The following is a 138,798-nucleotide window of genomic DNA, read 5'->3' on the forward strand; positions in this document are numbered from 1 at the left end:
CACAAAAGAAACACAGAGGATCACAGGCAGCAGGTACAGTGACCTCCTTGGCCTGGGCCTGCTATCCTAGCACTGGAGAGATGGAGGCCAAGATTCAAGGTCACCATCCACTACACAGAAAGTTCCAGGCCAGCCTGCACTACATGAGACCCTCTCTAAAATAGTAAAAAGAAAGCTTGGGGCAGCAAGAAGGCTCAACAGGTGAAGCTTCGGAGCTTGGCATGCTGAGCTCAACTTCTATTGCCAACTCGCTAGAGGGAGAAAAGACAGAAGACAGACAGATAAATGTAACAAATGTCAAGAGTTATTTTTAAAACAAGAAAAAGATAAAAGGTCAGGGGGTGGAGAGACGCCTGGTAGTTAAAGCACATCCTGCTTCTTGCAAAGGACCAGAGATCAGTTCCAAGGCCCATGCTGTGTAGTTCACAACTGCCTATAACTCCAGTTCTAGGGAATCCTATACCCCATTCTGGCCTCCACAGGCATTTGCATGCATGTGCACATGCATACTGTCTTAGGGTTCCATTGCTGTGAAGAGACACTGTGAACAAGGTAACTCTTATAAAAGAAAACATTTAATTGATGCTGACTTACAGTTTCAGAGGTTTAATCCATCACCATCATCCATCATCATCAATCATCATAGCAGGAATCGAGGCAGTGTGTAGGCAGACACGGTGCTGGAGGAACCTAGAGATGTACATCTTGATCTGCAGGCAGCCAGGAGGAGACACTGGGCAGAACTTGAGCATAGGAGACCTCAAAGCCCCGCTTCCACAGTGACACACTTCCTCCAACAAAGCTACACTCACTCCTACAAAGTCACACACCCTAACAGTGCCACTCTACTTGAGCCAAGCATTCAAACACATGAGTCTATGGGGGCCATACCTATTCAAACCACCACACATACATACACGTATGCAAAAATAAAAATCTCTTCAAAAGATCACTGACCGCAGGAGTGGGTGCATGCTGCTGTAAAGGCAGCCCTGGTGGACTTGCTCGACACAGAGTTGTTCCATGCCTTAGATTTGTAAAGAAAAATAGCAACATCTGTGCCACACAATAAAGCAAGATCTGCCTGGGCTTGGCATCCCAGCATGGTGGGGTGCCCTGTGTTCCTGTGGACTTGGAGGGTGCAGGCAGAAAGATTAGGAGTTCAAGGCCATCACTGGCTACTCAGTGAGTTGTGGCCCAACTGGGTTATCTGAGGCTGTGTCTCAAACCTCCTACCCTGGGCAGTGGGGCAAGATCTATATGTCAATAGTAAAATATTTGCTTTCCTGGGCCCGGCCATGAGCCCAAAAGGTTGCCAAAGGGCATGCAATTATCTCTAGTTTTTTTTCTTGGTACTTTCCATGAACAACAGTTCCAGGAGCAGGCAGGAATGATAGCCAGTAACTCAAGACTGAAGGGAAATGTAGGCATGGTAGTACCCATCAGGGACTGGAGCACCCGAGAGGCTGAAGCAGGAAGATTTTAATTTCAGAGCCAGTCTGGACTACATAATGAGACTTTGAAAATTTAAAAATTTAAAAGTACAAAACATACCAGATGTGGTAGTAGGTGTTTTGAAAAGTGGAAGTAAAAGGATCAGGTGTTCAAGGTCAACCTTGGCTGCATAGTCTCAGGCCAGCCTGAGCTAAATTAGAGTCTCAAATAAAAAGTAATAATAATCACAAATAGAAAATAATAATCACAAACGAGCTGGGCATAGTTGAGCATGCCTTTAATCCCAGTACTTGGAAGTCAAAGGTAGATAGATCTCTGTAAGTTTGAAGCCAGGTTGGTCTATATAATGAATTCTGGGACAACCAGAGCTACAGATTGAATCACTGTCTTAATTAATTAATTAATTAATTAAACCATTTAAGAGGAGAGGAGTATCACTCCTACTGTAAAACACCTTCTCCTCAGGAGTTTGGGGTTTTGCCAGGACTGGGCTATGAGTGTAGAATGCATGCTGTCCTCAGAGCTTGTCACTAGAAGGGGAGACTTCCTGGAATTCAGGGTGCTACTCTTCTCTCCTCTCAGTGTTTGAAGAGTCTGGTATTTATTTCACTGGGAGTGTGGCTCTGTTATCACAAAAGTGTAATGAGTTAAGGTTATCTGGAATGATAAAATAAGTGTGAGTGAGACTGAACCAGTCCCATGGGAGTAGGAACTAATGCTTTGCACCCGGAGAGCACATGAGTATCAGCATCCAGGCCTCAGCTTCTGCAAGCAAGGCCTCTGACTGAAAAGGCTATCTGTGGTTTGAGATTCTGGCCTGTAACAGTAAGATAGGGCTTTGTGACCTAACAGGAAATATCGATAGGCCTCCCAGAGGTTATGAGAGCTGTAGTCCCCTTGCGCAAAATTCACATGCACAGTGGATTCCACAAGCAGGCTCAGAGAGCCATCACAACCCCACAGAGTAAACAGGTGCTGGGTTGCAAAGAAACCTCTGGCAAAAGAAACACAAGAGTTTTGTTTTTAAACACAAGGTCTATGTAGCCCTGGCTGGTCTGGAACTCTCTATCAGGCAGTCCTTGGACTGATAGAGATTCCCTTGCCTCTGCCTCCTGAGTGCTGGGACTAACGGCATGTACCACTCTTCGGAGGGGAAATTTTTAACTCTTAAGCCTTACAACTTGGAGACCCCAAGATGGCCATTAGCTGGCCCCTGACTAAGGTTTGCATGGAAGATGAAGCACCACAGGAGCAGATAAAGGAAGTGAGCTGTTAGAAACAGCGACAGAACATGCAGCCTCAGAGGCCACCATGGAACCAACTGGTCCTTCCAGCAGCAGCAGCAGCTTGGATTCAGTTCCTTGCTGCCATGTGCTTCTCTAAAAAAAAAAACTGGAACCTGATACTGGAACCAGGATATTTGGAGTATGGAAGATGAGACACAGTGAGGGGTCATGATCCCTAAGACTTTCAAAATTATTTCCTTTGCATTTTTCTACTGGCAAATATGTCATTGGTTTGGAGCCGGACTATGTTTGAGTCACAAGAATGATGTCCCATTTGGACTGAATCTGGATCTAACCAAGGCTACTCAAACTAAAATGAACAGATAGTGGAAATGGTTGACTATTGTGAGCCTGTGAGTGCAGTGCTAGGGAATGGGACCACGTGAAGATGGCAGTGGAGAACAGCAGGAACCAGTGGATAGACAATGTCAGGGACAGGAGATCAGGCTGCTGAGTAAAAAGAGCCAGATTCAGAAGGACAAATGTCAAATGGTTTCTCTCAAACGTTACCACTAGGTTTCACACACACACACACACACACACACACACACACACACACACACGTGGGGGGGAGAAAGAGAGAAATAGAGAGAGAAGAGAAGAGAAGAGAAGAGAGAGAGAGAGAGAGAGAGAGAGAGAGAGAGAGAGAGAGAGAGAGAAGGGCATTTGGGAGACGAAGGGGAATTTGGGAGAAGGGGAAACAAAGAGGAGGAGACAGAAGTGGGTATCACAGAATACACAGTACATGAGATCTTGAACGACAGGTCATTATTAAATCATTACTTTATACAAGGAATATAAAGTAATAAAACATGTCTCACAGTCTTCGGAGTGCCGACATTATGAACCCAGCCTTGTCTGCCACCATGTCTGACTAGCTATGAGGGACTGTGTACCTCTGAACTGTGAGCCAAAATAAATGCCTTGCTCCTTGAGTTGTTTTTTGCCAAATATTTGATCAAAGCTAAGACAAACTAACTCACCAATGGTGGTAATTCAAGTGTAAACCAGACACCCAGTTCTCTGGTTGAAATTTTTTATATATTCTGTTTAGCTGGGCCTGATGTAAGGCCCAAAGGAACTCAGGAGGAAGAGGCAGGGGAATCTCAGTCCAAGGGACAGTCAGTCCAAGGACAACCTGATCTACATAGAGAGTTTCCTAGATCAGCCAGTGTTTAAAAACAAACAAAACAAAACAAAAGAACTCAGGGTGTGTGTGTGTGTGTGTGTGTACTGCAGTAATGCAGTGTGAGTTCAAGGCCATCCTCTGTAACTTAGCAAGAGCCTATCTCAAAATAAATGTTTTTAAAGTTCTAGGGGAGAGAGAGCAGGGAGATCATTCAGTGGGCAAAGGGTCTGCTGCAAAACCTGACAACTCAAGACTCAGGACCAATCTCCAGTACTCACGTGGTGGAAAGTGTGCTCACACTTACCTGCACACATAGCGTACATACACAAAGATGACAACGACTTTTTAAATTAGATACGAGCTAAGGCATGGTGGCACGTGGCTGTAATCCCAGCACTCAGGAAACTGAAGCAAGAGGATCCTGAGCTGAAGTGGGCAACACGGTAAGACACTTTCTCAAAAACAAAAAAAGAGCTAACCAGTGAACATACAAACCTAAAGGCAACACTGGGTTTATACATCACATGAATGAATCAAACTAGCAAGTCACTCTCTGAGAGTGACAATATTTAGTGTTGGTAATTTTTATGGTGTGCCTGACTCAAACCTACACAACAGCCCCATAAACCAGTGCCTGGTCCCATGGCATAAATGCCAATCCATTTGGAGGTATCTCCGCTGGTGATTTCTCTAGCCAGTGGATCTGAGGGTCTTGGGAACTAACCAGCTCTGGATGCATCAGCTCCTCCCACCTTCCCAGCATCCTCCTGTACCCAGAGTGCCTCCCCCCCCCACCAACAACCTTGCCAGCTGTCCCATCTCCCAAGCACCATGCTCCCTCAGAGCTGAGAGTACAGTTCTGCATTCCATTCACACCCCATTCCCTTCTCTCCACTGACTTAACCACTTCTCACCTTCAGACCTTGTGACAGAGCTGCCCCCTTCCCCCCAAGAGCCTGTGTGTTGCAAACACATCTGGTGTATTATCTCCTTCCTAGGGTGAAGTGACTTAAGAGCAGGCTCAGATCTGTGGACCTTCTTCCTCTTGAGATGGATATGTGTGTGCTGTGGGTACGGAGAATGAAACAGAAAGGGGGACCGTGGAATGGAGAACTTGGTGGTGTGGGGGAGGGCAGTAAATTACGTGTGATGTGAACACGGAAAGGCACAGAAAGGGAAGAGGGGAGGGGGAAGAATCAGCCAATTGTGTTTGAAAACACAACAATGGAATGGGATGATTGCAGGGAGGTGGTGGAACTCCCCTTACTCTGGAGGCAGAGGCAGGTGGATTTCTTTGAGTTCACAGCCAGCCTGGTCTACAGAGTGAGTTACAGGACAGCCAGGGCAACACAGAGAAACCTTGTCTCAAAGAAAAAAGAAAAAGAAAAACAGGAAGTGAATAGCGTGTGCTAAATACAAATAATTTTTAAATGATATGGGTATTGGGATGGCTCGGCAGGTAAAAGCACTTACCGCCCAAACTGACCTGTTTAATCTCCAGTCTACAGTAGAAGGGAAGACTGCCTCCCTCCCAAAAGTTATCCTCTGACCACAAATGCATGTGCCTGAACACTCTCTCCTCTTTCACAAACATACACAGTAAATAAATGTAAAAGAAATTAACAGAAACTTTCACAAAACAGTCTCGCAACTTTTTATTTTAAAAAACTTCTAAAGCAAGACAGAAATAGTTGGCACATCACTTCATCTGTCATTAATGCTGAGGCCCACCACAGCCTCACCACGTCAACATGGCTGAAATGCTAGGCTCACCCAGCATCGAAATGAGGATCTCGCACCCTGTCTTTATCCTCTCCCGGGATGTGGCTGTTTCTAGATCATTCCTTATTATTCATGGCCTTGGCAACCTTGAAGAGCTGTTTGGGACTATCTGACCATGGTTATATTGAGATAATATACTAAGAGCATCTCAGAGAAATGACATATGTTCTTCAATAATTGCTCATTTTATACAGTGTTTATATTTTATACTCATTTTATACAGTTTTATGGCCCAGGCTAACTTTGAACTTAAAATCCTCCTCATAAGGGCTGGGATTGCAGGTGTGAGCCACCACACCCTGCTAGGTAAGACTTTTAAACCCTGCAGATAATTGGGTTTTGTGCTATTTTATGCCTGGCTTAACATCCACATGAGATTCTTGTCAGTGGGTGACATGTACTTCTGAGGTTGCTGACCTTTTTCTATATCTGTTTTTCCTTGGGATTCTACTGTGCACAGGACTCTATCCTGGGTTCTTACTTAAAAGACTCAAATGCATTGTCATCTTTTCTGTTATTCAAACCAACCAAGGAAGGATCAGTCATCAGATACACCTTCAGGTTGATTCCAACACTCAGGAGCCAGAGGCAGGTGGATTGCTGAGTTCAAGGCCATCTTGGTCTACACAGTGAGTTAAAGGACACACACACACACACACATATACATATATATGTCAGACATGGTAGCACACACAAATAAACAACAAAACAAACTAAGCATAAAAAAAAAAAAAAAAAAAAACACCTTCCAGACTGGGCATGGTGACACATACCCTTATTCAGGAGGGTACATGGGAAAGCAGAGCAGTACAGCAGGATGATGTACACAGCATTGGGAAACAGGTTTCCATGGTAGGATAATGTACACTGGGTACCAGGAGGGATGATATATACTGGGTTGGGAAGCAGGGTGTCATGGTGGAATGTATGTAGGCATGTTCACCTCATTGTGGGCAGTAAACAGGAAAAAGGGAATGGCATGCCAATACCTTCTTCAAGTGCTCGATCGCAAAGACCTCATTTCTTTCTTTCTAAGCCTCAAAACACAACACTTCTCTTTGTTTGGTGACCTGAGACGTCACCCTCAAATCTTACCCACAACCCACAAGAGACATTAAGGCGCATTTTAACAAGTATGACATATATAAAAAGATTTCCTGAGCTAGTAAGGTGCTGTTTTGATTGTGAACTTGGGGTGCAGATTTGGCGGCACACGAATACAATTCCAGCAAGTAGGAGGCTGGAGTGGAAGCGCTAAGTTCCAGACTAGCCTATACCACCTCGCAAAAACAAACAAACAACAAAGGCAGAGTGCAAACTACAAATCAAGAGAACTGGGCATGGTGGTGCAGGCCTATAATCCTGAAGGCATAAGGATAGTCACATTTGTTTGAGTGTCAGGAATTTGAGGCCAGTCTAGGCTAGGGTGAGACCCTGTCTTCACACTAAAGGAGAGGCATTCCATCCGTAGAGTACTTGTCTTACAAGTTTGAGGACCAGAGTGTTCAGATCCCTAGAATCATGAACACATTTGTAATCCCAGTAATAGTGGGATGTGAGGTGGGGGGCAGGTGGATACCTAGGACTCTCTGGCCAGAGAGCCTGGTTTGCATAGCAGTTCCAGGTTAATGAGCCGCTGACTTACACAAAAAAGTGGAACGGACCTGAGGAATGATACCCAAGGCGCTCTCTCTCTCTCTCTCTCTCTCTCTCTCTCTCTCTCTCTCTCTCTCTCTCTCCAAAAGGAAAAAAAATATGTAGAGCCAAGCTTTAAGATCAAATGACAGGAAGCCAGGCTAAGGCTAAGTAAAAGTAACCCTTGGTGCTCAGGCTCAAACAAAGCAAGGCAGAAGCCCCAGCTGCTGCTGAGTTAAACATAGCATCCATATCTAGAGATGCCTGGACTCCCCTGTGCTGCCCACTGAGCCCTTCCACAACAACAGCCCACCACAGACTTCCAAACATGCAGCCATGCTCCATGAAGCACACAGCCAAGAAAAGGAACCCATACAGCAAGTTAAAAAGATTTATTGCCAGACTAGTCTTCCAGTCCAGAACCTGGGCTGTCCGAGGAGGCTCAAGCACTTGTCATGGTGCACCCTGATGTGGGATCCACTCCCTTCATGGGACCCCTGTTCCATGTGGTGGCTGCTGGGGATTGAGGGGATCCACTCCAGTGTGAACCCCTCTCCCCTGATGGTGATGGGGCTCCAAGGCTGGCACAGTGCCCAGCTCTCAGAGGCCACGTAGACCTGCTCTGGTGTAGGCTGAGCCCTCTTTGAGGTCAGGCACCAAGGACTTGACCTTGAAGGGGAAAGAGATGAAGCCAAATCACCTGAGACTGAGAAGATGAACAGGTGTGAGAAAAAGCTGCCACCTGTGAGCCAGAGATGTCCCCAGACGAGTCCATGTGGCCCCTGTGGCCTGCATAGTATACAAAAACCAATTTGTTTCCAATAGTTAAAAATTCTAAGATTTCATATAAAAGTCTGGGTTTGGGGCCTAAGGAAGAAAAATGTTGTAAATATCTGGCACCATTCCTTACATGGCACTTACAGGTCACATTGGACTGCACCTCTCCAGGACTAGATATGCCACTCCAGACCTTGGCCACCTGGCACCTGAACATAATGTGCTATTGGGGTTTTGGTTTTGTTTCTTGTCAGGTATAAGGAATGCCATCCCATTCTTGAATGTGTCATGTCAAAAAAGGACAAAAAGTGGACATGGCTCCTGGAAGCAATTGCTGTGGCTCCCTCCGTCTTCCATTTGGCCCTACAGGTACCTGTGCTTTACTGAGGTTAACAGAGCATGCCCAACAATAACTCTCACAGGTTTCTGTCACGTGCCACCCCGCCTCTTCGGGATCTGTCAGCCCCAGTGTCAGCTAGGCAAGTTGCAAAGAGAATGCAGTTAATCGCGGAAGTTAATAGGGGGACAGACCTAAGACGGACTACCTAGACCTCTTTGCTGGAGGAGAGGTTCAGGGTGGAATGAAAGATTAATACTGTTATCCTGGTTTTAAGTTGGTGACTAACACGAAGAGGTGGGGTGAGCATAACTTCAGGAGGCCCAGGTTGGGCCAGTGTGAACTTAAGATTACCAAACACGTTGGTTCCCATTCCTCGACTGTTTTGGACATGAAAGAAACTCTGAGAAGGTTGGTAGGGGTGCAGAGGAACATGGCTTACAGCCCAGCAGATGTTGAGACCCGCCTGGTCCATCCTCCCTCAGGTCAGGTTGCAGTGATTTGCAGAGAGGGTAAAGAACTGTAGGAGAATGGAGTTAGAAGCAGGCAGGACTGGGCCCCAGAACACAGAAGAAGAGGCATGCCTTCCTGGTGCCCCTTCATTCTGTGGTGGCTGCTGCCAGGTTATTTGCCCTTGAGAGAGACGGCAATCTTGATGCAGCCCAGGCGCTTCCCACCACTGCTCAAGATACTCTGGATGCGGTAGTTGCCTGTGCTCAACCAGCTCGGCAGCTCCAGGTCAGGTACTGTGAAGTTGCTCGTGGGCAGTGAGTAGGTGCCCTGAAGGGAAGAAGTGAACCGGGGTCAGGCTGGCCTACTGCTCACAGCCTACAGCTGTGATCTCCCCCCACCCCCTTTTCCCATCCTGCTAAGATCCAAGAGTGGTACTGTAGCCCTTTTCCAGGCTGAGTATGAAGGGTACCAGTGGTCACATCTAAGCATAAAACTGCTCCATTCCACACCAAGGCTCCCAGCTCCCAAGATAGTGGTTTTCATATACCCAAGGAAGCAATATGCAGACCGAAAAGGCCACACCCACTCTCCCTCTACCATAGAGGAGTAACACTAGTGCCTTGACACCCCAAGTACTCACTTCCTTGAAGGGACAATGGCAGGGAAGCCCCAAGGTGTGCAGGGGCTCTGGGCAGGGTTCTCCAGGAGGGATGCATTCGTCTATCATGTTACAGACATTCTCGTAGCTGCAGCTGCCTAGCTGTTCTACGCATGGGATCTTGACCCAGAAGCCAGCTACTTCCTTCTCCACGGTGAGCTCCACCTGTCACAGGATTAATCAAGATGACAGTGTGAGCTCCAGGGCACACATTCCTGCTCCTGCCTCTTGAAGTTTCATCTCATAACCAGCTGCAATAAGGCTTGTAGATGAATCTCAAAGTAATCCCCCACCCCATATGTTTCCACTGGTTTGATTCTTTGAGACAGGGTCTACATATGTAGATCAGGCTGATCTTGCAGCCATCTCCTCTGTCCCTTGTTCCAGGATACTATTAGGAGAACAGAAGGTTTAGCTGGGGGGATGTTCTGGCTGAGTCCCAGTATTCAACCTTTCCTGAGCATGTGGTGGGCACTGATCACCAAATGTGAATGTCCCTTCTCTCTGACCTACATACCATCTTCCAGTTGTCACTATCCAATGACAGGAACCAACACAATGGCATCACGCTAGCTGGATGACTGTGGCACATGTCCTAGGCAGGCTTCTAAGCCCAGTCTTAGCTATAGAATCTTTCTGTTGGTTGTTCCTGATGCATATTTTCTGTTGTGCCACAGATGATACAGTTATAAATGGAAATGTAGCTAGGTACAGAAATGAACATCTGAAATCATGGTAGCCTGGAGAAAAGGCAGGGAACTGAAAGTTCAAGGCCAGCCTGGTCTACATATCTAGACTCTGCAACAAACAAACAAACCAATGGAAATGGATAGGGAGATTCCTCTGAAACTGGTCTATGGTCCTTATTGCAGCTGGTCACAAAAGCTGAATGACCTCTCCAGATAGACCCAGCTGGATGAGAACTCTAGAAAGTACTTCCCACTGCCAAGCTACCCTGATCCCACTCCTGTTCTAATGACTGCCTACCTGACCAAGGAGAAGCAGCCAGGACTCCCAAGCAAAAAGCACGGTTGCAGTTGGCACGTGCAGAAAACTAACTATACTAGTTGCCATGCATGCCAGTTGTCTCTCAGAGCCATGTCTGTGTCCCACCAAAACCAGGAAGGGAAAAATGCAGAGTGGTCAGTGGGAAGTTGGCACTCCACACGTGATTCCTATGGATGTTACAGGAAGGAGTGTGTGTGTGTGTGTGTGTGTGTGTGTGTGTGTGTGTGTGGCCATTATACCTGGCTTTTTACATAGGTTCTGGGGGTTGAATATAGGGCCCCATGCTTGCACAGGAAACATGTTATCAACTGAGCCATCTCTCCAGCCTGGAAGCCACAGCTCTCGGATCCCTTTCAGCTCAGATATGCTAGCGACCCCTGAGTCTTAGCCATACTAGGTCTGGGGGTTTCACCTTTGTGTTGTTTGTTTGGATCTTTGTGTGTCTCAGACAGACTTTTATGTGGCCCAGGCTGGTCTTACACTTGCTGTGCAGCAGAGAGTGGCCATGACCTCCTAATCCTGCCTCCACCTCCCAGATGCTGAGATTAACTACAGATGTGGGCCATCACCCAGGCTGGAGGAATAAGTACCATCCCAAGATTTATCTCTCTGCTTCTGAGAGATAAATCTTGGGATGGTACTTATTCCTCCAGACTCCTCTAGACCCAGACTGCTGCCTGAATCTTCAAATGCCCTAGAACAAGAAGTATAGGCTGTCTTCTTCAGGGCCGAGAAATGGTGGAGGCAGCAGCCTGAATCCTGTGCGGAGCTGAAGCTGTTTGCCTCCATGGCCTGCTCTGCTAACGGGAATCCATCCTGATTGCACAGTGACCTTTCCTCTGGCCTGCCTCCTCTGTTGGGAAAGTCTATTCCTCCTCAGATCAGGAACAGCCAGAGGGCTAGTTCTGCCCCTGAGGGAGTCAACTGCCTTCAGTCTCTTACTTCCTCAGCCAAGAGTGGGATGGTTTATACAGTACTTTCTTGTCTTTTGTGAGGTCCCACCGAGGAAGAGTGTACCTGGCCAGCATGTAAGAGCCTCAGGATACAAAACCTGCCAGCTGCTTCACATTCCTCTTCTCTCACTTAGCCAAGGTCCCCAAGAGGAACCTGAACCAGTCACCATCTAAACAGGAGTAACTGACTGACAGTATGAATTTCTATGGGGTTTCCCCATGACTGCTCTTCCCCAGCCCAGGACCTGCATAGCATTGGAAGCCCAGGGCAAAAGTCACTGATGTCAAAGGCTAGTTAGTCCCTAGGCAGCAGCCACAACCTGTCATTAGGGGATTACAGACAATGTCTCCCAGCCATCTCAAACCAAGGCCAGCAGGGCTCAGAAATATGTCACCATGTATCCTCTGCCACAGCGTTTGTCCACCTGGCACAACTAAACCAACTCCTAAAGTCCACAGGCGTGCCCTGCAATACTCTAGGCCTGCACGCTATTTTCTGACACCAAGCAGCTGTAGGCCTGTTCTGCAGGCCCCCTTCATAGAGTGTATCCTGCACGGATGTCTTCTCCTTCCTTTTTCATTTCTGTTTGTTTGTTTTGTTTGAGACATGGTCTCACTCTGTAGCTCTGGCTGTCCTGGAACTCACTACATAGACCAGGTTAGCCTCAAACTCACAGTGACCCACCTGTCTCTGCCTCCCAAGGGCTGGGATTAAAAGTATGCCCCATCATTCCCAGCTCTAAACCAGAGAAACGGGGCACTACCAGCAGGACCCGAACCCCTGCCTTAGGTTGACAGGCACTTGCTAAGGCCCTTGGCAACTCCTTCCTAACATGGGCCACTGCTCCTCCACATGGATTGAGCTGTGTCTAGATCACACGAAGATATCCACTAGTGTCAAACACCTAAAACTCAGCTGGGCAGCAGTGGCACACACATTTAAACTCAGTTCTTGCTCAAGTGATGCCTAAGACGCAGGAACTGTAATTAAGCCCAACAGTACAGGGTGGTCTCCTACTGGCCGTGAGACTGAGCATGCCTTGAACTCCTGAATTTCCTGTGCTATAATTTACAAGCATGCACCACCAGGCTTGGCTCCCAAATTCTTTTAAATGATCTAAACTTGTTCTAGAATAAGTCTGGACCAGAAAGAGACTGCAGGGCATATAAGAGCATCTTAGAAAGGAGGGGATTCTACAATGAACCACAAGAAATCTTTACCATAAAATAAGAAAATATACAAAAACAAACACAAAACTGGGCAATGGGTGGGAATAAGCTAGCATTCCCAAATAGATAAAGAGCAAGTGAACCGTGAAAGAATCACTCGCACTCATGAGGGATGATATTAAAGACTGGCCTACATTCAGACTCTTAGTGTCAAAAATTATGTGGGAAAGAAAACACAGCTATTAGTGTAGGTGCAAACCTGGTTGACTGGAGACATTTGGGCATTGTCTATCAAAAGAGCTTTTAAAGCATGCATCTGAGCCAGCAGGCTGCCTCGGCGGGTCAAGGTGCTTGCCATGTAAGCCTGGCAATCTGAATTCCTGCTCCAGAACCCAACAAAAAGGTGGGAGGAGAGAACCAACTTTACAACTTTGTCCTGTGATCTGTACATGTTCCCTGTGTCCTGTGGGTCTCACCCCACATATCATATGCAGACACAAGAATAAAAGAAAATATTTAATGTGAAGGTACATAATCAGGAGAGTATAAATAAATCATTATTATAAGGACAAATTCTAGCCAGCATGGTGTCTCCCAAACTAATCACATTGTCTCATTAGAACAACAAGTGAAGATTCTGGGAGGATCTGTAACAGCCAACAATGACCAGCTCCTGAGGAGTTAGACTAGGAGAAGACATCTAATAGAAGCCAAGCATGGTGGCACATGCCTGCAATCCCAGTCCTCAGGAGGTGATGGCAGAAGGATCAGAAGTTCAAAGTTATCCTTAGGTACTTATATTAAGTTGTAGAGCAGCCTAAACTACATAAGGCCCTGACTCATAAAAAACAGAAAAAAAGGTTGGGGACATGGCTTTGGCAGAGTCCTCACTTAATATGTGTGAGAGGCCCTGGGGTCCATTCCAGGTATGGTAGGACACCTGTGATCTGAGCACTGCAAGGGTGGAGGCAAGAGAGCCAGGAGCTCACAGCAAGTTCAAGGCCAGCTAAGGCTACATAAAGCCCTTGTCAAAACACACATACAAAGCACTGCTTATTTTCATATGTATTTTTTAAAAATAAATACATGCAGTATGGGTAAAGGAAATAGCATTAGTCATTCAGCTGTGAGAGTCTATGTTGTGGTGGCTCATGCCCATAATCAAACTGAGGCAGGCAGGCCTGCCATGAGTTCAAGGCTAGCCTGGGCTACAGAGTGAGACCCTGTTTCAAAACAAAAGAAAATAGCCTTATGACCCTGGCTAATGGCTATGCAACAAAACAGCACAGAGGAATCCATGGCGAACAGTAGGCCATCATATCTAGAGCAAGTATGAGTGAATCCCAGCTGACACCTGGGTTCCCCTTCCATCCCATTACACTGAGACTCTATGATCCCGCCAGGTAAGTCTGTGAAGTCCGAAGTCCTTCACAACCCATGAGTATGCTTCTCCTACAGTGCCTGCTGCCTGCCCACTCCCAGTTCATCTTCCTCCTAGCCTGGGGCTCACCTTCTGAGGAGAAGTGAGGGGAACGCTGGTCTTGCCCTCAGCGCTGACGATCACATCTCCAGGAACAACAATGGGGTCAGGTTGGAGCGTGAGGCTTTTGATCACTGCAGGGTCCTTTCCTTCATCACAGTTATCCCAGGAGAAGCCACCAAGTCGGGAAGGCTAGGGACAACCAGACAGCCAAGGAGAGAAGTGGAGGAAAAGAAATGTTTCAGCATACAAGAGTTGGAGTCCCACTCATTCCCCTCTGAGCACCACGGTAACACTTGCACTTGTCTGACCCAGTCTTCAGGCAAGACGCCAAAGTGTGAGGCCAAGGTCCGTTATATCAGACCATCAACTTCAAATAAGGGAGTTGGGATACAGCTCAGTTAGTAGAATGTCTACCTGGCATATCGAAAAGCTTAGGCTCTATCCTTGACTTGGCACAAACCCAGCATTGTGCATTGGCAACGCTTGGGAGGTGGGGTCAGGGACATCATTTATGGCCATCTTCAACTACATAGCCCATGTCAGACCAGTCTGGATACACAAGATCCTCTTCTGGGGCAGGGGAAGAGAGACTTGGCCGGCTGTGGGAGTGTAAACCTATCATAATGTAAACACTCAGGTTAAGGCAAGATGATTCTAGATCATTCTGGTCATTCTAGATCAGCCTAGACTACAAGGAAAGGGAGGAAGGAAAGAAAGAAAAGGGAGGGGAGAAGAGAGGGAGTGAGGACTCACCCCTAGCTAAGGAAGTATTGGCGGCTGCAGAGAGGAGTCATTATTCCTTGAGGGGGTTGTGATACTCAGAGATAGCCCATGCCCGAAACCATGCACCTATGAGCAACACTGATTGGACTCAATGGGTTATTAAAAGAAGAGAAGATAACAATGGCAGGCAGGTGTGCTGGATTGAAGGGGAATGTGGAACTGGATACAGTATAGATACATTGTATACAAGTCAATAAATTAAAAAAAAACTTTTTAATAATGGCATTAACCTCACTTAGCTTTGAGAGTACCTATCTGAGCTCTGACCCCACCACCTATGTCTCTCCAGCCAGCTTTGGGAGGCCACCACAGGACAAGCTCCTGAAAGAGTCACCTTTGTAGTCCATGCGCATGAACCTGATCATGCCCCACCTCATGTCCAGTCCTAGGTCAGTAACAATGGGGAACAAGGAGAAACAACAGTAACCCAAGTCTTACTGTCCAGGAACAGGACCCACAGGACAAGATCTACAGGAGGTCCCTCAGTGATGAGCAATGACTTTCTCATCTTACAAGCACATTCTTACTCCTCTGTCGCAAACCACACCATATGCGCAGCGTGAGTCACCCACCACTCCTCTACAGAGGAACTTCTCAAATCTTCCTCCACGTGACCTAGATCCAACTCATGTGACCACCAACCCCCAGAACCTTAGGATTTGGAATTTATTCTACACCTGTCTCTGTCTGTCTGTCTGTCTGTCTGTCTGTCTCTCTCTCTCTCTCTCTTTCCTTCTCTCTCTCAAAATCTCTCTCCCTCTCAAAACACACTCACATGCCCCCAAAGACCCCTTGCAAGGGTCCTCAGCATTGCCATTATCTACACACAGCTTTAGAAAATCTGCCAACCCTGTACCCCCAGCCTGACCTCCATCTTAACCCATCCTTAGCCATCCGGACCCAGAGAGAACACTTGATCCATTGCTAGACCCCAGCTTCTCTCTGCCAAGCTTTGGAATTATGACACAAGAAGATGTGTGACCCTATTATTACCGGAGGCATTGTACATGACCCTTATGACACAAGGCTTGGCACTGTCTTGGGTCAAACATTTTAAGGTGGGTTCCAAGCATGTACACTTGTGACTCAGCTCCAAGTCCAAGTTCAAGAAGGGACAAGGCTAAGAGTTCTTCTGTCCTATGGAAAAGGGACACAGAGTCAGTTCAATCACCCATATGATCTACTACAACACTAAAGGAGACAGGCATGGTGACATATACCAGTAATCCCAGCACTAGAGAGGCTGAGGCAGGAGGATCTCAAGCTTGAAGCTTGAAGATCTGGGCTACATAGTGAGACCCTGACTTCAAAAAAGAACAAAAAGCAATCTAAGACCAGTAAGACCAGCACGGGGCACATGCCTGTAATCCCAGCACTTGTGAGACGGAGACAGGAGATGGCTCTGAAGGTCACAAAGTCATCCTCAAATACACAGTGAGCTCATAACCAACCTGGGATGGGGGAAAAAAAAGCATCACAGGAACCTGGGACAGGTATGGCTTTGGAGTGCCAGTAAGGAAACCTAGGCTCCAGCCAAACAGACCCGTGTTGAAATCACAGCCTGGCACACACACTGGAGTCCTGATTTCTGTTTTCCATATCTTTTAAGTAGAGGCATTTTTATCTTCCTCCCAGAACTGTTGCAAGGTGAAAAAACATACATAACAGCTTATGACATTGTGTCAGACACCAAGCATGAGCTGGCTCACTAAAACACAGCTATGTGCCTCCCTGGCCTCTGTTTCCTGCCACCAACTCCATGAGATCCCTGTAAGCCTGTTAAACTCCATGTTCAAGCTTCTTGGCATGGACCTCTGATTCCTGGGATGAAAGGCCACACTGTGACTAAGAAAGGCAGGGCCAGGGTAGGTATCAGCAGGTATTTTGCTCAAACTTCATTCCATAAGTATTTGTGGAGCAACTATTTCAGGCCCTGGACTGAGGGCTATGTAAACAATAGGAAGCAGTCCTGCCCAGCCTTGTGGAGCTTACAGTCTAATGTAAATAAGTGTTACCCAGGCTGGCAGTGTAACTCAGTAGTAGCGAGCTCGCCTAACATGCCTAAGGCCCTGGGTTCAAACCCAAGTACTAGGGGGTAGAAAAATGGAAAGAAAGAAAAGAGAGAGAGGGAGAGAGGGAGGGAGGGAGGAAAGGAAGATCAACCACTGTGATATGAGTGCCGGAAGGTGATGTAGAGTTAACTTAGGTCCTACTCAGGGTGGTTGAAAGGTGACACTTAAAACATTCTTCCAGGAAACAAACAAACAAACAACAACAACAAAAAACATTCTTTCAGGATCAAAAGTCAGCCATCGATATACACTGAGCACAAGCAAAGGCCCTGAGGTAGCAGCTCAGCTGGCTCCAGTACTACAGAAAGGCCAACAGGTTAGACACGTTGGATGAAGGACCTTGCTGAAGCTGGAAAGATAGCAGTCTCATTTATCGATCATAAGCCCTCATAGGTCAAAGAGAGCAAAGTGGCGGTGGTGCAATCGAACATCTTAGAAAGAAAATAGCCGTGCTTGGAGAAGAATGAACTGGGGAGGAGGAGAGGATGGTCAGAAGCTGAGTGAAGGAATGGCTAAAGTAGTAACCTGGGCTGCCAGGATAGGAGGCTGCTTTTCCCAACTCAGCAGCCTGATTCACAGTGAGGATTACTTTGGGCTCAGGGAAGTTGCTGGGGTGCCCATTTTAGAATCTTCCACCCTCTCCCATCACCCCTTCCCCCAGCCCTAGGGGACTTCCCATAAGGTGGGAGCACGAGCAGGGCCTGGGCAGTTACAGCTGTGAGGCATTCCAGCAGTTGAGTCCAGGCTCATGGGAAAAGGGAGGACAGAGGTCAGCAGTGTGTATCTGGAACCTGGAAGATGCCATCCCCAGACTAGACTATAGGGACAGGTCACAGGCATGAGTTAAAATCACCCACCCACCACTACTGCTCTCACTAACAGATGCTAGTTAACCCCTGGTCTCACTAGCAGCTGCCTCCAGCATGTTAACCCCTGGAGGTTCAACTTCCTCATTTATTAAGTGGGCTTAATTATACCTTCTGTCAGGGCGATGGCAGAGGTAAGAAGTCTGTACACAAAAAGCAACAGGACTCAACTCCTGAAGGCAGCCAAGCTCATTTAAATTTTCTGCCCCCCCCCCCCCCCCCGATTGAGAGGAATGAGAAGATGTGACAGGGATGGCAATAGGGAACCCCAGAGCAGGTGCTGAAACAGAGAGAGGACATTCATGGGAAACCGATGGGACCCAAATAAAGCCTAATTTATTAAATTAAATTAAATTTATTAAAGCCTAACAGTAACGGATCTACACTGGCTTCTTGGTTTTAACAAGCACACTGATAATATGGGATGCTAACAAAAGCAATTAGGTAGATACACAGAACTGTTATACTATCCTTATAAAATATTCCAAAATTAGACGATAGAGGCAACAGCATCAGTAGTTCAAGGTAGTTATTAGCTACTTACAAGAGTCTTAGGCTAGCCGGGACTACTGAGACCCTGTCTCAAAAAAAAAAAAAAATTTTTTTTTTCTTAAGAAGAAAAGTACAAAGCTCAATCTACAGCACACAGTGATAATAAATGACACCCACTATGCAACATAGAGGCTAGTAAGTGCCCAGCACAAAGCCAGCCATATCTGAGTCACCACAACCCAGGGTCACAAGACCAGTCAATGATACAAGAAGACCACAGGGTTCCAAAGACTCAGTCACTCACTGGCCACTGCAGACTCAAGTTCTGCACCCATAAGCCTCTAGAGAACATGGAGATGACAGCCAGTAAGGTTCAAAAGTGTCACTGATTAATCTTGAGGAAAGTCACTAATGGCCAAAAAGGGGTTAGTGCCTACAATGCCTAAGTCCCTCCAAACTGCCTATCTGAGCTCCTAAAGTTTGGAATGGCCACAGGTAAAGCATACAGGAGAAATAGGAATATCTGCAGGCCTACTGCCTCTAACTGGGCTCCACCTCACAAGGCCGGCTGTGGAGCCAAGACTATCATCCCCACACTAGGAGACATCAAGAGACAAGTTGACTGGCCTCTGGGACAGTGAGGTCAAAAGGTTCTTTCTCCTGCATGTAACATCTTCCTGCGTCTGACCAAACAAGGCCAAGGCCATACTGGCCCCAACTTTACTCTTCTTTGGGATTCTGCAAACATCTGGTTCATGAAGCCCTCACCCTATGCTGACATCACACACATTTTATACACCAAGGCTAAGATGGTCCACAACACCTTCCCCCTTTATCCAGACAGTGCTGACAGGAGGATTCTGAAGGATCTGCACTTTTAGACCACAACTAAAGGCAACAACGGGACTGGGCTTTTCCCTCAGAATGACCGAACTTCCCTTTCCCAGGGGTCTGTGTAGCACGGGAAATGAGAGACGGGGAAGTGAAAGACTGGCAGGAGATGGAGGGTCTTAGTGGCTCACAACCAGGTGCTTTGGAATCAGGTGCTGGCCCTCAGTCACTTGGTAGCCAAGTTTAACCCCCCTGGCCTGATTCAACCCTCCTACCAGCAGGAAGACCTCAGAGCCAAGCAGAAAACAGAGAAAGGAGAGCGGGGTATGCAACGAGTCATAGGCTGAGAATCAGGGTCTGGGGCAAGAACGTTCGCATCGCTGCTCTGCACCCGGAAAGGACAGGACTATTCGGAGGAGAGGAGCCCCTCCAGGACAATCTGGACCCATCAGTCCCGTGATGTCGCTGAAGGCCTGCTCCAGGATCGGGGGCACTCACGCGCTTTGGGCCGAGGCGCGCAGGGGCGACGGGGCCTGCGATCAGCAAGCCCAGCAGGAGCAGCAGCGGTACAAGATGCATGGCGACGGTCCTCGAGGTGGGTCGAGGTACTGCGACTCACGGGTGCCTTTATAGCCAGCAGGCTGCTATTGCAAAGCCTGGCTGCGCTCAGCGCTCCGCCCCGCGGGGCTGAGATTGCAGGCCCTAGGCGGGACTTCTCCGGCCACGCCCCAAGTACCGCCTGCTTCAGCCACACCCTCAACGGCCTACTGCAGGGGCAGAGCCAGCGGAGGAAGGGGCGGAGCTGAGTGCTGAGTACAAAGGAGGCTCGGCGAAGAGGCGGGGCCTATTGAAGGCGGGGCTGAGGGAAGGGGCGAGACTAAGAGAGCGGAGAAGGGCTGAGCGCGAGGGGCGGGACTGCGTAAGGGGCGGGGCTAAGAGGCGGGTGCTAGGGCGGAGCCGAATGCAGAAGCAGGGCTCAAGGCGCGGTTGGGTGAGGGAGCTTGGGGGACGTGGGCGGGGCGGGGCGGGGCGGGGAGGGCGGGGCAGGGCGAAGCTCTGGAGTGTGTTTATCGAGGTTCAGTTTTTTTTCTCCCAGGTTCTTCTCTACAGAGGGGCAAAGCTCTCTGACAGTTTCCTGCTTCTATGCGCCCTTATTGTAACTCCTGGCGTCTGGTTGTTGGCATTTAACAGTATCTAAAGCGCTGCCAGGACCTGAGAAGCGATTGCGCCTGAGGATGAGATTAGGGGATGGGGCGCTTAACGCCATCTGCAGTCTTTCCATTAGACACCAAAGTTTACTTTCCAAAGTACAAACAAAATACCAGAAATGTCGACAGAAAGAGCACACACTGTCACCGTGGTCAGGCCGACGAGTTCGAGACCTCCACTAAGGCCAAACTGGGCTTCGTTGCTGAAAAGAATTTTCGGACTAGCAGTATGGTGAATCAGAGTTAGCGATTTTATTAAAAAATATAGGTTTAAGCATGAGGTTTAAGAGACAAAAGAGCGCCGGGTGGTGGTAGCGCACGTCTTTAATCCCAGCACTTGGGAGGCAGAGGCAGGTGGATTTCTGAGTTCGAGGTCAGCCAGGGCTATACAGAGAAATCGTGTTTCGGGGGAAAAAAAAAACTAAAAGAGACAAAATAACGTTCAGAACAAAGTTAAGACACACTTAAAGTAGAAAAGGTTAGAAAGCAGATTTGTGGTCTTCTCAAAGACTCAAGTTCCTAGAGTCCCCATTCTAACTATGTACAAGATTTTGGAAGCCCATTGTTCTGGGAATCCCATCCCTGTTTTTTTATTCCATAACTAAGGTTATGGATTGGCTCTAAAAGTGCCTTGGGCAGGGTTCCAAGCTGGTTAGCTGAAACCAGAAGCCACTGAACTTGCACAGGGAGCTGAGCACATATGCTTCTTGGTAAATGGAATTTGTAGTAAGATTGCTAGAAAACTGTATGTGGGAGCCTTAAGCAATACTTAATTGTGCTGGGATTCTTGCTTTTCTGCTCCAGCCAGATTCCAGATGAAGGGGCTCCTTTTTCCTTCTTTTTGCCCGCCCCCCCCCCCCCCCCGATTTTTTTCCCTATCTTCCTTCTGTAAGAAATAAGTCACGGGGCTGGAGAGATTGCTCAGTGGTTAGGAGCACTGACTGTTCTTCCAGAGGTCCTGAATTCAATTCCCAGCAACCACATGGTGGCTCACAACCATCTGTCACGGGATCCGATATCCTCTTCTGATAACCACGGGATCTGATATCCTGTTCTGAAGATAGCAACAGTGTAGTCACATACATAAAATAAATAAATAAATCTTTAAAAAAAAAAATGAAACAAATCACTGGGTCTGCCCTGAGCCTGAGCTACACTTAGAATCTCTCAGAGTTACAGATTGAGCAGGGGGTTCAAGGCACCTCTCTCCCCTTAGCAGGTGGCTGTTACCTGTTGAAAACTGAACCTTGGAGAGCTGTAGGCAGTCCTCTGAGTTCATCTTTAGTAAAGGGAGCACTCTCAAGCCCCAAGCCTCAAGATGGTCATTAGATCAGACTGTCCTAAACCGACAGGATGAACAACTTGGGGAGGTGCTATGTTAAAAGAATGCAATGATTGTACCTGAGTCCCGAATTACAGGGAGAAAGAGGAGGAACTTCTCTGTACTGGGACTTTAAAAACCACTGTTTTTCACCAGTTCAACAACCCAGCTATTTTTGCTTTTTCTCTATGTCCCTTTCTATAGAATGACTTTTTTAAAAACTGATTTGTCTTCATGACTCTCTTGAATTTGTTATAGAATAAGGCTCTTGTTTCTCCTGTCTCTTGCCTCAAAAAATATTCCTCAAATTACCAGAAGATGTGGGACTATAACTTTTAGTTACTAATGAATAGCCAGCATCCGACAAAACTGTCCATTTTTAATGTGTCTCTTAAGCTACATTTTGTTTTATTCATTTTGTGTGCTTGTGTAGTTTCCCCTTTGTTCAAATCGAAATGCATTTCATATAATTAAGAACACAACATTGATTTGTCTGTATTAACTAGGCTGCATATTTTACCCAATGGTTCCATCACACTAAACTCCCCGCTTCTTAACACACAAATGCAAGTCGAGGACCAGAAGGGAAAAGCTCTTTCCCAGTATCATATAGCAAAGAGAAAAGAGAGGTCATTCATACTCTGGCTGATCCCACAGGTTGAAGGGGTTGCCCGTAGAGCCTTACTCTTAGATAGGCAGGACTACAGTACTAGCTGTAGACTGTTGCAGGATATTTGAGCACACCGTGACCCCTGAGATTGTGTTATTTACTGGAAACACCTGCTTTGGGTTGTGGTGCAGCTCAGCCTTAGCATACACCTTTAATCCAAGAGCCTTTCACTTGACTATCCTAAACAAGAGTAAATAAAATCAACTACAGGCCAACAGGCTGAGTAAGCAACCAATTCATGAAGAGGGAACCTGGGATTAAGAAGAAAACAGAGAGTAAGAGAGAGTCAGGAGGACAGATAGAGAGGGGTACAGGAGGTAGAAGGGAGGAACGTTCAGTTCAAAGGAGGTTTTTTTGAGACAGCATGGGGGGGGTGCTTCTGGGACATCAACAGGAGGAGGGTCAGCTGGGTGCTTTCTCTGCCTCTCTGAGTGGGCAGGCTTTCACCCCAGCATCTGGCTCTGGCTTCGTTGGTAAAAATTGAACAATTGAGATTTTGTTAAAACAAAACAAAAAAACCAGTGGACCTACTGGAGTATTATTCATCCATTTACACAGTGGCCAAGGTCCCACACCCCTATCACCCACTTCCTCCTGACCCCTAATCCTCCATCTTCTCTGCCTGACAAGCCTCCAGCATCTCCCAGGTAGGTGAAGGGACAGATTCCCTCAGGTTTGTATTCTTGCATGAATGGCTTTGAAGGGAACTCTAGAGTCCTGCAGACAGAGTCACCGGAAAGCAAACCATAACCACAATGGAAAGAGAGGTGGGACAGGCTTGTTCAGCAGGCTTGTACTTTGGCCCTGCCACCTACTGCTATAGAAGAGTGGTCGGGGTCTCAACTCTCTGACTTCAATTTTCTATTTGCAAAATGAGGGTTTTAAAAGCATAACGATAGAGGTGAAGGTATAGCTCACTTGGTAGAGTGTCTGCACAGTATGCACGAGGCCCGGTGTTCCATCCTAGCACCACATAAACTGGGCGTAGTGATGCCTGCTTGTGATTCCAGCACTTGTAAAGGAGAAGCAGGAGGATCAGAAGTTCAAGGTCAACCTCAGCTCCCTGTGGAGTTCTAGATCTGCTTGGAGTACATGAGACCTTGATACAGCTAAATATACCAGCAAGGAAATATATCATAAGGGAGATGATTCAGTCATAAGCCTGAATCTGTCAGTCTCTGTTCACCGACAGATTTGACAACTGGACAAAATAAAGGCCTTGTCCACACTCCCCCCACCTCAAGGCACATCCCATCCTCATCAAGTCTGGAGTCTTAGTAATGAGCAGTAGCTACCAAAGAAATCAACAGATGGTGCCAAGCAAGAGTCCCCAAAGACAAACCCGTTAAAGCAATACAAAGTGGGGGTGCTTGCCTTCCTAAGCCAGAGGGGAAGGACCTCAGGAGGTTGACTTAGCCTTTTCTTGGTTAAAGTAAAAATCATTGAAAAAATAGCCGACCTGAAAGCCAGTGTGTCCTGACAGTCAGGCCATGGCTTACAGTCAGGGCTATACAGTGACACTCTGGGAAGCTGTTCTCAGAGCGCCGCTGCAGGCCCACTCCAGGCATCTCATCTCCAGAGCTGAGACTTCCTCATTAACACATGGGAGAACTGGGAGGACGTAGCTCAATGGCAGAGCAGCTAATACCTAGCATGCCTGAGAACCCAGGCCTGATCCTGAGCACCACGAAACAAACACACATTAAAAACTGGGGATGGGATATAGGTAAGTGGCTATACACTTGCTGGAAGCCCTAGGTTCAATCTACAGCCCCACAAAAAAGAAATGCACAAATGTATATGCAGGGTGTGGTGGTACATGTCTATAACAACCCCCCCCATCCCACCCCCTGTGAGCCTCCTGACTCCATATTCCCACATATTTACTTGGTCTCAGGTTTTTTGTTTTGGTCTGGTTTTTGGTCTTCTGAAACAGGGTCTCGCTAGTTGGCCTGGAACTTGCTGTGTAGAGCAGGCAACTTCCAAAAATCCACCTGCCTCTGTCTCCCAAGTTCCAGGATCAAAGGCGTGCACCACCACGCCTTTTCACTCAATATTTTTACTTTAACATTTGAGATGAGATAACAGCTCTTAATCCCCAAGTCACGTGTTGGTGTACTTTTATAATCCCAGCACTCCAGGGGTGGAGGCAGATTGCCGGGAATTTGAAGCCAACCTGGGCTATGTAGTGATTTCCAGGCCTTAGACAATGGTTACTTCACTAAATCAGAGTTGTTCTCTCCATAATGATGGTGTCTCCGACATTTCTGACTTTAAGCAAGGTCCAGGAAATACAGTATTACTGCTGTCTGCTTTCTTTTCTATTTTATGGGTATGAGTGTTTTGCCTGTGTGTCTGTACGTGTACCAGGTGCAGGTTCAGAAGAGTTGAAGACTCCTGGGAGCCACCATCTAGGTGCTTCTCTGCAAGAGCTGCTGGTTCCCCTAACCACTGAGCCATCCTTCCAGCCCATGTTCTGTTTATTGTTGTTGTTTTAGGATTTTATCTTCTTGGGGGGGGGGGCAATGTTGATTATAATTATCTTCTTACAATTGTGACAATCCAAAGGATGTTTCCTCACCTCTCTTTTATTTATCAGCTTGTGTGTGTCACAGCACACGTGTAAGTCTGAGAACTACTTGTGAGAGTTAATTCTCTCCACCAGGTGGGTCTTGGGAGCCAAACTCATGGTGTCAGGCTTGACAGCAAGCACTTCTAACCACTGGACCATCTTGCTGCTCCAACCCTGCTTTTATGTTGTTGTTGTTTGTGGTGGTGGTGTGTGTTGGTATTTTCAAGACTGGTCTCACTATGTAACTCTGGTTGTCCTGAAACTCACTAATGTAGATCAGGCTGGCCTGGCCTCGAACTCACCCACCCATATCTGCCTACCTCTGCCTCCAAAGTGCTGGGATTAAAGTCCTGTGCTACCACCCAGCTGCACTCCTGCTTTTAACACAGGGTCTCACTACATACTTCTAGCTAGCCTAGAAGTCAGTGCATAGTCCAAGCTGTAACATGAAGCAATCCTCCTGTCTCAACCTCCCAAGCACTGGATTATAGGAGTTACCACACTCAGCCACCTAATCACTTTTGGTTATTTTGTTTCCAGAGTTCTTTCTGTTACATTCATTCATGCATGGGTGTGTGGGTGGGTGCCTGTGTGCATGAGTGCCTGTTGCATGAGTGCCTGTGTGTGTGTGTGTGTGTGTGTGTGTGTGTGTGTGTGTGTACATGTTTATAACACTAGAAGGAAGTTGGAGTGTAGCTCGGTGGTAGAGCGTCTGCATGGCATGAGCCGGTCTTGGTTTGTGGTGGGGAGGCCTACTAGGATTTATTTTAATGGGCTATCTTGTAACTATCCAGTTCTAGAGAAAATGAAGCAGAGGGTCAAAAACGGAGATAGGTTTGCCCAGGGTCACTCAGCAGCAGGGTCTCCCCACCTCAGCCACATCTGGGGAGTCACCACAAAGCAGATAGGAGTACAAACCCCTCATCATCTCAAAAAATAGCCTGAACCGTGAGAGCAACTGGAGGCCTGACAGTGCCACTGGGAGCAGGGTTAGGACTGGTTGAGGAGGCTGGACAGGGAGGAGAAGGAGCCCTGGGAGTAGTGCCCCTTGGTCTCAGCAGCCATGGTGGGAGGTGCCTGTGCCACAGAACACTGCTTTGATTCACAAAGATTCCCGTCTTGTTAGGGTTTTCCTTGACACCATCATACTTCAGGCTATACTGTCATCAGCTAGGGAGCCCCAGACAATTCCTTTGCCCAAGCTGTACCCTGGGGTGGAAATGATAGATTGGCACCTTGTCTAATCAATCCCCTTGGAAGATTCCAATAGCTTTCTAACCTGAAGACCTACTGTCTCCAGAACTAAAGTGTACATAGCATCCATGATCTCATTAAAAATGAAGAGAATCATCAAGGAATCTGAATGGAGCCCAATCATTTGCATAAAAAAAAAAAAAAAAAAAAAAAAAACCTTCCCTAGGCCCAGCCCCGTGGGCGTGGGTCATACCTGTAATCCCTGTATTCCCAACACGCATGTGGGGGAAGCTTCAAGATAGCAGGATCCCAAATTGAGGACATCCTTGACTACATTTTGAGATTAAGGCCAACCTAGACTATGTGAGACCTCATCTCAAAAAGCTAACAAATAGCATATAAATAGCCCTCCGCCCCATGAGCAGTGCTGCTAGCCGATACTAAACACCACAGTTTCAATAGTGTTGGGACTCAGGAAATAATACCCCAAGGTATGGCACTTGGAGCTGAAGGCCGCTGGAAGAACTTCGGATCTGCCTTGATGTTCTCCTGCCTTTCTTCCGCTCAGCATCTTGTCCAAAGCCAAGCTATGGAGCCGAAGAATAACCTCTTACCCCAGGCAATCCCTAGAACCAGAACCCACCTCCCCCAACGCTAGCCATAAAACCTAGAAATGCAACTGTCCTTTTCTCCTGCCTTCCTGGGGAGCAGCTTGGAGAACACACACTTCTACTATCTACCTTATTTGAGGATCATTAAGATCCTCATTCCAAAATGGGTCTTGCCCCATACTTGGGAGGACAGAAAGATGCACACAGACAGAGGGAGGGAATATCTGAGCAGGTCTTGCAGTTTGTCCAATCTCTGTCTAATTACTGATAAGTAACTACATAGACGGGTCAGGCTTGAAGGTCATGAGGATGGACCCATCTCCTCATAAGTAGCTGCTTGTAAAGCCAGGAGCCAACCTGCAGGACTTTGACTGCTGGCCAAAATAATGGGATTTAGGTCCTATCTCTGGCTCTGGGTGGAGGCATGACTTTCTAAACTGCCTACAATGATTACTATCTAACCAAGCATCTCTGGACATACCATTGGCCCCTCCCTTGAGAGTTTTTCTAAATGGGCCTATAAATCACCCAAACATAAAAACACCCCCCAGAGTACCTCTTCCAAAGATTTCAGTAATAATCGTCTCTGGGGTTTTTTTTCTCTCTCTATTTGCTCACATTCTACTCTCAGCTCTTGAGGGTCCCTTGCTTTGGTGTAATACTACGTGTCTTCTACACTGCTTTGTGCCATGGCTTTCATCTGAATTCTTTCTATAGACCAAGGAGCCAAAGAAATGCCAGGGCAAGGTCCTGCTGACATTCCAGTTAGACAGATGGTTCCATTTTTGTTCTGTCACATCTCTATATGGCTACGTGGCTCTCCAATCCATACCCCAGTCAAAGGAAAGAAAAAAGGTTCCCTGGACCTTTTAATAGAGGATGAGAGGTTTGGGTACCAGAGACTGAGCTCAGGCCTCACAAGCTAGATCAGTACCTCACCACCAAGCTGTGTCCCACACTCAGCTTTTTTCTATGATTTTTTAGATTAAGAAGGGTTTTGTTTTTAAGATTTATTTTTAATGGATGCTGAGAATTTAACTCTGGTCCTCCAGAAAAACAAGTGATCTCAATCACTGAGCCATCACTCCAGCCCTGAGACAGGGTCTTGGTGCAGGTGTTTTTAGGGGAAAACCCTAACTCTAGCAGCCCCAGCTGCTAGGTTCTGTCACCTGCCTCACCAATTAAGAAAAAAAGCAATTAGGCTGGAGAGATGGCTCAGTGGTTAAGAGCATTGTCTTCTCTTCCAGAGGTCCTGAGTTCAATTCCCAGCAACCACATGGTGGCTCACAACCATCTTTATTGAGATCTGATGCCCTCTTCTGGTGCGTTTGAAGACAGCGACAGTGTACTCACATACATAAAATAAATACATCTTTTTAAAAAAGAAAAAAGTAACATGCAGGGCAGTGGTGGCACATGTCTTAAATCCCAGCACTTAGGATGCAGAAGCAGGCAGGATCTCTGAGTAGGAGGTAGGAGGCATAGGCAGGCAAGATCTCTGGGTTTGAGGCCAACCTGGTCTATTTTAGGGCTGGTTAAATGAACTTTAGGTATAAGTAGAGGAAGAGCTGGGTTGGGTGACATCCTGGGCAAGGTGGTGTCATGTTCTCAGCTCTTGTTCCTCAAGGTGGCCCAAAATTCTCACCCTTGAGGCAGTGGTCTGGCTTCTACAAGCTGACTATCTTTTCCAGGTATGGCCTTGCCTTCGTGGATAGTTGCCCTCATCCAGGGATCCAAGGTGACTTTGAAGGAAGATTAGAACAATGATGTCGTTCTGGGCCTTTACCCACAGTAAAGGAAACAGACAGGTAGGAAAAAGAAGAGATGTCCGGCTGGCTGGTTACTGTGGCCCTGTGAGAAGGCACTGCTTCTGAGAGGAACAGATGGTAAACACCTGTGTGCCCACTGAGCTACACTCCCAGCCTATGATTTTCTCTTGTTAACACGACTTTCAATGAGGGATCTCAGCTCTTCTTTTGTTATGTTGAGATACAGTCTAATATAGCCCAGGTGGCATTAGGGTGGTCTGAGATAGCCCCCTTTTGCCCCAGTTTTCAACTCTGTAGTGGCTGGGAGGTGACAGACCTATGTACTCTCTGCATGCCACTTAAAGCAAGGCTTGGGATCAAGCCCAGACCCTCAGGTATGTCACACTGGCCCTCTACCAACTGAGTCACCTGTGTGCCATCATCTTTAACATGGGAGTGTAGGTTATGACTTTTATGGTGGGCTAGACCAGCATTCCGGCCAGACAGTAGCAGGTGTCCAGGTTCAATTAACTTTGCTATTCTTGGGTAAAGTCACTATTTCTTCCTAAGGAAGCCACTAGGCAACTGTCCCCTCCCCCCTCTGCTTACTACAACAGACAGGAAGGATTCTGCCTCAGTCCTTCCTAGGTCTCTGCTCAGTGAGGGGAATGGATTCCTCCAGGCCTCAGAAGGGGTCTAGGTCAGTATTGTTAAGTCAGATCAAGAATCTAGCTCTGGCCGGGCAGTGGTGGCACACGCCTTTAATCCCAGCACTTGGGAGGCAGAGGCAGGCGGATTTCTGAGTTCGAGGCCAGCCTGGTCTACAGAGTGAGTTCCAGGACAGCCAGGACTACACTGAAAAACCCTGTCTTGAAAAAACAAAAAAAAAAAAACAAAAAACAAACAAACAAACAAACAAAAAAGAATCTAGCTCTGACAAGTTGCCCAAAAGGAGAGGTGGGTGCCCAAACATCTTTCCTTCCTTTCTTCCACTCTGCCTTCCTACTGGGTTCTAACAGAGTCAAGGTCTCCTCTCCCCCCCCCACCCCCGTGTGTGTGTGTGTGTGTGTGTGTGTGTGTGCATGTGTGTGCATCTGTGTGCACGCGCATTCGCATACGTACACAAGCATGAGCATGAATGTGTCTACATGTTTAGGGGTGCATGCGCCCCTGGGCAGTGGCTACCATCTTCTCCATTTTTAACTCTCATCTCCCCAGACCCCAGACCCAGCTGCTTTCACAAAGCTGGATTGAGCGTTAAGAAGTCCCTTCTTAAACCTTGAGCGCTAGATTCCAAGACGAACCGTATCAATTTACACACCAATAGTAATAAACCCTTTTCGAATCCTCTGCAGTTTCCAGAGCACTGTACAGCTCGTCTCGGTCATTCATTCATTCCTCACGCATTTGCCAGGCTGGGTGACACCAGGGCATCCGGCTCTGAGATTGCACAACAGACAGTGCCTCAGCAACTTTACCTGGGGTTGACCTCAGGGCTGCAAGGATTCAGGCCTGCTCACAGCCACCGTCAGTGCACGTCATTTTCCAGCAGGGAGCGCCCAAGGCCAAACTCTTGCCTTACTGGCTGAAGAACACTATGACCTAACCGGGTTTTCCAAGACTAAGAAAGAAATCTGGATTTTTACCTAAAATCTCCAAACTTAAGAGTAAGCAGCTAATTGCAATCGTTATGAAAGACTTCATAAACTAAAACAGATCTGTAGGACAGATGAACCCTAAAAATCACAGTGAAGGAAAGAGATGCTCATTCTGTCAGGTTTGAGGAGAACCTCAACTCCTGACTTTGATCCTGGTCCTCTGGTCCTTTTGCCTATGTGGTCCCCAAGGAGACCTGCCTCTACAGCTCCAGCAAGTATGGGCTTCAGAGAGCCAGTCCTACTGTGAAACCAGAACAGGAGGCACATTGTTAAGAATATCTTATTGCTAAGTCACATCTCCTACAAGAATAGGTTTCTGGGCTGGAGAGATAGCTCTTTGGTTGCTTATCCAGAGGACCTGGGTTCAATTCCCAGCACCTACATGGCACTTCACAATCACATGTAACTCTGATTCCAGGGGATCCAATGTCCTCTTTGGACCTTCTCAGGCTCCTGAAGATGTGTGTGTGTGTGTGTGTGTGTGTGTGTGTGTGTGTGTGTGTGTGTGTGTGTGTGTGTACACGCCCGCGCACTTGCATAGACACATAAAAATAAATCAATAAGTAATTCTTTTAATATTCTATTTCTAGTTAAGAAGTTTCTGTTTCTGAAACCTGATATACCCTGCAAAACCTGTTTTTAAACCAGACAGTTATAGTGTATGCCTTTAATCCCAGCACTTGAGAGTCAGAGGCAAGAGGATCTCTGTATGTTGGTGACCATTCTGGTCTACAGAGGAAGTTACAGACCATCGAGAATTACATAGTGAAACCCCTTTCCTCCAACAAAACAAAACAACAAACAAACAAACCATGGTTTTTGTAGCTCTGACTGTCCTGGAAGTTGCTCTGTAGACCAGGCTGACCTTAAACTCACAGAGATCCACCTGCCTCAGCCTCCTGAGGGCTGGGTTTAAAAGTGTGTGCCACCACCACCCAGCTATTTTTGCTTTTATTCTTGCTTTTTTTAAATTGTCTTTCTCTCTAACAGTCAATTATCTCACCCCTGTAAAAACACTTACACTTTTTTTCTTTTAACTTTATTGCTCTTCCCCATAAAAGGGACCTCAAAACTCGAACCCAAAGCTGCTCTCTTGAATCTTGACTTAGGTTGCATCTCTAAAATAAAGCTTGCTTTAATTGGTTAGCTATGGAATTGGTCTTTCTCCTTGAATATTTGGGATTAACACTACCACCAGGAGCCCTGTGGGCTGGGGAGGTCGCCAGGCGGGAGGGGGAGCAGAGAGTTTATTTTTAGCCGCCTACACTGAGCCTCAACCTTATTTAGACATCAGGCAACAGGGTGAGCTGGAGGCTGCGGGCTGGAGGGGTCTCCAGCTCCTCTTACCATCACTCTGCCCTGTCCACCCCTGCTTACCATCCTCTCTGAGAGGCTGGAAATAGCAGCCCTTGCTGGCTGTCCTTAGTGCCATGATGTTATGCAGCCTGGCTTGCTTTTCCACTGACACTTGGCTATCCTCTTTCCCTCAGGATCCCACAAAGAAACTTTCAGAGGACCACAGGGTGCTGTTCCTTCTTGTTCTAGTGGTTTAGAATGCTAACTACTACAGATCTGGGTTCAAGTCTCCTGGATGACTGTTAGTGACCTACCCTTTTGAAATCCAAATACAAGTTGGCCCCACCCTCTCTTTTTTTCTTTCTCTTCTTCCTCTTCCTCCTCTTCCTCCTCCTCCTAATTATTAGACAGAGACTGCTGGGGGTCACATGGAGTAGAGCCTCACACATGCTAGGCAAGCCCTCTGCCAGCTGAGTTATAGCCCCAGGGCCTCCAAAGACGTGTGTCTTCACACAGCAATGTGCTGGAAAGGGGAATTGGGGGCAGTGATTGGAACATGAGGCTCTGAGCTCATCAGTGATAAGATTCACTGATAGGGTCTTATTCTGCCTATGGGCAGGCAATGGGCATGGAAAGTGAGACCTAACTGAGAGCCAGTCCTTACAGGCTGCTATGATTTGAATATGAAATGTCCCCACTGGATCAAATGCTTGAACCCTTGTTCCCCAGCTGGTGGTCTTGTTTTGGGATGTTGTAGATCATTCAGGATGTGTGGTCTAGAGGAATTGGCTAGCCTGGTGACAGCCTTGAGGCTCCACTTGCTGGAGGAGCTTTCAGTGTTTCCAAGTCAGTCCCCGTGTGAGGATCATAGCCACCATGTAATCCACTGTGCCTTGCTTGCCATGATGAATTCCATCCCCATCACTGTCTAACATGAAGATATGAGGGCTGGAGAGGTGACTCTATGGTTAGTAGCACTGGCTGCTCTTCCAGAGGTCCGAGAGTTTGATTCCCAGCACTCACGTGGTGTCTCACAATGCCTCTGACTCCTTCTTCTGGCCTCCAAGGGCACCAGGCTTGCACACGGTGCACAGACATGCATGTAGGCAAAATACCCATATACATAAAATAGTTAAATAAACCTTAAAATTAAAAACAAAATGAGATTAAAAACTCTTTTTTCAAGACAGGATTTCTCTGTGTATCCCTGGCTGTCCTGGAGCTTGCTCTCTAGCTGAAAACTCACAGAGCTCCGCCTGCCTCTGCCTCCCAAGCACTAGGATTAAAGGCGTACGCCATCAGCAGAAAAACAGTTTTATGGAGGCATAAGTGGTACACTAAAAGCTGCATACAGCTAACATATGCATATAAGCCCACACTTAAATCACCACATCAAGGTAACAGTCAATGCCACGACCTCCAGGGGCTTTTTGTCCATTCCTTTGGTTTTCTCTGCTTAGTTTTGGAGGGCTTGGTTTGGTTTTACAGGAAGGACATTCATGATCATATCAATTTAGCGTACAATAAAGTGCTATTAACTCGTCTCTGCTTTACAGCAGATTTCTAGTACGTGTGTGTGTCTGTGTGTGTGTGTGCGTATGCAATCACAAGTTTGTGCATGTATAGTGTGGATGCATGTTCTCCCACGTGTGCATGTCAGTGCATATGCATGTAGAGGTCAAAGGTACACATCAGGCATCTTCCTTGATCACTCTCCACCTTACATACTGAAGCAGGGTTTGTCACTTGAACCCAGAGCAAACCGATTCAGCTAGTCTGGCTAGCCAGCTTACTCTGAGGATTCCTTGTCTCCACCCTCTAAACACTGAAATTTCAGTCAGCTGCAGTGCTCATCGGGCTTTGACATGTGTGCTGGTTCGTTTTTGTCAAATTAACAGAAATTAAAGTCCTCTGGGAAAGGGGAACCTCAATGGAAAACCGCCTCCATCAGATCGGCTAGTAGGCAAGTTGGTGGGGACATATTTTTGGTTACTGACTGATGTGGGAAGGCACAGCCTGATGCAGGTAGACCCGGGTTGTATAATAAAGCAAACTAACAAGCCATGTGAGCAGTTTCCTCCATGACCTGTTTCAGTTCCTGCCCCTAGGCTCCTGACCTGACTTCCCTTTATGATTGTTACCTGGAAATGTAAGCCAAACAAACCCTTTCCTCCCCAGGATGCTTTTGGTCATGGTTTTTCTTACAGCAATAAAGAGCAAACTAGAACAGCATGAGTGTTGGGGAGTCTAAACTCTGGTTCTCATGCATGCGTGGCAAGAGCTTTCTCCACTGAGCGTCTCCGTAGCCCTAAGAATGCAGTTCTCTGGAAGCCCAGTGCTGTTACTGGAATTCCAACCCCAATAAGCCTGTATAAACAACACACAATCCAGTTATTATAAGCTCCATCATGGCTCCCTCCTCCTCTTCTTCTGTCTTCTCTCCTCCCTTCTTGCCCTCCTCTTCCCTCTACCTGCTCTCACTCTCAAAGACCTCCCATCCCACCTTTCCCCTCCACTGCCCAATCACGGGCTTTTATTGACCAGTTAAAATGGGGAGAAGATTCACCTGAGATCACTGGATTGACTGCTCATCTCCTTGTGGAGAGGAAACCCCTCTTGAGGAAGCGGAATTAACATCAGAATACAAATAGCATCAGGACAACCCACAACACTTTGCTGATTCATTTAAGGAAGAATATCTACCCCTGAAAAGAACCAAACAAAAAGCCTTGTTCAATCTCAATTAGATGGCTCTGATTATCCATTCTCTGGGGAGCCCTCCCCAGGCAGCCCCTTGCATGGTTTTAGAAACAAAGCTGTCCTGTGTTACCTTTGCTTACACATCTCAGTGGGTAGGGGAGCTGGGAAAGGGACATATTCCGGTTCCTACTACCCTCTGCTCCTAGATCTTCCAGACAGCTTGGAAGATGCTTCATTGTCATCAAATGTCCCTCAGAGAAAGCCTGGTCCAATGTAGTATCTGCCTGCAGGCTGCCATGCTTCTTGTCATGATGATTGACTGAACCTCTGAAACTGTAAGCCGGTGCCGATTAAATGTTCATCTTTATAAAAGGTGCCTTGGTCATGGTTTCTCTTCACAGCAATAAAACCCATACGAAGACAGGTGGGTTATAATATAATCCTAGTACTGAGGGGGTGGAGATGGGTGGATCTTAGCTGGCCCAGCCTCCTTGGCCAGTTCTAGACCAGTAAGAGACCCTGTCTCATTAAGCAAGATGGAAAATACTTGAAGAACAGCCAAGGTCTGCCATGGAAACATATCGGCACACATGTGAACAGACACACACACTAAGTGCCTTCAAAAAGCAGGATTGGGCTTCCTCTTCTTGCAACCCTGCCCAGCTTTCAACTCATACCTGAACTTGGGAGTCCCCCAGCTACCCAAGATGCCAAGGCTCCCTACCTGTAAAATTACTTCATTAAGAATCACACCCCTTAGGGTTGGTCCCTGCTACTGTCCTTGGATCCTGTCAAGGGCCCTGATTTAAGAGACATTGCGATGGTTTTTTAAACTAAACGTGTTGTAACCATTGGCCCCGGTAACCACAACATCCTGCCTGGCCGCGTCTCACAGGCCAGAGAGCTGAGAGAAGTGCCCTGGCGCCGTGCTCTGGAAATGCAGCAGCCAGAACAGGGTCTGAGTGAACCTGGGGGAAGCAGTCCTTCTGTGCCCTCACCAACTCTCTGTAGATCCACTCACAGCTAGCACCTTCTGTCCCCTCCTCCCCAGTGACCTTGCAGAATACCCCTCTGTCCTGTCTTACGCTTGCTTACAAGATAAAGTCAAACAGCTTGCTTAGATCACCAAGGCCACTGGGAAGTCTGCTTGAGTGCCTCACGTACCTCCTCCACCCAGCTACTCTGGCCACACCGAGCTACAGAGACCCCTAAAATTGCCTCACAGCAACTGACTGATAAATGCTCTTTTCCATACAGATGAGAAAAAAAACAATACTCAGTCTGCAGAAGCCAGTGCAGCCATTACATGCTGGGACAGCTGGCCAACCTTCATGCTCCCAGATGGACTTAGTCATGCCCTCTGCTTCTGCAGTGTTTCTCCGGGCCTGGATCCATCACCTGGCACCTGAACCAGATGCCGTGACACTGCCTCCAAGTCTTTTGTTCAGCTTGAATGGTGGGGATAGAGGTAGAGAAGGAGGTGTGTATGTGAAAGACAGACAGACAGACACCATTGATTTACACTATACATGGAAAACTCCCAGCTTCTTTTGAAAACTAGAAGACTTGGAAGTCTAATGTAATGATGTGCTCCCATCAGTCATCCCAGCACTCAAGAGGTAGAGGCAGAAGGAGAAGAAGAAGTTCAAGGTCCTTTTGGGCTACATAGCAATTTTGAGGCCAGCCTGGAACACATGTCTCAAAAACAAAACAAAACAAAACAAAACTGGGCCAGTGAGATGGCTCTCTGGGTAATGGAGCTTGCCACCAAGCCTGATGATCTGAGTTCAATCTCCAAAACCCATATGACAGAGGAAAGAATTGACTTGCTCCCTTAAGTTGAACCATGACCTACACACACACACACACACACACACACACACACACACACACACACACTAATAACTATCATTATATTTATTAAAAGTGTTGCATTTGAGCCGGGTGGTGGTGCCGCACGCCTTTAATCCCAGCACTTGGAAGGCAGAGGCAGGTGGATTTCCGAGTTCGAGGCCAGCCTGGTCTACAGAGTGAGTTCCAGGACAGCCAGGACTACACAGAGAAACCCTGTCTCGAAAAACAAAACAAACTAAAAAAAGTGTTACATTTGTCAATATAATAACTATTACAATAATGTGTATTATGATGATAACTGTAATGCTTTTCTAATAGAAAGAAAGGAAGATGCTTGAGAGGTGGCTCAGGAACTAAGAGCACTTGCTCTTGCAGAGGACCTGGGTTCAGTTCTCAGCATCCATATGCAGCTCACAATCGTTCTTGTCTCCAGTTCCAGGGGGTCTGATGTCTTCTTCTGACCTTCCAAGGTACCAGGCATGCAAGCAGTGCACCATATACACATATGCAGGTAAAGCACTCATACACATAAAACAAGCATCTAAAAAATGTTTTTAAATAAATAGAAAACCAAAAAAGCATGGTGAAGTAGGTCGGTCCCTATAATGTTCTGTCCCATGGCATATATGTGTGGGTCAGAGGACAACTTACGGGGGAGGTCACTTCTCCCCTTTCATCATGTGGGTCCTGGGGACTGAATTGAGTTGTGAACCCCTTTAATCCACTGAGCCTTCTCACCTGCCCCTACACTTTGGCTGCCCTACTAAGCATTTCTGTGGTGGTTTGAATGAGAATGACCCCAAAAGCTCACAGGTTAGAGTGTTTGGTTTCAATTGGTAGAACTGTTTGGGAAGGATTAGGAGGTGTGGCCTTGTTGGAGGAGGTGTGTCACTAGGGGTGTGTTTTGAGAAACCAAAAGCCTCTCCCCCCCCAACCCCCACCCTCCCACCCCCGTGCAGATCAGGATGTAGCGCTCTCAGCTACTGCTCCAGTGCCTTTGCCTGCTCCCTGCCATGATGATAATAGACTAGGCTCCTGAAACTGTAAGAAGCCCCCCCCCCCCCCAGTTAAATGCTTTCTTTTTTTAAGAGTTGCCTTACTCATAGTGTTTCTTCATAGCAATAAAGCAGTGACTAAGACATGGGTTTCATTATGTAGTCCAGGCTTGCCTGGAGCTCACAGTGAATCCCCTGCTTCATTTCCTTGCTGTTTGGACTACAAATGCCCAGTTCAATATTGTTTTATGCTCTTCTGAGGTCTGTTGCCTTGAGAGGTCTTGTGTTATTCATTGTACTGGGTCTCTTTCATCAGTACAGCTTTCAAAGAGTCTGTGGCCCTGACACTGATTTTTTAACCAGTGCTGTCCAGTACTCTGGAGTGTTGACTTTCAGCGCTGTTATCGTCTTCCCACGTGTAGCTCCCAGTGAGAGCTCAGAGAAGACAGAAAGGAGTTTCTTGTCCTAGATTCTGACCCTATTGTCCCTATTCCTGCTGCATCTGGCAAGCTTACTGTGTCTGTCCCGAGGAGAAAAGACTATGTCACAGATCTTGTGAGCTGGGGAAAGCTATTGGCCCAGCCTTGTGGAAGCCTTACAATGAAAGTGGGTGTCATTTATTTGCAGAGGTGTTACAAAAGCCAGGTTTGGGGGAGCGTTAGACCTTGTCTCTGGGCCTTGCTCCCAGCATTGTCCCTCTTTGAAGTATACTTTTGTTCCATTTACTTATTTGTTTATTGAGAGAGAGAGAGAGAGAGAGAGAGAGAGAGAGAGAGAGAGAGAGAGAGAAACATGTGCACACGCGGCCTACATATGGAGATCAGAGGACAAATTTCAGGAGTTGGTTCTCTTCCTGGGAACTGAACTTAGGTCATCAGCTTAGTAGCAAGCACCTTTACTGTTGAGCCAATTAATTTTAATTAATTTTCTTTTGAGACAAGGTATTACTTTGTAGCCTAGACTGACCTCCAACTTGTGGCTGTCTTTTTGCCTCAGCCTCCCAAGTCCTGGAACTACAAATTGACTGACTTTTTCAGCTTAAAAAAATTTTAGATTTATGTATGTATGGGGAATGCAGTGTGTGTACCGTGGCATGCATGTTCATTTACTCTTTCCCCTGAGTGGATCCTGGGGATGGAGCTCAGGTCAGATTCAGAGGCGACTGCCTTTCCTACTGAGCCTTTCGATGGCTTGGTTGGTTAGTTGGTTGGCTGGCTGGCTGGTTGGTTGGTTGGTTGGTTGGTTTTGTTTTTGAGATAAGGTTTTTGTAGCCTAGACCTGAAACTCATAGTAATGCTCCAGTCTCAGCCTCCTGAGTGCTGGGGTTACAGACACTCACTCTCAGTGCCTTCAGAGGTTAAAAGAAGGGTGCTCTGAAGCTGGGGTTACAAGCATCTGTGAGTCACCTGATGTGGGTGTCTGGAGTTGAACCATCGGTTCCTGGAAGAGCAGAAAAACACCCTTAACCACTAACATCTTTCTCCAACCCGTTCGCTTTGTGTGACAGGTTATTATGTAGCCCACCCGGCCTGGCCTCAAACCCCCTATATGCCTTACACTGTTCTCAAACTTGTGATCCTCCTGCCTCAATCTCCCCAGAACTGGCATTACAGACATGTGCCACAACGCCTGGTTTAATTGTTTGCGTTCTTTTTTTCCCCGTCAGCCCTTTCTCATCAGAGGATCCTGAGAACTATCTGTGGTTCCTCGGGCTCTCTCCTGCCCGGACCTCAGGTACTTCTGGTGAGGAGCGCCGCTGGCACCTGCCCTGGCCCGGCCCCGGCTCGGCCCCGGGCCCCGCGCAGGCCCTGCTCTTCCGGCATTTAAGGCGCGCAGCCTGCGCGGCTGCAGCTCCGGGCGGTTGAGAGTCACAGCTGGCGGGACGCACGAAGCAGGATGGGCTGCAGGCACAGCCGGCAAAGCCGCACCAAGCGCGCGGAGAAGGTACCGGGAGCCGGCACACGGAGGTCTGCTTTGGGGGGCATCCAGAGGGACGGGCCTGAGGACGCCAGATGGACAACAGTCGAAGGGGGGGGAGCTGGCACGGAGACCGGGGTGCGGGGGTTGGGGGGTGCTCTGTGCCCGCCCGTGTTGAGCTGACCCAGCAGCCAGCGAGTTAACACACTCAGTCCCAGACAAACTGCAGCTGACCCTGCTGTCCCCGCGGGGAGGTGACTGGTGTGTTTGTGGCAGGTGGCCTTCAGTGTGCGGCTGTCACTGGGTAGTGAAGGACGGAACTCTTAACCTCTCTGAGCCTTGAGCTAAGGTCTAAGGCCGGTAATCTCTGATAGGTCCACAGCCGGACAGCGCCAGCATCACCTGAGACCTGTTGGAAACCTCAACTCCCTGGTCTGCCCAAGGGCTGCTAGACACAGCCGGTCTCTTAACGAGTTTCGCCTGGGATCACTACACCCTTTAGAGCCTAGGAAGCGGGTTAAGGCTTCCTGCGGGCTCAGAGCTGTGCGTGGGCTGCCTTTAGGGTAGCTGGGAGGGGCTGAAGAGGGAGTCGATTTATAGTCTCCTGCAGCTCTCTCCTCCCTTCCTGTCTCTCCCTCTAGAGCCCTGAAGCTGGGTTAGTGCCCAAGAAACTGACTCAGGTTTCTGCTCCCTGAGGTCTGAGAACCGTCAGGAGGTCAGAGCTTGGATCCAGGGCCAGGGCCGAGTCCATTGAGGACAACAGGAGGCCCAGAGAAGGGAGCAGGGACCCTAGAGTCCTAGTTGTTTTTCCTGTCTGCCAGTCTCTCCACCCCTGGTGGTGATGGACAGCCCGTGAATTTGATCAGTCCCCACTGTGAAATGATTAATTTTGCAATGAACTTCAGCTCCACAGCCTTCCTGTTAGCTGTTTATCTGCCCCTGACTTTGTCAGTGTGTGAGTGTATCTTCTCTCTGAACCCTCCCCCTGCACTTGCAATAATTTTTCATTGTTTTATTTTCCTCCCCCACTTTTTGAGACAGAGTCTTGTGTAGCCCAGGCTGTCTTCAAACTTTATGTGTAGCCAAAACTGGCCTTGCACTACTAATCCACCTGCCTCTCAACAGTGCTGGGGTTACTAGCATGCCCCATCACAGCAGGCTGGATGTTTTCGTTTGCCTAGGTTGGCCCCAAACTTTCAATCTTAATTACCCCCCCACCACCAATGTTGAAATTATAGGCATGGGCTACCATACCTGGCTTCTAGGGGCTTCTTGATAGCTGCAAAGCCTTTCACCTTTGCTGCCTCAAACAGCCTGGTATGTCTGCCTTGGACCTGTGTGGCTTTGTTGGGTTCTTACCCTCATGGTGCCTGTTAGGAGGGCAGTGGGCTGCTTTTTGGCTAAGTTTCCACCTGTTCCTAACCCTCCTGTTGGTGCTTTTTACTTAATTTCCAATGCAGTTGTCAAATCGTGAGCACCCAATATATCTACACAGTCTGCCAATACCCCTGGGAGATGGGACTCTAAAATAGAGGTTCAGGGGTTACAAGAGTCAGACCACAATAATGACACTCCCTAAGTATTTTCACTTCCCGTTCTGTATCAGGAAGGCCCTGAGAACCATATTGAGCTGTTTCTACATTACAGAGAGGATCAATGAGAGCTGGATGATAGGATAACTACTCAGAGAAGGCTGGGGGCCTGGAGACATGGCTTAGTGGTTGAGAGTGTTGGCATTTCTCCCTGAGGACCCAGGTTCAAGTCCCAATACCACATGACAGCTCAAAACCATCTGAAATTTCAGTTCCATGAGATCCAACACCTGGCCTCTGTGCAACCAGCATGCATGTGGCACACACACACACACATGTAAGCAAAACACCTATACATATAAAAATGTTTAATGCTTTTCTTAATTAAAAAAGTATAGAAGACTTGCTGGATATGGTAGCACACAACTTTAATCCCAGAACTCAGAAGGCCAAGGTAGGTGGGTCTTTGTGAGTTTGAGAACAGCCTGGTCTACATATCAAATACCAGGACAGCCAGTACTATATATGTGTGTGTGTGTATTATTTTTTATATATGTGTGTATATATGTATATATACATATATATATATGGGTGTATACACATACATATATACATATATATACGTATATATACATATATACACACATATATATGTATGTATATACACCCACACATATGAATGACTGGTTTTCTTCCTTCCATTAACATCTAGTCTTCCACTTCCCACCCTGACCCCCTGTTGCCTTGTGCAGAGCATGGAGCAGGTGCCTAGGAATGCAATGAGGGCCAACTGGGAGCCAGGCCAAGGTTTAGCCTCGCATGCAGCAGGAGAGCCTCTCTGGACTGACAGGAAGGCTTCTTGGGTGGGGAAGTTTGGCAGGAGTTCTCCACAATAAAAGCCAAGGGCTTAAAGGCTACAGAAAGGCCAGGATGTGAGGCTTGTGCAGAGTGGGGTGACCAGCAGCAGTGAAGACAGCTGAGCCTTCATAAGAACTCCTCAGGCTTGGGACAGTATCTCAATGTCGACGATCCCCCTAGTGTCTCCATTGCACAGGTCTAAGGATCTGATGACCTCTGTGCTTTGTGCCTTGGGTAACCAGGCACTCTAGACCTTACCAAAAGGCCTAGCCTGGGGCTAAGTCACTGCTATCTCAGGACAGAACATACTGATATCCTGGGAATAGGGGCTGGGAATGTAGCTCAGTAGAGAGAGACCTGGCTTCAATCCCCAGCACCACATAAACTGGACATGCCTCTAATTCCAGAGTTTAGAAGGGGTGGGGGAGAGGGGTCAGAAGTTCAGGGTCATTGCTACAGTGAGTTTAAGGCCAGCTTGGTCTACATAGAAAGTTTCAGGCTAGCCAGGGCTACACAGTGAGACTGTCTCAAAAAACAAACAACAGCAATAACAAAAAAACTTCACCCACCCTCCCCCTCCCCCAATATTGGCTACTTTATTTCATGGCTTATGTACGTACATTTTTTTTTTATGTATTTTGTGTATCTATCTGTCTGTCTATGTGTCTGTGTGTGTACACATGTGCTCTTCATGTGTGAAGACCAGGAACCAACTTTCAGGAATTGGCTCTCTCCTTCCTCGAGATCAAACTCAGGTGGTCAGTCTTGTCAAAAGGTACCTTTACCCACTGAGCCATCTCAAATACACATAATAAAAATGTTTTAAGTAATAAATGCATAAAATGCAATTTTAAAGAACTTGGAAAACGCGTGTTCCCACCCCAGTGGGTTCAGAGTTTCTATAGTCTTTTTTTTAAGCTCACAGAGTTCCTGAGTGACCTGGCCAGAGACTTAGCTTCCCTGGCTCAGAGTCAGACAGGCACAGTACTGGCTGCTGTGTTGTCTAGGTTCATCCTACAAAGTTGATGAAAGACTAAGTCTACTACAGACCTGACTGGCAGGTGATGTGCACTTGAATGAGACAGATTTTAAAAAACAAACAAACAAACAAACGATAACAACAACAAAAACAATGTTTCTTTGTATAGCCCTGGTTATCCTGGAACTTACTCCATAGACCAGGCTGGCCTCAAATTCAGAGATCCACCTGCGTGCACCACCATTGCCTAGCAAGACATAGAACTAAAGTTGCGATTTAAGGGTCTCACTGCCTATGGTTCCCCAAAAGAAGCAAAGGAGTTTGTGAGGACAACCAAGATGAATGCTCCCTTAGGTGGGCGGGTGCAGAGATAGACAGCACAGATCTGGCCTTGGAACCTGATATCAAAGAGTTAAAATCTGTTCTCTGTTGAGCTAGGATGTAGGATCTTGATCTTGGTCACTGGGAGAAGCTAACAGGGAGCTAGATTTCTTTGTCTTGTGTGGAAGTAGTTGAAAAATATACAAATAAAGGAGGGTAGTGAGTTCCTCACTACTAGAGGGGTTCAAGCAGAGGCCAGATGCCATCTGAGTAAGACTACTAGAAGTGCTACAGGCCCCAGATGTACAAGTCCGATTTGGAAATCTGATCATTGCACTTTTATGCCAACTTTAAAAATTTAGAAAGGTAGGAAGAAACTTGGAAATCGCTTCTAAGCTCACCGGTAAGAAATAGCCTCTGCAACATACAGTGGGTGAAATTCTCAAAGGATTAATAAGATAGTTTTGTTTTGTCTTTAAAACACACTTAAGCTGGGCGGTGACGGCACATGCCTTTAATCCTGGCTCTCTGCACACATGTCTATCAGGTCTCCAGGAGCTGCAGTTACAGAAGATTGTGAGCTGTCCAACATGAATACTGGGACCTGAACTCCAGTTCTCTAGAAAGCCAGGGAGTGCTCTCAACCACTTAGCTATCTCTGCGGCCCTAAATCCGAGACTGTATTGTGTATGGCTATCTTCGGGTGCTCTACCAGGGGCATTTTCCCACGTGAAACAGTCTGTGGAAACTTTTTTTTTTTTTTTTTTTAATGGCTGTCTAAGGTCCTGGCCATTGTTTTTCTTGTTTAGCCAGTTCGCCCTGTGCACATTGGTTCTTTGTAGCCCTCCACCTTTGCTAGTTATGAACTTCTGTGTTTTCCTCCTAACCTGGGGCACAGTGACTTTGTCCCTAGATCAGAAAGAGCCGAGTAAACAGTGATCTCTTGGCTGGGACTTGAAGGTGGGTAGGGATTGTGACATGCAGGGTGGGTGTTCTCGACACATTTGACCTTTTTCCCTGGGGTTGCCAAAGCCATGCTAGTCAGGGAGCGTGAGAAGAGCTGCCTGCCGGTTCGTGCAGCAGCTGTCACTGCACCTTCTGCCCCAGCCAGCATGGACACATCACACCAGCATGCACATGGCCTCTGTTCCAGCCACCACAGTAGCACTGGCCCTCCCATGACCTCTGAGCTAATGTTTTTCATTAGTTTCAGAAAAGAGTGCTTCATAAATCATTCTGGATGGATCCATGCAAGCTTCCACATACAGAGTAATCCCAAAGACAGACTCGTGAGGTTCAGCCACATTGCTGTGTTGTACAGTTAAACTTTTCCACCTAGAATGCACTAGAAAACTTGTGGGAATTAGGACCTGGGGCTGCAACTCATCTGAGAGAGTGCTTACTTAGAGCCCACAGGTCCCTGGGTTCCATCCCCAGGACTGCATAGAAATGAATGTGGTGACACATGGGGGCAGAGGCAGGTAAATCTCTGAGTTCGAGACCAGCCTCGACTACCAGAATGAGTTCTAGAACCTCCAGGGCTACACAGAGAAACCCTATCTTGAAAAAAATAAACAAACATACAAAAACAGTTCAAAGTTATCTTCAGCTATATAGTGATTTTGAGGGCAGTCTGGGCTATACTGTATAACAGCCTGACTCTGGAAAAAAAAAAAAAAATCCCTAAGAACCATTTGCCTTTGAGACACAACCTTTGGCCTCATACCTTCTGAGTTCATGCATGTTCTTAATTTAGCTTCTTAAATTTGTGGTTGAACTTACAGGAAGCTAGAATCTTTCCCTAAGAGACTAACACGCCCCAGCCTCATGTAAATGCACCCACATTTGCCTCTGTCAGTGGGTGTTACTCTTGAGCCTATGCTTCCTGTCGCTCGGAGATTCTGTCACTACAGCCTAAAATGCCGAACGTTCAAGTTAACTCACAGGGGAGCTGTCGGAGCCCAGCTTGTGCACCGTTGGGTGGTAGAGACTACACCTGACATGTGTGTTCACAGATCATATGATGAAAAGAAATCTGCAATCTGACTGGAAAGAAGCTGTTGGGGGAGTCTCAAAATTATAATTGCTGAATTGAATTGTGTACCAAGCGTGGTAGCATATGGCAATGGTCATAGCACTGGGGAATTGGAGGGGACAAGAAGATCAAGAATTCAATGTCATCCTTACTATATAGCAAGTTGGTGGCTAGCCTGGTTTACACAAGACACTGTCTAAAAAAAAAAAAAAAAAAAACAAAGAAAGAACAAAAATAGAAAAAAAAAGAAAAGAAAAAAAAAAACCTAAGCAAATCTTGCCTTAGAAGTGTAGGATCACATGCTGTACAGCTGAGTGACCACTGTTCAGACTGATACCTCACAAGGATTTAGCTTTCCATCCTCAAGATCCCATCCTCAGCACTGTGAGCTATCTTCATGGATGCATGGAGCACCTCTTAGGACCTGGGATGTGGCCAACTCCTCAACTCTTCCCTGGGTCCTTGGGCTCCTCCACTGTGCAGTGAGTGCCTTGACCACTGTTACATTCTACGAGAGTTTGGCACAGAGTCTCACTATGGAGTCCAGGTTGGTCTAGAACATGCGGTCCTCCTGCCTTGGATGACACCCCCAGCTCTACTTCTTTTAGATGTGTGACATCAGCCCCATTCAAGTACCATACCTGTCCTTTATGCTGGCTTCTACATTTTCCAGTTGTAAATGTCCTGCCCTGGGCATCCTATAATCTTCTCCTTGTTCTTAATAAAAGGACTTCTCCAATCATGCAGAGACCAGGGAGCACTCTGATAAGAGGTGGCAGTCATGCTTGCATTTTTTTCCTCCTTAGGGTAGAGGTTCTCAACCTGTGGGTCTCAACCCCTCTGGATGTTGGAAACAATGATTTTACAGGAGTCGCCTAAGACTGTCAAAAAACACAGATATTTACATTACAATTCCTAACAGTAGCAAAATTACAGTTATAAAGTAGCAACAAAAACAATTTTATGGTTTGGGGAGGTTGCTCTGTTATGAACTGTAGGGAAGAGTTACAGCATTAGGAAGGTTGAGAACCACTGCCCTAGCCATTTTACTGTATTTTGTTCTGACCTGGGCTGCTGGGAGGCAGGATGATGTGAAGGATTCCAGATAAGCAAGTACCCCACACACACACACACACACACTCCAGAGATGCCTCTTCCGTGATGCTTGAGCATCCAAGTATGTCAAACCTCCAGCCCCCTCCCTGCTCGAAGCAAACACAGGACAAGACTGATGGTGATGGTGGATGAGATGACCTCACTTTATCCCCACCTACAGCAAATCAAACCCAGAAGCTCTTGGGTTTCCTGTGGTCCAATGTCTACTTCCTAACTTCAGAAGCAATGGAAGCATTTACCCCAGGCTCCTGCCAGGATACCTTCCTTGCCCAAACGGGCTGTGGCTCTGGAACTCTCTCGTCCCTACATTATGTTGCTTCTTGTCATGTTATTTGAGTTACAACAACAAGAAAAGTCACTTAAGAAATGGTTGAACCTGGAACCGTGTACAATCTCTGCCATTGAGCCATGTCCCAGCCTTACTCAAGCCTTTATAAGCCAGTGTACTCATAAAACATGATGCTAGGCACTGGTGGTGCACGCCTTTAATCCCAGCACTTGGGAGACAGAGGCAGGCAGATTTCTGAGTTTGAGGCCAGCCTGGTCTACAGAGTGAGTTCCTGGACAGCCAGGGCTATACAGAGAACTCCTGTCTCAGGAAAAAAAATGACCCATGGTTTGACCATTAAAAATCAAAATAAAGGGACTGGAGAGATGGCTCTGTGATTGAAAGCATGTATGGCTCTGCCAGAGGAGTCCAGTTCCAAGCTCTCAACTGCCTGTAACTCTAGTTAGACCCAGGAGATCCTGTATCCTCTTCTGGTACCCATGGGCATACACACACACACACACACACACACACACACACACACACACACACTTAAAAATATAATACATTAAAAAAAACCAGAAATAATGTCAGACGTGGTGGCATACACCTTTATTTCCAGCACTTTATACCCAGCACAAGCAGGTAGGTATCTGTGAGTTTGAGGCAAACCTGCTCTACACCAGGCCAGCCAGGATCTATCTTAAAAAGGAAGGGAGGAAATAAGAAAGGAAGGAAGAAAATTGGGCACGACAGTTCACACCTCTAATCCCAGTACTTGGGAAGTGGAGGCAGGAGGATCATGCATGCAAGTTCGTCTTTAGGTATCTAGCAAGTTCAAGGCCAGCCTGGGCTACATGAGACCCTGTCTTTAAAACAAAACAAAAGATCAAAAAATAGACATAAGGAGCCAAAGAGATAGTTCACTGGTAAGAGCGCTCTTCCAGAGAAACCAAGTTTGATTCTGAGCACTTTTATGGTGGCTTACAACCATCTGTAACTTCAATTTCAGAGCATCCAGTGCTCTGTGCTGGCCTGTTTAGGCACCAGATATGTGCATGGTGCACAAATATATATGCAGGCAAACACTAATACACATATATCTAAATTTTTTTGCATTAGTTTATGTATATGAATGCTTTGCCTGCATGTATGTATGTATATATGTATGTATATGTTTGCCTGGTGCCCAAAATGATCAGAAGAGTATGTTGGCTTCTCCAGGAGATGGAGTTACAAATGGTTATGAGCCACTACATGAGTGTTCATCAAACCCAGGTCCTCTGGAAGAGCAGCAAGTGCTTTAAACCACTGAGCCATCTCTTCAGCTCCTAGAAAATAATTTTTTAAAAAGAAATAATCTAGACACCTCCCAATAAGATTAAAAACTAAGTTTTTAATATTAATATTAAATATTAATATTAAATATTTAATATTTCATTTAAGTCACTATAATTAATATATTTGCAGACTAATTAATGTGATAAATATGCATAATATCTTAGAAATAAAGATATTAGAACCCATACATAATATCCCATTTCCAAATGTGGTTAGGCAGGTATATAATATACGCTGCCATATCTCAGGCTTGTCTGTGGGTCACAGGGTTTTACTTTTAACATTTTTCTGTATTCTCCATCATTTCTTCAGCAAATGCTGACTCCTGTGTAACTGGAAAAAAATTGCATTGTGTATTAATGTTTAAGTGTAAGAGAGTGTCAGGGCCCTCAAGTGTGAAGTAGCTCAGTGGCAAAGTGCCTGACAATGTACAAGGCTCTGGGCTGAATTCCCAGAGTCACAGGAATGCAAAGGAGGGGCGGGGTGGGGGGGAGGGGAGTCGAGGAACTGACTGTGGGGAGCCTGGGCTGCCACTGTGCAGTGAGGGGAGACTTAAGGCAGGCTGAGGTCTGGGCGCCTGCGACCTGCCACAGTTCTGCAGGGCCTGTCATGTTTCTCAGACACAAAGCGAGAACCTCCTCCTGAGCCTGAGCTCTTGGGTTGAGCTTGACAGTGTAGATGCTTTGTACCATTCTGACCAAACTGAGGTCTGGGAGCTCGTGTGGTAATATTCCAAGCCCCTCCATGTCCCCTTCGCCCGCCAAAGAGACACCTGAGGCAGTGTTCGTGTGGTTACCACAGCGAGGCTTTATTCTTGTATTAGCAGAAGCGGAAAAGACCCCAAGCCCGGAAAAGGCACTGCTATATGTACCCTAGAGTGGCGTGTTCACTTCTGATTGGCTGTTCACTCATTACCTATAATATGCCCCGGGATGGGCAGTGACTTTGGCGCCCTTTTTGCCTTTTGCACCTGTGTAGTTAGTTGTTTACTTGTGGGAGCACAGGATGCCTGCGCCATCTTGTAATGGCGAATGTTGTCACGCTCACGCGGCTCCTAACATGGTAACACAGTGCTGAGTTTAGGATTAGAATCCAGAGCTTGGTGCATCCAGAACCTCAACCTTTATCATCACTTAACTCTACATGGTCTTTGTGTGGTTGTGCTCTAACTGAAGCAAATGACCATGCTTTGTCTTCCTTCCTTCCTTCCTTCCTTCCTTCCTTCCTTTCTTTCTTTCTTTCTTTCTTTCTTTCTTTCTTTCTTTCTTTCTTTTCTTTCTTGTTTTGAGAAAGTTTCACTGTGTAGCCCTGGCTGTCCTGGCCTTGAACTCACAGAGATCGACCTGCCTGCCTCTGCCTTCCCAGTGCTGGTATTAAAGACATGCACTATCACTGCCTGGCTTGCTGGGTTTCATTTCTAAGATTTATTTTTGTAAGTGTATGTCTATATAAGTGAATACCACATGAGTGCAGGTTCCCATGGAGACCAGAAGAGAATATCAAATTCCCTAGTGCTGCAGTTACAGGCCATTGTGAGCTACTTATTGTGAGTACTGGGAGCTGAAATCTGGTCTTCTAGAAGAGCAGCAAGTACTCTTAACCAACAAGCCTCTCTCCAGCTCTGGGTTGGTTCTGTTTTTGTTTTGAACTCTTCATGTAACTCAGGTTGACCTGTGATTCCTCTGCTTTAGCCTCCTGAGTGCTGGGGTTATAGGCCTGCAGCACCACCTTGTCAAGGTGCAACCTAACTTGAAATAACTCCCATGAGGCCTCAGTTTCCATGTTTGTCATAACCAGAGCTTTATTTATTCTCTCTCTCTCTCTCTCTCTCTCTCTCTCTCTCTCTCTCTCTCTCTCTGTGTGTGTGTGTGTGTGTGTGTGTGTGTGTGTGTGTGTGTGTGTGTGTGTGTGTATGCACACATGACACACAAGTGCAGGGCAGAAGACAATTTATAACAATCAGTTCTCTCCTTCCATCATGTGGGTCCTGGGAATTGAATTCAGGTTGTTAGGTTTAGGTTTGGTAGCAAACTCCTTACCCACTAAGCCATCTCACTGCCCTACTTTGGCTATTTTTATAAACATCTCATATTCCGTTTGCCAAGAAAAAAACCTTTGGGGCCAGAGAGGTGGCTCAGTGGTTAAGAGTACTGACTACTCTTCCAGAGGACATGGGTTCAAGTCCCAGAACCCTCAAGGCAGCTCACAACTGTGTGACTCCAGTCCTAGGGGATCTGATGCCCTCTTCTTGGCCTCCAGAGGCACCAGGCATACATATGGTATACAGATAATACATACGTCCAGGAAAAACACACATACATATTAAATAGGTAAATAAGTACATAAATATTTTAATTAAAATTTTAAAAAAGAAATGAGCCTTTGAGGCTGGTGAGAAGGTTTAAGGGGTAAAGATGTTTGCCTCCGAGACTGATGACTCCAAGGACCCCTGGTACAGAGAACTGACTCCCCAAAGTTGTCCTCTGTTCTACACACACACACACACACACACACACACACACACACACACATAAATACATGTATTTTTTAAAAGAGGAAAGGAGCCTATGCTCTTGGGACATTTGCTTTGGGGCACACTGGCAGTCTCACTAATAGCAATAATGACAAGAACCAGTCATTGGTGCTGAGGGATTCAATGCCCTTCTGCGCCCACAGCATGGCTGGATTGGGTTGTTGAACTAGGGGATGAGCTGTGAGAGAAAGACCAGAATCACTTCTAGACATCACTTCTGCACTGTTGACTTCCTGCTCATCTTTAGTAGTTGGTTCAAGACACTCAAGGTCTCTTAGTCTAAGCAGGAACCTGTCATGGTCTAAAGTCCCAGCCACTCCACTCCCCTGCCTCACTGCATGACCTGTGATGATACCTACACATTTGAAGAAGATATACAGTGAGTGTTTGGTTCGAAACCCTTTTGCCATGTGGGTATGGCCACACCATTTAATCTCTTCTGGTGGAGACAAAAGATCAGGCGTTAAGTACAACTACAGCTGAGCATGGTGGTAGTCAACGATAATCCAAGGATTTGGGAGGCAGAGGCAGGAGGATCATGAGTTTCAGGCTAGCCTGAGCTACAAGAAACCATCTCTCTCTCTTTTTTTAAATGTATTCATCTCTCATATATTACATCCAGACTGCAGTTTCCCCTCCCTCCTCTCCTCCCAGTCTCTCCTTCCTCTATCCCCCATCCATTCCTCCTCTTCAGAAAAAGGGCAGGCTCCCACGGATATAAACCAAACATGACATATCAAGTTGCAGTAAGAGTAGCCAACTCCCCTCGTATTAAGGTGGGGCAAGGCCTTAGGAGAAACCCAAAGCAGGCTTAGGAATCCCACAAGAAGACCAAGCTATAAAACTGTAACTTATGTGCAAAGGGCCTGGGTCAGTCCCATGCAGGCTGCCTGGTTGTCAGTCCAGTCTCTGTGAGCCCTTTCAGCCCAGGTTAGTTGATTTCTATGAGTTTTCTTGTGGTGTCCTTGACCCCTCTGGCTCCTACACTCCCTCCTCCCCTCTACCATAGGACTCCCCAAGCTCCACCTAATGTTTAGCCGTGAGTCTCTGCATCTGTTTCCATCTGTTGCTCCGGGAAGCCTCTCTGATGACAACTGGGCTAGACATCAATCTATGAGTATAGCAGAATATCAGTATTGTCATTAGGAATCATTTCATTGACTTTTCTTCGCCAGTCATGTTTGGTTCTATGCTAGGTCTCTGGGTTATTCAGCCTCTGGTTCCTGGTCCTCCAGGCAGCTTCAGGGGTGGGCCCCTTCTTATGGCATGGGTCTCGAGCTAGACCAGTCATTGGTTGACCACCCCCACAATTTCTGTGCCACCTTTACCCCTGCACATTTTATAGGCAGGACAGATTGTAGGTTGACGCTTTTGTAGCTGGATTGGTGTCCCAGTCTCTCCACTGGAAGTCTTGCCTGGTTATGGGAGATGGCTGGTTCAAGCTCCATATCTCCCATTACTAGAAGTCTTAGCTCACACTCATACATTCCTGAGGATTTCCATTGCGCTGGATTTCTAGCTCATCCCCGGGATGCCCCTGAATTTGAGTGGTCTCTCCCAGTACTCTCTTTCCAACTTCCCCTCACTTGATCCCTCCAGTTCCAGTCCCCACTCCTTTACCTACCCCATCCCATCCCATCCTATCCTCTCTCAGTATCTATTCTATTTCCCCTTCCCAGGGAGATTCATGCATTCCCTCTAGAGCCCTCCTCGTAACTTAGCCTCTCTGGGTCTGTAGACTGTAGTATATTTATCCTTTACAGCTAATATTCACTTATCAGTGAGTACATACCATGTTTGTCTTTCTGAGTCTGGGTTACCTCATTCAGGATGATTTTTTTTTCTAGTTCCATTCCTTTTGCCTACGACTTTCATGATGTTATTTTTTTAACAGCTGAGTAATAGTCCATTGTATAAATGTAACACATTTTCTATATCCATTCTTCAATTGAGGAACTTCTAGATTATTTCCTGTTATTGTTTCTGGCTATTATTGAAAAAAAGCTGCTATGAACATAGTTGAGCATGTGTTCTTGTGGTAGGATGAAATGTCCTTTGGGTATATGCTCAGGAATGGAATAGCTGGGTCTTAAGGTAGATCGATTCCCAATTTTCTGAAGAACCACCATACTGATTTTCAAAGTGGCTGTACACATTTCCACTCCCATCAGCAATGGAGGAAGGTTCCCTTTGCTCCACATCCTTGAGCTGTCACTTGGAGTTTTGATCTTAGCCATTCTGACAGGTGTAAGATGGACTCTCAGAGTCAGTTTGATTTGCATTTCCCTGATGGCTAACAATGTTGAACATTTCTTGAGGTGTTTCTCAGTCATTTGAAATTCCTCTGTTGAGAGTTCTCTGTTTAGATCTGTTCCCTATATTTTAATTGGACTGTTTGGTTGGTTGCTATCTAGTTTCTTGAGTTCTTTATATATTTGGAAATTAGCCTCTGTTGATGTGAGGTTGGTGAAGATCTTTTCACACTCTGCAGGGTGCTGTTTTGCCTATTGATGGTGTTCTTTGCTTACAGAAACTCCTAAGTTTCATGAGGTCACATTTATTAATTGTTGATCTTAATGCCCCCGCTGTTGGTGTTCTGTTCGGGAAGTTGTTTCCCGAGCCAATGCATTCAAGGCTACTTCCCACTTTCTCTTTTATTGGATTCAGTGTATCTGGTTTTATGGTTGAGGTCTTTGATCCACTTGGACTTGAGTTTTGTACAGGGTGATAGATATAGATCTATTTGCATTCTTCTACCTGCTGACATCCAGTTAGACCAGCACCATTTGTTGAAGATGCTTTCTTCTTCCACTGTATAATTTTGGCTTCTTTGTCAAAAATTAGGTGTCTATTGGTATGTAGATTTACATCTGAGTCTTCGATTCCATTGATCAACTTGTCTGCTTTTATGCCAATACCATGCAGTTTTTATTGCTATTGCTCTGTAGTACAACTTGAAATCAGTGGTGGTGATACCTCCAGAAGTTCCTCTATTATACAGAATTGTTTTATCTATCCTGGGATTTTTGTTTTTTGTTTTTTTTTTTTTTCATATGAAGTTGAGTATCCTTTTTTCAAGGTCTGTAAGGAATTGTGTTGAAATTTTGATGGGGAGTGCATTGAATCTGTGGTTTGCTTTCGGTAGGGTGGCCATTTTTACCATGTTAATCCTACTGATCCATGAGCATGGGAGAGCTTTCTAACTTCTGTTACCTTCTCCAATTTCTTTCTTCAAAAACTTGAAGTTCTTGTCATACAGGTCTCTCCATTGCCTGGTTAGAGTTACACCAAGATTATTTCATATTATTTGTGGCCATTGTGAAGGGTGTTGTTGCCCTAATTTCTTTCTCAGCCTGTTTGTCTTTTGTATATAGGAAGTCTACTGATTTGTTGGTGGTGGTGGTAGTGGTGTCAGTAAATCTTGTATCCAGCCACTTCACTGACGGTGTTTATCAGCTAGGAGTTCTCTGGTAGAATTTTTGAGGTTAATTATGTATACTATCATCTGCAAAAGTGATATTTTGACTTCTTCCTTTCCAATGTGTAGCCCGCTGGTCTCCTTTAGCTGTCTTACTGCTCTAGCGAGAACTTGAGGTGCTATATTAAGTAGATATGGAGAGAGTGAGCAGCCTTGTCTTGTTCCTGATTTTAGTAGAATTGCTTTGAGTTTCTCTCCGTTTAATTCGATGTTGGCTATTGGCTTGCTGTAAATTGCCTTTATTATGTTTAGGTTTGTCCTTTGTAACAACAATTCCTTCAAGACGTTTGTCATGAAGGGATGTTGGATTTTATCAAAGGCCTTTTCAGCATCTAGTAAGACTGTATCTTTTAAAAAATGCATGGGAGCTACAGAGATGATTTACCACCCAACATCTGTCAGTAATTTCAGTAACTCTAGCTTCTGGAGATAAAATACCTTCTTCTGGCCCCCAGAAGCACCCATATGAGTGAGGTACACATGCACACACACACACACACACACGCGCACATAAATAAAAATAAACAGTCTGGGTATAAGGGCACTTGATGTCCTGAGTTCAATCCCTAGGACTCACATAGTGGAGGAATTCCCACAGGAACTCCCACAGGTTGACCTCTGGCCTTCACATGTGTGAGAGACACACTCCAACAGTTGCTACATAAAGTGTCAAGTGATTTTATGAAACACTTTTGGGGAGTAGCTCACTGGTAAAACACTTTTCTGGCATGCTGGGAGATGTTTAGAGGGCTTTTAAAGTCCAGAATAGATAACACGTATGAGATCAGAGGCCTTTATGCACTAACAAAGGCTTGAAAATTTATCTAGAAATAAAGCACGTAGGAAGTGTCATGCAGTGACCAGGCTGTGTTACTCAGGGGTCAAGGTCACGGATCATGAGGAAAGTGGTACAGGAAATTCCGATTAAAGCCACCGCAAGCAGCCAGGCCCAGCATTTCTTGTTCCCTGTTCCAGCTCATTCTTGAACCCTCCCCACTTCTGCCTCAGTTTCCTCTCTTGCTGTGGATGCAGTGGGGAGAAGCTTAGGTGGGTTACAAGTGTTTTCTCCACATTATCTAGCCAGCTGTCTTTAACTGTACATAGGAAATATGCCCAGAATTGGTCTTCAAAGTTCTGAAGTTTTGAATCTATGTAAATGAACCTGCACTGGGTAGTTTCTGTTTGTTTGTTCTTGTTGCTTTGAGAGGGTCTCGTGTACCCTAGGCTGGCCTCAAGCACAATGTGTTACCAAAGTTAGCCTTGAACTTCCAGACCTCCTGTCTCTATTGCTCCAGTACTGAGATTATATGTCTGGCTTTAAATGGGTGGCTTTAAAAAAAATGTTTATTTTGTTTTTACCAGGGGTGTTGGGGGTCGGGGAAATGCTCTCATGCTTATGAGTGCCCACAGAGGCCAGAAGAGGGCATCTAATCCCCTGGAATTGTCAAGTGGATACTAGAAATTGAACTCAGGACCTCTGGAAGAGCAGTCAGTGCTCTTAACCACTGAGCCATCTCTCCAGGATCCCAGGGTGGCTTTTTAAAAGAGTAGTGGGAGCCAATGAGAAAGCGCAGCATGTGAAGGTTCTGCTGCCAAGGCTGAAGACCTGAGTTCGCTTCCCAGAGGCCAAGGGATAAGAGAAGAAAACCGATTCCACAAGCTGGCGCTTGATCTCCACGTATGCACACTCAACACGAACACACTCAACACACACACACGTGCACACAAATAAATTAAAGTGATTTTATGTTAATGACATTACATTTGTGTGTGGAAACAGGTCGTGCATGCCGCACTGCACATGTGGAAATCAGACCATGACCTGCAAGAGTCAGGCCTCTCCTTCCACCATGTGGGCCCCAGAGAGCCTTTACCCACTGAACCATCTTTGTAGCCTGGTAAATGATATTTTAAAGTTTAAAAGTAAGAGGTTGGGGAAAGGGCTCAATGGATAAGGCACCTGCCATGCAATTGTGAAGACCTGAGTTCAGAAGCCATGTAAAGACAGACTTGGTGGCACATATCTATAATCCCACAGTCCTATAGTGAGATGGGAGGCAGAGACAAGAGAAATTCTGGACTCTTGAAGACCAGCCAGCACAGAAGATGTAACAACCTGTCTCAGCCCAGGTGGTAGGTGAGGGCTGACACCTCTGATTCCATACAACCCATACACACACACACACACACACACACACACACACACACACACACACACACAAATTAAGATTTATGTTCATGGACATGCTCACATGCGTGTGCATGCATGCACGGCTGTCTGTAGAGGCCCACAAGAGGGTATCAAATCCTCTGCAGGAGAGGTATAGGAGGATATGAGCTACCAGGATTGGGTGTTGGGAATAGAACTCAGGTCCTCTGGAAGAGCAGGGAGGACTCTTAGCCACTGAGCCATCTCTCTAGTCCCATGAAGATTCTTTTAAAAGAATGTCTGTTGGGCTCTGATGGTTTAGGCAGACAAGCTTCAGGGAACTGTAGACAAGGAAGGTGTTGCCTCAGATAGTGCCTAGAAGACAGGGATTCATGTCCTCCAGGAACCCCCTTGAATGCATCAAAATATTGTTTGCTTAGATGAACTTACCAGAAGCCCACTTCTTCTACAAGGGTGAGTCAGATGTGCATGTCTGTGGGGCTGTAGTGTGTTTTAATAACATAACTGTCCTGATATTGCTGGTCCCAGCCCTGACCTACAGAATCCTTAACTGTGGACTCTTATATGACCCAGTACCAGTGCTTGAGGGGAAAGGAGCTGTCCCCAGACACACAGGCTCTCCTGGGACAGCTGTGATAGACTGTTGTCTGAACCTTGCCCTCAGAGTGCAGGGGATCTGCCACACATCTCAGGTGTGCGACGGTGAGGCTGGCTGCAAGTGGTCAGCCTGGAGAGATGGGGACTGTTGCTATTCTCTGGTTTCTGTGGGCATGCCAGGGACCTGACTTATGGAACCCTGGATCAGGGACTTGAGAACAAGAGACAAAAGTGACCTGTAGCCTTTAGAACTTGAAGCAGTGTGAAAATGGGGGATACTTCATGTAGACCAGCAGAGGCCAGTCCTGCCCTGTGGAAGGCATATCAGCATTAGAAGACTCCTAAGACCTTTCTACCTAGGCAATCTTCTGGTAGCTTATCTGTGCCTAAGGATGACAGGATCTCTGAGGCATGCTATGTCTCAGAGGGCTTCTGCCTTGGCTCACCATCTTTCCCATCAGTCATAGAGGAGGTGGGATGCTAATCACCCAGTTCCAAGTATCCCCAGGCTATATGTGGTGGGCTGTTGAGAGACAGTGTGCTTTAGCCCATCCATTCTCAAGCCTGACTGACCTACTCTTCACTCTAGGTGGAAGAGACACAGACAGAACTCCTGGAGACACTGGACAAAGACGGAAGGATCCTGGAAGTAAGGCCTGAGGAGGCTAGGCAAGGTGAGAATTGGAGAGGCCCCAGGTGGCTCCTCATGAAGGATTCAGAGGGGTGATAGGATTTTCCTTGGGTGTGCCTTTAACATTCTGTCACCATGCTCTGCTTTCCTTTATTTCTATATTTCCACCACACCCATTTTTCTTTCCTTTTAAAAGCATCTCCAGGAAGTCTAACCACCTTAGGTGGGACATACCAGCACACACCTATAATCTCAGCAGCTGGTAAATGGCGGCAGCAGGAGAGTCAGGAATTCAATTACATCCAAAATGGAGGTCAGTTTGAGCTACTCCAAACCATGTCTCAAAAGGGGAGGGGGCCAGATCTAGAAAATTTATACAAATGAAATCACTTTTTTTAAACTACCTTCTGTCCATACAATGATGATGCCTAGAAATTATGGCTAGGATGAGGCTGGGGAGATGGTTCAGTGGGTAAAGTGCATGTGGTACAGTGCAAGGACCCAAGTTCAGATCCCCAGAACCCATGTAAAGAAGGACCAGAGTGTGTGTCTATTCTGCTCTCATATGGTGAGATGGGAGGTGGAGACAGGAGAATCCCCAGAAGCTCACTGGCCAACTAACAGACTGTATGCAATGGCACACAAAGTCAGCATCAGGTTATCCTCTGACTTCTGCATGTGTCTGTGCTCAACACACATACATAATACATACATACATACATACATACATACATACAATACACTCACCATACACACACACAAATATAAAAGAAAATATGTCTAAGATAGTCAAGCATGGCTCGTGGTCATGTAATCCCATTACATACAAGACTAAGGGTAAGAGGACCACTGTTAAGTCTGAGGCCAGTGTGGGCAAATATAGTGAGTTAAAAGCCAACTGAGAGACACAGCAAAAGCTGGTCTTACATTTTATAAAGTAGTAAAGGCTGGAGCGATGGCTCAGCAGTTGAGACTATATCCTGCTCTTCCAGAGGACCTGAGCACCCACATTTGTAAGTTTATAACCACCTATAACTCCAGCTCTGAGGGCTCTCTTCTGGCTTCCACGGTTATTGCAGTTATGTACATAAACCTCCAAATAGACAGACAGACACACACACATATACACACACTAAAAATTGAGGGTTTTTTTTAATTAAACAAGGATTTTTGGTCACAACAGACAGACAGACACACATACACTAAAAATTGGGTTTTTTAATTAAATAAGGATTTTTTTTTTTGGTCACATTAATGTTTTTTAAATAACTTAGAATTGAAATGACCAAGTTCATGTATACTTATTTTTCCAGATTGGTAAAACACACATACAACATTGGTATGTGTGACACTAGTGACATTTAATGCACTTGTAGTCCACTAAATGCATTGTAAATGCAATCATTACTACCACTCAGTGCAAGAACATTCTCCTCACCCCAAAAAGAAACACCCAGCAGTAGTCACTCCTTATCTTCCCTCCAGCCTTTGGCAACTGCTAACCTGTTCTCTGATTTCATGGCATCAGACTCATATAAATGACATTAGACAGCCTAGCTTACTTCACCCAACAAGATGCTTCCGTGTTACTACATACATCTGGACTCCATTTCCTTTTTATGGCTGAGTAATACTCCACTGAATGGATGTACCATACTTGACTTATTCATATGGATATTCAAGCTGTCTTTACCTCCAACCACTGTGAATGGTACCACTAGCCCAAGTATGTACTTCAACAGGTATATCTATTTCACCTCACTTTACAAATAGAAGGGAAATATGGTATTTCTATTCTTGACCTTCAGAGAAACACCCAAACTCTTTTCCATAGCAGCTGTCCTACTTTATGCTTTTTCCAGTAAGGTGTGACAGTCCCAGTAGCTCCCCAGCCTTTTCAATGTGTATCACATGTCTCTTTCTGTCATCACTGTGGTGAGCACAAAGTGGCATTTCATTATGGGTGTTTCCTTGGTTTTCTTGTTCGTTTGCTATTGTTTGAGACATAATCTTACTGTGTAACCCTGGCTGGCCTGGAACTTACTGATTGCCCAGCCTGATTTGCAGTTTGCAATGATCCTCCTGCCTCAGCCTCCTGAGAGTTGGAATTAAAGGCATGTACTAACACACCCATACAGTGTGTTTCTTTTGATACTGAATATCACTAAGCCAACCAGCCTAGCTTCAGCCTCCTAAGTACTGAAGTCACAGGATATGACACTATGCCTGGTTTATTGAACTTTTGATCTGCATTTCCCTAACTACTAACTGGTTGACATATTTTTGTGTACTGTTAGTATTTATATAAATACTTTGGTAAAGTTATATATGTTTTAACAGCATTAAAATTGACCTTGAAAATGAACACACAGAATAATAAATCCAGAATTATTATTTTTTGTTTTTTTTTAAGACAGGGTCTTGCTATGTAGCTCTGGCTACATAGTAACTGGAAACATTTTAGCTAGGACAGAGGACTGAATAAGTCCTGGAAGTCACTCTGTACATCAGGCTAGCTTTGAACTCACAGAGATCCACTTGCCACTGCCTTCTGAGTGCTGGAACTAAAAGCATGAGCCACCATATCTGGCTCCCAATTGCTTCCTTTATAAGCTGTCATGATCATACAGTACTCATGTATAAATTTTATATCTTGTTCTTTAAAATATTTGTGTGTATGTGTGTACAGTACCTTCAGAAGCCAGGAGAGAGCATCAGATTCCCTGCAGTTGGAATTACAGGAGATTATGAGCTGTGCTCACTGAACTCTGGTCCTCTGTAAGAGCAGCGGATGCTCTTGAACCTAAGCATCCCTCTAGCCCTTGTTTGTTTGTTTGTTTGTTTGTTTGTTTTTCCATTTAACACTGTAGCAAGCATGTTACCAAGTATAGCTACAAAAATGAAGGCTACCTATAATCCAGCACTCAGGAAGCTGAAGCAGAAGGATGACAGGGAGATTAAAGCCAGCATGGGCTACAATGTAAGGCCATGCCTGACTTCAAAAAACAAGTTTAGACAATAGCGTATGTGTTTTCATAGATCCTCGAAGTCAAGAAATCTAGATTTGGTCCTTAAAAGTGATCTTTTCCATGAAGATTTGCTTCTCCCTCGGCATTCAATCCTTCTTCCTAGAAACATAGTAACTAGGACAGAGGTCTGAAGGCATTTCAAAACCTTGAAACATTGTAACATTGGTACAGAATGTTTAGCAATAGAATTTGAACCCTCGGAGGACAGCTAAACAGCAAGCTCAGCGTCTTTCCAGTTTCTGTCTAAAATCCACCTTTTCTACCTACATGGGAAAATCTGTGGGCATTGTTTTAACAATATTTAGTACAATAAATATATAGCTGCCAAGTAACCCACTATGAAGCCCAGGAGCATGCCAATTCAATCTTCCTGGTAGTCAGAATTTCTTCCTATTTTTCTGTTTTCTTTCTTTTTTTTTTCATAAAGTGTATTTTATTTATTTATATGTGTGTGTGTGTGTGTGTGTGTGTGTGTGTGTGTGTTTATATGTAGTTGAGTGCATACCACAGCACATGTGGAGGTCAGAGGACAACTTGTGGGAGTCAGTTCTCTCTTCCTACCACATGGGTCTTGGTGATCAGACTCAGACCATCATAGTGACACCTTAACCCAAATAAACAAAGATGTATTTAGTATTTCTGTTGCTGATGGTTGTTATCATTGTTTGAGACAGATCTCACAATGTACCCTTAGCTGGCCTGGAACTTGCTATGTAAACCAGGCTGGCCTCAAACTCCCTGAGAATCTTCTGCCTCAGCCTCCCAAGTGCTGGGATAAAAGATGTATGTTACTACCCAGTTTTGGTTGGTTGGTTGGGTTGTGGTTTGGTTTGGTTTGGTTTGGTTTGGTTTGGTTTGGTTTGGTTTTTTGAGACAAGGTCTCACTCTATAACCTAGGCTAGCTTTGAACTTCTAGTGATCCCCTATGTCTGCCTTCCACCTACTGAGATTACAGGTTTGAGCCACCATATCTGGCTGTAAGCTTTCTCTCCTATGATGCTGCTCTCTATGATCCTGACCTTTGGCTATAGTTAACTCCCTCTTCCCATCACCCCTGTTGTATTTCTCTGCCTGAATTGATTGGCTATTTCTGAATGATCAGTCAGATAAGACTGGGTCCCAATAGGGTCTGTGGGAAAGTAGAGTGGTAAGTCTCATCAGACCTATTGTAGGATGGGCTGATCTCCGGCACTCTGCACTGCCCATCTGCAAAGACCTGGTCTCTTTCCCCTGGATCCTGCCCTTACAGACAACCTGGTGGAGATTTTCTTGGCCCCCATTTCACAGCTGAGGGTGATGAACTTTGAGCCACTTGCTGTCATCTTCTAACAGTCTCTCCGTCTTGAAGCAGAGGAGGCAGAACTTTGGGGATTCCTGCCACAGATACTCTGTCCTTTTTGTGATTTCATGACCCAGCCTCAGCTGTACACCTTTCCCCTGGTCTGCCGCAGCAGGATCCTTGCATCTGAGCTTCAGGGATATAGTGCCCTCCTTCTCTCGTGGGGCTCACTCTCTCCCAGGAGATGTTTCTGTTTCCCGGGGATTTGTTAAGCCCTACAATGTCTCTAACTCTGGTCCTGCTTTCCTTCTGTAGCTGTAATGAAACATTCTCACCAGGAACAGCTTGGGGAGAAAAGGGTTTGTTTGGCTTAAACTTCTAGGTCACACTCCCATCCTTGAGAGAAGTCAGAGCAGGAACTCAAGGCAGGAACCTGGAGACAGGATCTATGGAAGAATGCCAATTGCTAGCCTGCTCACTGGCTCTCACTTAGCACCTGTCCTACCGCAGTGGGCTGAACCCTCCCACATCAATTAGAAGTCAGCGCTCCACAGATAGACCCACAGGCCAGTGTGACCCTGCCGATTCCTCGGTTGAGGTTTCCTCTCCTTAAGTGACTCTGAACTGTATTCAGTTGACAATAAAGTCTAACCAGCACAGCTCATGAGCCAGCGTGGGAAGGAGAAGGATGAAGAAGACGGTTGCTCAGCTCCCAGGTCCTGTGGGCCCCACGTGATCATCAGAACTTTCTATGCTTTAAGAAACTCAATGGAGGCTTTGGGGAAAATGATTTATAGAGCTCTCCTTTCTCCACAGTCCCGCAGACATCGAATGCACAGGAGAAAGATGCTCTTAGTGACTGTGTCCAAGAGGCCAAAGCCTCGTTGCAGGTGAGAGAGGCCTGGCCATTTGGGTGTGGGAGGTGGAGAAATGACAAGGAAGCCATGTGGACCCTCAAAGCAGCCAAAGATGATGCCTAGATTATAGGGGACCGAAGTACTTGTTTTCTATGTGTCCTCGTCCTTTGATGTGGTGACCAGATAGTTGGTTAAGAGGACTTGGCTTGTAATTAAGGTTGGCCTCCTTTCTTATGATGGTTATCTGCTTTGGGTTTTTTTTGGGGGGGGGAGGAGAAGGGGGTATTAATTAATTTCATTATTTTGTCATTTTATGTGTATGTCTTGTCTATATGTATGTCTATGCACTCTTGTATGTCTGGAAAGAACTATAGACAGACAATTGTGAGCCATCATGTGCATGCTGGGAACTGAACTGAACTGAAAGATCCTCTAGAAGAGAAGGTGGTGTTGAACCATATCTCCAACCTATCAGCTTTTTTGTTCACTGTTAACTTGACATAACCTAGAATAGCCTGGGAAGAAAGTCTTAATGAGTGATTGTTTGCACTGAATTGTCCTGTGGGGTATTGTCTCAACTAAGCTAACTGGGAAGATCAACCTGATGTGGGCAACACCCAACCCCAGGGAATTCAGAACTAGGCCAGGGTGGGGAGAGCACACTGAGTACAACCAAGCAAGCAAGCGACCATGTATACATTAATTTCTCTGTTTATTTGTTTGCTTGTTTACCGTGCGTGTGCTGTGACTAGCTGTTTAAAGTTCCTATCTGTGGGAAAGTTGACTTCCCCATAATGATGGACAGTAACCTGGAATTTTAAGCTGAAATGAATCCTCTTGCCCCTAAGTTGCTTTGTGTTGGGATGTTTTATCCCATAGCAACCGAGAGGAAAGTAGAGCACTTACCAAGGACTGTCAGGAGGATCTTGGCGATAGCACAGACTGTAGGAGTTCAGAGAGACTTCCCAGAGGGATGGGGTCTAAGCCTGGAAGATGCTTGGGACGCTTCAGTGAGGAAGCACAGGAAGAAAGTTCTAAGCAGCATCAAGTAACTTGCTCGAAAGCATGGAGGAAGGGGTACAAACAGGTTGCCTAAGGAAGTCCAGGATGCCAGGGATGTAGAAGGACCAGAAGGAGGCAAGCACCATAGAGTGGAACTGAGCCTGGGAACATAGGAAGAGGTTGGACTCTTCGACCAAGGGGATGGCTGAGGATATCTTTGTCAGGGGAAAGGCACGGAGACAGCATGCCCTGAGATTGGGGTAGGGTATGACGCGGAGCCACCGCATAGACAGGTAGAGCTTGACATGACTGGGCTTTGAATGTAGGTTGACATTGGTCTTAAATAACCAGGATATCATCCCAAGAGTCTAGGGATCATTATTAGTTAACTTTTCTCACTACTCTGATCAAATACGTAATGAGAAGCACCTTCAGGAAGGAAGAGTTCATGTTAGCTTATGGTTTGAGTCATTCCATTATGATGGGAAGATGTGGCAGCTGGTCGAGTTGCACCCAGTTAGGAAGCAGAGAGAGACAGACACTGGTGTTTAGCTTGCTTTGTCCACTTTATGATGTGCATGACCCTGGCCCATGGTATGGTGTGACCCAGATTTTTTTTTAAAAAGTGGGGGGGGGGGGTGGGGAGGCTCTTCCCACCTCAGCTAACCTGATCTAGAAACACTCTCAAATGCATGCTCAGAGGTTTGTCTCTTGGTGACTCTAGCTCTTGTAAAGTTATCAATCAGTGTGCCATTAAAAGCTCTACCATGAGAGGTAGTCCTAGAGTGTTTCAAGCCTTAGATGCAATGGATTCAGCCTGCTCTGCAGTGCAGTATATGGTGTAGGCCAGAATCACAATGAAGAACCTTGGCCCTCCCATTTTTTATTGGTATAGTGAGAATCACCTTGACAGGCCAGGCTCTTTGCTATCTCCCTCCTGCTCCCTTCCTCAGAACACCTGTGTAATTCATGTCTCACCACAGGAGGCCACGAAAGCCAAGATGAACAAGGTGGATGGGTCCATCCTTAGCCGACTCTATAAAAACCACATCCAGGTAAGTACAGAACACTGGCAGACCTTTATCCTTGATACTATGGGAAGGTCATGGGCAGGCAACCCTCAAGAGCAAGCCTCAAACCTGACAACTTCCCCTTCACAAGAGCCCAGAAGCATGAGGGTCCTCAATTCACACTGAGAAAGGTAGACAGACTGTGGAGCACACAGCTCTATGGGTCCAGAGAGAACTTGGGGCAACTAGACAACCTGACACAAGACAGCATGTCAGGCTACCAAACTACAGCTGTGCACCCACCAGGCACATGCCTCAAAGAATACCCCTGGATGGAGATCTGAGAAATAAACACAGCATGGCGGTGAAATCACACAAGGCCAATGCAGTGAGCTCCTGGGAGGATGGAGAACAGGGAGGACCCATGTCCCTCCATGCTGATTGATGAGGTCCTTTGGTGACCTTCTCTAGGATTATGGGAGCCCTGGCCCATTCTGGGAGCAAGAGCTGGAGAGTTTGCACCATGTTATTGAGATGAAGAATGAGCGGATTCATGAGCTTGAGAAGCAGCTCCTGCTCCTGGAGATGCTGGTGAGTGCTGGGCCCACCGAGCTCGCTGGTTTCTAGGCTTTTCCAGTTCCAGTTTATCTCACCCCCATCCCTCATCCCACCCCTGACAGCTTGACTCTGCCACTCCTGCAGGAGTCAGGCAGTGACTCTTTGTCACCTGCCTCCTTGGGTCCCCAGGTAACTACGGCAGCACTGGGCCCCAGCAGCCTGGCTCCTCAGGAGGGGTGGCTACTGTCAACCTGCAGGCAGAGGTTAAAAAAGGAGGTGGGGCCCACAGGCCAGACAGATAGGGAGGCTAGCCTTAGTAAAGGTGGAACTGGGGAGCTAAGGCCCTTTGAAGACCCAGAACTGAGGTCTCAAAACCCTGGGGCAGCATCACCCTTGTCAACTTGTGGATTTGGTTTGTTTGGATTTTCATTTGGTTGGTTAGTTGACTGACTGACTGACTGACTGACTGACTGATTGATTTTGTATATGTATGGGTAAATGGGTGTTTTCCATGGCACACATGTAGAGGAAGTCAGATGACAACTTGCAGGAGTGAGTTTTCTCCTTTCTCCCTGCTGGTTGCTGGGATTGAACTTGGGTTGTCCAGCTTGGCAGGAAACATCCTTCGCCCCATTTGCCCCCCAGACACCTTTTTAAAAACCCTTTCTAAAAATACTATTTAAGATTTGTTTTTATTTTGTGTGGGGGGGTGTTTTGCCTACATGTATGTCTGTCCACCACATAAATGTGGGGGCCAGAAAGAGGGTATTGGATCCAATGAACTGGAGTTATAGACAGTTAGGAGCCGGGCGGTGGTGGCGAACGCCTTTAATCCCAGCACTCGGGAGGCAGAGGCAGGCGGATTTCTGAGTTCGAGGCCAGCCTGGTCTACAGAGTGAGTTCCAGAACAGCCAGGGCTCTACAGAGAAACCCTGTCTCGAAAAACTGGGAAAAAAAAAAAAAGAAGGTCCGCTGGTGTTGACCTCTCCTCACATATGCGTATTCATCTGCATAGGCACATGTACAGTATTGGGGTGTCGCAGAAAAGCCTTCAAGCTCTTGTAAGGGCATCTCTACAGAGTGAGTTCCAGGACAGCCAAGGCTACACAGAGAAACCCTGTCTCAAAAAAAAAAAACAACCAAAAACAAAAACAAACAAACAAACAAAAACAGACAGTTATGAGAAGCCATGTGGGTGCTGGAAATGAAACCGAGCTCCTCTGCATGAGTGGCCAGTATCCTTAGCCACTGAGCCATCTCTCCAGGCCTGACTGAGTCATCTTACCAGCACTGGCTTTTTGTTTTTAACATTCTTCAGTAGCAAAAGCCAAGTGGACAGTCCATCTTAACTCTGACCTTGTTTCCAGTTAGCTTCTTGCTCCATAAAGCAAACGGCTAATGTGAAATGAAGCAGTGCCCAGGGTAGAGGTGATGGCACCACTGTGCCACGAGTGAGTGAGCCACTCCATCCCAAGCTCCTTGGTTTGTTACAGAAAGAAAAAAATCTGATCTTAGCACTGAAAAACACCACCCTGCGGCAGGAGGTTGAGGACCTACAATTCCAAACTGGGAACAAGTTGGCCATGTCAAGGTAGCCACCCCCCTTCCTCCCACCCGCATCCTTCTGCCAAAATTTCCAGTTGGGAGGGACCTGGAAGAGCCTGGGGACTGGAATGACAAGTGGCCCCAGGACCTGTCTTGGGAACATGACTCCTCTTTCCTTGGGAGTCAGGAAGCCTGGTTTTTCTACATGAGAAACAGGAAACAGGAAACAATCTACCTAAGCGGGCATGCATGGAACAAATCGGTCCTGAGGCTTTGTAAGTGAGCGCTGATGTCCCGTGTTGAATACGTGACATATTTTCTGGTGAAATCCTCCTCCAGATACCCAATTGCTGGTGAGGAAACCGAAACTCTATGCCACCCCAGGTGACCTAGCTAGGCTGGGAGGCTCAGCCTAGAGCCACCCAGAGCTCCAACCTGTGAGGATTTGACACTTGAACAACAGACAAAATCACCCCTCACATACAGACAAGGAGCTGGGGTTGGGGAAACACCCTGGAGAGAGAGAGAGATGATGACCCCCTGCCTCAGGAAGTCTTCCTGGGAAAAACAGGTTGGTTCAAGTAATAGCTGTTCCACCAGGCAACCCTTGTTCTGTCTGTCCCACAGGCAGCTCCGGAAAGACCTACTTCAGGACCTCGAAAAGGAGACACAGAACGGCCACTGCTGCAGCAGACGAAGGAGTCACTGAACCACCTGAGTCCTTAAGGCCAGCACCTCCTCCATCTTAACTTGTCCTTTGCTGCACCTCAAAGGCCTCTGCCCTCAGTGTAAAAGGCGCAGAGCCTGGGCCCTCCGTGGTTCCCAGACTCACCACTCCCTCCAAAGACTGTGGAGAAGAGAACGAGAGCCACTCATTCTTCTCCCAGGATGGACGAGGTGGGGGGGGGGGGGCTTCTCTAAAGCTGACGGGGAAGACTGGGCCACCAGGACCACCCCGAGAAGTGCCTTTCCTTAGTTGGGGCAGGGAACAAGCAGGTAGTTATCTTCCTCCCTTTGCTCCGTCCTCATGAGGACAGTCAAGATTTCTCCCATGGCAGCCGGAGCCATTTGCACCGTGTGACAAAGAGGGGACAACCCAATCCCAGATCATCAGTTTTGCTGACAATTCGCCAACCCATCGAACTCTTAATTCCACGCCCGTGACTCTGACTCAGAGAAAAACTATAAAAGTCAAAATCCAAGAAAAAGGAACACACTGTTGTTTTTACTGAGTGGGGTCTCCACATGTAGCCTAACCTTGGACTCAAAGTCACCCTGCCTCAGCCTCCTGAGTGCCGGCAACATGGGCGTGTGCTACCACATCCAGCCGGATAAAGGGTTGGATCTGCTGTAGAGCTAAATAATGTTACTATTTGTAAGCATATTTATCTAAGTTCTCAATGTGAAAATTAAAATTGTTTTTATTAAAATAAAACTCTATTTTCATGTTCTTTTCAGTGAGGGTATATTTCATTCTCCGTTTGTCTTGGTTACTTTCCTGTTGCTGTAATAAAACACTCTGCTGAAAGCAGCGTAAGGGAGGAGGGGCTTATTTCAGCTTAGGGTTCTCAAGGGATAGAGTTCGTCATGGTGGCAGGAACGTGAGGCCTCACAGTCACGTGACATCAGCAATCAGGAAGCTGAGGGCAAGGCTATTAAGCCTCAAGGCCCATCCCCATCGATGTACTTACTCTAGCAATAAAGTGGCCTAGAGGTTCCAAAACTTTCTCAAACAGCGCCACCACCTGGGGACAATGAGTTTAACACATGTGAATCTATAAGAGGTGTCCTATTTAAACTACATTTGTCAGAACACACTAATCCTCTTCTGTGGTATGTTCTTAGAAAGTATGTCTTACAGTTTCTTCAGCATAGGGTAGTGGTTCTCAACATGTGGATTGAGACTCCCTTGGGGGGGGTCACATATCAGATATCCTGCATATCAGATATTTATATTATAATTCATAACTGTAGCAAAATTGCAGTTATGAAGTAGCAACAAAATGATTTTATGGTTGGAGGTCACCACAGCATGATGAACTGAGTTAAAGGGTCACAGTGTTAGGAGGGTTGAGAACCACTGGTGTAAGGTATTTAGGTAGTTTTATGTTCTGGGCATCCCCTAAAAGAATTCTAATTGAAATATCTTGTGTAGCCATCTTTGAACAAATTATTTTTTTATACTGAATTTGTCAAAAGAGTCACCTCTAATGGGCTACAGAAGGGGTCTTACACACTTTTTTTTAAAAAAGGTTTGTTTTTATTTATGTTCATGTGTGTGTGCCTCTATGTGAGAGCGTGCCATGTGTGTGCAGGTGCCTGCAGAAGCCAGAACTAGGTGTCAGATCCCCTGGAGCTGTGCAGTCAAGAATGGTGAGTCACCTGATATGGGTGATGGGAACTAAACTCAGGTCTTTCAAAAGAGCAGTAGATGTTCTTAATTCTGTCTGTCTGTCTGTCTGTCTGTCTGTCTCTCTCTCTCTCTCTCTCTCTCTCTCTCTCTCTCTCTCTCTCTCGTGTGTGTGTGTGTGTGTGTGTGTGTGTGTGTGTGTGTGTGTGTGTGTAGGTGTACGAAATGCATGTGGAGACTACCCCTGGAAACAGCAGGCTACGAGCAAAGAGGTAGCCCTGCCATGGAAAGAAAGAGGCTTTGTAGAAAAAGCCAACCAAAGTCTCTAGTCCTGACTTCTCCAGGACAGCAAGGAAAGTCCCTTTCTGGGCCCCCTGCCATCCAAAGTGGAGTCTTTCAGAGTCCTACTCAGAAAAGAAACAGGGATATAGCCAGGAAAGGAGAGATTGGGAGGGAGCACTGGGGTCACAGAAGGGTCACAGGGAGGGGTTAGGACAAAAATAAGTGAGTGTAGCTGTGGGAGGAGGTGAGATTTGTGCGGCTGTCACAATTTCTCTGCAGAATTTTAAAGTTTACTTTAGTTTAAATTTTAAAGTTACTCTGGATTTTTTGGGTTTTTTTTGTTTGTTTGTTTTTTGGGGTTTTTTGTTTTGTTTTTTTGGTTTTTTGGGTTTTTTTTTTTTTTTTTTTTTTGTTGTTGGTTTGCCTGCGGTGCGTTCTTGATGGTTGTGAACTAATAAAGCATGAGTGCTGGGACTTGAACTTGGGTCCTCTGGAAGAGCAGCTAGTGCACTTAACTGCTGAGTCATCTTTCCAGCCCCTCTGCATAATTTTTTGAGGAAAAAAAAAAGCCTTGAAATTTGTTGTTTTGTTGAGGCAGGACCCCATTCAGTCCAAGCTGGCCTCAAACTCATTATGTAATTCCGACTAACCTTCAATGCCTGATCCTCTGCCTTGGTCTCCTTTCAGATGCCCAGAGTCCAGAAGAAGACATTGGATTGCCTGAAGCTGGAGCTATAGGTGGTTGTGAGTTTCCCAACATGGGTGTTGGGAATAGAACCCTTGTGACAAAGCTAGAAACACATTTAACTTCTGAGCCATCTCTCCAATCCTCCTAACCCTTTTTTTTTTTTTTTTTTTTTTTTTTTTTTTTTTTTTTGATACAGAGTCTCACTATGGATGACCTGAAACTTGCTCTTTAGACCAGGCTGACATCAAACTCATAAAGATCTGCCTGCCCCTGCCTCCTGAGTGCTGAGATTAAAGGCATGACCATCCCTAACGAATGTTTTAAATGAAGGAAAATAGTATTTGGTAGCAAGTGATCTGAAATCTGCGTTCCGGTGTCCATAAATGACATCTTGGAGCTCACCCACTAGTACTGTCTGTGGTTGTGTTTGCTCTACGGCAGAAGCTTGGCTCACCCAGCCTAAGAGAGTGACCACCTAACTTCATTCAGAAAAAGACAACTGACACTTGACCTTTGCTTTCAAAGTTCAAGTCTTTTGAAGTCTTTTCACTTAAATGACATAGAACCTTCTCGAAGAGCAAACCCTACATGGGGTGGGGGGGTGGGGGGTGGGGTGGGGAAACAATCACAGGAAAAGCTTAAATACCTAAGACTGGGATGTAGTGCTTGCCTTGCATACACAAAGCCATGGGTTCAATCCCCAACACCACATAAACCCAGTGAGAGAGACAAAACTATAGTCTCAAGCACTACGAAGGTGGAGGCAGGGGGATCAGAAGTTCAAGCTCATCATTGATGACATAATGAGTGTGAGGCCAGCCTGGGCTACATGAAACTTCATCTCGAACAAATCAATGGGGAAGAGGCTATAACATAGTTCATTTCCCTTCTTCCAGCTTTACACTTTGCGTATATTAATGTTTTGGGGTTTGACTTTTTGTTTTTAGACTAGGAATTTTGTTTCTTTACACCTAAGGATGGCTTGTCCCCTGAGAACCCCTCCAGGGCTCCTCGGAGCACGGCAATCAGCCTGGTGAAGAGCAGTCTCAGCCAGCTGAACTCAGGCCCCACCACTCGCTCTGCCACCTGCTGGTTGACCATGCATGGCTGAGGCCCAGGTTCCCTACACATCTAAGGAAGACTTTGGTCTCCCAGGCTCTCTGGTTCTTCTGAAGCTGACCTCTTGGGGTTGAAAGAAGCTTTGGAAAGCTGTGGTTTAGCTTCTCGCCTCAGACTCAACAGTCTCAAAGCAGTGCTAAGATTTTTTTCAGACGACAAAGTCTAGCTGATAGTTTCAGAGGATAAACTTTACATGGATAGTGTCCATGTCTCCCAGATAGCCAGCATGTAGGATCTGCTCAAGGCCCTGGAAGGTAACCTTTTATGTCCCTGAGTGTATCAGATCTAGCCTCTCAGAATACCTGTTCCTTCCCACCCCACTGTACTTTCCACAGTATACAACTGCTCAAGAAGCTGCATGATTACTCCAAGACCATTTGCCTCTATTCCTTTTGGGGAGATCATGTGTCCCTCAAAGCTAGACCAGGCCTGGATTACTCATAACTCGATTCCCAGAGCCTTAGCAAGGCACCCAGCACTTTCTGGCCTTAGTCAATATTGGATGGATGGATGGATGGATGGATGGATGGATGGATAGATGGATGGATGGATGGATAGATGGGTAGATAGTGAGTGGATGGATCAGTGGATAGATAGGCGTATTCTGAATAACTGGATTGGGGGATAGATGGGTGAGTGGACAGGTGAATAAATTGATAAACTGATGGATCAATGGATAGATAGGTAGTTAGGTGGATGGATGGAATAACGGTTAGATGGATGTGTATGTAGTTGGATGGAATTGGTGAATAGATATAAAGATGTATGGGTGAGTATATTTATGGATGGATGTGGGTATGGATGGATAGATGGACAGACAGGTGGGTGGATGGATGGATATGTGAACATGGAAGGACAGATGGATAGATGGACAAATGGATGGATGGATGGATGGATGGATGGATGGATGGATGGATAGATGGATAGATGGATGGATGGATAGGTGGATGGATGGATGGATGCATGGCTGTGTGAAGGAGTGGATGAATAGATGAACACCTAAGATTGGTTTCAACAGCAGGGACATAGTGTTACCTTCTTTTCGAGCCCAAGGGTTCCCAGAGGGGCAAAGAATAGATGAGGACAAAAGAACATGGCACAAGCGGTCCCGGCTACATTATAAAATTGAAAACGTCCCTCCTTTCCTGGTGTCTAGTCTAGAGTGAGTCAAAGGGTGGGGAACATGTGTCTGGAGTAGACAGCCTTGGAAATAATCTAGGAATGTCCAAGTTCTAGAAGTCATACATCACTTAGTTTTCATTGGTCATATATTTGTTGAGTGCATCGTGAATGACATCAAGAATGAAATCATTGTGGGTGTGGTGGTACACACCTTTATCACCAGCATTCAGGAAGCAAAGGCAGATTTCCATGAGTTGGAGGCTAACCTGGTCTACATACTGATTTCTAGGCAAGCCAGGGCTACCTTGTCTCAAAAAAAGAGACAAAACCAACAACTATGAAGAAACAATGGATCATGAAGAAAGTAAACATTACTAATAGAACTCTGTGTGTGTGTGTGTGTGTGTGTGTGTCTGAGAACAACTTTTGAGTGTCATCCTCAGGAATGCCACCTATCTCCATTGAGGCGGGGTCTCTGGTTAGTCCGAAGCTCACAGGCTAGACTGGCTAGCCTTCTAGCCCTAAGGATCCCCCTATCTCTGCCTCCCCTGCACTGAGATTGCAGGCACATGCCACCACATCTGGATTTTATGTGGGTTCTGAGGATCAAGGTGAGGTCCTCATGCTTGTAAAGCAGGTACTTTACCCACCAAGCTGTCTCCCACCACAGAAGAACTTTCACCCCACACAACATGACTTAGGAAGATGTGACCCTTCCAGACCCTTGAGTGTGTTATGATGTCATTCATTCCCACTCTGCTTCTCCTCCCTTATTGGCATGATCACCTGAGAGCAGACCAGTGGCCCAAGAGGGAAATCGAGTCAGGAACTGCTGGAGATGATGGAGACCCCAGGTCGCCATGAGTGCGACAAGAAACAGACTTCTAGTGAGTCAGGCTTTATTGAACAGCTCATTTAATTGGGTAGAGGCTTTCAGGGTGAGTATACATCATTGGCCAGAGCCAAGGTGCTGACAGTGCCTCATTTGCATAAGGAGAAATTCCAGGTACTGCTGGATATGACCTTATAAGGGGAAGGGAAGTTTAACCTGTGACCTGACCACCCGGCTATGTGACTGCCTCAAGGGTGGCCAAGGTTGGGGGTTGTAAGGCTATGTGCTCCGGGACATGCAGGCCCAGAACAGGGAAGGAGGAATCTTAACTGGTGCCAGTCATAGGACAAGATTTGCAGGGTTTGGACATGCCTCGGTCTCACTCTTGCTCCAGACTGGCTCCCTCAGTCACATGGCTCCTCAGCCCTGCATTGTAGTATCTTGGAATTCCAGAGAAGGGAGCTGAGAGTCATAGGTTCTCCAAGGAGTGAGCAAGACTTGAGAATGTTCCAGACTCTATCCTTATCATAGGAAAACAAGAGGAATCTTAAGATAGAACCCATCCTGTTCTCTGACTATGTAAATAAATCACAGAACCCAGCAGAACTCTCACCTCCCAGAAAGAGACCAGACCTCTACTCAGGAAACACAAATGGCAATCCACTGAGGCGTGGTGGGGCCCACCTGCACTTGGGAGGCAGGAGCAGGAGAATCAGGATTCATTCTTACATTCAGCCTCATTGCCAAGGGCTACTTGGTGCCAGGTGGCTGGTGCCACTGTATTCTCAGAAAAAAAAAAAAATTAACAAATGCTCTAGGGTCACCAGTGTCCTGGTGACTGTTCTGTTGCTGTGGAGAGACACCATGCCTAAGGCAACTCTTTGTTTTTTTCCCCCAAGACAGGGTTTCTCTGTGTAGCCTTGGGCCTCCAATACAAAGATCCACCTGCTTCTGCCTCCTGATTGCTGAGATTAAAGGCATGAACTTCCATGCCAGGTCAAAGGCAACTCTTACTATTATTTTTTTAAAGCATTTAATTGGGAGCCTGCTTACAGTTTTAGAGGGTTTTAGAGTTTTAGGGGGCTAGTCCAGGATCATCATGGTGGGCAGTAGCTGAGAGCTTTACATTCTGATTCACAGGCTGCAGGCAGAGGGGGAGAGGACAGACTGGACCTGGCGTGGGCTTTTGAAACTATAAAGCCCACCCCCAGAGATACAGCTTCTTCAACAAGGCAACACCTTCTTTTTGTTTGTTTGTTTGTTTGTTTGTTTGTTTGTTTTTGTTTCTCGAGACAGGGTTTCTCTGTGTAGGCCTGGCTGTCCTGGAACTCACTCTGTAGACCAGGCTGGCCTCGAACTCAGAAATCCGCCTACCTCTGCCTCCCAAGTGCTGGGATTAAAGGTGTGCGCCACCACCTCCCGGCTAAGGCTATACCTCCTAATCCTTCCCACACAATTCTACTAACTAGGGACCAAGCATTCAAACATATGAGTCTATGGGGGTGACATTCTCATTCAAACTACCACACCTGGCTAGACTGTGGTAGAACCAGAAACCCAAAGTTTTTCTGTTGTTTTGGGTTTTTTTGCTTCAAAGACTACTATCTCGTGACACTCCCACCCTCACCCCCTTGTTTTTGAGACAGGGTCTCACATACACCATAACCTGAAACTTACTATAAGCTGAAGATGACCTTGAACTATTGATTCTCTGCCTCCATCTTTCCAGTGGTAGCAATAGAAGCCCATGCCACCATGTCTAATTTGTGCTAGGGATCAAACCCAGAGCCTCCTGCGGGTTAGCCAAGCACACCAACTGAGCTACTTTCCGCCTCCCACAGAAGTCTTGGGGACAGTGTGGCAAACTTCAGGTCCAAGCCTTTTGTCATCTGGTGCAGGGAGAAGCCAGAGCCTTCAGGGCTGTCAGTCAACACATTGCCAGCCTACTATAGGGGCAACAATGACTCTGGCTTTACCCAGTTCCACTGCCAAGACACTCGCCTAGATTTCTATAGGATTCAATGGCATGCAGATGTTTCCAGATGTCCTCACTGTTGACAACTCTGCCACACATCCTCCTTTTATGGATGATCTTCTGTTTTATATTTTTGACTCAGGATCTCTTGCAGCTCAGGCTGGCCTTTAACTTTCTTTGCTGGAGATAGCCTTGAACTCTTGCTCCTTCTCCCTCTACCTCCCAAGTGCTAGGATTAGAGGCAGGTGCCATCATATCCTGTTCATGTCAGTGCTGGGCACTGAGCCCAGGGCTTCAGCAAGCTAGACGAGCACTCTCCAGACTAAGCCATATCTCCAACCCTGATGATCTTGGCATTTCTCTCCGTGTCACAACTTTGGTCCCACCCACAGATGGGGCATGCACTGCAGCTTGGAAGGACACACCTTTTAGAGGACCTTTGCCAGGCTGTTGCTGTAGTTCAGGAGCAGGAGCCCTGGTGCATCTCTGGAAGGATTGCAACACCGAAAAGTGCGTCCAGAACCTTGCTATGGCTCCAGTGATATCACTAAGCAGGGCATGGATGACATCTGGGAGAAGAGACTCAGGGTGTCTTCAGAAGGTTTGCCAAGGGGGAAGACATTGAACAAATCCACTGTGCGGAGCTGACAAGTGACCAACTGTCAAGCTCCTTAACGTGGCTCCTGAGAAGCTAACACATAGGAACTTGATAATTCTAGAACAGGAGGACATAACTGAAGAAGAAGCAAAGGGAAGAACCACAAAGAAAATCCCTATCTGGGTATGGTGGCCTGTGCCTTACCACTCTGGGAGGCTAAAGCAAGTACTGTGAGTACTAGGCCAGCTTGAGCTATACAGCAAGAATACAGTTCTGTCTCAAGAGAAATAACAGAGGAAGGAAATTCACAAGGAAGGGTGCAGCAGATCTACAAATCCCAGCCAGACTTTAAAAGTGTGGGAACCTGATGGTACTCAGAAGGAATGGCAGTACAGTCCTGTCATCTCAGCATGTGGGTCAGTGGAAGGAGAGTGGGGAGTTAAGGTTGGCCTGAGCTACAGAGTTGACACCCTGCCTGAAAACAAACAAGCAAACAAACAAACAAAAACTAAAGGGCTGGAGAAATCAGTAAGCAGTTAAGGGCATTGGCTGATCTTCCAGAGGACTCAGGTTCCATATTCCCAGGACCCCCAGCAATCTCCAGTTCCAGGTAATCTAATGCCCTCTTCTGGCCTCCATGGGTACTACATGCACACAGTGCACAGACATTTATGCAAAACATGCATATAAGTAAAATAAAAATAAATCTGGAAGTGGGGGGGGGGTGCATGCCTTTAACCCCAGCACTCAGAAGGCAGAGGCAGGAGGATCTCTGTGTGTTCAAAACCACTCTGGTATGAAGCGAGTTCCAGGACAGCCAGGTCTGTTACATGGATGAACCCTGCCTCAAATAAGTAAAATGAATAAATAAATAAAGTGGGAAAGGTGTGGAGACCTAGACCCTGAAATACTAGCAACTCCCCTTAAGAGAAAGAAGTTCACAGAGCAGCAGCTGCTTACAGTGGCTCTAGTATGTATGTATGTATGTATGTATGTATGTATGTATTAGAGGGCATTTCACACATACCACAGAAGGTGTGTGGAGGTCAGAGAACAACTCCGGGGAGTCAGATCTCTCCTTCCACTGTGGAAACCCAGGAGGGCGCTCAGCTGGCCAAGTTTGTGCAAGCAGAGATTTTACTCAGTGAGCCATCTCCACAGCTCACCAAGATGAAATGTCAGCGATGGCTTGAGGATCCTCAAGTTCCTCAGGACTATTCCAGAAGGCATGTCACAGCAGGTGACAGCTCCCCACAGTCCTGAAGAGCTTCCAGGTAGTTTCCCTGGCTGGCCTTGAACTTCTGACTCTTCTGCCTCCACTCCCTGAGTACTGGTATTATAGTGTGAGCCATCACACCTGGAAAAATGTATTTTATAAGCAGCATAGCCTAAGAATGTTCATAAAGTCCACAGCAGTGCACTGTAATACTCTGGGCCCACACACTCACATCTGCTTTCTGACACCCAAGACCCTGTAGACCTTTTCTACAGCCCCTCTTCATAGGGTGTGCCCTGTATAGATGACATCACCACCACCACCACCACCATCACCATCATCATTTTGAGATAGGATTTCTCAATTGTAGCCCTGGCTGAGCTGGAACTCACAATGTAGACCAAGCCCTCTTTGAATGCACAGAGATCAGCCTGGCTCTGCCTCCAACTGCTGAGATTAAAAGCATGTGTCAGCATGCCCAGCTCTGATGTACCATTTGGGTTGTTGGGGAGTTTGGGAGGATGCTGTTTTGTTTTAGAACAGACTTTCTGTGTGTAGTCCTGGTTGGCCTGGAACTCATGGAGAGCTGCTGTTCTCTGCCTCCGGGTTAAAAGCATGCACTGTTATGTCCAGCCCAGTTTTTATTTTTGTAGCGTTTTAAAATTATTTAGTTAGTTTTATGTGTATGAGTATTTCCCCTGCATCTGTGCATATCTGTCTCATGATTGCCTGTTGTTGGAGGAGGCCAGAAGAAGGCACCATATAACCCTTGGGACCGGAGTTACAGACACTGTCATCCACTATATGGGAACTGGGAATTGAACCCAGATGTTCTGGAAGAACAGCCAGAGCTCTTAACTACTGAGCCATCTCTGCAGGCTCAACTACCAGATTTTCATCATACTGTTATATTCTTCATTGTCAACTTCACTGGATTTACAATCTTTTCCTCCTCTTCCTCCCCCTATTTTTCCTCCTCCTCTTTTCCTCTTTCTCCTCCTCCTCCTTCTTCTTTTATAGATTCTTAACTTTTATGCAGGCCGTGAGAGGGATCTTCTGTTATCCCAGTTATCTTCTTACAGGATTCCTAGGGCCACCTGGAAGTGGGGAGCCTGCAGGAAAGCACATTGCCTGGCCGCCATCCAGCAACTAGCCAGCAGGTGGCAGTATCCATCCACTTCCCTGGGTAGTGCCCAAGAGTCTCTTCCTACAGCCAGAGTTTGAACTAAAGCCCAAAAGAAGAGAGTTGAGAGAATTCCCAATCCTGATGCATTGTTCTGATCTGAGTCATGCATCTTACCCTCGCCCACACAAATCCCTCTGGACGTGCCAATTCAGAGGAAGGGCCCTGGAGAACACTGCAAACACAATTCCGTCCGTGTGCTTGCTTCTTTCCAGGGTTGTTTCCTTCAGCCTGTGAGGCTGTAACACCTGCCTTAAAAAGTTCCACAGCTGAGGGGACTTCCTCTTTGTACTGTAAAAATACAGTATTGCCGTCAAAGCTTTCCCCAGATATCAAATTGTTTTCTCAGGACTGATTCCAAGAAGCAAAGACAATGAGCTCCGCCAAGGAATGGTAACTTAATAATTAGCCTTCATTCTTGCTCGGTGCCTCTACTCCCGAATTAAGGCCTCAGGTTTGCAGCCAAAGAAACCTGCTTTTTGTTTTGTTTCTTTGAGACAGGGTTTCTCTGTGTAGCCCTGGCTGACCTGGAACTCACTCTGTTTTCCAAGCTGGTCTCAAACTCAGAAATATACTTGCCTCTGCCTCCCTTGCTGGGATTAAAGGGATACCCCACCACCAGCTGGCTAAGACATTTTTAACTCTGTCTCAGCCTCTTTTGCTGACTTTTGGCAAAAGTGCCTATAATCCAACACTGGGGAGATAGAAGCAGGAGGATCAGGCATCTGAGATTATTGCAAGCTACACAGAGATTGAAGCCATCCTGGGATACAGGAAACCCTATCTTAAAAGATCAAATCAAGTTTATCAATTATAATAAAATACAATCAATGCTGCCAAGATGTGACAGTGCACACCTATCACTCATTGTTTGGGAGGTCGATACAGGAGGGTCATAGTTCAGTGACAGCCCAGGCTGATCAGGAAGACCTTGTAAGTCTTGTACACTCTACTCAGTCCCTACAACATCACTCCAGCCATTGCCCCTCCCAGCCTCTTCTCCATCAGTTGCCTACCTCTCTCTAAGGTCTATATCCCTGGCTGGCTTTGAACTCACTATGTAGCTGAGGATGACATTGAACTCCTAATCCTCCTGCTTGTGCTTCCTGAATGCTGGAATTACAGGTGTAGGTGCACGCTACCATGTCCAACCTTGATGTGTGGTCCTTAAAGATTCAAGATAGAAGAGCCTGTTTGTGTGCTGATGGGAGCAAAATCATAGAGACGATGGGACATCTGGACAGTGTGTCTCACCAGCTGGCAGAGTGCACAAAGACCTAGGTGACATCCCCAGCCTCCACATAAACCAGGCACGGTGACACAGATCCAGACCTGTAATCCCAGGAGTCAGGAGATGGAGGCAGGTCTGGAGGTCAACGTCTTCCTTGGCTACATTGCAAACTGAAGGCCAGCCTGAGCTACATGAGACCCTGTCAAACAACAAAAAATAACAACTAAACAAATCAGGTGTTAGCCGAGCAGTGGTGGCACACGCCTTTAATCCCAGCACTTGGGAGGCAGAGGCAGGTGGATTTCTGAGTTCGAGGCCAGCCTGGTCTACAGAGTGAGTCCAGGACAGCCAGGACTACACAGAGAAACCCTGTCTCAGAAAAAATAAATAAATAAATCAGGTGTTGGGCAAAAGTTATAACTAGGAGAAGCTGACTAACACAGCCATGGTTCTATTCCCAGAAACACACACACACACACACACACACACACACACACATTAGCAAGGATGTGGAGAGATCTGGAGTCTGAACATTGTGTGTTGCTGTGGGAATATCAGATGGTGTAGCCACTGTGGAAATCAGTCATGTGGTTTCTCAGCAAGGTAAACATGAAGGGACATTGTTCAAAGGGAAAGTGTTACCTACCACATATAAGGGTCTGCCTTCACTGCCCATGAAGATGATCGAGAGCAAGAGAGAGAGAGAGAGAGAGAATTATCATCTAACCATGTCAGTTTCATTTCTATGTAAACTACGTAGACTACAAGGGAGCCCACACACTGGCATCCAAGTAAGTGTCCCCAGCTGTTCAGCTATTAATTGCTCAATCACAACATCCACCAGCAAATGAACCGAAAAGCAAAATTCAGCAGACTCCTACACCAGAATACTATTCAGCCATAAAAAGGAAGGATCGGCACATGCTACAATGTAGGTGGGGTAATGCCGTGAGGAATCCATCAGAGAAGACTGCTCAGGCATGGGTTTAAGCCAACTGAAAACCCTAGCGGGCTGGTGACCACACTGAGTGTTCTCCATCCCAGTAAGCGTTTCTCAGGATGCGTTCTTAAGCACAAAAACCATATTCTGGGTTGACATACTTCAGTTAAAAAGAACAGTTAGCCAGAGTGGAACTACAGAAGCCCAAAAGCCAGGTTAGTACATTTAGAGACTTTCTCAGAAATATATGGACTCTGATGAATTATTTTTTTTTTCGTTCTGGTAGGTGATACTGTCTATGTGCTGGGTTTTACAGACTGAATGGCACTTCCATTATGGAGTCAGTGGTGCTAAGGTCTTAGGGCCTACTAAGGTCTGGGTGCTAGCATTCTGTCTGAGCTCCACCCTACAGTTACCTGGCAACAGCCAGGTATGCTCCACCTCACAGCAGTTACCTGGCAACTGCTGGGTATGCCTGACTCACTACAAAAGAGGCTGCTTGTCCCCCCTCTCTCCCTTGCTCTCTCTTGCTCTTCCCTTCCTGTTCCTGCTCTCTCCCCATTCCCTTCCCCTCCCTCCTCATGCTCATGGCCAGCCTCTACTCCTCTACATTTCTCTCTCTCTCTCTCTCTCTCTCTCTCTCTCTCTCTCTCTCTCTCTCTCTCTCTCTCTGTGTGTGTGTGTGTGTGTGTGTGTGTGTGTGCCTTTCTCTGCCTCTACTACCCTCTTGACTCCCCTCCCCATGCCCTGAATAAACTCTATTCTATACTATACCATCATGTGGCTGGTCCCTTGGGGGGAAAGGATGCCTCAGAATGGGCCCACCAAGGCACCCCTTCCCCTATACCTAACTACACCTCCATGGAACATATCCCACCCCCCTTTACCTTTTTAGAAACACATCACTGGGTCTGTTACACTAAAGCATGCCCAATGAGACCAGACCCCGAAGACGACATATGTATCATTCCATTTATATGAAGTGGCAAGAGAAAATCCACAAAGACAAAAATCAGATCTGTCGGGGTGGGACAGAGAGGTGTGGAGGCTCACAGCTGTAATCATGGCACTTGGGAAGGAGAAGAAGGAGGATAAGAAGTTTAAAGTCATTGTCAGCTACAGATGGAGTTCATGACCAGCCTCAAACACAAGAGACCTTGTCTCAAAAGACCAAAAATGGGGGAGGAGAGGAGATGTGAAGGGAGAGGAGGAGAAGAAAGACAAGGAAGGGTTGAGGAGAAAGCTAACGTGGTTGCTGGATGGGGTTGAGGGGGGCAGGTAACTGCTGAAAAGACGATGGCTTTTTGCAGTCAAGAAATGGCACAGAGTTAGACACGGCATTCGCATAGCTGTGGATGCTATAAACCCTCAACCTTCTAGTACCCAACACCCTGCTGCTGTCTCCCAAAGACTCCAGGCCCTGGAAGAGTTGGTCCCTCCTCAATCTCTGCTTCTTGCGGACTCAACACCCTGGACCCCTCTGGCCTGTATCCCAGTTCCCACTGCTGTTTCCTTGGCTTGGAACCTTCCAACGTATATTGGAAGTTCTGTTGACTTCATCTCCTGAGTCTTTCTCAAACCCCTCTGGTTTAGCCTTTGCTAAACACCCTACTAAGTATTACATCTATCCGCCAGCATATGTCCCTTTTTTGTCCACAGTTTTTGTCCCTGTTCACATGTTGTCACATTTGCCATGGTGTATCCATCCCCTCTGGACTGGGATGTAAGCCGTATGACAACTGAGATATTGGTTTGTTGATGAACCTTCTGAAATAGGGCCCAGCACATAGTAGGTGCTGAATAAATAATTATAAACATCCAATTGATAAAATCCTGAGATTATATATGACAATGTAATTAAAGGGTATACAGGGATGGCAGGATGGCTCAACAGGTAAAGGAGCTTGCCTCTAAACCTGACAACCTGAGTTCTATTAACCAGGACCTACATGGGAGAAGGAGAGGGTCAAGTCCTGCAAGTTGTCCTCTGACCTCTGTATGGATGTGATGGCACTTGTGCTCACACACACACACTCACACACACACACACACACACACACACACACACACACACACACTTACACACAAATACATTAATTTAAAAACAAGGGTGGAATATACAATCTTATGACTCATGGAAAATGTCCAGCAAATGACAGTGATTACTGCTGTGTGCAGAGAGACTACTGACCCCATCTTGGCAGGCAGGGACAACCCTCTTCTGTCTTCCTCAACCACCTCTCTCGTTTTCTTATTTATATTTATATATTTGATTTTCTGAGAGAATCTTGAATGGACCAGGCTGTCCTTGAGCTTGCTATGTGGTTGAAGATGGCCTTGAACTTCTGATGCTTCTGAGCGCTGGGATTACAGGTATGAACCACTACGTCTGATTTTATGTGGTTCTGGCTATCCAACCCAGGGCTTCATGCATGCCAAACACTCAACAAACTGAGCCACAACCCCTAGACCATTATTATTGCATTATTATTGCATGGTTTTTTTTTTGAGACAGTCTAATGTGGGTAGCCCAGGCTGGCCTTGAAAATGTTTGTAGCCAAAGATGACCTTGAACTCCTGATCCTCAGCCTCTCAGTGCTGGGACGCAGGCTCTGCTGATAATCTGTTTCCCACTTGAGCCTGCTCTTCTCAAAAGTTGTAACTGCATCATTCTCATTCCGAAGGTGACACTGCCCCACTTGCTTTGCCGGATGCACTTCCTCCACCCTAGCCCCAGGCTTCCCATAGAGCAATCTAAACCTCTGTCTATTGGCAGATCCCAAGGGTGGGGCAGGGCAGCAGAGCCCACCCGTTCAGTTTGCTCTAGCATGTATCAAGGGCTCAGTGAGTGCTCGCTGGGTGAAATGAAAAAAACAAAACAAAACAAAACAACAACAACAACAACAAAACGGAGGATGCATTTCCCATCTAGATCTTAGTAGATGCTTACTACTCTCTGAACTAGTGACAGATTCTGAAGAGAATATTTTTTAAACTTTTAAAATTACATTTTATTGATCGGAGTGCGAAAATCCGTGCGTGCCACACCTGTGGGTCAAACTCAGTTTTGGCAGCAAGCACCTTTGCCTTCTGAGCCAGCTAGTTGGCTCCTCAGGATGACCCTTTAAAGAAACTCAAAGAACCTGTTGACAAACAGAAGTCTGCTGTCAGCTCTGTGGTCACTAGGCAGCGGGGCCTTCTCTGTCAAAGGTGGGCTATCTGTCTTCCACTGATTCCCAAAGATTGTGCCGCTGCTTTTCCACACAGACCTGAACGACAACTTCTGGTCCCTCTTCGACCAGAACTCACTCCCCAAGGCCTAGAGATTCCTGTGGAGCCACCTGCCCTAAGTTAGATTCCCAACCCCACAATCTGGAAGCTGAGTGACCCTGGTCAAGGCATGGTCTCCTCTGGCCTTTCCTTGCTTGCAAAGTGGATGACTATGCCTGTGACCCGACAGGGCAGGGAGGCGTGAAATCTGATCAGTCCGGTAAGATCTGATTCAACTTCAATTTTGGCAAGCTTTAAATTTCTCAACAAAGCTTCGGTGAGTGGCAGGAATGAGGGAGCAGAACATTAACTTTACTTCTAATTCTGGATGGCGGCGTGACCTTTGCCAAGTGCCCTTCCCGCTGGAGGCGTCAGGGCTGGGGTCAGAACCGACCGAGGTAGAAGGTGGCAGGTTCCCCCAGAGGACGCCCTCCCCCATGCCCTTCCCCTGCAGCGGGTGGCACCCAGACTGCAAAAAAGAAGCACTCAAGGCAGAGCGGGGCGGGGCAGGGCGGGCAGTGAGCGAACCCGATTGGTCCCTGAACGCCACGTGTCCCCCGCCACCGTGCGCCCAGCCTGCGCTGCGGCTACTGCTAGGCTAACGGGCTTCGAGCTGCGTCTGTCTGTCCGTCCTGATCTGAGGCCTCCCCAGCGCGGTGAGTGTGCAGAGTCGCTGCAAGGCACGGGGTCCAGGACTGAAGGGAGTGGGAACGAGCACCTGGCTGGGTCCCTGCGGGGTGCGGCCACCCTGGGGTGTCGCGGCTGGGTGTGTCCCGGGAAGGAACCCGAGGTGCTGGCGCTGGATGACAGCGCCCTGAGGGGGAGGGGAGCTGGCGGACCCCGGCCCTGCCGAGGGTGTGGTTCAAAACCTGGGCGCCAAATTGACTAAAGTAGTAGAAAAACTTGGGGACCCTCGCGGTCGGCTGTGAGTTGCCCAACTTGGAGAGCTGTAGGAATTGAACGGTCTGCCAAGCACCAGACGGTTTGTGGTGTGGTCCGGGAGAAAAGGCTCCCTGGTGCTCGCCAGAGGAAGGACCAGCTGTCCGTCCCAAGATGCTCACCTTTCTGGGAGCCGCAGAGGCTCTTAGCGAGATGCAGAGGCCCCACTCTGTCTTTTGCTTCTCCTAAGCCAACCGGCTTCTTTCCCAGTTTTTCAGGGCCTTAGATGCTTCCTACTGACCTCGAATCCAGATCCCACCTTGAGACAGTCGCTTTCTGTCTCCGAGCCTCCCTCTCCCCAAGTGCTGATAACCCCTGCTTTCAGTCCTATGAAAATGGGTTGATTTGGCAGCTGGTTGGGGAATCTTGAGTACAGGTGTGGTTGATGAATGGCTCCTTTAGGAGAGAGAATCTGGCTCCTGCTTCCTCCCTCCCCCCTCCCGCCCCCTTTTGTCTAAACTCTGGTGGGTCTTACTAGACACTTCCAAATTTGGGCATATGGCTCCAGGGTTTGTAGGGGATCCTGGTGTCCCCTTAGAATCTGCCCTCCTTTCCATCTCTCCTTCCCAGATCACATCTTGAAGCTGCTGAGCCCACCCCCAGACAGGACAGCCTGACTTCCCAGCCTTTTCTTATCCCCCTGTAACTATTTCAGCCCCTGTACGCCCTGATGTTCTTTCTGGCTGCAGAAGACCCTGGGCAATCCTCTCCCATATCCATGAGTTACAGCTTGCCTGGGACCCTTGGAAGGATCTCTTTTCTCTCTGGGCCCTTGTTCCCCATAGCAGTCTGCTGAGGTGGCCGCCACTTCCGGTGCCCCCCCCCTTGGCCAATTTAACTGTTCTCAGATTTGGGAGTGGGGTGTGGCTGGGCATGGAGGGAAGAGAAGGCCTTCATTCCCTTGCAGCTGTGACTGTCGCTCACCATGTCCCTTTACTTCCTGTCCTTTGTTCATGAGCTTCTTTCTGCTGGGATACTGATATTTGCTGTTTCTGGCCAGAGGATGCAGCTGTTGCTGGACAGAACATGGATTTGCCCTGAGAATGGAGATGCTGGGGTGGGTGTGGGGGAGGGGCTGGGAGTAGGGGACTGCAGCACTGGAGAGCTGCCAGAGACCATACTTACATCTGCACTGCAGCTCCCAAAGGATCCTGGACACAAGGCCTGGCCCCGCCCCATCTCTGCCCCTCCACCCACAAGCTGGGCACCTCCCCACTTTGATTCCTTCCTCCCCAGAGGAGACCTATACACAGACCCCCAGCTGGTAAGATGTATTAGACCTGGGTTGGTGGCTCTTTACAGTGCCATTCAGGCTCAGGGGTGACCCCATGCACCCCTAGCCAAGCTTCTTCAAGAGACTTCCTGGATGGGGTTAATGCTGAGGATGTGGTCTCCACAGATTGCCCATAGGGAGGATGGGAAATGAGGGTTGTATCCTAGCTTGCTGCTTCTTGGCTTAGAATCCAGCCTTTTCTATTTACGCTCTGCATTCCATTCACATTCGGAATGTCTCTCTGGAGGACTGAGAAGCCCCCACTGCGGCTGGCCCTGCAGAACTGTGGTGGCCCAGATCCCCCCATCTGTAAAAGGAAGACTGGTATCTTCTTGTGGTATCGAGCCGCAGATATGAAAATACCACGTAAACTGGAGAGTGCTCTGTGTAGAGAAGCCAGTGCTGCTGTGGTAACCTCAGAAGGGTGTGGTACTCAGGAGGCTACCTGAGCCCCAGGTTCCTCTTTCTCAACACTGCTGTCTTGATGCTTCTTAAAGTCATCGTTGTCACTGTTGGAACTCTTCCAGCCCCGCAGACTGTGGGTATCAGACCATTACAGAGATAGAAATGCTGAAACCCTCATGGAGAGAAGTGTCTAGAAATGTGTCCCCCTTACACAGCTGAAGCCCTGGTTCCTTCCCTAGTGAGGTATAAACTGAGCATCTGCAATCCTAGCACTCAGAGATGGAGGCTGCAGGATCTGGAAGTTCAAAGTTCAAAGTCACCCTGAGCTAAGTAGTAAGTTGGATACAGAAGACTCCATCTAAAAAAAAAAAAAAAAAAAGGAAAAAAGAGTTGGAAGCCCTTGCACAACTTTGCACAACACTCGTGTGTGCAAGGAAGGTCCTCTTGTGCACACTTGTCTTCATTTTTGCCAGGTGTAGTAGTCTATGCATTGGCCTTTAATTCCAGCACCTGGGAGGCTGAAGCCGTTGGATCTCTGTGAGTTTGGGGCCAGCCTGGTGTGGTACAGAGAGATAGACCCTGCCCTAAAAAAAAGAAAAAAAAAAAAAAAAGAACTCAATCTATTGTTACCCTTTATACCTTGACCTTAACCATAATGAGTTATTTTTTAAATGTTTTTAATTTACATTTCTTTATTTATTTGTATACACATCTGTGCCATGGTATGCATGTGGAGGTCAGAGAACACCTTGTGGAACTTGGCTGTCTTTACCCCGTTTTCCATCTGAGACAGGATCTCTCCTTTTGTTTGCTGATGGCCCGGGAGCTATCACCGATTCTCTTGTCTCTGCCTCCCATCGTGCAGTCGGACGGCAGACTTGACTACTGTGCAGGCTTTACCTGTGGATTTGAACTTCTGCCCTTTCCAGCTTACCACACAGCTTCTAAATTACCGTGGGGTTTCCATCTCAGGGTTCCTGGTCCCTGTGAGAGGCTAGACCTTATGGCCATTCACAAAGTAACCTCGGGTGGGATTCAAACCCAAGCTAGGCCATTTCTGATCCTAGGGCATCCACATGGACACCTGCGACCCCATCCAGCTGGGGATCAGTGAGGTCAGGGGTTAGAAAACATTGCTCTCAAAGAATCTTGAGTGTCTGGGGGTGAGGGGAGGGAACAAGACAGGGGTGTGCATCCTGTTGCATCAGCTAAGGATTAAAAGCTGCTCCTTCTGACTAAGGGGAGCCAATAAGAAAAGGGAGTTTTCTAAATGTATCTTTTCTTGGTGGTAGGGATGGAACCCAAGGACTTAACACATTAATAGATATTAATCTATACTAAACTGAATACCCAGTTTAAAAGGGATTTGTGAAGGCCACAACCTTCAAGCAGTACAGTAGACTTACCCCAGGAGGCACCAAAGCTTTCTGGAGTTACAGAAAATCCTCAGACTCTATTATTAAAATTGTTTTTGAGACAGGGTCTCATGTAGCCCAGGCTGGCATTAAGCTTGCTATGTATCTGAGGATGAATTTCTAAAACTCCAGCCTCCAGCTCCCATGTGCTAGGATTGCTCGTGTGTATGTAACTCTCATGCCTGGTTTGTGCCGTTCGAGGGATCAACCCCAGGGCCTTGTATGTGCTGGACAGGTACCCTACTGAATGAGCTACACCCCAACCTACACCATGTTTCTCTATGTTATTTTAAAAGTGGATTGAAGGGGGAGGGGGGAAATGAACAGTAAAATGGCTCAGCAGATAAAGGCTCTTGCCACTAAGCCTGACGATCTGAGTTCAAGCCTCAGGACCCACATGGTAGAAGGAGAACCAGCTCTCTAGACCCATGGCACATGTTTGCCCCCCTCCAAAAACTGATAAAAAGTTTGTCATAATCAGCGCTTATTTTTTTCTTCTGTACTGACTGGCGGGCAGACTGTGATATTCGGCTGTCATTGCCAAGGGCACAGGAGCCTTGTCTAGTCCACTTTCTGTCCTAGCCCCAGTGAGTCTAGATGGCTAGTAGGGTTGTTGTTTCCTTTTGCTTTCTCACGAGTCCTCAGTTAATCAGTAATTTTCTCTATGGACCTGGACAAGTTGCCCAACTTCAGGTCGTTTCCCTTCTGGCCACAGCTTGGGGAGCAAAGCAGTTAGGTTCAATGACTCCACTTTTTCCTCTTGTGACTTTTCAAGGGTGTCACTAAAGAAACCTCTCATGGCTGTAACTGGAGTTTTTGTCGTGTAAGCCCAGGCTTCTGCAGCCCTAAGCTAGCAAAGCTGGGTCAGCTGGTCCCAATAAACCAGTTAGAGACTGTGATGGTGTGGGGGGCGGGGGGGATTAAAAGGAAGTTTATTCAATGTGACCAAGTTGGGAGGAAGAATGAACTGAGGGAGGCCAAGACACCAAGCCCGTTTTTCCTCTACTGTCACGAGCCTTGGGTCTGAACAGAGGAGGAACGGGGCAAGAGATATGCATAGTCGACCAATCTAGTCCTCTTTGCCTCCGTTCTGGTTTTTCTGAGAGGTTCTTAGAAGCCCTCGCCTCTGCCATCAATATCAATGCCATCGCTTTAGGATCTCACTCTGGTTCCTCCCGGCTGACCACTCCTGCCCCAGGTGCAGCTACTCTCACGGAATGACTGTCCCCTTTCATCTGTTCTGTGCAGTTTTGTTCTTCAGGAATCTAAGGTGACACCAGAGGAACAGTTCAGGGTGGCACTTAGCTCTGTACTTTCAGCCAAAGTAAACGAGACAGACAGACTCCAGATGAAGATGGAGACGCCAGGAGATAGCTTGGATTTAGTTTCCTTGTGAGAAGAGTGAGCGAGGGGTTTGTGCTTTTGAGGAAAAGCATCCTCAGAAGTTGGCTTCTTAACCTCTCCATCATGCAAGAGAACCAGACTGTAGGAAGTGCCACCCTGGCTGGAGGCAGAGGTCAACCTCTCCAGAGGGTTACAGCAGACACAATAGCTATGCAGTAATGGCCCAGCCATGAATCACATGCAATAAAATAAAAATGATCATTTGCCTAAGATTTTATTCTACTTATAGCCGATGACTAGTCCAAGCAGATATTAGTAACCAGCTCAAAATGGAATCAATAGCCACCTTTATAGTTAAAGGGATATGCCCTTAGAGGCAAAACTGGTTTTTCCACCCAAGGGGGAGGGGAGAGACTGTGGAATGATACTAGAATAACTATGTATGAACATTAGTTATCTATCACTTGCTGAGCCATACAAGAGCCTGAAGACAGAAAAACTAGAATCAGATGATCGAAAGTAGTTTTCTTTGAAGATAGATTCTTCTCCCCACCCACTAACCCACCCCTGTCTCCACAGTGCATGCAAAACCAGTGACCTCCAGCTACACAGGAGTGGCAAATCCTCAATGGCTGACCACAAGCCAGTCTAGAGATACGGTGTGTAGCCTGTGGGGATTCCAAGGAGGGGAAATCTCCCTGGTTTCCCAGTTGAGGTAACAGCTGGATCCAGCAGAAGCCAATCAATTTGTTGGCTACACTGGCCCTGAAATGTCTTCAATCTCTAGTGTTGGACATTGGGGGAGGGGTGGGAGGGGGCAAAAAAGTCTTCAGGTTGTATTGATAAAGCTGGAATGGAGAAACATTTGTCAAGGTTCTAGAAGGTTGGGTAGATAAATGATAGAGGAGGACATCCCTAGCTTAGGAGGGAAGACTGGTTATAACCAACCCTTCAAGTCCCCCCCACACACACACGGGGGGGGGCAGCTGTTCCAAAGTTTCAATCACTTAAAAATATAACTTGTTATTAGTGCTGTGTGTAAGAGATGCATGGAGACCAGAGGACCACTTTGTAGAGTCTGTTTTCTCCTTCCATCTTTACATGGTCCTAGGAATCAAACTCAAGCCACCAGACTTGCATGGCAAGTGCCTTTACCTGTGCCGCCATCTCATTGGCCAGGTTTGGTTTTGTTTTGAGACAGGGTCTCGGCGCATAGCCTGGGCTGTCCTGGAACCCACTGTGTAGACCAGACTGGCCTTGAACTTACAGAGATCCACCTGCCTCTGCTTCCCCAGCTCTGGGATTAGAGATGAGCACCACTATTCCTGCTTCTGCCTGCCAGGTCTGATGATTTTCCTCTTTGAAATGAGCTGAACACACATGTGGAAATAAGTAACCAGACTTATAATGCAGATGAAGTCCCTCAGGTCAGGGTGACCTGTGGTCATTTCTATCTAGGCCAATCAGACCTTCAGTGTCTTCCTATGCAAGATCTTTCCAAAAAAAAAAAAAAAAAGGTGGGGAAGGGGCATGGGGGATGTATGAGAAATACCCTATACCCACTGTCTACTGACATGGGCAAAAGTGAATGGCTTCCTTCAAAAAACAGCCCCTTGGAACCCGTGTTCTTTCTGCAAAGGCCTGCATTTCCTCTGAATAACTTGACATATGCCACAGAAACACATTTGGTTGGCTGTGGGTGTGGCTCAGTTGGCAGACTGCTCGCTAGCACCCTGGAAGCCAGCCTGGGTTCTGTCTCCAGCACTGTATAAACTCTATGAGGAGATGGCAACATGAAATTCCAGCACTTGGGAGATGGAAGGTTGAGGGTCATCTGAAGACACTTAGTAAGTTCAAGGCTAGCCTGGCATGCAAGAGACCCTGTCTCAATCAAAACAAAACAAAACAAAACTGACCTAAAACCAAACAATCTGCGGCCAGAGAGATGGCTCAGTGGTTAAGAGCACTTGCAACTCTCCCAGAGGACTCAGGTTTGGTTCCCAGCACCCAGCTCGTTTGGCTCACAACTTTTAAAACTCTAGCCCCTAACACGGTGGTTCTCAACCTGTGGGTTGTGACCCCTTTGGAGGATGACCAACCCTTTCATAGGGGTCTCCTAAGACTATTGGAAAACATAGATATTTACATTACAATTCATAACAGCAGCAAAATTACAGTTATGAAGTAGCAGCAAAAATAAAAAGAAATGCTTTAAAAGTTACTTGTGCAGACCTGGAGAAGCAGCTCAGTGGTTAAGACCACTTGTTGCCCTTGCAGGGGACACACATCCACATGGTGACTCATAACCATCTGTAACTCCAGTTCCAGGGATCTGATGCCCTCTTCTGGCCTCTGTAAGCACAGACGCACATGTGGTGCACATACATACTACAGGCAGGCAAAACGTTCATATACATGAAATAAAGAAACCTAAAAAGAATTTAATTTCCAGTGGACTATTTTAGTCTCCCACAGGACGGGTGGTCTTTGCATGCTACCTGGCAATAGCCTAAGAAAACCTTATAGTTTTGCCATTTCTGAGATAAACTGAGGGAGAGAGAAGTGACACAATTGGGTATTGCAGTGTCATGATTTGAACCTGGGGATTTTGGACAAAGCCTTCATTTATTGCCATGTTATCCCAATAAAAATGGCCATTTATTGCTGACTGTGTGTCAGACAGTCTTACTAAGCATTTTCTCATCTGTTGTTTCATAGTTCACACTGGAATTCCAGTATGCCTTTGCAGATGTGCAAACTTGAGATTCTGTTTAAGCAGCTTGTGTAAATCAGAGAGAGTTCAGGGAACATGGTGGCCCTTGCCCACTCAATAAGCTGGGCAGTAGGATTCTGCTCCCAACATAAGATCACAATAGTCACAAGCTACCAGACAAGGCAATAGTGATGATGGCCACCCAGGTAGAAGCCATCTAGGTCACTGCCCAGAGGGAGGGGCTTTCTGAATGATCCAATTGCTTGGCTACTCAGATCAAAAAAGACTTAGACCTCTGAGGAGAGAGAAGCCATTTGGGGGGGGGAGGGAGGGGAGTTCGAGACAGGGTTTTTCTGTGTAGCCCTGGCTGTCCTGGAACTCACTCTGTAGACCAGGCTGGCCTCCAACTCAGAAATCCACCTGCCTCTGCCTCCCAAGTGCTGGGATTAAAGGCGTGCCACCACTACCCGGCTTCTTTTTTTTTTTTTTTTTTTTTTTTTTTTTCTTTTTGAGAGACGCCATTTTTACCAGTCTTGAGCGCCTATTTCAGGTAAGTTGGTAAAAAGTACAGGTTAACAGAGACCTAAGAAGTCCTGAGATCTGGTGAGAGCCTTCCCAGCATTCTCGTGTGAAAACCAGTCAGTGAAATATAGAAAAGTCTTTTTTTTTTTTTTGGTTTTTCGAGACATGGTTTTTCTGTGTAGCCCTGGCTGTCCTGGAACTCACTCTGTAGACCAGGCTGGCCTCGAACTCAGAAATCCACCTGCCTCTGCCTCCCAAGTGCTGGGATTAAAGGCATGCGCCACCACTGCCCAGCTAGAAAAGTCTTTCATATTGTTTGTGGATCTTCCCGAACCCAGCAGCTAAATCACTGACCTCATTTCCGTTAAGACCCAGAGAGGGAACCCAGCTGAAATCACATGCCTTAGTCTTTCTCCAGTGGTTGGAAGCCTGCTGTCACCTGGGACTTTGAGGCAGGGCTCCTGACTGAGTTCTGGCCATATAGGAAGAGGATTGGAGGACAGATGGTTCCGGGCCTCAGCTGGGATCCTGGGCTGTATAGCCAACCTGAGTCTGTGTGGTGTAGGTTGTTATGGGAGAGCCCCGGGGCTCAGACAGCTAGCCTGTGTGCTTCAACCTTTAGTTCTCCTGTTGGAATGAACCAGATTGGCCATCTGAACTACAATATGAACATTAAATTATCAAAAGGAACTTTCCTCGTACACAGGAGGAAGGCTCCCAACACACACACAGAAACTGCTCTTGGAGTTTTCCCCAAAGGCATAGCGGCCCCTTCTTGGATCGAGCTCTCTGTGGAAAGGGGCTGTTGTCCAGATGGGCCTGGGTGCCAGCCAGCTGCTGAAGTTTCCAGCAGCAGGGCCAAAGGAAAGTACCTCAGTTTTCAAGTGACAGCCCTCCCTCCCCCATGTCAGCTCGTTTCCTGGGCCTTATTCACTCTCTGTGTTTCTGACAGTTTGGGGGTTCCTTTACCAATTGCCTCTTGAGCCTCCAGGCTTGGGGAAACCCCAGATCTGGTTCTGAGCCCAATCCTAGAAGTCACCCCTTCGAATGTGAGGTTTCCATTTCCTGGTGAGAGCTGCGCTTTTAAACCAAGGGGCCCCTGGTTGCCAGGGCAACAGCAGGGTTTCCTGTAGCTGAGCTGTGATTACAGGCAGATCTCTGTCTCATGTCCTCCACCCCCAGCACCATCAGATAACTGCCCCTTGGTGCATGCAGTTTAGGAAGACAGTACCATACCGACATGAGGGGCAAACTGACAACGTCCCTCCACTGCAATGGATACCACCACCACTGATATCTGCTCTGTGCCAGAAGAAATCCAGGTCCCATCCCCCAGTAGCACTCCCAGGCAGTTTGTGCTTAGCATATGAGCACTAAGCCCTTGGTCACATAGCTAATAAGGGTCAGGAGAGCTGTCTCCTAAGTTGGGGGTTGGGTATGGCTGGAGGGTGCTGACTTGCAGATCTCTATGGTTCCGCCCTTCTTTTTAGTTCAGTCTTTGCAAGTAAGTTATTTTTACTCTTGCAAAGCATATGGAGCTGTTTTAAGCTTTCACCAGCCACTTCTGATGGAGTACTGTGGTCCTCATGGCTCTTGATTGCTTAACTTGCATCTCCTGCCTTTTCTGCTGAGCGCTCATGAGCTCGGGCACCTACCTGGCTTTCACTTGTCATTTATTTATAGCTAATACAGCTGCGTCCTTTTGTCCTTTGTTGTAGATTTTGTCCCTGATACCTCAAGCCCATAGTCCTCTCCTCGTTTCAGTAAGATATGTCATCCCGGGGCTGGAGAGATGGCTCAGTGGTTAAGAGGTCCTGAGTTCAATTCCCAGCAACCATATGATGGCTCACAACCATGTGTAACGGAGTCTGGTGCCCTCTTCTGGTGTGTCTGAAGACAGTGACAGTGTACTTACATAAAACAAATAAATAAACCTTAAAAAAAAAAGAAAAAAAAAAAAGATATATCATTCCTTTTGTTTAAGTCCCCCATGATGGTGATGGCTTTGTTCCATCCGAGTAAAGCCAAGACTTCACAGAGGCCTTGGGTCATCATGTCACCATCCTCCTGCCTGCTGCCACCTCAGTCACATGAAGCTCTCTGTTGCCTCTGACTGCCCACCTGGGGTTACATCCTGTTACCTCTTGTCCCTCACCTTGTCTTTCCTCCAGATGCTCGATGTAATTCATGTGGGTGCCTTTATTACTGGGACCCACAAGAGTTGGACTGTCCAATCTTGAATATGTCCTGCTGTGGACTCGGGGTGCAGAGCATTGCAGGCTGAAGGAGATGGTGAATGCAACAGACCCAAGCTGAAATGGTGTCCTCAGGGAGACACTTGGGAACTCCTGCTTCTGCCAGTTGCATGCCAAGAGAGCCTGGTTGGGAAACTGTTTTTCAGTGGCTTGGAGAGAGCCCACACAGTGTGCAGACAGCACACAGGGGCTCTGCATTCTGGAGTTCTAAGTGTTGTGACTTTTGACCAGACATGGCACCAAGTCTTGGTCTCCCTTCTCCTACAAAGGGCACTTCCTGCCTGTAAGGATTGCTAAAAGGATTAGGGGATAATAACAGGCACACTGCATGGCCTGGCTCAGTGCTAGGTCAGTGGTCAAGCCCTGCCTTCCTGTTTCTCCAGGTCCCTTTCCCATCCTGCTGTGTGTGTGTGAGACTGACTGTGCACTGTAATCTTACCAGGTCTCTGGATATCAGAACAGCAGGAGGAGGGAAAATAAGGGGCTAAAAGGGGGGAGTTACAGAGTACTGGGGTGTCTCTCAAATTCTCTTTCTCTCTCCACAGTGGTTTCTGCTGCAGAACCTGAGATCATGGCCAAAATAGCACAGGTAAGGGTCTATGCTCCTCTAGGCCTTGCCCATGGGCCTGGGAACCCCAGCATCAGTAGGACAGAGTAACCCCAGGTACCTTCAGATAACTAAAGTACCTTCAGATAACCCTTGGTGCCCTCTGTTAATCCCTGGTACCTTCTGATAATCCTGGGTACCTCCTGACTACTCCTGGTCCCTTCCGCTCAAAAGGAGCAAAGATGGTTCTAACTTTACCACTCTGATTCGTATGTAAGTCACCAGTGATACCCACTATGCCAAGTACCAAAGGATGGGAGTGAATCGGCCCAAGGACTGGGAAGTGCAGTGCTTCAGGACTGGCTGGATCCGAGAGCTTGGGTGATAGAGTGAGGGTTCTGCTTCTGCGGACAGCTTTATTTAGATTGCTTCATTCCTGGGGGGTTCTTCCTTGCCTGGCATGGGCACCATCAACCTCCAGGCTTCTGTTCTCCTGTCTTCTAGACCAGGATACAATAGTGTAACATATTTTCAGTGGTTCCAGGTTCTCTCCTCAGTGTGTGGGCCTGAGTGATAAGCCCTTTGGAGTGGGAAGTTGAGTTGATCCTAGCAGATTTATGTCGCCCTAGGAAGGAACATGGACAACTAGATAGGTGCTAAATCACAATGAGGATTGCTTGTGTCCTAGAGAGGTGTGTTCCATGTCGTATCCTTTGGGGTTACGTTTTCCTGGCCAGAAAGACTCTAACCTCAGTCTTTCTCACTGTTTGACCACTCTGTTGGGTGATAGAATTTGAGACCAAATGGAACATTCTCTTCAGCTGGCTAAGTTTGGCATGGGGGGGGGGGGGGAGGGGGAGAGCAGTCCTTCTATGTCAAGGTTTGTCTGGGAAAGGTCCCAGTTGGTTTACAACTTATAGTACAACCCTGGCAGAGGGGGGAGGGTAAGCTGAGGGACCCCAGCCAACCCCCTTTGATGCCTACTTCTTCTCTAGAACTTCTCCACCCAGCCACAGAGCAGAGCTCTTACCCAGTGGACGAGCTGAGAGCCAGTTTCACTTCATCCATCCTTGTGCCATGACACCCAGTGAGCCAGGAATAGTCACAGCTTGCAGAAAGTAACGTTTATGATGCAAGGCAGACCCTCAAAGTAGCTCTTGCTCAGCTTCCCCTCCCGCCCCTGAGGAGCATGTTTGGTCCTGCAGCATCTCTGATCAGGCTGATCAGAAAGGAGGATTCATAGCTGTGGACAAAGCTCTGGGACGGGAGCTGTTGCTGCTTCCCTCTTCCTGTGTGTGCACAGGCAGGAGCTGGGAGGTGCTTGCCTTGCTGGGTTCTGAATGGCTCAAGAGGACAGGTCAGGTGGAAAGACCAGTGGGTTAAGACTTGGGAGTTCAGAGCTTTGGCCCAAGGCACATAGACCCTCTGCAAGCAAGTTTCAGGGTGGCTGGGCCCGAGGGGTTCCTTTTGTCCTGGTGCAACTGGATGCCCTCACACCATGCTTTGGTGGGACATGAAAGAGGCCCTGGGGCCAGCAGGAAGGCAACCTTCGGATTGAGAGGCTTTGGGAAATGAGAAGGGTCAGTAACAGACTGGCTGCACCAGAAGGTCAGATTTGAGAAGGAATGCAGTGCAGTCAGGGGGAAGGGTAGTTCTGGGTGCCTGGCAGGCAGCAGCCTTGGGAAGGAGAAGGTTGCAGAAGATAATACTAGGAGGGATGTGAAGGAGGAAATTTGTCTACTGCAGTGATTCTCAACCTTCCTAATGTAAGCCTTTAATTCAGTTCCTCATGCTGTAGTGACCTCCGATAATAAAATTATTTTCCTTGCTACGTCATAACTGTAATTTTGCTACCGTTGTAAATCATAACATAAATATCTGTGCTTCCCAATGGTCTTAGGCAACCCCTATGAAAGGGTCATTTGGCAACCCTCACAAGGGGTCATGACCCACAGGTTGAGCACCGCCGGTCTATTGCCTGTTAATAGCAGTGTCTGCAATGTCCCCATACACGCGTGCACACCCACACAGCCTTGCAAATACACAGCACAATGCTCACTTTCCTCCAGTCCAGTTATTTCAGTTCCTTCCATCATGATGTGGACCTTCCTGTCACCTTCCAAAGAGATGAACTTGAGATCCAAAGGCAAGGAGGCAGAAGATGATTCTATATAAGGCCCTGGGGGGCGGGGAAGGGGGGGGGCAATGGACTCTGTGAGGTTTGGGGATAGACTGCAATGGTGAACATAAAACCACTTTGCAGACATGGAGAGAGTACACACATGTCCTGGGACCCCGGCAGATGCAGGATGAACTGGGCATCGGAGCTGATTGTGGTTACTGTCTCCTAGAGTTCCCATGTAGCCAATCGTCTCTCTAGGGGATGTTTATCTGTGTTCTAAGGAAGCCCAGGACACCTGCAGCAGCTGGGGTGGGGCCTCACAGGCCAGAGCCCCAAGGCCTAGGCCGCTCACCATCTGGCAACAAACAGGCTTGCTAAATATTTCAGGGTGGAAAGCTCTTTCTCCACACTCCCTCCATTCTAGGCATCTACATCCAGGATCTTGCCTGCATGGGGTGCATTGAGCTGATTACAGGTGTCCTGGACAGCTGCACAGGTGGCATTTAAGAATGTAAACCTTCCACAATGGGGCAAGTCATGGCCCGCAGGAGCTCAGCCTAGATAGTCTGAGGTACTGTTTCTGTATCTTTATATTAACAGACAGGGCTAAACCCCACTTTGCTTGCAATGCCTATGAGCATGTGACATCTTGGATCACCGGGCTGGTAGGCAAGCGCTGAAGACTTCTCTGGCCTTGTGAAAAGGTACATGGGAGACTGAACTAGATCCTTATGTAGCTTGTCTCTCCATGAACACTTTGGCCAAGCCTGTGTGAGCCATCGGCCATCCTTCCCCAGCATCACAGTAACTGCTTTATCTTCAGCCCAAACAGCACCAGAACCCACCCACACCATCCATGGAGGGAGGCGGAGGTCCTGAGGCTATGAAAAGATTGTTCTCTGCTTCTTGACAGTGGAAGCACTACAACCAGCTGCCCCCCTAAGTTCTCCATCATGATGGTCTGAGCTCTTGAACCATGAGCCAAAATAAGGCCCCTCTCTCTTACGTTGCTTTTGTTCAAGGTATTTTATCACCGCAACAGAGAAGTAACTAAGGCAACCCTACTATTGACCTTGAAAAGGGCATCAGTTTGAAACTGTTGCTGCCTGACTGCTCTTAATCTACACAGAAGATTGGTTACATAATGAAACTTCCTGTTAACAGTATCCTAAGGAACATCTCTGTTTAAAGGACAGAGTTTAATAGACTCTTGTTTAATGGAGCCAGGTACAAGTGCCTTGCTTTGCCCAGGCTCTGACTTAGGTGATGTGCCCAAGGTGGCCAGCAGGACTGCAGGCTGTCAATATCATTGCAACCCCATCTTCTGCTTCATGCTCACTGTACCCCACACATGAGTTAATAAACTCTGGGCATCGGCTCCTAAGCTCTCTAGGATTCCTTTCCCCAATGTTCTCACTGACCCCAGACCTCTGCCCTGTCTCCTCTGTGTGGTAATTTCCATGCCTTCCTCCCCAGGGTGGAGGGCATCTGTTGCTCATTCTGAAGAACTCACAGGAACTCAGACATCATCTCCAGGAAGTCAGCTCTAACCTGCTCAGCACATATGCTCAGTAATTCACACATCTATTTCTGGAGCAAATTACGAGGTGTGCCTAGATATCCTAGCTCATTGGTTCTCAACCTTCCTAATGCTGTGACCCTTTGATATAGTTTCCTGGGTTGTGACCCCCAGCCATAGAATTATTTCCATTGCTACATTATAACTATAATCTTGCTTCTGTTATGAATTATAATATAAATATATGACATACAGGATATCTGGTATGTGACTCCTGTGAAAAGGTCATTCAATCCCCAAAGGGGTTATGACTCACAGGTTGAGAACCAGTATTCTAGATCCTGTGCTAGGGGCTAGAAATATATCACTGAACAAGACAGGCAGTCCCAGCCATCACAGGGATTCTTCCCTGGCCCCTATGCTGTACCTAGCTGACTGGCTTATAGCTACATGTGCTACTGTGCCAGACTGTGATATCTTTTTACAGGTCCTGGGCTCAACATTTAGTAGGTTCTCAATGAGAAATGGATGGACAGATGCATGCATGCATGGGTGGGTGGATAGATGGATGGGTGGGTGGATGGATGGATAGATGGATGGATAGATGGTTGGGTGGCTAGATGGGCATGTGGATAGATGGGTAGCTTGGTGGGTAGATGGGATGGCAGATAGACAGATTGATGGACAGAAGAACAGACAGATAAATGGATGGAAGGATAGATGGCAGCATAAATGGACAAATGGGTGGATTGGTGGGTGGGTAAACTAATGAATGGCAGATGGATAAGTGGGTGGCACTAGTTTCCCTAGAAACAAAAATCTGTGCATGAGAAGCCTTTGGAATCTAAGCATGGTTTGGTACTGATCCCTGTTTATAGCTTGAAAGTGGGTTAGCCTGGCTCAGAGAAAAGCAGGCCTTTGAAAACAGCCATCCCAGCAGGGAAGTCAGACAATGCAATCTAATAACTCCAAGTTTAGTCTTCAAGGAGAGGAAGCAGCCCTAGGCTATGTGATGGTCACTCCTCCATCCCTGTGACCTGCCTGTCAGGGAGGGAGAAAGCTTGGTTTGCTAAAAACAGCTTCCATTGCCTTCCCAATCAGGCCTCTGACATGCTGACTGGTCGCATGTCACTTGTCCTCTTTGTTTTGTTTTGGTGCTTCAAAACTCTAAGATGCATTACCTTCCCCTCCGAGTAAGCCTGAGGATCAGTGGCAAGGAGTTTGGAGCTAGGGAGATGACGGACATGAGGGCTTAGGCAGATGGAGAGAAAGCATCATGAGTCATGGCAACAGCTGGCTCCCCCACACAGAGCCCAGAGGGCCTGGCTCCCAGAAAGATATTTCAAAGCTAGATACTCCAGTGCTGCTCCCAGCATCTCCAATGCTGAGCAATGGTGCTAGTCCATGCTGCGGAGTCAAACTGTGCACTCCCCTGCCTGAGCGCACATTCTCCACCCCAGAGGGAAATATCTTCATTCCTTCATTCAACTCAGTTACAGTTAGCAAGCTCTCTCCTGGGCTCCATTGCTAAGCCTGTACTGGGTGTGGGGACTCACTTTCCCTTATGCAGTCATATCATATTCATTATAGCATCTGTCCTTGTGGAGTCAAGAATCAAAGAGCCAGATGTGGTGTCTTAGACCTGTAATCCCATCATTCAGGTGGCAGTGGCAGGTTCGTCAGGAGTTCAGGGTCAGCCTTAGCTAAATAGTGAGTTCAAGACCAGCCTCGGCTATGTGAAACCTTATACCAAAACAAAACAAAAAACAAAATGACCAAGAGAAAGGTTAGAGTAAAAGTCTTTAAGACTCTTTGTGAAAAGACATTTTGGTCCCCTCTGCCCCCTTTTCGTTCACCCTAGAAGCTGATGATAATTACTTTCTGACATTGTTAGATCAGGATACAGAAAGAAACACCAAATAGTTAAGAGGTAAAAAAAAAAAAATTCTAGCAGGACACTGCCTTTTCTCTGGCAGCAGGGACTTGAGGGCCTCCTCTAGTAAATCTATGAGCCGTGCACAGACCAGGCCTGACACTGGACCTCAGGTCCCTGGATCAGACTACCCAGGGTGGCACTGTGCCAATGCAAATATGGCAGGCCTCAGAAGGGCTGAAGAGGGCAGAGGGAGTGTAGGCGGGAGGTAGGGCCAGCCTGCGCCATCCCTTGCTTGCTTGGTCTGCTATCTGGCCTGATACTCTTTCCTTGCCCAGGGCTGAGGTCTCAGGTTGCAGAGGATTCACGAATGGCGGGAAGAAGGCTGTGTCCCTTTCTGGTCACCCGCCCTGTGAAAACTTTAAATAGCAGCCCTGCACCCACGCATGCATACCTCTGAAGAGCCAGCTTCTGGGACCTAAGGCAGAGGGCAGACAGATGTCTGGCTGGGTCCTGTGGTATGAGACAGCAGGAGACACCGGGGTATGGGAGGACTCCTGTTTTGCCTGTCTGTGCCTTACTCCTTGACAGTACAATCTGTGGGCTCCTCAGCCTCCAGCTGCTCCTCCATCTACAGAGTCTTTTCTAATCTCTCTTTTGGAGCTGGGGTTGGGCTTAGCTGTTTTCTCTGTAACTTACCCCTCTCTTTAGATATTTCCTATTTATAGACCATCTCTGCCAAGGGGCTCAACTGAAGCAGGTCTTTGTTCTTTCTGAATCTTCAGCCCTTGGCCTAGGGCCTGGCACAGATTTCATGCTGTGTGCCTTCCCAGGGGCAGCCCCTTATGAATTGGAATCACCCAGTGGTTCTCTCAGACCCGGTTCTTCTCCATACTGTATGGCTGCCCCACATCTGACTCCTGTGAAGCAACCCATTGTGCATTCAGCTTTAGATCTGATGTCTGAGGTCTCCTGGCTCTCTGCCCTCCTCTCCTGGCTTGCAAGGACCCTGCCAGCTTGTCCTTAGATGCCAGTTCACAGCTCAATTTACTGGGCCCCCAAGGACCAGTGCTCATCTTGGCATTGAGCTTGAGAGCAGCTCTGGGTCCCCCTGAGTAGCTGGCAGCTCTGAGGTTTGTCCAGCTGAGGACAGATGGGAACAGGAAAGAGGGTTGAGGGCGGGGGGAGTCTGTGGGGCTCCTTCTCAGGGATCTCAGAGATCAGTTAACCTTAAACACTCCTGCAGTTGCTAATATAATCGTATGAGTGGAGATGAGAAGCTTTGTAAATGGTAAAGTGCTCTGAGAAACAGGAATGCTGAGATGTCTTAGACAGCGAAGTGCTTGCTAGTAGAACATGGGGGCCTTAGTTCAAGCTCTAGGATCCAGCCCCGCCCCCAAGATAAAAAGAGCATGGTGGTACATTCTTGTAATAGCGGTGCTGGGGAGGCAGAGGCAGGTGTATCCCTGGGGCTCCATAACCAGGCTACCTATGATAGGCAACAGGCCACAGAGAGACCCTGTCTCAAAAAACAAGGTGAGCCAGGCATAGTGGTGCATGCTTTTAATTTCAGCGGAGGCAGGCAGACCTCTGTGAGTTCAAGACAAGCTAGGTCTGCATAGTGAGTTCCAGGACAGTAAGGGCTATGTAGAAAGACTCTGACTCAAAACATGAAAAACCAAAACAACACCAAAAACCAGAACCAAGATGGCCGGTCTAGCAAGATGTCTGAGTACAGATGCTCATGACACCAGCCTGACAACCTGAGTTCAGTCACCTGACCCCTCCTAAAGATGGAAGGAGAGAACCAGCTCCACAAAGTTGTCCTCTGACCTCCACATGTGCGCCGTGGCAGGTATATACCCACCCTCTAAACACAGTAATAACAAACTTTTAACCATTTTTAACAAGAATTTAAGGTAAACTGGGTGTGATGGTACATGCCTTTAATCCCAGTACTTGGGAACCAGAGGTCTGTGAATTCAAGGCCAACCTGGTCTACATGGCAGTTCCAGGCCAACCACCAGTGCCACATAATGAGACCCTGTCTCAAAACAAACACCAAAAACAACACCTGAGCAACACCACCTATGGCTAACCTCCAACCCCCCCCCCCCACACACACACACATACACACGCATGCACGGACACCTCAGGTGGACTCTTGGTACTCATAGGATCCAGCCTGCCACTCAGCCAGGCTTTTGACCTGTCCTTGTGGTGTCCGGTGATGAAGGGCTCTGAGCCTTGGACAAGCTGCCCTCCCTTGGAGGAATGTCACTGTCCTTTGAGACATTTGCATCTGGTAGCTCTGAAGAGTCAGCCACACCCTTTCCAGGTGACCTCAGTACTTGTTTTTCCTCTGGGGAACAGAGCTCTGGCCTGAGCCAGGGTCCAGGTGAAAGGTCAAAACTCACCCTCAGCTTCTCTCTCCACAGGGTGCCATGTACCGAGGCTCCGTCCATGACTTCCCAGAATTTGATGCGAATCAGGATGCTGAGGCTTTGTACACAGCCATGAAGGGCTTCGGTGGGTGCCGGCTACCCAAGAGTGGGTTCTATAGGGAGGAGGGTGCATGGGAGATGATCACATGTGGCCTACCCTGGAGCCATTTGCTGTTATTCTATGACTTTTCCTAGAGAACCATGAGCTACCATTAATCTACCCAGTTAGGGCACCAACAACAAGGCAAGGAAAACAATTTACCCATCTAGTTTGATGAACCAGTGAGTTTATTGGGGTTACTTAAAAGAGCATAGGTCACCACAGAACACCTGCAAAACTAAAAAAAAAAAAAAAAAAAAAAAAAAAGGAAAACCCACTCATGGTGACAACGCAGGAGAGCTACATCCTTAGTACCCACTGCCTAGCTTACAGGTAACTCCACCAGAGACTTACCTCTCCTCACTCAGCCATTGTTACTGATTTGTCATCTCGGGGAGGGGCCTTATGTATCTGTCTGAGCTTTCCCAGTCGGCTAGGGTCCCTAAGCTTCTGAGCTTTGTAAATTTCATGAGCTCCCCTCCCCTTCTCTCTCTTAAATATTTATTTATATATGAGTTCTCTATCTGCATGTATGCCTGTGTGTCAGGAGAGGGCATCAGATCCCGGTACAGAGGGTTGTGAGCCACCATGTGGTTGCTGAGAATTGAACTCAGGACCTCTGGAAGAGCAACCAGTGCTCTTAACTGCTGAGCCATCTCTCTAGTGCCGCCCCACCCCACCCCACCCTCCTAGCCTCTAAGTCTTCAGGGACTTCCTCCTCCATCCTTGAGAGAGCATCTCCTTTCCATGGAAAGCTACTCAGCTGCTCTGGGTGGGGGAGGGGCTGGGATGTTGCAATGTAGTTTTGTTTTGTTTCTGTTGCTAGGGATTGGACCCTGGACCTCCTGCGTGCTAGATTAAGTGTTCTGCTGTGTGACTAGCTTGTTTAAATTTTTTTTGCCTCTTTTTTATATTTTGGAAATTTACAATAAAATATGTCAAACCACTAAAGAGAGATAAAGAATACTGAAGCCCCACCCATAGTAGACCTGAGCTTAAGGGATGGGCCTGGTTAGTATAGCTGAGAACCTTGGTCAGTTGGCCCCCTCCTGGTGGCTCCCTTTCTTCAGGGTGACCACTGACCTGGATTTGTGCTTATAGCTAGCTGCCTTTGCTTGTCCGCAGTTGAAAGAACACTATGCTGGCTGTTAAGGGATCTAGGTTTTTCTAAGTTCTAAGACAGCGCATGGTGAGGCCTTGTGAAAATCCTTACCTGTCTCTGTGCCTCAGTTTCTGTATTTGTGCCACAGAGAGCTCCATCAGGGACTACTTTGAGCTCAGATGTTATGAATGCAGTGACCCCTCTCTGTGGGGACTTACAGGTTCCTTTAGACCAGTGGTTCTCTCTAGTGCTGTGACCCTTTAATACAGTTCCTCATGTTGTGGTGACCCCCGACAAGGAGATTATTTTGTTATTACGTCATAACTGTAACTTTGCTACCGTTTTGTATTGTAATGTGAATATCTGAGGGTTGAGAACCACTGTTATCCTTTATTGAACTCAGAAAGCTTCTGCTAATACCTGCAGGAGCTGTAAGGCCTTTGCCAGCTCAGGGAAGCAGCCATGGGGGATTCCTGGAGACGGGGTAGGGAGGATGACAGTGTAATTGAATGCAGTAAGCTTGCACCTTATTGAACAGAAGCTGAAATATGTACAGTGGAACCATGAGTGGAGGAAGATTTATTACCTGCAGCTGGCAATAGAGACACTTGTAAGCCAGGGTCCTCACTGAACAAACCAGGCACGGAGATTATAATGCAGATCTGCATAGCCATTCCTGCTCATGTTCATGTTAGAAGTACAGTCCCCCGTAAGCTCACCGTAAATACCTCTGGGCATGCTCTGCTTGCATCAAGAAGCTTTAGTTGAAAACAAATGAAAGGACATTTTGTTGTTGTTGTTGTTGTTGTTGTTGTTGTTGTTGTTGTTTTGGTTTCTCGAGACAGGGTTTCTCTGTGAAGCCCTGGCTGTCCTGGAACTCACTCTGTAGACCAGGCTGGCCTCGAACTCAGAAATCCACCTGCCTCTGCCTCCCAAGTGCTGGGATTAAAGGCGTGCGCCACCACCACCCGGCAAGGACATTTTGAAAATACAGTAACACAGGAGTCTGAACCCAAAGGTACGACCTTGTCTTAGTCTCTAACAGGTATCCTCAACTCTTGTAGGCAGCGACAAGGAGTCCATACTGGAGCTGATCACCTCCCGCAGCAACAAGCAGAGGCAGGAGATTTGCCAGAGTTACAAGTCCCTCTATGGCAAGGTAAGCCAGATGGGGGAGGGAAGCGTCACTTCCTGTCCAGCTCTGCCTTCATGCTGGCTCTTCTTCCTCCTTCATTCTCACACGTTGTGTGGGTACCTTGTACAGGCCACTGTGCAGGTGTTAGGAACTCACTGAGAAAGCACATCTCTCACTCTACACTCCCAGGTCCTGGGAGAGACAGACAGTAGGGCAAACAGTGGCAGGGGAGGGCACTGCTGATGGCTTGAACCTGCACAGAACACTTGCTAGCTGCATGACTTGGGGCAGTGGCCTGAAATCTCTAGAGCAGTGGTTCTCAACCTGTAGGGTCACGACCCCTTTGGCAAACTGCTATCTCCAAAAACATAGACATTCTGATTCATAACAGTAGCAAAATTACAGTTATGAAGTAGCAGTGAGCCAGGCAATGGTGGCACTCGCCTTTAATCCCAGTGTTTGGGAGGCAGAGACAGGCGGGTTTCTGAGTTCGAGGCCAGCCTGGTCTACAGAGTGAGTTCTAGGACAGCCAGGGCTACACAGAGAAACCCTGTCTCGAAAAACCAAAAAGAAGAAGAAGAAGAAGAAGAAGAAGAAGAAGAAGAAGAAGAAGAAGAAGAAGAAGAAGAAGAAGAAGAAGAAGAAGAAGAAGAAGAAGAAGAAGAAGAAGAAGAAGAAGAAACAACAAAAAAAGAAGAAGTAGCAGTGAAAATAATTTTGTGACTGGGAGTCACCATAACATGAGGAACTGTTTTAAAGGGTCATAGCATTAGAAGTTTGAGAACCACGGGTGTAGACTTTTCTCTAAGGGATGATACTAATGTCTTCTCCCAAGAGCTGGACTCAGCAAGGTGACTAAGCCTTGCATGAGGCAGAGAAGGCCACTTATCACTTGTTCTTACCGAGGTGTTCCCCACCCCCAGGACCTCATCGCAGACTTGAAGTATGAGTTGACAGGAAAGTTTGAGCGGCTGATAGTGAACCTGATGAGGCCACTTGCCTATTGTGACGCCAAAGAGATTAAAGACGCCATCTCGGTAAGAAGCATGGGTCTAAGTCTACACTGGTGTGCAGGTGTGGGTAGTGGGAAGGTTCTAGGCTTTGCCACAAGCTTGCGGTCAGCCCCAGCCCACCCAGCAAATGTGTCCTGCTTCAAAAGGCAGCTTGTCCAGGAGGGGTTCCCTAGTCTTTTCCAGCTTGGCAGATGTGGACAGATGTTAGGGAAAAGTAGACCTTGTAAAATGGAGCTTAGGTCCTGATCCCCATGCTGGTGGTTATAGCCCTAAGAAAGTGGAGACATGGAAACAAATGCTGCCTGACATACCATAAGATGAGAGCGCAATACAAACTCATTGTAAGGACCTGGGTCTAAGAAGCTTTGGTGGGTAAGAGTACAGAAGACGTTCCAGGCTGGGGGCTGTGTATTCATGTATGACCAAGACTTACCTTAAGGCAGAGGGATGCCCTCTAGGGAGAGGGGTAAAAAGCCCTTGGGTAAGTGTGGTTGTGCAGGTTTGTAATCACAGCACTAGGGAGTGAAGGCAGAAGGATAATGAGTTTGAGACCAAAAGAATTAAAAGGTAGGGAGTGGGGCACTGGAGAGGTAGCCCAGTGTTGAGTCCTTGTTCTTGCAAGCATGAGGACCTGAGTTCAAATCCTCCCCACTTACATAAAAGCCAGACACCTGTAACCTCACTGTTGTAGGGAAAGGATCCTGGAGATTGCCAGGGCCTACTGGTCTAACCAGAACAGCAAGCTCTGGGTTTAGTAAGAGACCCTGTTTATTAAAGAAAAGTTTTAAAGAAGACACCTGAAATTGACCTCTGACCTCTGCACACAGAGCCCCTGACTTAGTGTGACTCAGTGGTAGAATGCCTGCTTGCATGGTGAAGCTCTGGATTTCATCCCTAGCACCCTAAAGGTGTACACAAAAGCCCTCGATTGTGCCTGGCACGTTACAGTTTATAAAGTCTATGATACCCGCCATCATTGAATTTCATATGACCCATAGATTCAGTTCATGAGTGCATACACTTGACCCTGTGAGAAGTTATTGCCTTCTCAGTCTGCCTTAGAATTTGGCAAAGCAACAAAGAGTTTTCCCATTGAACAGATGAGAAAATCGTGGCCAGAAAGATGAAGCCATTGTTGTTGCTGAATGTTTTATAAATGTTCATTTTATATACAGAGCGCTGGCATGTTTCCACCGTTGGATGAATAACTTAGAAAAGCCTTTCAAAGATCACTCAGTCCCACTTAATGAATACCATGCCCTCTGTGGATGAAACTCTGGCAGTACACATTGAGCCTCCCTTTTCCCATCAGGCTGTGAGAGCTTGTCCTGACAAGGCAGGAAGACTAACTATGTCATAATCTTTGCAGGTAGTGCCACTAAAGTTACCAATGGCCCATCTTACTTTCAGTTGTGATTCTAGGAAGAAGAAAGTTCAAGATTGTACTGATTTTAAAATTTTTATTTATTTATGGACTCAGGAAATTATGTAGCCCAGGCTGGCCTTGAACTCCTAAACCTTCCACCTCTATCTCCCAAGTACCGGGTCTAGATGTATATGTTTACTATGCCTGGTTTTATGCAGCGCTGGGTCAAACTCAGGACCTTATTGCATGCTAGGCAAGCATTATATCAACTGAACCACATCCTTAGTCCCAAGATTGCATTTCTTAATGAGAAGTCATGACAGCTGCTGTACAGGTGCGTCTAAAATCCATGCCTTGAGTCTTAGCATGGCGTCTCCCAAATGATGCCCACAAGCTGAGCCAAAGACACCATGAATGCGGGAGTTGTCACAGCCCAGGCTACTCTAGGGTCCCTCTGTGACTAAGAGTTTCCCATTCTGCCCTACATGTCTCTTCTCTCCTGCAGGGCATTGGCACAGATGAGAAGTGCCTCATTGAAATTTTGGCTTCCCGGACCAATGAGCAGATGCACCAGCTGGTGGCCGCATACAAAGACGGTGAGATGGGCAGGAAGGTGTCAGACTGGAAGAATGAGGACACTGAGACTAACGAACCATCCATCTTCCTTCTGACCTATGCATCCCTTTAACTGTTATCCATCCACTCATCTACCTATCTATCTACCCATCCATCAATCTGCCATCCAACATCCATTCATCTTCTCATACTCTCACTCATTCATCCATCCATCATCTACCCACCCATCCAACATCCATGTACCCATCATCCATTTCTTCACTTACCCATCCATCTATCTGCCCATCCATCCATTCACCCATCCAACAGCCATCTATCTTCCTGCCCATTCTATCCACCCACTCATCTATCCATCCACTCATTCATATCCACCTACCCATCCATCCATATATCCCTCTGTCTACCCACTTTCCTTCTGTCCATCCATGCAATAAGTAACTGTTCTGTGCTGGACAGTATGCAAGTTCTTGGGAGATAAAAACAGTGTAGCCTCTGCCAGCTGGAACTCGTGGGCTTGTAAAATAATGATGAGCCTCATAGTAAAATAACAAAGACACACAGTGGTCAGGTTTTACAAAGGACGTGAACAAGAACCAGACTTTCCCAAGAGAGGACCTATGTCAGAGATAACCTGTCTTAGGAGGAAGTGAGGAGTTTGTTGTAAGGAGAATTTGGTGACAGGTGGCTCTTCTGGCAGAGGGAACAACAGTACAAAAACCCCTATGTGGAAGTGAGTTCAGTGGCCCAGATGAGGCTGGAGAGGTAGCGTGGAGGTTAGCATCAGGAAGAGCTTTGTAGCCGAAACAGAGGTGGTGTTACTCAGAGTCCAGTGACAAGTCAGGGGCACTGCAATCAGATATGGAGTTTATGACAGTTGCCTTGTCACTGTGGGTAGAAGAACTCTCTGTCCAGGTAATGGTGACAATACAGTAAGATGGTACAAAGGGACAGAAGCAGTGTCCACTTCATAGTGTCACAGTGCCCACAGCTGTGAAAAGACACTTGGGTCTTGCCATGGCAGCCATATAGATTGGATTGGGGTTTATAACCATAGCTAATCATACAAAGGGAATGGCACAAACGACCTGTTCTGATCCTGAAGGATTGGGGGACCGAGACTAGACCCCCTATGTTCCTTCCACAGCCTATGAGCGAGACCTGGAGTCTGACATCATTGGAGACACTTCCGGCCACTTCCAGAAGATGCTGGTGGTACTGCTCCAGGTAGGTCTGTGTGCAGTCTGAGACCCCTTTCTGCAGCTCTCCCTGAGGTGAGCCACGGGCTGCTTTCACTGCTTCTCAAATAGGTAGCCTAGGAGGGCTGCAGTGTATAAAGGCTACCTCTAAGCTTCACCTCCTTCACTGCCTGTCCACATGTGTTTCCTCCTCTAGCGCCTGAGAGATCACTCTCAAGCCCGGCCTCTGTCTATTGGTCTGTCCTTGTCCCAACCCTGGTTTACACGGGCTCGTGCCCTGCAGAGACTCAAATGCCTCACTCACAGCCTTCTTCCCCATCCTCATGCACTCCGCCTCCCTTCTGTGGCCACTTCTTCAGGCATGCATAGGAACCTGCCTGCTCTGCCCACCCCCAGCCAAGCTCTGCCCCTCTGACCTACCCAAGGCTCTCTAAAGAGGCTAAAAAATAATGCCACCATGACTGAATCTGGCCTGCCACGTTGGATTGCTTTTTCTTTCATTTTTCTACATTAAAACAGCCAGACATGGTGGTATGTGTCTGTAAGGCCAGCACTGAGTGTGTGGAGACAAGATGAACTCAAGAAGGAATCTATGAGAACTCAAAACACAAAACAGTAGGGCTAGAGAGATGGCTCCAGGCTAAGAGTGCTTGCTGTTTTTCAAAAGGACCTGGGTTTGATTCCCAGGGCCCTGGGACTCCAGCTTCAGGGGATTTGACATGACACCCTCTTCTGATTTACCTGAACTCATGTGCATGTACACATACATATAGCCATAATCATACATGTGTGATTAAAATCTTAAAGCAAAGAGAAACTTTATATTAATTATTAATATTCAGAAGTGGAAAGATTCTACTCAAGAGCCAGGTTTCTGGATTCTTTTGATTTGTGGAAACTTTTTGTCTCAGCGGGTGGAGAGCATGCTGCCCTCCTGTGCCTGACCTGCTCTGTCCTCTGTCTGCTTGAGCCTGTGGAGTCTGTGACCACAAGCACCAAGGGGACAAGCATTGTCCCTTTGACTGAAATCCAGCCCAAGGTGCAAACCGTCTGAAACTTTGCACGAGTCAGACGACCGCCCTCTCTTCTTGCTACTCTTACCAATCCCTTCTCCCACTGAGCACTGTTTTTCTCCAGTTTTTCTCCTCCTGTCTCCATAACAACCAACCCTCTATGTTAACCTTAACTAGACAGGGAATATAGGATTTGGGGAGTGTAACATTTGCCCCCTTTTTGAAGTTACATGTTCTGGAGAGGAAATCCCTGCCCTGCATCCTAGAGTCAGGGATGTTGTCTCCACATCTCAAAAGTAACAGTGATATGGCACTGATTGTAGACCTGCTGGCTCTGCCACAGTCCCCGAGAGAGCTAAGGGCATCGAGACCCTAAAACATTACAGTATCAGAGGAAGAGGCCAGCTGCAGACCTGGCATTGGTGGGAGTAAAACCCAGGATGGCTAGCCCGGTTCCCTTCCAGCTCTTTCCTGTTGTTAAGCTACCTCTGTTGGGTGGGGCCCAGGGCCTAGGCAGTGCAATAAAAGAATCAGGATGTTTGGTATTTCACAACTTGGGAGTTCGGACCCTAGGATCCAAGTCTCAGATCCTCATGGGTAAATTCTTGGGTTTAGGGGAATGGCAGACCCTAATATTAGCATACGGGTGTGCAGTTCTAGGCTAGACATGATTATATCCCTAGAATTTCAGCTCTTGAGAGGTAGAGGCAGAAGGATCTGTAAGTTCTGAGCCAACCTGGTCTACGGAGTGAGTTCTGGGTCAGCCAAGGCTACATAGTAAGACCCTGTACCATTCTTTACTCCTTGGGCATTGTTGTGTGGCCTTGCCATCTCGAATTCTGTCTTTAAAGTACAGTGCTTTTGTTTGCTGCCCTGAGATGGAGATACCAGAAGGACCCTAGTTATTCCCAAGACTCCTATTGGTCAAAGAAGGGCTCCCTACAGCTCTCTACAAAAGCATTTCCCTGATTCAGTCACGCTCCTGGGTCTCCCCCTGGCTTCATACATTGGAAATACACTTCCCTTCTCTCCGTCCAGGGAACCCGGGAGAATGATGATGTTGTGAGTGAGGACTTGGTCCAGCAGGATGTCCAGGTAAATGTTGCTGATGAAGGTCTCCAAGGCTCATCCAGGAGCCTTATGGGAGGGGAGAAGTCAGGGGCCTTGGGATGGGGTAGGGATGAGGTCTTTTGTATCAAGCACTTGAAATACCTGAATCACTGTGTGGCTTTTATAGGGCTTCATCAGAAAAAAAAAAGATTTCAGTTTCTTTCAGAGGAGGTACACAGTGTGTTAAGTCAGCAAGTGTTTGGGGGGAAGTGGTGATAAACTATTTGAGGTAAAACCAAGGTAGACAGTTCCTGTGAAACAACACCCCCTACCACACACATACATACACAGAAAGAGGGAACCATGGGAGCTTTGGAAAGGAAGAGAAAGAAAAAGTGTTCATCTCATAGACCACAAGGTATTTTTGGAAGAAAGGGGAATGTCAAGTCTGTGCAATTAAAGTTGAGTGAGAGCTTCCACAGAAGGAAGCCAAAGACGGGAATGTATGAAGGTCAAGAGGTCACCAGTAGCAGCTGTGTTCATAATCAGGCAGCTGTTCTGGGTGGCCTAGTCAATGCATCCCGTCTCCCCAGGTTTGTTCTTTCTCTTGGTCTCATTCACCTCTTCCTTCTCAGGACCTGTATGAGGCAGGAGAACTGAAATGGGGAACAGATGAGGCCCAGTTTATCTATATCTTGGGAAACCGTAGCAAACAGCACCTACGATTGGGTGAGTTCGTGAAAACTGCGGCACCTCCCCAGGTGACTCTGAGAACCCTTTTCTCTTTTCCTTTTTGGCTGATGGTGCACGGGAGCCACTTCATCTCCAAACCAAATGCTGGCCCTGTTGTGGGTTATGTAGTGGCTTACCAAGTCATTATCAGGACAGCACTAGCCCTGTCTCAAGATAGAGTCCTGCACAGCACACACGACACAACTGTGTCGCCTTCCAGCCACGGCATCAAAGTGCCAGCCTCAGCCTCCTGTTAGCATTTGATCCTTGGCTCTTGTGCCATCCCCTTCAAACATTTCTTGTTCTTTTGTTGTTGCCATGGCAATGCTGTTAGATGTCATCTCTGTTTGTCCCCCTCAGTGTTTGATGAGTATCTGAAGACCACGGGGAAGCCCATTGAAGCCAGTATCAGAGGGGAGCTGTCTGGAGACTTTGAGAAGCTGATGTTGGCTGTGGGTATGTACTGGGGGCTGCAAAGGAGCCTGGGATGGCATCCTAGAAGTAAAAGGATAGGAAAGAAAAGGATTTCCATGGTGTGGAGTTAGAGAAAAGCAGGTGGTAGAGGTGACACTGGTGTCCTTGTCCTGTGTGACAAGGGTAGAAAATCCCCACCTCAGTTTGGGATAATGATCATCGAGACCTTGGAGAGTCTTTGCCAGGCAGTATGCTGTATTACATCTTTAAAGGGCAGGAGCCAACACTGCCCTTATCTCTACTTAGCAGATAAAGAAGCTGGGCTACATAGAGGCTAAGTCCCTGTCAAGGCATGACTTTGTAATGGATCAGGGTTACCTTGATTGTAAGAGAAGCCTGGAGCTGATGAGACCAGATTCAAACCCAGAGCCTCTCCCTAATGTCCTGTTCATTTGGAGCAAGTCACTCAGCCTAGCCGGGCCTTGATTTCGGCATCTGTTAGATGACAGAAGGAGGGATGGCTGGACTTACTAGAGTTCTTGGCCAGTCTGGTAAGAGTCAGCATAGCACCAAAGAGTTTACATGGAGGGACCAATGGCTCCAGCCGCATATGTAGCAGAGGATGGCCTTGATGGGCATCAATGGGAGGGGAGGCCCTTGGTCCTGGGAAGGCTCAATGTCCCAATGTAGGTAAATGCCAGGGTGGGGAGGTGGGACTGGGTGGGTGGGTGAGCACCCTCATAGAAGCAGGGGGAGGAAGGATGGGTTAGGGGGTTTCCAAAGGGGAAACTGGGAAAGGGGATAACATTTGAAATGTAAATAAATAAAATATCCAATAAAAAATAATTTTGAAAGAGGAAAAAAAAAAGTCAGCATAGCTGGGCTGTCACAAGTTGGTTGGTTTTTGTTTTATTTTTGATATATGGTCTCATTTAGCCCAGGTTGGTCTTGAATTATAAGTTCAGCTAAGGGTGGCTATTTACTTTCTACCTCTGCCTCTCTGTGTGTGTGTGTGTGTGTGTGTGTGTGTGTGTGTGTGTGTGTGTGTGTCACCATGGCTGGCCTATTTGATGCTGAGGACCTTATGCATTCTAGGCAAACACTCTCTACCACTGAGCTGAACAACATGCCCCGTCTGTTTTCCTGCTTTCTCTTCTTTTCTTTTTTTTTTTTTTTTTTTTTTGTTTCTTTTCTTTCCCACCCCTCCCTCTCTCATTAGCACACATATATAATATATATGTTTATTATATATATAATAAACACATCTCTCTCCCCTTTGTATTTAAAGCTAGAGGTACTCTGATGCTGAGGGCCATTAGAAGCCAGGATTCTTCCTGCCTTTGAACTCAGTCTCTAATAATTAGGAACAGCTGGTAGCACACTCGTTGGCCTAGCTGGGCTATAGGAATGAATTTGAGGCTAGCCTGGGCAATTTCTTTCAAAATAAAAAGTAATAAAAGGATGTTTGATATATCACAGTTGTAAAGCAGCATGCCCAGGGCTAGAAATGGAGGGGAGGGAGGGAGCAAGCTAGTGAGCTAACCTGGTTGGTCACACCTTCCCCTTTCTGAGACAATGGAGATAATTCTCCCTCTTCTCCCTTTTCCCTCCTTTTTTCCAGTGAAGTGCATCCGAAGTACCCCAGAGTATTTTGCTGAAAGGTTGTTCAAAGCCATGAAGGTAAGCAGAGGGGTGAGTGGGAATGATACTGAGGGAGGGAGCCTCTGCCCACGCCCGCCCTCCAGACTGCTGGGATTTTACCAAATCTTTGGTGTCTAGTGGCCAGAAAAAGCCTGTTCTGGTCTGATTTTTGTTGCTGTGGGGATGAAGGTGGGGCAAAATAACAAAGAGAAGAAGAAAAGGAAGAAGGAGAGGGAGGAGAAGGAGGAGAAAGAAAAGAAGAAAGAGGAAGAAGAAGAAGAAGAAGAAGAAGAAGAAGAAGAAGAAGAAGAAGAAGAAGAAGAAGAAGAAGAAGAAGAAGAGGAGGAGGAGGAGGAGGAGGAGGAAGAGGAGGAGGAGGAGGAGGAGGAAGAGGAAGAAGAGAAGAGGAGGAAGAAGAGAAGGAGGGGGGAAGAGGAAGAGGAAGAAGAGGAGACTCAGCCCAAAAGCAACTTAAGGGAGGAAAGAATTTATTGGCTTATACTTTCAACACAGTCCATCACTGAAGAAAGTTAGGGCAGGAATTGAAGCAGAAATCATAGAGGATCCTGCTTGCTGACTCTCTCGGGTTCATGTTCAGCTAGCTTTCTTATACAGCCCAGGACTACCTGCATAGGGAATGGTGCCACACACAGTGGGCTGGGCTATACAGCCCAGGACTACCTGCATAGGGAATGGTGCCGATCACAGTGGGCTGGGCTCTCCTACGTCAATCAGCCATCATCACAATGCTCCCACAGTGGTTAAGAGCACTGTCCTTCCAGAGGGCCTGGGTTTGATTCCTAGCATCCACATGGCAACTCACACTATCTATAATTCAAGTTCTAGGGGGTCAGATGCACGCTTCCAGCCTCCATGGGCACTGGGTATGCACATGGTACACAGACATACATGCAGACAAAACACTCACACATATAAAATAAAACCACTAATTTTTTAAAGGTAATAACTACCACACATGCCCACAGGCCAATCTGATCTAAACAATCCTTGAGTGAGATTCCCTTCACAGGTGATTCTAGACTGTGTTGATAGGTAAAACTAGCCATGACAGAGCCCTTCTGAGATCAGCCTGGGGAGGATGCCCCAGGCCTTGGGCAAGCTCCAGAAGCTAGGTGCTGCCTGGTCACACGCCCTGTTAAATGTTCATGTACCCCACCTCTATGACCAATCAGAGGTTTTAGTGGTAACCTGCCCCTGATCTACCTCCCTTAGGTTGGCAAGCTCAGACTTTTAAGAAAATAGTAATTAAAGCAGAAAGTGGGTGCACACTTGTGATCCCACAGCCTGGGATGGGAGGGAGGGAGATCAGTAATTCAAGATCATCCTGAACCTCGTCACAAAAGCACAAAACTAGGCCAGCAGGTAAAAGTGCTTGCTGCCCTGGCCAACAACTTTAGTTGAGTCCTTAGTACCCTCATGGTGGGAGGTGAGAACATAGAGGTATGTGCATACCTGCCCTCACGAATAAATAAGTGTAATTTTTAAAAAAAAGTTTTATGGGCTGGAGAGTTGACTCAGTGGTTAAGAGCACTTACTATTCTTCCAGAGGACCCAAGTTCAGTTCCCAGCACCTACGTCAGACAGCTTGTAACCGCCTATAATTCTAACCCAAGGGATCTTATGCACTTTCCAGCCTCTGCAGTCACTGCACACATATGGCATATGTACAGGTAGATTCAGAAATAAAAATAAATCTTAATTTTTTTTTGAGACAGAGTTTCTTTGCCTAGCCTTGGCTATCCTGGAACTCACTCACTCTGAAGACCAGGTTGGCCTCTAACTCAGGGATCTGCCTGCTGGCTGGGTTAAAGGCATGTGCCACCAACTGCCCAAATTTTAAAGCATCAAATAAACCAGAATATTTCTCTGTATCTCAGACCAGTTTAGAGGACCCTTCGGCAACCCATCAGTAAACTTTCCACATTCATAACAGTGATTGTTGTGACCAGGTGGCTGGCTTCCCTCTAGGTGAGGTGGTGACATTTCCACAGCACATCAGAGTAAATGAACATTTGCTACAAGAGATCCGGGGACTCGGGCTGTCCCTGGGGCAGAGCGGATGTTTCCTGTGTTCCCATGCCATAGTGAGGTTGGACAGCTTAGGGAAGATGAGGGCAGTCAAGTATGGAAACAATGTATCAAGAAGAACGACTGGGTATTACAAGCAGGTCACAACAGATCTTCAAAGAGAAGGTCACCATCTGCCTTCTTTGTTCCTAGCTTGAATTCTTTTTATTATGAAAATTTTATTTCTGTGCATGCTAGTGCTCTTGCCACTGAAACCTTATTCCAAACACTGTCCCTCATGCCTTCGTGTCTTCCAGGGCCTGGGGACTCGAGACAACACTCTCATCCGCATCATGGTCTCCAGGAGTGAGCTGGATATGCTTGACATTCGGGAAATCTTCCGGACCAAATATGAGAAGTCACTGTACAGCATGATTAAGGTGAACAGGCTCAAGGGTGCTGGGGCAGAGAGCAGAGACCTCCCACCACCACCCAGGTCTCCAGAGCCTCTACACAGCAGCAACATGTGGGTCTTGGGCATTCGAAGAGCTTTTTCAAGGAAGGTCAAGCATCAGGGGAGCCAGTGACAAAGGAAGACATAGAGTCTGGAGTGACAGCTCAGCTGTTAAATAGAACTGGTTGCTGTAGCAGAGGACCCAGGTTCAGTTCCCAGCACTCATATGAGGACTCACAACTATCTATAATTCCAGGTCTGGGAAATCTAATGCCCTCTTCTGGCCTCCCCAGGCACTGCAATCACATGGCAAGTATAAATATATGCAGGCAAACACTCATAAGGATGGATGGATGAATGGATAGATAGATTTGATAGACCAACAGAAAGACAAATGTAAATAAAGAACAATCAGAGCTGCACAGAGAACCCCTGTAGCAGTAAATCTCCAACCCAAATAAGCCCGTGCAAAGAAAACACAACTCAGTTAATATGAATACAAGCTTGCACCTAGATTGGGCAGATCTACCCCTACACTACTCTATTCCCCTCCATGAGATCCCTTATAACTTGCAGTTTCTCCAGGCCACATGCTTCTGCTCCATTTTCCTTCCACCTCTTCCTCCATCCTCTCTTCTTCCCCCTCCTCCTTCTCCCTAAAACTTTTCAGCTCCATCTTCCCTTCTACTGCCCAATCACCAGCTTTAGCCTTTATTTTACAAGTTAAAGTGAGGAGAAAAGTCACAAAGAGTCACCTGAGTGTATGATTCACTCCTCATCCTAGGAAGCCTCTCCTAGGAAAGTAGAATTATCGTCAAAATACAAACAGCGCCAGGGCAATCTACAACAAACTTCTGTCTTGGAAAACCAAAAAGTAAAAAAGAATTTTTTTAAAAAAGGAAGTAAAAAGGAAGGTGTGGCTGGATCCTGCAGGGCTTGCAATTAATGTCCAGGATGCTGTCCCAAGGGCAGTGGGTATCCACAATCTGCAGAGAAAATCATTTAAGAACACAAATGAGCATTAGAGAACCCCATAGCCTGCTAGGTGACTAGTGCTGTCTCAAGGGCTGTCCCATGAGGTCTTGCCAAGAGATCTTCAGATGTAATAATTTTATAAACTAACAGGGGAAAAAATCAGTTTGTACTTGTGAATGATATCCAAAGAGGATTTTTTATGGGTCTCATGCACTGAACATTCCATGGGGAAATAAGTTTGGGAAAATCTAGAATAAACCAAGATGCTGTTGCACGGGGTCTTTACCTGGGAACTTCTCATAGCCATTGTATTTTAAGGTCCATTCCAAAGCCTCGAGGGATAAGCCATCTCTGTTAACATACAGCTTAATCAAATGTTTGTTTGATTTTGAGCATTTTTCCATGGATCCATTCCTGAAACTGTACTTCCAGGAAATGGTTCTGGTGGAAGTACTGTACCTGGGAGAGTGGAATGCCAAGGCCATGGGAAAATAGCAAGCATCTGAGAATTTCATGTCTAGTGAAGTCAGCACAGCAGCCAATTGTTATCATTGGGAAGTATTTCTACCACAGGAAAGGTGACAAACAACACACACCAGAGACTTGTTCCTTCCTGTCTTTCCCAGAGAGCTGGTTGCTGGATAGCAACCAGCCATGCACTGTTGGGAGCCTGAGCCTATGTAGGCAGGAGAAGAGGGGGGACTGGTGTAAGTGTTCTGCCTCCCCTTCTTGTCCAAGAAGAGCCAAGGCTGTGTTTGAGGTCACCTTTTCCCCTCTCTTTCCCCAGAATGACACCTCTGGTGAATACAAGAAGGCTCTGCTGAAGCTGTGTGGAGGAGACGATGAGTAAGTGGCTTTCAGGCCCCAGGATGGAAAGACTGCCTGACTCTTCCAGTGTCTGTCCCAGTGGATGGGTGGATTGCATGAGCCTGGGTGTCCTTTGAGGCTGGGATGCTAAATGGGGGAAGGTGGCCCTCGGTATTCCAATCTCTGCTGTCTTGGGGTCTGTGTGTGTGAACAAGTATAGCTACTATATGTGGAACTCTCTGCTCTGTGAACTTGGAAGTCGATCTGCTGTCCGGACTAGGGATTAGAATTCAGGGGACTTAAGCTGGCCACGGTAGCACACACCAGAGCCAAGCAGATCTCTGTGGGTCCAGACTAGTCTACGTAACAAATTCCAGACTAGCCAGGACTGAGTAGTGAAACCCTGTCTCAAAAATTGAAAGGGGAAGGAGGCAGCAGAAGTAGGTCTGGAAAGCTCACCACTAAGACAGCCTAGGGATGAGGATAGGCCTGCTTCTTCTCCTGATTGCCATGGTGTTCTGTGGAGAGCCTGGGAAAGAGAGGAGATAGCAGGTGAGCTACGGGGACCCTTCCTGGAATATTAAACTAGGTGACTATGCAATGACACAGCCAAATTCACACTGAGGACATTGTGGGTTCTTAGACTCCCTTCTCCAGGGCTCAACAGTCAGTTAAGGAAAGGACATGACAGTGTCCTGATGAGTACACTCAGTGCCACAGAGACCAGAAATCCCCCGCCACACACGTGCCCCCTCACACGTCCAGGTGCCTTGCAAGAAGAGGTAGAGGAACGAAGCAGCCATATTCTGCCCTTGGCTTATTTGAAAGGGGATTTGGACAGGAGTCACCCATGCTGTAAGGAACAAAGAAGAGGTAGAGGGACTGTCCTACTTGGTCCTGAACCAACAAGGCTGCTAGGGAAAGCCCCACCCACTGCATAGGTTGGAGGGAGCTTAAGGGAAGACAAGAATCATGTCACTCGAAAGTCCTCAGATAAACTCATGCTACAAAAGAAACAAAGCCCGACAGGTCTGTGTTGGTGTTGGGGTGTGTGTGTTACAGTGCATGAACTGGGGTGCACATTGTTGTTTCACCAAGTATTCCTGTTTGTCTTTATGTTAGAATGTGTGTTGGTGTCTCACCCTGTTTGGGGAGTGAGTGTGTGTGTGTGTGTGTGTGTGTGTGTGTGTGTGTGTGTGTGTGTGTGTGTTTTGAAGGCGTGGAGTGTAGCCTGGGATGACATTTCCCTCCCATCCTTTCCCCGAACCCCTCCCCCCTCCATTCCAGTGCCGCTGGCCAGTTCTTCCCGGAGGCAGCACAGGTGGCCTATCAGATGTGGGAACTTAGTGCAGTTTCCCGAGTCGAGGTTAGACCCTCCCCACTTCCTGCTTGACCACCTAATCACTGGCTTCCTCTTCTGCTTGCACCTTTCCGCTGTGCTGGTTGGCCCTCAGCTGCCCCCTGGTGGCCAACCCGAGCTGAGGCGTCTTACATCTGAAGCTTCCAGATCCCTGCACTGGTTCTAACAGCCCAGGGAGTGCTCTCCCTGCTCTCTACTAACAAGGCTTCCTCCAGTGAGCCCTGAGGTTCCGTGAGGGCCTCTGCATCCTGGGCCTGGCAGTTGGGCTTTGCATACTAAGAGCAGAGAGGGCACCCCTGCTACTGCCGTTACTGCGGGATTCAGGAGTTTACTCCTGAGCACTGTCACACCTGGGGGTCCACACAGGACAGGACGAAAGGTTTCACCGAGGCTCCTGGCAAACTATGCTGGATACTGCTGGGTCCTCACCTTCCCCCTGGCCTCTATGCCTGAACCTTTCAAATGAGGGGGTTAGACATGGCAGTCCTGGTGGCCTAAAGGCTCTTGAGCTCTGAAGTTCTTTTCTTCCCTAAATTTGAAGGCAAATGCTGGTACTGCGGGATTTCTCCGGTTATATGAGAAATGAGCTTGGCTTGGCAGATGGAAGCACCTCCCAAAGTGTTAAGTAACAGCTGAGCTCACAGAGAGCCTACTTGTTTTCAGCTCCACCAGCCTTTCTGATAAATAAAGAGAAATCGGCTTGGTGCCACATCTGTGCTGTGCGAGGTACCTGACCTTTTACACAGAGAGCAAGGCGAGAGAGCTGACCTAAAGCTCGGCAGCTTTGACAAGCAATAGCATCTTAAATTTGGTGACCTTTAACTTAAGTGGGGGCTGGCATTACATTCATTTTTATGAGTGGGCCTCTGTTAATGACATAGGATAATTTTTTTCTAATTTGTGATAGTCTATAAAGTATAAAAATTATTTTTAATCACAAAACTAGGAATATAGCTCACTGGTTTTTGGTTTAATTGCCACCACTGAAAAAAATTTTTTCACCTATTTATTAATTTGTTAAGTATTTCTTAAATGTCTGTTATATGTCAGGGACCTATAACACAAGAGGATATATACATATATACAAAACGCTAGGCATGATTTAAACCCAGCACTCAGGAGGCAGAGGCAGACATCTCTATAAGTCTGAGCCCAGTCTGGTTTATGTAATGAGTTTAAGACTAACCATAGCTACATAGTAAGACTCTGTGTTGGGGGGGAGGAAGACAAAGATCACACAGGGTGTGATGACACATGCCTATAATGTCAGCACTAAGCAGGTAGAGGCAGAACGATCAGAAGTTCAAGGACAGCCTCTACTTATATGTAGTTTAGTTTGAAGCCTGACTGGGCTACTTGAGATCCTGTCTTTAAAAAAAAAAATTACTGCCTTTTCAAGTATTTAAATGTACTTCAAAATAGATCAGAGAGTGTTGCTTAGTATGTCAGACACCCCCCCCCCCATTATTCTAAATAAAACTGTTTCAGCAAAGATGAGCATGATGATGGGCTTTAATCCCAGCATTCAAGGAGGCAGAGGCAGGCAGATCTCTGAGTTCGAGGCCATCCTGGTCTACATAGTGAGTTCCAGGCTAGGCAGAGCAACATAGTGAGACCCTGTCTCCAAACAGAATAAAACAACAACTTCAAAACCCCAAAATCACTTAGGCAAAATTAAAAAGAAATACCAGACATGGTAAGCAGCATGAACGTCATTGGGTCATGACTAAAACCTGGAAACCGTTTCTGCTTCTGAGTCTTTTGACCTCCTCATAGGGAGCCATGGCTACACCAGGCATCGGGGCCCTGGGGCAGGGTGAGTGGGATGCTGAGAGACCCCCAACGGAACATTCAGCCTCTGGAACTGGGACACAGGCCCTTCCCTGTCCAGCACTCACCTGTCCCCAGGCCTGAGACTCTCTGCTCTCTCAGCCCTGGGTGGGCTTTGTCTGCTGTGCCTCCTTCCCCAGGCTGCTCAGCTTGGGACTCAGTCTGGAAAGCTCTTGGCACTCTGCATGCCTCTCTCTGGACCTGGCTCCCCAAGAGTCTTCACTCACCTGCTGAGCGTCTTTCTCCTTCTCACAGCTGAAGGGTACTGTGTGTGCAGCCAATGATTTCAACCCTGATGCTGATGCCAAGGCCCTGCGGAAAGCCATGAAGGGAATTGGTAAGACTGACAGGAACCAGGAAAGGCCTCTGGGCTGCAGCCAGGCAGGTTTGGCAGTAAGGGGCTGGGCAAGGGGGTCTGAGAGGGGGATGGAGCTTCCAACTAGGCTCTGTAGGATGAGGAGGACTCTGAGAGCTTCCTCCACCTCAGGTATGAGGAAAGGATAGAAGAGGGTCTGGAATGAATTTGACAGGAGTCTTTCCTGGACACCAAGGTGTCCATCCCCCAGCCTCTGAGCAGGACCCTGGTGCAGAAGAAAATACTGGTCATCAAGTCTTGGGTGTTGACTCAGTATGACTCTGGACAAGTTCTTAATCAGCTCTGGGCTTCACTCCAGTGTGTAAAGTGAGGTCCATTGACCCGAGGACCCAAGAGCCCCCCCCCCCCAACTAGGGTGACAGTACCCCAATGGTTGGTTCCTCTAGGCTGAGTTTGCTGACAATGGAAAGAGTCACCATCTGAGTGGATGGTCAGCTGCCTGCACCCAACTGGGCCTGTGCTTGGAAAGCCCTTGGTGGGAAAGAGAATGGGGGTTTGGATTCTGTTGTCTTTCTTCCTCCCATATGCCCAGCAACAACTCCCAAGGGGTCTTTCTCCTTCTGGGTCTCAGTGAATTCTCCTACCTAGCATCTCTATAACTAACTGTGAGACTACAAGGACAAATGCTTTGAGAATTAGATCCCACCAGGCAGTAATGGCACATGCCATTGTTCGTAGCACTGCAGAGACAGAGGCAGGCAGATCTCTGAGTTAGACGCCAGCCAGGTCTACAGAGTGAGTTCTGGGGCATCCAGGGATACACGAGAAACCCTGTCTCAGAAAAGAGAGAGAGGGGAAAAAAAGAAAAAGAAAGAAAAGTTAGATCCTGTGTCAGACCTGAGGTTGGTGGCACTTCCCTGAGAGGCAGGGGGTGGGTCCCCAATGCCTTCAGCCAACCTGCTATGCTTAGAGGGACCTGGCAGAGAGTTGAAGACAAAGGAAATACAGTCCCTAATTGTGCTGAGATTGCAGAGTTGGAAGGATCCCTTATAGTTCCTCAATCCTACTCATCTTAGAGATGTGGAACCTGAGTCCCCAAAAGCAAAAGAAACCTTCCCAGGGTAGGCAGCCATTGTCAGAGCCAAGACTAGAACTCAGGGCCTCTGACATCCACCCCATTGCTTGCCACCTCAGCTGACAACCCAGAGCTCACCACCCAGTGCCTGCCACCTTCCTGGTTGCACTTTTCTCCCACCCATGACAGAAGAAAGCAAATAGCCTAGGGCAAGGTGCCCACCAGGGTCAGAAGCACTCGACCTCCAAACCAGACCTTTATCCTGATAAGGATTGATGGGAACTATGGGGGAGGGGAGGAAGCTGAGCCACAGAGCCTCCTCTGAGGCCTGTGGCTTTGGTGACCCAGGAACTGATGAAGCCACCATCATCGACATTATCACACACCGGAGCAACGCCCAGCGGCAGCAGATCCGACAGACCTTCAAATCTCACTTTGGCCGGGTAAGGGTCCCTCCTCCCTAGTCTGGGTCTCATGTTGCCACATCTCCCCAGTGAAGCTCAGCCTGTCACTGCTGGCTCAGTACAATTGGGCACCAGGGGCTTTGCGGTAATGAGACTCCCACACATGTCTGGTTGTAGCATCTTGAAATGTTCTAGCCTTGGCTCACTCTCCTCCCCTAGTTCCTTGTGATCAGTAAGTGAGATATGTGAGAGATGGCTTAGTAGGGCCACAGTCAAAGATGGCAGCAAGTTCTGTGTAGATGTGAGACTGGCATGGCCTTGGCTCTGTTCTTGCAGGATCTAATGGCTGACCTGAAGTCCGAGATCTCGGGAGACCTGGCAAGGCTGATTCTGGGGCTCATGATGCCACCAGCCCATTACGATGCTAAGCAGCTGAAGAAAGCTATGGAGGTGCTGTGCACACACTAGAGGAGAGGAGGGAGGGATACTGGTACTCAGGGTCAGAGCTGCAGCTGACAGGTCCTTTGTGTGGACTTTCTAGGGAGCCGGCACCGATGAGAAGGCTCTTATAGAAATCCTGGCCACTCGAACCAATGCTGAAATCCGGGCCATCAACGAGGCCTACAAGGAGGGTGAGTGTGGGAGACTGGCCCGTCCTTATTTTATTTTTTATAATGTGTGTGTGCGTGCATGTGTATGTAGGTCAAAGGACAACTTGTGAGAGTCAGTTCCTTCTACCATGTGGGTTCCAGGAACCAAACTGAGGTCATCAGGCTTGGCAGCAAGCACCCTTACCTGTCGAGATATCTCATTGGCCCCACTTTGCTTTTTAAAACAGGGTCTTTTGCTGGCCTAGGGGTTGCCAGTGTGGTAAGGCTGGCTGGCCACCAAGCCCCAGTGATCGCTTCTCCACTCACCAGCTCTAGGATTACAAATGTACACCACCACACCTGTCTGTCTTGTTTTGGTTTTAGTTTTTTGGTTTGGGGTTGTTTGTTGTTTTTGGTTGGTTGGTTGGTTGGTTGGTTTTGTTTTGAGACAGTGTTTCTCTTCGTAGACCAGGCTGGCTTCAAATCTAGAGATCCACCTGTCTCTGCCTCCCAAGCGCTGAGATTAAAGGTGAGCGCCACCATGCCCGGCTCCTATTTTGTTTTTGTAATGTGTGTCTGAGGATGCACCTCAGATCTGCAGGCTTATGTGGCAAGCACTTCTGACTGAGCTATCTCCCAGCCCTTCTGTGAAGCTTTAACAAGTCCCTTAGTGTACCCAGTCCTGCATCTAGGGGAACTGCCCCAAGAGAACAAAGTTTTGGTGGTAGAAGACAATTTAGATAGAATTTGGGCAGAAGAGAGAGCATTAAGCCTGCTGATGAGAAGGACGATGGCTTCATGGGGCTGAGGCCTGAACAGTTACACAGAGCCTCCCTCAGAAGGGCCTCCTGCCTAGTGGTTCCCTAGACTACTGTTCTCTCAAAACTCTTAAGCTTTCATCAAGTAGCCTTGTGTTTTCATTCTGAAGCGCCATGGTTTCTGGTCAGATCTGGGGACAGTTTTCCTCTTGCAGAGCTTTGAGACAACAGGCGCTTTAAGTGGGTGAGGGGAGTACTTAGGTCCCAGACACACTTTGGGGTTTAATGGCTGCTGTGTGGGAGGGAAGGGAGAGAGAGAAGGGAGGCAGGGGGATTCCTCTGGGAGGTGTCGAAGGCTGGGCTGTAGCTCTAGATCCCTGTCTGGCATGCACAAGGTCCTGGGTTCAGTCCTCAACAGTGCAACAAAATGAATGGGTGATTAATAAGAGAGAGAGATGGGAAGCTGGTGCAGGGGTGTGGAGGTGCAGATGAGGGAGCTGGTACCAGTATCAGATGCCTCCTGAAATCAGCAGAAAGATAGCCGGATGCCCTCAAGAACTGAATGCAAATTCCTTCATCCCCACCTCTCCTGCCCATGTGAATCAGATGTGAATCTCACTCCCACTTCCTCCCAGCCTGCAGCTACTCATATCCCTCTTTCTTTTAGATTATCACAAGTCCCTGGAGGATGCCCTGAGCTCAGACACATCTGGCCACTTCAGAAGGATTCTCATTTCTCTGGCCACAGTGAGTGGATTCAGCCCGGCCAGTTCATCCATATAATACAAGAGAGGACCGTGCCCCCTTCCCCCGCCCATTGACCTCCTCAGGGTTTCACCTCAAATCTCTGTTGTTACTTTTTGTTGTTGTTTTGGGTTTTTTTTTTTTTTTTTTTTTTTTTTTTTTTTTTTTTGAGACAGGTTTTCTCTGTGTAGCTCTGACTGTCATGGAACTCACTATATAGACCAGGCTGTCCTGGAACTCACACTGTAGACCAGGCTGTCCTTGAAATCACAGAGATCCTCTTGCTTCTGCCAGCCTGTTGTTCCTCTTTCAAAGTTGGCTTGCTGCCGTCTTTGAAAATTCCTTTTGTTGGGCAGCATTGTGACATTTTAGGTCTCCTTCATACAGAACAAAGCCACATGGCTGACCCTGTCATGCTCGATCACTGAGTTACTTACTATAACCCAGGGGCCACATGGCCTACCCCTGAATTTTTTCTGTGTTGCAAAAGATAAAAAGAGTGCAGGAAGGTAACTGAACAAGATCCATGGGTGACCAAAGGGTGTACATGGGGGATTGTTTGGGGACTGACTTCTCCATGTTCTTGTGAACAGGGGAATCGAGAAGAAGGAGGAGAAAACCGGGAGCAGGCCCAGGAAGATGCCCAGGTGAGACTCCTGCCCATCTGTACTGGACAACTGGCAGGTCCCTGCCAGGCATTGGCTGTTGGGTGGGACAGCCTCCTGGCTGGGATGTAGCTAGTTTGAGTGATGGTTGCTTAGCTCGGCCTCCTCTGTACTCATTTATGGAAGCAAACCGAGTCCTCGAGGGTTTTCAGAATATGTTTGGAAGAGTAGAGCTGGCCTCATTGGCACTCCATTTGGTTAGTGGGATTTTCAAACTATAAGCCCATCCCAGATTCCCCAGGTCAAACCTCAAAGCCTAGAATGGGAAATGCAAGTCAGAGAGGGTGACTGGTTTCTAAATCACTCAGCAAATCTGGCCCGTGGAGAACTGAGCCAGAAAGAGTGGGTTTGGAATCTTGCTAGGAAAGAGGCCTGAGAACTAAATGTCTGGTTTTTGTATCTGAAAAAAAAAAACAAGACCAAAGGGAGTTAAATGGAGTGACCTGACCAAGTTTAGCAAGTTCCCAAAGGCTGGTGCTGCCGCCAGTGTTGATATGTCCTGTGTCCAGTGTTGACTAGATACTGCTGACTGGTGGCAGGGAAGGGGTCACCAGGGCTCCTGCCTGCTCTGCTTCTGCCCTGTGTCTTACGTTTCTCTGAAGCTGCACTTAGAGTCCAGGCAACAACCTCAAGTTTATTTCCCCTGGACTATGGCTACAGAGCCACACTGAGGTCTTCACCACTGTCCCTGTGGACCTGAGCCAGGTCTCCTCCCAATGCAAGGACTCCTCCATACTGGAGGCCACCAACTGTAAAGCTAGCACCCTGGGGTTGAAGTTGCTCTCTAGAAAGAGCACTGACAAAATTCAGAATCAGGGCCCCAGCTGCTGAGGCCCAGCTTCACCAGCAGACATGGCTGAGACACCAGTGTCTACTCTCAGCAGTGCCTAAGTTCCCTGACAAAACTGAAATTGGAACATTAGACATGCACCAGGATTTGAGGGTGCTGAGGCAAGAAGATCAGGAGCCTAGCCTCGACTCCCTAAGACCCTGTCTCCAAAAGAACAACAACAACAACAAAACAACTCCCAAACCCTAGCTACAGAGTTTAGAAGACTACTCTGTGTTAAGCCGGTATTAATGCTATTTATGTATCATGTTGTTTTTCCTGGGGGAAAGCAGCCTTAAGTCCCACAGGGAGAGTTTGTGATTGGCATTCAGGTCCACCTGACTCCAGTCTGGCTTACACACCACCCTCCAGGACCCAGCAGCAGCATCTCCCATACAGCTCCTTGCTCAAGAAACTGTGGTCCAATTGCCCAATCTTGTTCCCGAATACACTGTCAGAAGCTTCAGGGTCCCAGGCAACAGGGTACTTTCAATTATAGCTGAATACATTTATGGGAGCTAATCATGGGGTAACCCCACTGTCATTTACTGAGCCCACACTTCACACACACACACACACACACACACACACACACATTTATTTAGTATTCCTGAGCAGCACCAAGGTGCAGTAGAAAGGGCTATACACACACACACACACACACACACACACACACACACTTTATTTAGTATTCCTGAGCAGCACCAAGGTGCAGTAGAAAGGGCTATTGATCTTAGAATTCACCAGCATCCGTCTTGAACCCTGACATCCTCTCTAGGGATTGCTGCTGCCTGGTACCTAGTCTACCTTGGATGCTAAAGGGGCAGTGGTGGTCCTGGCCCCCCAGCAACTGCTTTGCAAGAGAAGGAGAGAGAGAGAACCAGGGTGGAGGGACTGGAGGGACCATAACCCTGCACTCACAGGAGCTCGGTAGCAAATCCTGATACAGATCATTTTCTGAAAACTAGCAAGTTTTTGTCTCATAAGTGATATGTATTCTTTCATATAAACTTTAGAAAATAGAGATGAAAAAAATCTACCCTCGCCGGGCAGTAGTGGCACACACCTTTAATTCCAGCACTTGGGAGGCAGAGGCAGGCAGATTTCTGAGTTCGAAGCCAGCCTGGTCTACAGAGTGAGTTCCAGGATAGCCAGGGCTACACAGAGAAACCCTGTCTCGAAAAACAAAACAAAGTAAAACAAAAAAGCCCAAAGAACAAACAAAAAAAAATCTACCCTCAATAGTAATCACTTAATAATTATATATTCAGATTGAGATATATATAGTTTGGAAAAAAAAATATATATATGCAGTTAAAAACTAAACTTGGCAACTACACCTGTGATCCCAGCAGAGGCAGAGAAGCAAGAGGCTCCATGCAAGTTCAAGGTCAACTTGGTTTACACAGGACTCTATCAAAGGCCCTACTGAAAGGAAGGAGGAGTGAAAAGTGAGGGTTAGTGGGTAACTGTCAGGAATCAGTTCTGTCCTTCCATCTTGATAAGGCAGGGTCTGTTTCTGCCTCAGCACTGTACTGGTCCTGCAAGCTTTCTCCAGCTCTTGCTGTGGGAATGCCGGGGTTACATATGTGTGCACCACTGCCTGAGCTCTGGGGATCAAACTCTGACAGGTTTTTATAGCAAGTGCTTTTGCCAGCTGAGCCATCTCTCCAGCCCGCATTAATCACTCTTTGGTATGCACTCTAATGCCATCAGACACCTCCACATCGCACAGCCATCACTACCCCCCCCACACACACACACATTCTTTTAAGAAAACTGAAACCCTGAGTCTATGAATTAGTGATTCTCATTTCCTCTTCCTCTGACCCATAACAGGCACTGCTTTCTGTCTCTGAAGTTGTTCCCTCTGTAAACATCACATTAGGGGCTTGTCTGCTTGTAGCTGGCTTACTTCACTTACCACAACACCACCCCGTGATTCAACTAGGTGGTTGAAATCATTTAAGGCCTTATAACAAGAATCATTATTGTTTGACATTTAAATAAAAATGAAATAAGTATTTCTACGATGGCAAATATGATTGTAGAATTCCAGGGTGGGTAACTCTGGCCTCACTTCTTCACTCTCTTCAGAGCTAGGCACTTGAGAGCCACATTGTCTGTTTATGAACCTCCTGGTGAATAGAGCATTTTTCATCTAGATAAAAGAAGCAATACTATACACAATACATATGCACATGTGTACTTATATATAGACAAGACTTGTTTTTATGATGCTGGTTTAAGCCCAGGGTCTTACTCTGACTTTCCTCCCATCCCAGCATTGATCTTTTTTTTTTTTTTTTTTTAAATGTGTGTATGTGGTGTATTACATGAGTGTAATACCAGCAGAGGCCAGAAGAGGGCGTCTCATCACTGCAGCTGGAGTAATGGGCAATTGTGAGCTGTCTCATGCCACTGCAGAAACCCACACTCAAGTCCTCTGATGGAGCAGTGCCTGCCTTTATCTCCTGAACCATCTTTCCAACATCCTTAATCTTTTTTAAAGTTTCATCAGACTTGGGCATAGTGGCACGTTTTGTAATCCCAGAACTCAAAAGGCTGAGGCAGGAGGATTGTTGTGCATTTAAGACCTACCTGGTCTGCTACATTGTGAGACCTTGCCTCCAAAGAGAAGAAAAAGCCAGGTGTGGTGGTACACACCTGTCATTCCAGCACTTGGGGGGCAGAGGCAGGAAGATCTCTGAGTTTAAAGCCAGTCTGGTCTATATAGTGAGTTCCAGGACAGCCAGGAATACATAGTGAAACCCTGTCTCAAAAAAATAAATTCATATATGCATACGCACATATATTCTAGGATTTTGGTTTATGCAGGAGACTATAAAGGCAGGATGCTGAGGAAAAGACTAAGGTACACATAGACTAGCTGAATTTATTCCCAGACACTCTGGGTCAGAGCAACTTGGCTCACCAAAGTCCTGGCCACAGTGTTCACTGCCCTGACTGTTCTTCTTAAAGAGAATGCTTGCAGCTCCCATGTCTGCTGTGTGCTTGTAACTGCCCTGACCAGGCCTCAGCTGTCCTGCTTTCTGTCTGTGATCTGAGGAGCTAAAGTGACAGAGCCCTGCTGACTCTTTACAGAGAATGTATGTCTGCCCCTGTCCCTTTCCTGGCAGGTCTGTAGGCTAGTAAGGGGGGCTTTCCTTCTTCCAAATGTCAGGCAAACCAGGGCCTGCAGGCTACCCTTAGTTACCGAGTATGAAGAATATCATTACCCATCTGGAAATTCACATTTTAAAATTAATGATTTTCAGGTCTATCTTCCACTCTGAATTCTAGCCCAGAGGTTAGAAAAAGGTGATATTTCTCCCAGTCCTTCATTGTGACCCTGGGGTCTCTTGGGACCTCTACCAATCTGAGCCAGACCTTGGGGCTCCAGGGTCCTCCCGCCAATCACTCTGGGCTCTGACTCTTGCCTCCCCCCTCTCTCCCTCCTCTGTCCCCTCCCCGCTCTCAGGTGGCTGCTGAGATCTTGGTGAGTGTTCTGTTCTTCACGGGGATGTAACTGCTTCTAAGTCAAGTCTTGCTGTGCTTGGTCTGGGCTGAGTGGGGCAGAACTGGGCAGTGACTGGGGGTTTTTTCCACAGCTTCTCTCTCTCCCCTTCAGGGCCTTTTAAGGACTGTGTTGGTTAAAAGGGGGGGTGGGAGGGCAGGTGTGGTAGTGCATGATTAAAATCCCAGCACTTGGCAAGTAGAGGCGGGATGATCAGGAGTTCAAGGTCATCCTCAGCTTCATAGAGAGTAGGAGGCCAGCCTGAACTACATGAGAGAGACCGTCTCAGAAGGGACGGGCAGGGGCAAATAAATGTTCCCTAAGCTTTGCCCGTCATCTCTACCTTGACTGATGCTATCTAATTACCAGCTATGGTTGTTGTCTTTAAATCGACTCATTTTAATTTTATTTTCAAACTCAAAGTGAGCTTTTTTAGAGAGAATTTAAATAGGCTCACAGCTGGCAAGGAGATCATTTGAAAACCTTTACGTGGTAGAGTAACGTGTGTTTGCCCTTGGAACTGGAGAAAACTGGCTAGGACATTTTTGTTGCTGTTGTTGTTCACACACGAGTCCATACTCTCCAGAGGGATCTCTAGTGACCCAGTGGGAGTATCAAATCCTTCTGCCCAGCTCCAGTCCCATCCTGGGGTCCTGAGGACTTCAAAAGGAAACGGGATGACCACTGTGCTCCAGGGCTAAGGGGAGAGGGGACCAACCTCAATTCCCGTGGGTGGTTGATCTCACCCCAACTTGACTGTCTGAGCCTCAGCAGAGACAGTGGGTACTAACTATGGATTTCTTGTGTCTCCCCCAAACCCTTGCCCCAACCGGGCTCTGCAGGAAATAGCGGACACCCCCAGCGGAGACAAAACTTCCTTAGAGACGCGCTTCATGACCGTCCTGTGCACCCGTAGCTATCCCCACCTGCGCAGAGGTGAGTCTGCTGAACCCTCACTCCTTCTAGTGTGGCAGTGGGATCCCCAAATATGACCCGAGCCTCCTAACCTTCTGTGAAGAGCAGATCAGCCAAGTGCCTAATTCCTTCTCTTCACTCCAGTAGTAGAGTGTTAGGGGACTCCAGAGCACTGGCCTGTCCTCAGCCAACTCCCTCTCCTTCCTTACCAAAGCAGATGGCATCCCTAGGATAAGGAATGACCAGCCAGTTTCACCTCATAGGCATGCAGTGTTAAGGATCCTGAAGTGTGCCGTCATAATCCATTGGGACAAAGCAGGGAGGGCTGAGATGGTGCAGGACAGGCTGCCACAGTGGTGTGCGGTGTCAATCCTGCAGTCCCCTCCCACTGAGACTTTGTAGTCTCATGTGTATCTGCTCAGTGCATTTCAATACTCGGTTGCTTTCTGCTTAACACTGCATTGTCTAGATTCCAGTTCCAGGTATATCAGCTGTGTGGCTGAGCAGGCGACTGACTCTCTGCCTTGATCCCCTGGTCTGAGGACTGGGGTTTTAGCTGTACCCCACGTGGTTGTTAGGCTACAAAACCTACAATAAACATAAAGTACTCAGTCTGTGCAGGGCACACAGAGCCTCCTGTGCGTCACTTTGATTATTATATAGTAAGCTCCATCCCAGCCTGCCAGGGAATACAAGGGAACCCAGAAAGCAAGGCCCCCCTGGGTAGTCTGGGCATTTCCTTTTACACATCAGCCTGGGGTAATAGACCTTGCCAAGGGCTGGGGCTATTGGCCAGACCTGGAGGCACTGGTGTGGCTTACCTGGCTCCAAGTCTTATGGTAGCCCTAAGGCCAGAACCTGCCTGTCACCTCAGCCCTACCCAGTGCCCAGCTCATGTGAGCTGTTCATAGAGTAGGTCAGGTGACTCTCCCCAGCTGGAGTTCATTTCTCCCTCAATTCTCTTGGCCAGTCTTCCAGGAGTTCATCAAGATGACCAACTATGACATAGAGCACGTCATCAAGAAGGAAATGTCTGGGGACGTCAAGGATGCATTTGTGGCCATTGGTAATTGCCAGGCACCAGGGGAAGAGGCTGGGACACTGCTGGGATTGTGGGCAGGTCCCCTAAAGGAATATGGCTTTAGCATCATCCTCGGCTGCTGTTACTGGGAACTAAATACTACCTCAGATTACCTCCCCTGCCAAGGCATGATTGCGGGGGCGGGGGACAGCCTGAGGACATCTTCAAGGCTATGGAGGCAGGGTGAGCATCCCAGGGATAGGACCAAGACATAGAGAAGGACAGTGCTCTGCAGGTCTGGAGTGTGTTTGTATACATACATACCACACACATGAGACATACTATATATGCACATATGAGATTCACAGGACATGTATACATAGCATGCAACACACATTCATTCACATGGTAGACTCTGCATAGACATAGCTTAATCATGTTCTCTCATACCACAGCCTGCCTCTGAGCTACCTCCTTAGCCCAGAGACCTTATCTCTGAACTTTTTGTTTTTTAATTTTTTTTGCTACATTTATGTATTATTTATACATAAATAACTGTATTATTTATGTTGTGTGTGTACACATAAATGCATGTTTATAGGTATGTGCATACCATATCGTGTGTGTGAAAGTCGGAAGAAAACTTTAGAGTTGGTTCTCTCCTCTCTGTGGAACTTGGGAATTGAACTCAGGTCCTTAGGTCAACTACCTTAGCCTGCTAAGCTCCCTCATGGCCTAGAGGTCTTGATTTTGAAAAGGTCTCTTTCCCTTTTGAGTCTCATTTCTTCCGGTAAACACGGATAGAGACATAGCTGAGCATAATGTTGCATCCTGTATATACCAAATCTTACCAGCAGGTGGTGATAGAGGGCTTTCAGAGTATCATTTGCAACATGCATCTTGAGTCTCAGGAATTCTAAAAAAAAAACATGGAAGAACAGTATTTTCTATTAGCTAAATAGAGGAGTTGCTTACAGTATCTCTTTACCACCTACAATGATGCCAGGACAGCATGGCAATTAGAAGCAGGGGGGCTGAGTAGGAACTGTCACTTGATTGCTATATGCCCTGGTCAGAACACAGAACCTGTGTCAGCTTCTGCATATCTGCAGTGGGACATGAAAACTGGCTTTCCTACCCATTCCTCAAGTGGTACAGAAGTTGTTACATACTCACACACACCACACTCCACTCAGAATGTCTCTAGAATCTCTATTTTTAAAGTGGAGTCTGTTTGGAATGTGTGTGTGTGTGTGTGTGTGTGTGTGTGTGTGTGTATGCCTGAGTACCTGTAAAATCCAGAAGGCGTCATATCCCCTGAAATTGGAGCTATAGGCAGTTGTTAGTGGCCCAAAGTAAGTGCTGGGAACCCAACTTGGGTCCTCTGGAAGAGCAATAAGTGCTCTTAATCACTGAGCCATCTCTCCAGACCCTAAAGCTCAGCCTTTAACCATCTTTTCACGTGCTCTTAATGTCCTCAAAATTGACAGCCCTGTATCTTTTAGGCATCTGTTAGGGCTTAAATCTCAGTTAAATATTCTGCTGACCTTGGTCAGCTGCAAGCTCCTTCACTGCAGGAGAGATTCAGTTCATGACAGAAAGAGAGGTGGGCAGAGGGAGGAGAAAAGGAAGGGACTTTGTGGAGGGGCATAAGCACGGAAGGCTGGCAACGACCCACATGTCTAGTAGGTTGGTGATAGTAAGTAGGTTGGAAGGTTGGTGACTGTAGCCGGGGAAAGCCCTGCCCAGGGTCTGAGCACACAGCCTCTGACCAGATGCCCTGACTCTCTCTCCTCTCTCCTACAGTTCAGAGTGTCAAGAACAAGCCTCTCTTCTTTGCCGACAAATTATACAAGTCCATGAAGGTATGGTGTCTGACCTGCTTCTGAGTACTGGCTTTCACAAACCTACAGGCACAGATGTGCATCCTCCCCCAGATGAAGACTTCAGGCTGCCCTTCCCCCCACTTTGTTTATGAGCATCTGCTTTTAGCCCCAACATAGTCTTTCTCAATCAAGGGTGATTTTATGCCCAACCCCCTCCCCCAGGGATATTTGTGATATCCAGACAGATTTCTCTGGTTGCCAAAACTTAAAAGAGTATTGCTGTTGATATCTGGTGGGAGTGAACAGAGATGTCAATACACAAGATGCAATGCACAGGTAGATCCCTATATTAATGAATGATTCACCCAGATGCTTGAGAACTCACTGTGTACTAAGCCCTGAGCCTTGTGTCCACCTCTCTGACCTCAGATGACCCATGGCAGTTCTACAGGCCCGTGGTAACCCCCTTATTTCATAGAAGAACAAAGAGTGGCATAGGACAGTTAAACTTGGCCATGTCTACACACCCAATAAGTGACAGAGCTGGAGGGAGAGGAGAGAGGGCCCTGGTGCTCACAGACTTCAGATCCTCTGTTAGTTTCCTAGGACTTCTATAACAAGTTCCCACAAACTAAATGACAACATAATCTCTCGTTGTTCTAAAATCAAGGCATTGGCAAGTTTGACTCCTTCCCTGTCATCCCTCTCCTACCTCTCGGAGACTGCCAGAAACCCCTCGTATGTCTTGGGTTTGGCTGCATCACTCCAGCCTCTGCCTTTATGTTCTTGTGTGCCTGTACTTCTTAGAGCCGCCCAGTGGGTTTATGGCCCTAATCCAACATGACTTCATTTTAACTCACTACAATGGTGCAATAATTAGCTTTCTGTCTCTGTGATATGATATCTGGGATGGGAAAAAAAAAAAAAAAAAAAAAAAAAAAACCAACCTAAAAGAGAAAAGAACGGATTTGGGCTCATACTTTCAGAGCCTTCAGTACATGGCCTCCTGATCCATTTCTCCAGCCTGTAGTGATGCAGAATGTCAAGGCAGGGTGGACGCGGCAGAGCATGCTGCTTGCTTCCAGATAGCCTGGAGCAGAGTGGGAAGAAGGAACCAAGGACAGAGTATATCCTCTGACACCCCACCTCACTTCCTTCAGCTAGGCCTTCACCTTCACACATCCTAGCAATGCCATCAGATCGTACATACATCAATGCACTAACCATCAAGGAAGTCGGAAACCTTAAGATCCGCTTTCCCAAATCTCTAGCCCTGAACACTGCACTGGGGACCAAGCCTTCAGTGCATGAATTTGCGGGGAGACTACGTCATCCAAACCATAAGGCAAAAACTGTTCCCAGGTTACATGAGGTGCCAGCTGGATATGAGTTTTAGCAGGGCCTGCTCAGTCCATACAGGACTATGTCTGCCAGTCCTCAGCACATGGGAGTTCGGTTGACAGTGTCTGTGGAAGACAGTAACGGGATAGCTGCCTGGTCTGGGAGGGCAGAAGAGACAGGCAGATGGACATCTGCCATAGCATGACCTAGCTCTGCCTTTCACTCCTGCTCCATGCACCTCTCCTTGTTGCCTCCACCAGGGTGCTGGCACAGATGAGAAGACCCTCACCAGGGTGATGGTATCCCGGAGTGAGATAGATCTGCTCAACATCCGGAGGGAATTCATTGAGAAGTATGACAAGTCTCTACACCAAGCCATTGAAGTAAGGAGGCCACCATCAGTGGGGTCTTTGATTATCTGCTGATGCTGAGTGAAAGGAGACCTGCCTCATTGGTTTTGCTATGAGAATATCTCTTTTACTTTATGTATATGTGTGTTTGCATATGAATGTCTGGTGCATGCCTGGTACCCACAGAGTTCAGAAGAAGGTAACAGATCCCCTGGAACTGGAGTTACAGATAGTTGTGAGTTGCCATGTGGGTTTCTGGGAACCGAACCTGGGTCCTCTGCAAAAGCAGCCAGTGCTCTTAACTGCTGAGCCACCTCTCGTGAGCCCCTCATGGTTGTTTAGTTTAGTTTTTTCATCTCTGGGGTTTGTTTGATTGGTTGGTTTTAGTTTCTTGGGTTTTGATTTTCTGAGACAGAGTTTCTTTGTGTAACTCACTCTATAGACCAGGCTGGCCGCAGACTGCCTCTGCCTCCTGAATGCTGGGATTAAAGACATGTGCTACCGCCACCAAGCCCCTCACAATTTCTCACTAGAAACAATTAAATCAAATTAGAAACAATTGTCTGGTTTTACTTTTTATTTTTATTTTACATGTATGGTTGTTTTGCTTGTTTGCTTGCATATATGCATGTCTGGTGCCCATCAAGGCCAAAGGAGGGAGTTGGATCCCCTAGAACCTTGGTATGATGGTTGTGAGTTCTGGTCATCAGACCCAGATAGATCTGCAATAACAGCCATCGTTCTTAACTACCCAGCCAGCTCTCCAGCCCCCAGCTTTTACTTTTTGTAATTTTATTGTAGTGTAGTCTACAGGCTGGTGAGGTGATAACAGGTTACCAGCACTAACTGTGGTGTCAACCATACTATTTAGTTTACATAGCACAAAGTTGACCTTTTTAAAAGGACACAGCGCAATATTTATTGTTTTACTTATTGGTAGTGGAGACGAAACAACATGCTAAGTATTCACTCTACCCTGGAGCCATAACACCAACCCTTCTTAAGAAATGTCTTATTTAGCTGGGTAGTGATGGCACATGGGAGGCAGAAATGGTTTGAGGCCAGCCTAGTCTATAGAGTGAGTTCCAGGAAGGCCAAGCTACACAGAAAAGCCTTGTCTCAAAAAAAAAAAAAAAAAAAAAAAAAAAAAAAAAAAAAGACATTTCTTATTTTGAGACAGGGTCACTGAGTGGCCTAGGCTGGCCTTAAACTCACTGAATAGCCCAAGCTGAGATTGAACTTGCCATCCTCCTGCCTCCACCTCCTTCTGAATTGAAGCTGCAGCTTCACACATCCGAAGTGAGCACACTACCACTGAGCTATAACCAGGTATCAAAAGTAGAGGTCAGTTGAGATCATAGTGACTAATTGGTGAGTTGGAGGCCAACCTGGGCTACATGAAACCTTGTGTCCAAAACCAAAAAACATTATAAGTAATAGAAGCTCCTTCTAAATGGAGATATGCACTTCTGGGGAGAGCCTCGCTCCCTGGCTTGACTACAGACAGACTCTTTTGATGTATCAGAGTAAGCAATGCTTATCAGCTTTGCAGCTGGCCTGGACTTTGGTTCAGTGGCTCTCTCCCTGATGGTGGCCATATAACAGTGGGCACCAAGGGCCAAGGAACATGCCTGGCTTCCTAGGGCAAGATGGAGGTCTCATGCCCTTCTATGGGAAGCTGCAGGGCTGGCTGCACACAAGGAGCTGGGATGTCAGATAGGGTCTGAACTGTTCCCAAAAGGAAGGGAGGTACTGATGTAGGCAGCTCAGCATGGTTGGACCCAAAGGGCAAACTCCTGGAGGTCACAATGCGTCTGGAGAGGTCTCTCTGGCCTTGATACAGCAACTGTGTTGTGACTGAGATGCTGAGTATCACGTCTAGGTCAATAGCTACTAGGATGCTGGGATGTTTAGACCATAATTACAGGTTTCTCACTCTGCTTTCTCTCTGCCTTGCCAGGGTGACACCTCTGGAGACTTCATGAGGGCTTTGCTAGCTCTCTGTGGCGGAGAAGACTAAAGCTCCCACCCTTGGATGGCCCCCCCTTGCCAAGCAGTGGCCAACTGCACCAGCCACCGTGACCTGACCAAGCCATTGCTTCAGCTTCAGAGACTAAGGAAGAAGCAACGGGTGGAGTTGGACTGTCATCCAGCTGGGGTGCTCTCTAGCCATTGAGGGTCCCAGGTGGTCCCTTCTGTTATCCCTCCCACTCATGGCAAAGTGGCTGGTGAACCACAGCCATAGATTGCATTCAATCCTGCTCCCCTTCTGTCTCCTCCTCCGCCCGCCCTAGCTTCCATCCCTCCACATAATCCCTGCCTGACTTGAGCTTTATCACATCTCAAAACATACCAAACCTCTAGTCTATGAAATGAGTAATGTGTATACATTGGAGGGTGGGCTGTGTGATACCCAATGCCAGGCGAGCATTCTGGAATAATAGAGATGATAGATTAGTTTGATAAAGGGGTGATCTTCCCCGGCTGTCACCATCCAATCTGATAAAAGTACCGAGCTAGGAATTTCCACATCCAGGTTTCATTTTGTATCTATGAAACCCTTGGCCTCAGACCTTGGGCCCATCCCATCCCTTCTCTAGACTCAGTTTTGTTATCTACAAAATAAGACACCAAAATAGCTTGGCTTCCCTTCTAACACTGACCTTCTAGACTGAGTGGACAGCTCAACCCCTTGAACCATATTCATTCTGTAAAGGGAGAAGAAACAGGGCTAGGAAGATAGTTTACTTAAGCAAGTTCTGTACAAGCATGAGGACCTGAACTCAATCTCCAGAACCCATAAAGGCCAGGCATGGTGACATACCCCTTTAATCTTGGCACTATGGAGGCAAGCAGATCTCAGTGAGTTCAAGGCCAGCTTGGTCTATATATTGAGTTCAGGCCAGGCAGGGATCTATGACAAGATCCTATGTGAGAGCAAACACACAAAACCAAAAACCTATGTATTTATAATTCCAGTACTGGGAAGATGGACACAGGAAGGCCCAGGGGGCTCAGTGGCCAGCCAGTCAGCCAGGCTAAATCAGTGAGTTCCAGGTTCAGTGAGACCCTGCCACAAAAATAAGTTGGATGGCTCCTCCGGAATGACACCGAAGGCCTCCACATATGTTCACTACTCCCTGACACACACAAAAGAAAAATCAGAGACATGCAGTCATTTGCAGCAAGAGCCTCTGTATGCAACCTAAATTTCCCTTTAAGGCTGTTTCACCTGCTTACGAGTGAGTTCTGTCTTTACCTCCTCCTGCTTCTAGGGAACCTGCCCCAAGTCTGGGAAGTCCCAGCCTCCCTGTAGCTCAGGTTCCCCAATCCTTGCTGCCTGGACCCCCATTACAACCAACCCTGCACTTCTCTGATCTCCTCAAGGTCACAACGCAACCAGTAGATTGTCTTCTGCAGAGGTG

General features: G+C 47.2%; 3 protein-coding genes and 1 long non-coding RNA gene across 10 annotated transcripts; 2 read left to right on the top strand and 2 right to left on the bottom strand.

Annotated features, from left to right (window-relative positions):
• Window positions 1-7,664: 7,664 nt before the first annotated feature.
• Window positions 7,665-19,861, bottom strand: Gm2a (ganglioside GM2 activator). The gene is made up of 4 exons (XM_034507505.2): window positions 19,669-19,861; window positions 14,154-14,315; window positions 9,495-9,677; window positions 7,665-9,181 (listed from the first exon to the last, which is right to left on the bottom strand). Exons 1-4 carry the CDS (start codon window positions 19,747-19,749, stop codon window positions 9,026-9,028), a joined length of 582 nt encoding a protein of 193 aa, XP_034363396.1. The 5' UTR covers window positions 19,750-19,861; the 3' UTR covers window positions 7,665-9,025.
• Window positions 19,862-38,517: 18,656 nt separating this feature from the next.
• Ccdc69 (coiled-coil domain containing 69) lies at window positions 38,518-69,939 on the top strand. 4 transcript variants are annotated; one of them, XM_076936819.1, is made up of 9 exons: window positions 38,518-38,941; window positions 55,156-55,273; window positions 56,732-56,816; window positions 61,898-61,971; window positions 63,924-63,995; window positions 64,422-64,541; window positions 68,369-68,426; window positions 69,373-69,429; window positions 69,570-69,939. In XM_076936819.1, coding segments are annotated over exons 2-9 (579 nt in total). In that variant the 5' UTR covers window positions 38,518-38,941; window positions 55,156-55,162; the 3' UTR covers window positions 69,572-69,939. The 4 variants fall into 4 exon arrangements, with proteins under 4 accessions (XP_076792934.1, XP_076792933.1, XP_076792935.1 ...); XM_076936818.1 differs by lacking the exons at window positions 68,369-68,426; window positions 69,373-69,429; window positions 69,570-69,939 and adding exons at window positions 66,002-66,099; window positions 66,681-67,510 and having other exon boundaries at window positions 38,532-38,941; XM_076936820.1 differs by lacking the exons at window positions 68,369-68,426; window positions 69,373-69,429; window positions 69,570-69,939 and adding an exon at window positions 66,681-67,510 and having other exon boundaries at window positions 38,540-38,941.
• A 13,436-nt stretch (window positions 69,940-83,375) lies between these two features.
• On the top strand, window positions 83,376-137,746 carry Anxa6 (annexin A6). Of its 4 annotated transcripts, none has more exons than XM_076936823.1 (27): window positions 83,427-83,515; window positions 88,815-88,950; window positions 94,271-94,314; window positions 102,225-102,315; window positions 104,497-104,591; window positions 105,491-105,604; window positions 107,452-107,542; window positions 108,667-108,746; window positions 110,770-110,826; window positions 111,417-111,510; window positions 111,874-111,969; window positions 113,549-113,607; window positions 115,914-116,036; window positions 117,813-117,871; window positions 119,120-119,198; window positions 121,278-121,359; window positions 122,762-122,856; window positions 123,154-123,267; window positions 123,359-123,449; window positions 124,833-124,912; window positions 125,503-125,556; window positions 129,885-129,902; window positions 130,763-130,856; window positions 131,806-131,901; window positions 133,663-133,721; window positions 135,284-135,406; window positions 137,334-137,746. In XM_076936823.1, exons 3-27 carry the CDS (start codon window positions 94,297-94,299, stop codon window positions 137,391-137,393), a joined length of 2,022 nt encoding a protein of 673 aa, XP_076792938.1. In that variant the 5' UTR covers window positions 83,427-83,515; window positions 88,815-88,950; window positions 94,271-94,296; the 3' UTR covers window positions 137,394-137,746. The 4 variants fall into 4 exon arrangements, with proteins under 4 accessions (XP_034360858.1, XP_034360859.1, XP_076792938.1 ...); XM_076936822.1 differs by having other exon boundaries at window positions 88,815-88,894; XM_034504967.2 differs by lacking the exon at window positions 88,815-88,950 and having other exon boundaries at window positions 83,376-83,515.
• On the bottom strand, window positions 116,717-121,270 carry LOC143442802 (uncharacterized). Its single transcript, XR_013111298.1, has 3 exons — window positions 121,091-121,270; window positions 118,292-118,361; window positions 116,717-117,036 (listed from the first exon to the last, which is right to left on the bottom strand). It is a non-coding gene; the product is annotated as an uncharacterized LOC143442802 (long non-coding RNA).
• Window positions 137,747-138,798: the final 1,052 nt, after the last annotated feature.

This window comes from Arvicanthis niloticus, chromosome 6 (assembly GCF_011762505.2).
Source record: "Arvicanthis niloticus isolate mArvNil1 chromosome 6, mArvNil1.pat.X, whole genome shotgun sequence".
NCBI classification, from domain to species: Eukaryota; Metazoa; Chordata; class Mammalia; order Rodentia; family Muridae; genus Arvicanthis; species Arvicanthis niloticus.

Excerpts from the sequence above, each read along its gene's own strand:
- Ccdc69 (XM_076936818.1), top strand. The coding sequence starts at position 55,163 with ATGCCGCACTGCACATGTGGAAATCAGACCATGACCTGCAAGAGTCAG. Across the intron at positions 55,274-56,731 it reads TGAACCATCTTTGTAGCCTG|GTGGAAGAGACACAGACAGA; the intron begins GTAAATGATATT and ends TCTTCACTCTAG. Across the intron at positions 64,542-66,001 it reads TCCTGCTCCTGGAGATGCTG|AAAGAAAAAAATCTGATCTT; the intron begins GTGAGTGCTGGG and ends GGTTTGTTACAG.
- Gm2a (XM_034507505.2), bottom strand. The coding sequence starts at position 19,749 with ATGCATCTTGTACCGCTGCTGCTCCTGCTGGGCTTGCTGATCGCAGGC. Across the intron at positions 14,316-19,668 it reads CGCGCCTCGGCCCAAAGCGC|CCTTCCCGACTTGGTGGCTT; the intron begins GTGAGTGCCCCC and ends GGTTGTCCCTAG. Across the intron at positions 9,182-9,494 it reads GCCATTGTCCCTTCAAGGAA|GGCACCTACTCACTGCCCAC; the intron begins GTGAGTACTTGG and ends TCTTCCCTTCAG.
- Anxa6 (XM_034504967.2), top strand. Across the intron at positions 119,199-121,277 it reads GTGCAGTTTCCCGAGTCGAG|CTGAAGGGTACTGTGTGTGC; the intron begins GTTAGACCCTCC and ends TCCTTCTCACAG. Across the intron at positions 123,268-123,358 it reads AGCTGAAGAAAGCTATGGAG|GGAGCCGGCACCGATGAGAA; the intron begins GTGCTGTGCACA and ends TGGACTTTCTAG.